At 42.7% G+C, this 143,819-nt stretch overlaps 9 protein-coding genes and 1 long non-coding RNA gene across 41 annotated transcripts in view; 6 read left to right on the top strand and 4 right to left on the bottom strand.

The window, feature by feature from the left end:
- Positions 1 to 3,179, bottom strand: part of dlg2 (discs, large homolog 2 (Drosophila)) — a 129,206-nt gene extending 126,027 nt beyond the window's left edge. Inside the window, exon 1 of the mRNA XM_062536680.1 lies at positions 3,051 to 3,179. Coding sequence (XP_062392664.1) covers positions 3,051 to 3,080 — 30 coding nt within the window. The 5' untranslated portion in view covers positions 3,081 to 3,179. The remainder of the gene's footprint in view (positions 1 to 3,050) is intronic.
- Positions 3,180 to 49,289: 46,110 nt separating this feature from the next.
- Positions 49,290 to 50,708, top strand: tmem126a (transmembrane protein 126A). Its single transcript, XM_062536679.1, has 4 exons — positions 49,290 to 49,699; positions 49,807 to 50,000; positions 50,118 to 50,232; positions 50,460 to 50,708. The coding sequence occupies exons 1-4, from the start codon at positions 49,602 to 49,604 to the stop codon at positions 50,656 to 50,658; spliced, it is 606 nt and encodes a 201-aa protein (XP_062392663.1). The 5' UTR covers positions 49,290 to 49,601; the 3' UTR covers positions 50,659 to 50,708.
- Positions 50,709 to 53,751: 3,043 nt separating this feature from the next.
- crebzf (CREB/ATF bZIP transcription factor) lies at positions 53,752 to 57,390 on the bottom strand. 4 transcript variants are annotated; one of them, XR_009939186.1, is made up of 4 exons: positions 55,171 to 55,308; positions 54,910 to 55,070; positions 54,624 to 54,715; positions 53,752 to 54,170 (listed from the first exon to the last, which is right to left on the bottom strand). XR_009939186.1 is itself a non-coding variant. In XM_062536647.1 (4 exons), the coding sequence occupies exons 2-4, from the start codon at positions 55,680 to 55,682 to the stop codon at positions 54,149 to 54,151; spliced, it is 876 nt and encodes a 291-aa protein (XP_062392631.1). In that variant the 5' UTR covers positions 55,683 to 55,729; positions 57,221 to 57,389; the 3' UTR covers positions 53,752 to 54,148. The 4 variants fall into 4 exon arrangements, 3 of the variants coding, with proteins under 3 accessions (XP_062392631.1, XP_062392630.1, XP_062392632.1); XM_062536647.1 differs by adding an exon at positions 57,221 to 57,389 and having other exon boundaries at positions 54,624 to 54,704; positions 54,910 to 55,729; XM_062536646.1 differs by adding an exon at positions 57,221 to 57,390 and having other exon boundaries at positions 53,752 to 54,704; positions 54,910 to 55,729.
- Positions 57,391 to 57,906: 516 nt separating this feature from the next.
- On the bottom strand, positions 57,907 to 74,871 carry sytl2a (synaptotagmin-like 2a). 4 transcript variants are annotated; one of them, XM_062536650.1, is made up of 19 exons: positions 74,739 to 74,871; positions 72,055 to 72,365; positions 71,176 to 71,327; positions 70,822 to 70,945; positions 69,483 to 69,549; positions 69,214 to 69,322; positions 67,272 to 68,039; positions 66,762 to 66,833; positions 64,030 to 64,131; positions 63,589 to 63,645; positions 63,045 to 63,136; positions 62,356 to 62,478; positions 62,009 to 62,178; positions 61,617 to 61,719; positions 61,360 to 61,521; positions 61,146 to 61,224; positions 60,267 to 60,366; positions 59,339 to 59,544; positions 57,907 to 58,988 (listed from the first exon to the last, which is right to left on the bottom strand). In XM_062536650.1, exons 2-19 carry the CDS (start codon positions 72,153 to 72,155, stop codon positions 58,852 to 58,854), a joined length of 2,724 nt encoding a protein of 907 aa, XP_062392634.1. In that variant the 5' UTR covers positions 72,156 to 72,365; positions 74,739 to 74,871; the 3' UTR covers positions 57,907 to 58,851. The 4 variants fall into 4 exon arrangements, with proteins under 4 accessions (XP_062392634.1, XP_062392636.1, XP_062392635.1 ...); XM_062536652.1 differs by having other exon boundaries at positions 69,483 to 69,546; XM_062536651.1 differs by lacking the exon at positions 74,739 to 74,871 and adding an exon at positions 73,464 to 73,507.
- A 140-nt stretch (positions 74,872 to 75,011) lies between these two features.
- On the top strand, positions 75,012 to 80,152 carry ccdc83 (coiled-coil domain containing 83). 2 transcript variants are annotated; one of them, XM_062536677.1, is made up of 11 exons: positions 75,012 to 75,095; positions 75,892 to 75,976; positions 76,062 to 76,146; positions 76,255 to 76,423; positions 77,102 to 77,269; positions 77,365 to 77,456; positions 77,536 to 77,604; positions 77,694 to 77,815; positions 77,900 to 77,985; positions 78,888 to 79,060; positions 79,540 to 80,152. In XM_062536677.1, exons 2-11 carry the CDS (start codon positions 75,918 to 75,920, stop codon positions 79,687 to 79,689), a joined length of 1,173 nt encoding a protein of 390 aa, XP_062392661.1. In that variant the 5' UTR covers positions 75,012 to 75,095; positions 75,892 to 75,917; the 3' UTR covers positions 79,690 to 80,152. The 2 variants fall into 2 exon arrangements, with proteins under 2 accessions (XP_062392661.1, XP_062392662.1); XM_062536678.1 differs by lacking the exon at positions 75,012 to 75,095 and having other exon boundaries at positions 75,662 to 75,976; positions 78,891 to 79,060.
- On the bottom strand, positions 79,958 to 106,882 carry picalma (phosphatidylinositol binding clathrin assembly protein a). Of its 24 annotated transcripts, none has more exons than XM_062536654.1 (26): positions 106,637 to 106,882; positions 106,266 to 106,498; positions 98,531 to 98,673; positions 98,042 to 98,117; positions 97,355 to 97,457; positions 97,073 to 97,166; positions 96,491 to 96,602; positions 95,280 to 95,386; positions 95,127 to 95,168; positions 93,582 to 93,667; positions 93,210 to 93,333; positions 92,791 to 92,924; positions 92,320 to 92,417; positions 90,764 to 90,916; positions 89,850 to 89,933; positions 89,350 to 89,430; positions 88,737 to 88,847; positions 88,400 to 88,450; positions 87,677 to 87,808; positions 87,329 to 87,359; positions 87,137 to 87,236; positions 86,822 to 86,845; positions 84,820 to 84,879; positions 83,311 to 83,415; positions 82,299 to 82,403; positions 79,958 to 81,395 (listed from the first exon to the last, which is right to left on the bottom strand). In XM_062536654.1, the coding sequence occupies exons 2-25, from the start codon at positions 106,393 to 106,395 to the stop codon at positions 82,311 to 82,313; spliced, it is 2,274 nt and encodes a 757-aa protein (XP_062392638.1). In that variant the 5' UTR covers positions 106,396 to 106,498; positions 106,637 to 106,882; the 3' UTR covers positions 79,958 to 81,395; positions 82,299 to 82,310. The 24 variants fall into 24 exon arrangements, with proteins under 24 accessions (XP_062392638.1, XP_062392637.1, XP_062392640.1 ...); XM_062536653.1 differs by having other exon boundaries at positions 106,647 to 106,881; XM_062536656.1 differs by having other exon boundaries at positions 87,677 to 87,796; positions 106,647 to 106,881.
- A 5,519-nt stretch (positions 106,883 to 112,401) lies between these two features.
- LOC134080301 (uncharacterized) lies at positions 112,402 to 114,082 on the top strand. Its single transcript, XR_009939187.1, has 3 exons — positions 112,402 to 112,487; positions 113,589 to 113,657; positions 113,994 to 114,082. It is a non-coding gene; the product is annotated as an uncharacterized LOC134080301 (long non-coding RNA).
- Positions 114,083 to 114,221: 139 nt separating this feature from the next.
- zpld1a (zona pellucida-like domain containing 1a) lies at positions 114,222 to 119,017 on the top strand. Its single transcript, XM_062535626.1, has 11 exons — positions 114,222 to 114,673; positions 115,065 to 115,178; positions 115,295 to 115,515; positions 116,022 to 116,203; positions 116,465 to 116,537; positions 116,908 to 117,005; positions 117,375 to 117,455; positions 117,642 to 117,813; positions 117,929 to 118,031; positions 118,182 to 118,211; positions 118,836 to 119,017. Exons 2-11 carry the CDS (start codon positions 115,073 to 115,075, stop codon positions 119,015 to 119,017), a joined length of 1,248 nt encoding a protein of 415 aa, XP_062391610.1. The 5' UTR covers positions 114,222 to 114,673; positions 115,065 to 115,072.
- A 4,524-nt stretch (positions 119,018 to 123,541) lies between these two features.
- Positions 123,542 to 125,798, top strand: si:ch211-103f14.3 (zona pellucida-like domain-containing protein 1). Its single transcript, XM_062535961.1, has 7 exons — positions 123,542 to 123,560; positions 124,090 to 124,310; positions 124,559 to 124,743; positions 124,975 to 125,047; positions 125,175 to 125,272; positions 125,358 to 125,441; positions 125,576 to 125,798. Exons 1-7 carry the CDS (start codon positions 123,542 to 123,544, stop codon positions 125,796 to 125,798), a joined length of 903 nt encoding a protein of 300 aa, XP_062391945.1.
- A 14,756-nt stretch (positions 125,799 to 140,554) lies between these two features.
- dpysl3 (dihydropyrimidinase like 3) overlaps positions 140,555 to 143,819 on the top strand; it is a 28,344-nt gene continuing 25,079 nt past the window's right edge. For both annotated transcript variants that reach the window (XM_062536645.1, XM_062536644.1), the window contains exon 1: positions 140,555 to 140,749. In XM_062536645.1, the coding sequence (XP_062392629.1) occupies positions 140,711 to 140,749 (39 nt within the window). In that variant the 5' untranslated portion in view covers positions 140,555 to 140,710. The remainder of the gene's footprint in view (positions 140,750 to 143,819) is intronic.

Raw genomic sequence — 143,819 nt, 5'->3', positions numbered from 1 at the left:
GAGACACGGTGGGACTTTGCGGTGTGACCACCTTGACTAAGTGCATTGGCAGCGGTGGGACACGCAGCGTCCAAAGGTTAAACAGAAAACAATCCCCCCACTGTCAGAGTGTCATTTCCACTCCGATTTATTTTTGTTTATTTGTTCACACAAATAAATTAGTTTAGCGTAACACTACACAGGCCCTGTGGTGAGGTGGTGTGTCATCATGGGGGTGGTGGCCGCCCTCTGTGGTGGAGTACACATTTTTACAGCTCCCCCCAATCTACACCCAACACCCCACACACCACACACACACACACACACAAACACCCCACACACACACAAACACCCCACACACACATACACCCCCCCCAACCCCCCCCCCCCTTCACACACATAATACTTTCCTTTCTGAGGTACAGCACCCTCCACATTGGTTTCCCTGACTAAGATGAGTAAAATAGGTAAAAATGTTTTGACATTTTATCTTAGTTTCACAATGCAAACAATGAGGGATAAACGCATTTATACCAAAAGCCCAGTAGAAAGACTGGTAGTAAGAGTAAGGCATGGTGAGCGGTGAACAGAGGAAAGTGCTTACTGTGCACTTTCACTTCAGAGGTGAGAAACCTTCGTCCACATCAAGCATCAAAATCTATTAAGGCCAGTGTGGAAATGTCGATAACTTAATCAGCAAAAGCACGGACTAATTAAAGAAGCAGAGACTCATTAAAAGACTGGTTTGAAGGGTTATGACATAAAACTCCACAGAGAGGCGAGAGGAGGCTGATTCAATACTGGCAAAGGCAGAACTCCAATACTGGGAAAGACAATCAACATACAAATATGGAGGATCAAATGAATATAAGACAAAAAAACACACCAAGAACTTTTAAGAGCTTTTTTTCCAATGTGTTGATAAGAGTGTGGATGTTACATACACCATCTTGGATGAAGTAATGGAGAATCACTCCACTAAGTGGGCCAACTTGCACCAGCCACTGTCACTTTGTGCTGCTTATGACAAATTATAACCAAAATTGGAGATGAAAAGGTTACGAAAACATCACAAATCAGCTGTCAGTTGGATCTCCTTCTGGAAACAGCAAAGACAAACACAGCCGCCTAAAATAAAAACATCAAGATAATCAAAAGGCAACATCTACAGCTACGGCTTGACAGCGTCGACTTCAGCTGCACATCACAGACTGATAATTCCACGTCAACTTTTAAGTGTAATGACAGATAGAGACTCGTCTTCCGCCGTGCTGTGATCATGAAAAAAGACTGATCACTCACTCACGCAAACCAAAGACATCATTACTTCCAATAAGCAGCAGCTGCATCACTGGATCGGAGACATTGAAGAGAATCAGCAGTCTCTAGGCACAGGCCTGTTTTTGATCATGCACCCCCTTTAATAAACATTTCTATTTGGCACATCCACATCTAAGAGGCTGATGTGCTTTAGTTCTCCGATGGAGGGGAGTCCCAGGAGGAGGTGTTATCTACTGCTAGGAGATACCTGTGCATGTGTGTGTGTGCGCTCGTGTGTGTATGTGTGTGTGTGTGTGTGTGTGGTGTGTGGTGGGAGGAGAGGGATGGGGGTCTGGGGACAGGAACAGGACATTTGTCTGTTTGCGGTTCCCTGCTTACCTCTCCAGGCCACGGAGAGAGAGAGAGAGAGAGAGAGAGAGAGAGAGAGAAAGAGAAAGAGGGAGAGAGTGGGAGGTAATCGGATCCAGCTCCCCCCGGCTCCCGTGCGAGGGGTGGACAGTTTTGCGGCGAGGGCCGAAACACGAGAGCCTCCCGGAACAATGGCCACATTCTGACGAGTGAAAGGGAACGGGGCAGTGGAAGAATGTGTCCGGTCCTCCTGATTGGGACTAATGAGGGGGGGGCCGAGAGGGTCGCGTCTGGCTTTTGCGTGTTTTGCTCTGTCCACTGGAAATGCAGCCCGCTACGCTAGCTCAGCGTAGCCCAGGTGGCCGCCACAAGCACAGCTGTCCCCCTTTAAAACGTCACCGCTCTCCAAATCCAAGTGGCACACCAGCCCCCGGGCCAAAACAAGCTAAGCATGTGAGCGCTACTTCCTGTTGCGTGGGGTGTGTGTGTATGGTGTCAGGCTTGACCGAAGTCAGGCCGCTGCTTGCCCCCACGAATCAGCTTCAGACACACGCACCCCCTCAACCCACCCCCCTCCGCCCCCCGACCCCCCCACCCCGCATCCAACAACATCCATCCACTGTCACATAATCCACTCCGGGGCGTCACGGAGCTTCCAGTCAAGCACACCGACGCTAAGAGCTAGCGCAGGCAAGCCCACACTCCAGCAGGGCTACAGCCTCCGCTACATGCTTTAGAGACAGCTCAGCTCAGGCTGCAGCCAAGCTGCTTGTCTGGGGAGTCGTTTTTCCATTTTAATGGAAAGACCCAGAAAGAGTAAGAGAAAGAAAGCAGGAGGGAGGGGGGGGAGGCAGAGAGAGAGGGAGCTGGGGGAGAAAGAGAGAGCAAAAGAGAGGAAGGAGGAGGGGGGTAGAAAGAGAGAGAGAAAGAAAGTGGAAAAAAGAACTGAAGACAAAGAGAAAATGAGGAAGACAGAAAGAGTGTTTGTGCCGTGCACACACAGAGATAACAAATACGAGTAGAGCAGGGTGTATAGAATTCGTTATACGAGTAGAAGAAGAAAGGAGAGAAGAAAGCGTAGAAAGAGAGCGAGAGAGTGAGTGAGGGAAGAGAGACTGCGAGGGGGGCGGACAGCGAGGGAGAGAGAGATATAGAGAGAGGGAGGGAGGAAAGTTATGGAGAGTTGTTACAGGGCAAGACTTTACTGCAGTTGTTTTTCTTCAGACGGAACCAAAAACTGAGAGTCTCCCTTTAAGCACAAACACACAAGACTTGCGGGGTCTTCCTACTTCACAGTGTGGAAAACTCAACCGAGACACTTAAGAGACTACTGCAGATTTTTCCTCACATTTTACTACTCTACGTGCAGCCCGTTCACACACCCCCCTTCCGCGACTTCAGCGAGCGCTCATCACTTATTAAGCAAGAGTTGATTTCCTTACCTCAGAGCTCTTCTCTCGTTCGTCCTGCATGGCTGTAAGAGTGTGCGTGTGTGTCTGTGTGTGTCAGTGTGTGTGTCAGTGTGTGTGTGTGTGTGTGTGGAGACTCTGAGGGCAGTTCGGTCTCGTTCAGCCGGGTGTGTTCTGGCTGCGTGGACTGGCTGGGCTCGCTCCGTGCGTCTCCGGCGCTCTGGAGGTGCTCATTGTGCTGGTGTCGAGGTGCGTGCCAGAAAGTCTCTCAGATGTGGGACAGCTACGAATTGCTTCCCCATCACTGCACCTACCACCACTATGCGGCAGTGAGCCCCCACCCCACCACTCCACCACCACCACCCCCCCACCCCCCTGACAGGGATCAGAGCCAAGGCAGAACCAACAGGCGAGGGAGGGAGGAGCACGTCTCCACCCGGACCCTTTTCACTGCAACACAGAGACAGCGTTCAGCCTCCCTTACTTACAAGCCTTAGCTGTGTGAGAAACTACCTTTCCAGCACATTCTACCTAAGCTGGGATGCGAAAAATCACTGGTGAGGTATAAGACACTGTCGCCACCCGTGGGCAAACGGAGAGCAGATCGGGGGGGCGATCGGGAGCGGCCGGTACAGCTGATGGGGATGGAGCTCGACATCGGCGCGTTAAGAGTGCTGCAGTGGGAGAGCGCGTGAGCCAGGCTGCATGGGAAAAGCACACAGCAGCATCTTTGACTGCAGAGGCGCTGTCACAGGGCAGAGCCCTGGGAGGATCCGTCGGGCTAACGTGCGTGTGCTTGTGTGTGTGTGTGTGTGTGTTTGTGTGTGTGTGTGTGCGTGTGTGTGTAGGCATACAGGAGAGGGACCAACCGGTCGTTTTAGCTCACGTTATTCGTGGGCAGCAAAAGGGAGCACTTATTCTGGACCTGACTCAGCGCGGTGTAATCATTCCCGCTGACCGGCGGGTGGACGGGGAGATAAATGGCAGTGTGACTGATTAAGATGTGGCTCACCTGACTGCTACCGACCGGGCGGGTGGACGGCCATAATGGCAGGTCTGCACGGAGCGGTGGTGGTGGTGAGAAAAGACCTGCTGCTTTAATGAGCCTACAGCTGGCACGCACGCACACACACACACACACACACAAACAAACATGCACACATAAATACACATACGCACACATACAGACACACACACACACACACACACACACACACGCTTCACACAAACCCAGTCCTCAAACCCACCTAAAGCTCAAGCTCTTAGAGGATTAGATGTGTCATATGCAGCCTCTGCTGCCAAGGCAGAGGGGGCTCGCTGGCACACAGTATGGAATCCATATAATACCTGGGCCTTGGAGCAAGGCTTATGTCGACGTTTTTGTTCTCTTTCTGGAATAAACGGTTGGGTTGATGATAAATTAGGTTAGATTCTGGGATACAATACAGCAACACTACTGTCAAGGCCCAACGGAGAGAAACACAGATACAATGCAGCTATAGCAGTAGCTTTTTGTGGCAACAAATCAATTAACAACCGTGATAATTATTATCCATAGGAGGGTATAATGGTAGCAGGCAAATCAGTCGTACTGTAGCTATACTAGAACTCAATAATACTGTCGTACTGTAGCTATACTAGAACTCAATAATACCGTCAAAGTTACTGGATTGGATGAGACACATTCTAGTCTCAGTGGACAATTCTGACCTGATCATCAAAAGTGAGCTGGAATGTAAAGCTTACATTTAGATTAAAGCCATAAAAGGAAGATGCCCTGCTAAGAAGCTAGCTGATATTTAGCCACATAGGTATTGAAAAAAAAAACCCATAATATTTCAGTCAGGATAACTTTGCCAAATAAATCGTTTTAATTCTATTTGCATGAATTTACATCTGGCGGTACGGGTCTGTTCTGGGAGCCGTCTGGCCCTCCATGTGCAAATAACGCAAGCCAAAGGCAGACGGAGAGGCAAAGATAAACCTCCCATATGGTGCAGGAACAGAACAGGCATCAACTACACTTTGAGCTGTCAGATGCATGGGGAGGAGATGGGGTGGAGGTGGGGTGGAGGAGGAGATGGTGTGGAGGTGGGCTGCAAAAAGGCTTGCGGAGAGAGCAGCAAGAGTAGGTAGGCAGCTTAACCAAGGCGCCCTGAAGGATCTCCACCAACTGTACTGTAAGAGCAAGTGATGATCAGCCGAGTAATGGACTGAGCCGTCAGAACTGTTGTCAGCGGAGTTAGTGGCAGGCTCTGAGATGCTGCGTGGGACTCTGTGGCCTGCCTGAACTGACACCACGCTCCAATTTCACTTTGATTTCAAAGCTGTAGCTCCAACGGAGATTCTTTTACTTTGGACAAAACCTGCAACACCAATCTGTCACCTAGTGGACAATTTTCAGCGCTTCTTTGTTATAAAATAGATTTGTATGATAAAGCATTAGATCTGGTAACCCTGTGGTTATTATGGGGTGGGAAATGCCACAGAGAGAAGGGTCCAATACCATCATATCTAGATCACAATACATTATATACATTATTGTATACTTTGTATGATACAGCATAAGTATTAGAATTTAGTACAGTGATATTTTGTCCTTTATTCCACACATATGTTACATTTCATATACTGGAATTATCTGCTGCCATCTTGGTCTAGTAAATTTATTCTCAAACCTGACTTCCTTTATCTTTTATTACAAGACATGACCATGGTCTTGTGCAATCTTGTGGACTTCAGAGGCAACGTTACCAGAGGTAGAAGCATGTTAGCCTGGAAAATTCAGACCCTGGGAATCTTTCATATTAAGGGTCTGGCCACGAATAATGTAATGGCCCAACTCGAGGGGTGGCACCAAGCATGTATTTGAAAATCTCACTGCATGCAATTGGATAACACTACAACCAATGTTTACTCTGACTGATTCCGGACTTCGACATTTGGATAACACTACGACCAATGTTTACTGACTTTGAACGATGCAGCACTGTTGTCATCAGTTTAACTGGCCTCTGGCCCCCCTATATCAGATACATCAATGTGATTGGTTTCCCCCGATGCCTGGGGTAAAAGTCACTTGCATCATTGCTCATTGCCAGAGTATCTTGCAGACACAATTCAAATTGTACTCTCCTGAGAACTCTGGATTTCCAGAGTAGATAAGCATGTACCAACATTAAATCAAAATCATAATTGTAAAGATTTTTTTTAATACCTGGTGCCACAGTATCGCTAAACTAAATTCTACTGAGTGGGACCAAAAGCATGTGAGTTGCTGGATGCACATCACAACACAAGACTAAAGCAACATATCTGGACAGAGCTCATGTTTCATGACTGACTGACACACCATGTAAAAACATAGAGGCATTACAAGTGTGCTGCATCCAACAGTGATGCTTTGATGAGCCAGCACCATATGCACCTCACTGTCATCCAGGACACTGCATCACATTAACATGTTTTAATGAGGCATCCATATTTCCGCCCCGCAAGACATAAGGCAGAGGTGCAGATTCACATCCGCATGAACAGAGGAAGTGCCAGCCACAAATGAGTGGAAATGGAAGTTTTTTAGCTTCACCACAACACATTTTCAATAGTTCGCCAACCTCAGCCTAGAGGTTTAATAATCTGCACCAAAAAGTGCACAAAATGACTATTTCTGCAGGCCAAACAAGCAATCTCTTCTCGAGACAGGGCAATAACCCAAGACTACAGAGCCATGACAAGAATCATGAGTCAAATCATGACTCAAACAAGAATAGGATCCCCTTGGTGCAGGTGCACAACCTTCAAAGGTCTGTCTGTGTCTGTGTGCACATTTGGGCTAGCAGTGGATGGGAACTGGCGGCAGAGAGAGAGAGAGAGAGAGAGAGAGAGAGAGAGAGAGAGAGAGAGCCTGAGAGCCCCAAGGAGGCAGAGCAGAGCAGCACAAGGCTATCATTACACACCCCACTAATTCCAGAGCTTGTCCATGAGGAAGCGTGGGAGAGGGGAGGCAGCAGGAATCTGTCACACACTCCCCCACAAGGCTCTGTCTGCCATCAGCAGTGTCCCTTACAAGACTGACACACACGCACACACACACACGCACGCACGCACGCACGCACGCACGCACGCACACGCACAAACACACACGCACACGCACACGCACACGCACACGCACACACGAATACACCCACACTGACTCCCCAAAAACAATACACATAGTTACATAAGCAGATACCAACAAGCATTTAACAGACCATTTAAAATTCCATTTGGCTCCAATACCATGAAATGTGCAACACGATTTACTGAAGTACAAGGTGGGTTTCTATATATAGCCTATATGTCCCGCTAACAACCACCACAAGTGATTGATTTTTTTATTGCAAAATAAGTCTGACATTCAAATATTTCAGGATTCTGAAACACATTTTGATGTCAAACCCAACCAACCCTTGACTAAAGATGGACATTTTGTTCATCCCTGAAAACAGCCCCGACATTCTCTCCCTCCTGCTCCTCCAAAACCAACGGTGGAACTCCGAGTTGGAGAGTCCTGACAGGTGCGCCATATGATATGTGCATCTTTAATGGGCCGCACCCACCCAGCGGGACACACGCTCAGAGTGACTGGCTTGGGCTGCAGTCAGGAAGAGCCTGATGCATAACTTATGTGTCCAGCAAGCACCCGTCATCTGCAGTCAAGAGACTCCAGGTGATTATGCTGCTGCAGCACTTTTTTTTTAGTCTGTATCTTTTTATCATTATACATCATATTTACATTGTTATAAGCTACTTACTTATTTCTGTGTTATTGATTCTCACACCACCAACGTGTTCTGCACAATCCTACGTGATTCACGGTGGATGCTTTCACGGTCTCGTTGTGTTATACGAGAACATATTGAACATACTGTACAAGACCATACCTTGTTCTCTCATCGTTCCTTTTCTGGAACCTCTACAACTATCTTTGATAGTACTGATCCCTAATGCACAAAGCTCTCATATTCAGCTTTTACCACATTAAGATTGAGACGTGAGGAAATTAAACATTCGGGGAATGTAACGTTACAATGAGAGAAACATTCTCTCAAGCGTAGAGGAAACACTAATTACTCCTAATTCCATCTCTTCCTTGAAAGTGCACACAGTTAGGAGAAGAATCTGCAGTAATTAATCATAATAGGGAGTCTTGCAGGTAACTACCTGAGTTAATAGAGAGAGAGAGAGAGAGAGAGAGAGAGAGAGAGAGAGAGAGAGAGAGAAAGAGAAAGAGAAAGAGAGGCAGGGAGAAACATCTAGTCAAGGCATTGTTGCTATTGTAAACCACCCTGAAGTGCCCTCCAGCTTTAGAGGAACTAAAGTACACAAGCTCAGGCTCTTCCACGCAAGTTCATTCATAAACTTGGAAAGAATCCGGTATTAAAAATTATGAAACTTTCTCACACATCGTAGAAATGAGAACATACTTTAAATGATGACTTTGTTCTTTAAAAAAAAAAAGGAACAAACACAACAGTCGTTAGAAGGCAATGACAAGGTGATGCTTCCGCAGCCCAGGTCACACTATGACTACACCATGTGATAAACAGTAACCTGTCAAAAGACTGGACGCTGACCAGGAAAGCAACCGCAAATAGCACACCGTGGTGCAAGAATTTCCATCTTTACAATCACACCTGGGTCATTCTGTGTCGAATCCAGGAAAATGGTTGCCACGACATCCCAGGATTTTGCTCCCAAAAATAGAGACGGTGCAGGAACATGCTTATCTGATTTGACACCTGAGAACCCACTAATGACCCACCTGTGAAACTCAACTCAACAGGATAAAAAAGGAGCTCTTCTAGTACCGCCTCAATATTGCAGAGCAGACACACACAAACATACACACACGTGCACTGCACACTTGTAACACATGCACACACACACACACAAACACACACACACACACACACACACACACACACACACACACACAACACGCTTACCTTGACAGTAGTCCTTAGTGCACAGTAACATGCAAAAAACATGGCAGGGGATGTCGGGCATAAGGAAAGATGAGACGTTCAGCTTCTTCAAACACAGAAAGGAAAACCTACAGACATCACAGCTCCCTTACATCCCTGAGTACTAGGGCTAGGTGGGGTTTCTTTCTTTTGTCAACCTAGCCAGTCCAGCCATCGAAGTGATGCCTGCGCTATGCCCTTGGTCATTGTGTCGGTCCCTGGCTGGGAGACGTGCACAGAGCCATGGTCGGAACGGAAGACTTGACGAGCACGTCGAGCTGTGCAACGCTTTTGCTGCTGGATCAAGCGCCTCGGCTGACAGCAGCCTCTGAGCAGTGTGAGGAGCAGGGGAAGAGAAGGAGAGACACGGAGAGGGATGGAGAGAGAGAGAGGGAAATAGAGGAAGAGAGGGAGAGAAAGAAAGGGAGAGAGAGGGAGAGAGAGAGGGAGGGAGAGATATCACCCCCCCTCCTCATTCACACGTTCTCCTCTAGAAGGAGAGGAAGGTAAATACTATGTTAAGTTGCGTGGCTTCAAAGGATAGTAGTTTCTAAGCCTCTTTCCAAGGAAACCTAGGAAAACAGGTGGAGAGGGGGTGGATGCACTAAATTCCTGCATGATGATTTGAATGTTTCCAGCATGCAGATGCCATATCAGTATAAACACATGCACACACACACATACACACACACACACACACACACACACACACACACACAGACACACACACACACACACACACACACACACACACGCACACACAGCCACACAAGCACACACGGTTATGTAATTTTCTCCAGTGCCTCATTCTAGCAGAAAAAAAAAAGATTCCTTCAAAATGAGCAGACAGAATGGGTAAGTGTTACTCATTGCTTATTTTGGTCAGTGTAAATATTTAGTATTTATTTGCATACAACACTGAGACGTGAAACAGCTCACATCATTCACACCAGCGCACTACAAACATGACAGCGAGCTACAAAGCTCGTCCAGTTCCATCCCTGAAGAATCATGTTACTGTTAGCTACACAGTCATATAAAACACCTGCTCCACATTCATACTCCAACAGTCCAGTAATGTTAGTCTTGCTACTGCCTCTCAGGTACACAGAGCCAAAAATGGCTCCTCAGCCTTTCGCCTCAGGTTGAGTGACAGTAGCCTGGGGGGCACCAGGTCTTTCTATTCCGGACCGGCCCGAAGGTGGTCAGCCCACCGTGGGCACTAATGAGGCCGGCTGGCAGTGCCAACACCACGAGGAGCGCCGCGGCTGCCTCTGCACACAGCCACAGGAGGGCAGAGCTCAGCGCGGTGGCGCAGGACGAGCGATCCTCCACCAGGGGGCGTCCTCAGAGAGAGAGCGCGTCTCCACCACACAGAGCACTGACTCTCCACACTGACATGGTGTTCCACTGCACATCCGACAACGGTGCCAAACGGGGCCGTATAAATAACACTATGACTAAATGACTGCCATGTTGATTGAAATCATCTCAACAATGTTTATAATTAAGCGTAATGACTGGTTGCACACGACACAGAGAGTGTAATTATCTTATGACATTGATTGGATGTGTTGGTGGGACTTGCTGGCTGGTTAAGCACAGGGCTGCTGAAGTGTGTTCACTAGTCGACACAAAGAGCTAAAATATGATTGCAATGAACAAAGACACACACACACACACACACAACATACACACAGATACAAATACAACATATATAACATACTGTACACATAGACACAAAGACACACACACACAATATGGGAGAAGAATACATCACTTTCAATTTTCAAACCGTCACTGAATAGATGACTAACAAAAGCGGCGGTCTATCCAACCCACACATTATCAGAAAAAACATAAAACAAAAACTACTGGAAGAATGTTGTGTTTCTGTCCACAAGTGACTCATGTCATATTTGCTAATAATGAACGCAGCACAGCCCCACTCGGTGTCACCGCTGGAGACGGAGTGTTTTCCCACTGAGTGCAGATGAGCAGAGGAACGCTGATGCTGATGCCACTGCCACTCAGGCAGGCAGCGTGGCATGGCGTGGCGTGGCGTGGCGTTGCGTTGGGTTGCGTTCTGCAGGCATCAAGCACAAGACGGCATGCAGTGGGAGGTATCAAGGAAGCTTTACTGAATATATTTTTGGTGCAAGCCTCCCCGTTACCGTGGTAACTAGTTGTTCGGTGGTTAGCTGCTTTACAGTAGAGATGAACAAAAAAAGAAAAAAAAAAGATCCCTCGCGGTTGCAACGGGGGAGAAGGCAAGCAGGGGAAGGAGTGGGAGAGAGAGAAACGAGAGCGAGGGGAATAGAGAGAGAGAGAGGGGGAGAGAAAAAGAAGAGAGGGAGGGAGGGAGGGAGGGAGGGGGTGGTCTGGGGGTGGATGGATTACAAGACTTTCAACACGATGAGTGAAATCAACTAAAACAGACTTTTCATGGCAATTCCACCAAAAAAGGAACAGGGATGATTCTCAAAGTGTTCTGGAACATTAAGTAGGAGTAGGCCTATACAGTGTTGTGTTTAATGTACAGTACTCAATAGAGTTGAGAACCAAATCCACTAGTATACAGAATTTGTTTATAACATCAGACATCAATTGTAACAGCTACCATCTCCACAGCACTGACTGGCACAAATGACTCAGAACCGAAATAGGACGCAAATACATAAAACATGCGGCATCTCCATGTGGGGAGGCAAAGACATCTCATGTTGCGATAGACCGTAAATACAGACAATGGAATCAAATCATGAAAAAATCTCCCAGGAGTCTCACAGAACAAAGCAAGAACAGCAAGAAAGAAGCGGTCAGATCAACTATCAATCAAACGACGGGGAAACAGATCCCAGGGAAAAAGAGCGATGTTTGCAGAAAACAAAACTGCTGCCTGGACAGGAAGAAGAACTGGCCGAGTTGCAGCAGAGAGCCAAAGCTACTTTAACAAGTATAAATATATCTCTTCCTAGGGGCATCTCCTGCTGGAGAGATGACTCACACACACACACACACACACACACACACACACGCACAGGCATAGGTGGCTGCAAAGGTCAGAGGCAGGAGGTTGTCTTCACCAACGCTGAGCCAAGAGGTCTCTCTCTCTCTCTCTCTCTCTCTCTCTCTCTTTCTCTCTCTCTTACACATCTCTCCCACCTAGCCTGGCCTTCACACTCTCCCATAGGCACAGCAGACCACCCCACACAGCACACGCATCATCCATACATCACACACGTAGGCGTCGCAGACCACCCCACACAGCAAGGGCATCATACATACATTATACACATACAGTATAGGCGTAGAAAATCGGCACACACACAGGCGCATCATCCTTACATCACACACATACTGTAGGCGTAGCAGACCGCCGCACACAGCACAGGCATCATCCATACATCACACACACACAGGCGTAGCAGACCACCCCACACACAGGCGCACCATCCATACATCACACACACACAGGCGTAGCAGACCACCCCACACACAGGTGCATCATCCATACATCACACACACACAGGCGTAGCAGACCACCCCACACACAGGCGTATCATCCATACATAGGCACCTTCATCTGATCACTGTGACGTCATATCCGGCAGAGGCCTGACAGCTTGGCGAGGGGTAAGGTCATTTTGAGAACCACCACTGCAAAACAACTTCTATTTGCCATTTTCAATTATATAGGAAGACATGCTTCAAGGAAATGCCACACGCTAATTTGTTTTTATAGAGCTGCCCTTGTGGTCTCGCAATGTCACTTCCTGTTACTCACTAATCATACAAATGCACTGTTTCAAGAAGAAGTTTTTAAAAATGTACAGGTATAAACTCCACACCTCCCATTTGAGAAGCGTCTCTCTGTGATACAGACCGAGACCTCTTCGCCAGAACAAAAGGTCTACTGAAGAAGGTCAGTGCATTCAATTCATTTAATTCAAAAGCATTTCCCTTACTCCAGACAGAGGGCTTGGAAGCAATACAGCACAATTGATTTAAGTCAATGCTAAACAGGTTACGCTGCAAATACTGTACTGCATTGGACTTTTCACAGTACTGTGAACACGACATGGTCTGTAGCATTACTAACATTCCTTCCAAATTTAAAAACAATTATCTAAACACAATCTCTATTTTTATATCAGCAGCATTTGTGCTGCCCATCTGTTGCACTTTAATCGGATTAAATGTGTCCACTGAATTAGAATGCGCTAGGTAATTAGCATTGTTTTTTAGTTTAATGAATATGACAATTCACTCCCTTATATGGGTCCATCCCATCAACACCCCCTTACAGGCCACAGATGAGAATCTAAGAAGTGCCTGCGAGTACTGACAGTAGCATTCTGCTACATATACAGTGCTAGTGCTAGTGCTGTACCCACACCGGTGCCCATGTCCTGTAATGGGTCAGGCAGTGAACACATGGGGCCAAAGCCCCTGGCAGGCGGGCAACACACACGGGCAGTGCCAGGCCCCCAGAGACCCACTGGCCCCTGGCACTGTGGCCAGATGGACAAACACCCGGGCAGTGAGCCTTCTCTGAGGGTCAGCGCCTTCTACAGTACCGCAGAGAGAGAGAGAGAGAGAGAGAGAGAGAGAGAGAGAGAGAATTCCCCCAGCAGGGCAGACCTCCTGGCAGCAACACCACCGACCACAGCACTGGGCTGCAAAATGCTCTCTGGATCATAACGCAGCAGGCTTAGGGATATCTGGCCAGCAAGATGCATTGCCCTCCCATTCAGCGTCTTAAGAACTACATCATTAAGAACAAATCATTAAGTTATGGTGACTCTTACAGGGAAGACCCAACGGTAAACACAGGGAAAAAAAACAAAAGAATCCTGAAGCAGGACAAGCAAAAAGCAAGACAAAGAGACTGCAATCCTTACCTCATCAGATAATGTCATAAGGTATAAAAACCTTGCGTAAGAGACCATCTCAACAGAATGCACTGGCCATATGAATGATGATCCAAAACAAAAGACGTCAGGTGGATGTTTTCCCTCAGTGTGTGTATTCATGCAGCATCCTAATTCAGGGAATTCAGCCCTCCACCTCCTCTGGTGCTTATAATGTGACAGACTTAATCCTCTTACTTAAATATAGTTGGAGGTCCACAGCATGCTAAAGCCTTTCTGAAGACAGATCTTCCAAACTGCTGACAGTTTACAGAGCTGTAGGGGGTGAAACAGGCCACAGAGTACTAAGAAGTCGGGTGTGGGGTGTGTGTGTGTGTACGTGTGTATGTGTGTGTGTTGGGGTGTACTGTACTGTATATAAATAAGACATAAAGAGAGAGTGTAGGAGCTTTTTTGTTACTGTTGAGTTTACGAACCGTCAAGGAAAAGCCTTGATGATATGAACTTTCCCAGACTTTCATTCACCAGTGCTAAAATGGAATCGATTCAAATCGATTAGAGCCCACAGTCAAAAGAAGCCAAATGGACGCTGTTTGAAAATGTTGCAAAAGGGAAATTTGAAGGACATAATGTGTCGGTAAATCTCAAAAGAAAAATGTTAATGGATACATTATGGATCATGTGATTTGAAAATAAAGCAAAGCCCTGCATAATGAAAACTTTCAAAGCAAGAAGGAAGAAACGGGTGATTGTGTTTTAAAGGGTGCAAGGTGCCGCTAGTGACCAAATGACCAAGAAGACCAGTAAGGATGCAAGTTCTTACATGAAACAAGGAAACCCATCTCATCCCATCACCACCTACAGTACACTAAATCCTTGTAAGTACTACTAGCTTTGAAAACCAAAAAATTTTTGTAACGGTCATGTTAATAGACATTGAGTTTAAACTGCACTGAAATTTACCATATGACGATTCTGCCATCTGCCTCTATATCAGTGAAAATATCTCACTAATGAAGTAATCTCCTGTGTACAGCTGTGGTATAAACCATAGGAGGACTGTGTTTAATGGAAATGGAAAAAACCTGAAAAGAAATGTATTCCCACATGTAGCCCACCCTGTTACCTAACTTCATAGCCGAAAATAATTGCTAAATCAATCTATGAACCTTAGTCAGGAAATGACGGTAAGAACCATAGTTTCAGAACCAATAGCTGGCATAGAAAAACCAAGAACAACAATAAAAAGTGAACATCTTTAGGAAGCAAACATGTCTATAGCTTTGGATTCAAAACCACTTCCTGAACTGATATGCACTTAACTGAAATCAGGGAAATAGTGACTGCATGTGATTTGTTCTGCTATTTTGTTTTCTGTTCACAGACTGTCACAACATCCTTCAAGAAATGTCACAGGATGTCAGTGTTCAAGGGTCTGTAACATATGCCAAGTCAGGAAAATAAGCCAAAGAATGAAACATTTAATAGTGTTTAACAGAACCATGGATTGTACATGATGAAGACATTAAATTAATATTTTGGAAAATGTTCTTTTCCAAACCACAACTCTCTGTAAAATTAAAAGTCCAACACAGAAGGGGGGGGGGGGGGGGTAGCTTAATATAGCCGGTCATATCAACAGGTCTCACAAAACACTCAGTACCATCACCCGTATGATCCTGCGCAACTCTACTACTTGACCAAAGCCTGTGCTTAAATCAGGCCTATTTGAGTAGCCTTGACCACGCCGCTGTCCTGAGAGCGCTCTCTTGGCAGGCTTAAGCGTGGATGTCCGTGGCGTGGCGTGGCAAGCCCCGATCGACCTGACTGTCAGGGGAGGTCACCGGCCGCTGCACGTCAGTGCCCTTCGTCTCACGAGCTCGTCCAGCGAGCGAGGAGGGGCACAGGCCTGGGATGCAACATGCCACTACACGGAGGGGACAGGACAGGATGACCAGGTGGGAGATGGCGAGAGGAGATAGGCTGCTGTAGTACCTACAGGGACGAATAAGACCAGGAAGCTGCTTATCTTAAGATCTCTATCTAAGGAAAAAACTAAAGCTATCTAGCCCCCAGCAAGACACCGTTTGGGGGAAGACAGGCTTACACGGTCCCAAGTGTTTATGAGGGAGGGGAAGAGCGGAAAGGGTTTTAAATCTGTGTAATGCACAAAGGCATCCAATCCATTCTTTCTACATTGCCACACACGCTTGAGTGATAACCATGCTAGGCTTCCTGGCAGTTCTCGTCCTTGATGCTCTCTGTGTGTGTGTGTGTGTGTGTGTGTGTGTGTGTGTGTGTGTGTGTGTGTGTGTGTGTGTGTGTGTGTATGTGTGTGTGTGTGTGTGTGTCTGTGTGTGTGTGTGTGTGTGTGTGTGTGCGCATGCTTGCCCATTTATGTATATATTCACTGATGCATGACTTTGTACACGATGACCAGTGAATTGAGGGCTCAAATCAGACATGATAACATGCCTGTAGGTTCATGAATATTGCATGGAGAAATGCATCAGGCAGTCTTGAGTAAAAACCCTTGGCTAGGATGGTTGGGAGAGCTTGTTTAACTACACATTCTAGGTGGCTGGTTTGGGGTGGCAGTAGCAGAAACACACACCAACACTAATCAGACCTAATTAATCACATTTAGGCTCCATATAAAAAGTGGTCTTTTTTGCAGTCAGACTCAATACATTAAGCTTAAAGCAATAAAGGACTGAGGATCAAGGATATCTTAGTACAGACGAGGCAGCAGTTTATTAGTTAAGCTAATGAAGATGAACATTATCCATTAATGTTGACTCAACGTTGGGCTCACTTTTCCCCTGACACAGAGGTCATCTGCCCTTTCCCATGATTAACCTCTGTGCTTTAGTCCCTCACTCACCAACATAAACATTGTGGCAAGTGACCCTTGCTCTGCCCTCGGCTAATAACACTAGTTTTAAACTCATCTACAGCCAGGTCAGCCTCGTCTCACCTCTCTGAACATCTATCCGCTATCTTAGTCACAATGGTCACCTGCTCGTCCACCCCTAAGCAGGCCAATAGGATTAGAGGTGGACAGTCAGACAGACTCCTTTCCACAACACTTCAAAGTAATTTATTTTAGCACACTGACTGTGGGTTAGTAAACTACGCAATGGCAGATGAGCAGAGGAAACAGAATATTGCATACATACACTGACCAATGCTTGATGAATGGAAAGCTGACGTTTTATGATCCTATAACTTTACAAATTGTGTGGAACAAAACATATGCATGACACTGGAAACTGAATTTGACATATAAGAAATCTGTGACCTGAATTACTTCTAGGAACATAAAAAAATGGACTATTTCACAAATCCGCTTCATCAATATTCATGTACAACTACTGCTATGCAAATACGAGGGGAGTGTGTGACTGGATAAAGCCGTGTAAGACTAGTGCAGTTAGAGTCTGGATAGCAGGGGTCTTTACCAGACAGTGCTCACACAAAGGCCTAACAGATAAAGAGAGATATTCAAAGTGAGATAATTATGCAAACTCCGTATATTACTGGAATACTATTACCATGCCATTAGCAATGAAGCTAGAAGCCAAGACCTGTTTCAAAATGTACTGACTGCAATTTTGGTGAACGATTGTTGATGCTTGCGGCTCAGCAGCCAATCAAATGACAGCGCTCCATTCCAAGTTCCTAAAGCCACATGGAGATTGTCTGGAACAGTTTCTGACTGGGTCAGACTGAGCCAGTATGTTTGTTTGTTCCCATTAACGCTGAGTACCGCGTACAAACACATGCGCTGAGCGGGCAGCTCAAGGACCCATGTGGAGCACTTAACACTGAAACTGACGGGAAGTGTACTGGATTAGAATCAGAGACTACACCTTCAAATAGCAGCGTTTCTACTCGTGCTGACGCTGAGGTGACGCCCCCACACGCTCGCATATTATGAACTGAGGAGCAGAGCGGGGCTACCTGTGGCATAATCATGTGCACAGGGGACCTGGAGAGGAGGCAAATCAATGGCCTTTCCTACACAGCATGACCCGGCAGCGGAGCAGGAGCCCACACACATACACACACACACACACACACACACACACACACACACACACACACACACACACACACACACAGCCCGCCTGAAGGAGGCTGTCCGCCTCGCCTCGTCTCGGAGTGGCCACACGCAGCAGGAGCATCAGCAGCAGCAGCATGCAGAGGGTTCCAGCTCAGGGTTACATCAGCACCGTAAATGGAGGAGCCATCTAAAAACGGAAGCACTGGCGGTGGTGGGATACTGACACAGTGTACCAGAAAAACACTAAGGCATTTGGAGCAAGTGTAGGAGTTTTTCTCTCTCTCTTTCTCTCTCTCTCTCTCTCTTTCTCTCTATTTTTCTCTGTCTCTGTCTCTCTCTCTCAGCAGTGACACAGCGAGTGAGCCCCGCAAATCTTACGTAACAAACCCATGGAGCTGCTGGGAGTCAGAGATACATTATGATGTTGTGTGTTGTGTGCTTCTGAGTGAGGACTGGGGGTTGGGTTGGTTATATATGCTTCAACATGGCTTAAAATAGAATGAGACGTTCAGTATCTTCTCAACACACACACACACACACACACACACACACACACGCCAGTGACTTGACATTCAAACACAGGTAACAGAATGTTACCACACAGAAGAACAAAGAACAACCAACTTCTTAAGTATTCATGTTTTAATCGCAAAGTAGCCTCAAGCTTGTTACCTCCCTTTGACATCACAGAAATACTCACTTGACTTCACAGTTTCAGAAAAACTACTTATTACAGTGCAGGTGCATGCTTTAGCTTCATAACACATTTTGAATCTGACGATTTTGCCTGATGAAGATAATCTTAAATTTCACGCTGGATTTAGGAACATTTTGTGGGCTAAAATTAGCCTTGCCATAACTCTAACAAAACACCGGAAGCGTTTTTCTTCTTTTCTCCGGATGTTTACTGAGAATATGGAGCGGATTCTTAATCTACCGACATACTGTAAGGCTGAATGCATTCAGAGTCGCAAGGTATTACAACTGAGCTCTATATTAGGATAAATTTGCAACAGCCCACTTAAAAGCCTAAAGGTCTAAATTTGCACACAAAAAAATAATGTTACAAATATATATATATATAAATATTTGATGACGTGATGCATCACAAATATGCCACGAATATGTGAATTTCGGTTACAATGCTTTTCATAACATAAGTACTGTTAGTCATACGCTAATTCCATATCATGTTTTTTTTTATTTATCATATTCTTTTGAGACAGACATGTCATAGCAAACAGACTTTTATCACCATTACCTCTAATGAAGAGGAACTGCACATGACATGACAGATGAACACCTTAAATAGGATTCCCTCACTTTTTGGCCCTCGATTTAACAGTAGAAGTTCTAAGTGAAAATGACCTGCCAAAACAACCTTGTAAAATTAACACTAGGAATCAACAGCACTTCCACTAGGCACTTTAGGAAGACACACCAAAAACTGTAAATTACAGCCTCCCAAAAAGATTTGTCTGGAAAAAGGAAACCCACACATCAGACTGACATTAGACTGCATCTTACACGTAGACCAAAATAGCCTCCTTTGTTGGCTCCTCACATCAAAGCCGAAAATCAAAAAATTTCTTGGGAGCAAACAGGGCATAAAACAAAGGCTGCGAGAGCGAATACATAAAAACACAAACACTTCCCTTTATCCATCTAACATTTAATTTCCTACGAAGTCGGAGGAGAAAGCTGAAGAAGATATGGCACTATTAACACATCGATCCTCCCAAAACGATTTGTACTGGAGCATCACCGCGGCGTTAAGTAAAACGTTTGGAGTCAAAAAGTGGACACAAAAGGGTGAACGTGGGGTAACACAGCGAAACATGGCAACGCTACAATCAGTCAGCTTCCCAGTCAGGCTAAATCAAGACATAAGAGAGGCCAGGCTTTACATGGGACTGCTGAAATATTAACCATCATGCATCTCAGCATAACACTGAGAACACCTTCAGCTCACAAGGCACAGGAGCCCCCCCCCCCACACACACACACACACACACACAAACACACACACACACACACACACACACACACACACACACACACACACACACACACACACACACACACACACACACACACACACACACACACACACACACACACACACACACATAAACCACACACAAACAAACACACACACACACAAAGCCGTGATAAAACCAATCTCCTCCAACAAGCCAGCCCACTGTCCTCTGTGTCGCCGAAGGCATATGATAATGAGCCTCCACCAGGGTGAGTCAACCCCTCTGGGCTTCAGTAACCCCTCAAAACCACAGGCAGGCACACAGGAGACACACGGCCCTCCCCCTCACACGCCACACACCTGCAACACCCTGAGATGCCGTCAGACCTCCTACATGGTGCTGGAGCGTCAAGAACTTCCTCTCACTTCCACCTCTGCCAGGGGAGTGATGCTTTCAGAGTTGCTTGTTTGTTTGTTTGTTTGTTTGTTTGTTAGTGCGATGCAATAATACCCAGCCCGATTTCCAAGACTGGTGTAGCGGCGTAGCGCTGGCCAAGGGAGAACCCATTACATTTTGGAGCGGATCTGGATGAAGAGGCAGATCCAGGAATTTAGTCTCACTCTCTATAATACTGCGAGGTGGGGCGGGGTATTTGGCCTTGGCAGAAGTCTGGACTCTCCAATTACCCTTCTGGTTATTTACTGTGACAGGCAAGCAGAGCCATCAGCAATGCTAGCAGTTTTGTGAAGCCATTGCGCTATTGGGACGAAATGAGATTGTCTAATACCACAATCTTTTGAGGTCCAGTTAAAGACTGTACGGCTAGCAAACACCGCCTGGCCAGATGTACAGAAGCTAGACTCTAACAGCTGCTCGTCAGCAGACCATGACAGGGCCCATGAGTGGGCTGCCAATCACATGAGCAACGATGAGTGGAAACTACAGTACCACCAAGTGCATAAAACAAAGTGACTGAGTCACATATTGGAGCCAAACGTGAGCCAAACGTTCCCAAAAGGTTGCCAAACGTGAGCCAAACGTTGCCAAAAGATTGCCAAACGTGAGCCTGATGGTTGGACAATAACAGCGTTACACACAATGGGTAAGAAATGACTATAGCCCACATCATTGTGAAACTGCATCATCGAGCACCATGACATCACTCGGAATTCATTATCCAGACGACGGACCATTACAGCCAACATAAATCTCAGCCGAGCATCCCCAACACGTTTAACAAGGCATGCAGATCGCCATGAATATTTCAGCATGCTTTTAAGACAGCAATCAGCACAATGAGTGAACCAGAACGTTGTCAACCATGACGTAATGTTCCTCTTCTGGGAATGAGTACAGTATTTCCGATAAGGGTGTAACACTGAGAGGGGAATGAAGAAAGAGGGTCAACGCAACTACACAAGTAGGGTCTCTCCTCTACAGTGAAGAGGAGCAGCTTTCGAGCATTTCAAAGCAAAAAAGCACAAGAATGACTACAGATGCCGTCTCCGACGCGCGGGTTCAGTTTCAGAAAAGTTAGCTGATATTTGAGCTCAACAACAGCCAATCAAATCGCACCCCTCACTTCTATGCTCCCGAAGGCACCGTGTTGCTTGGCTTGGTCTGTTTATGGCTCGGCCCAAGACAGTCTGTGTGCATTTGCCAGGTCTATGTCTGAACACCCAAATTATTTGGGGCGCAAGCACACAGAAACACACAGCTAGAAGACCAGAGGAGCAACTAATTGAATTTCTAATTGAACTCATTTCAACCAAAAGTTGGAAATGTGGGATTGGAGTAGGCTAATAGACAGCACCTTTAAACCTGTGGTCTTCAACGACCTATTACTAGACACTGCTATAGCCACAAAAACATTTAAATATGACAAAAAGCTTCCACAATACACCCATTCTTTAAAAAATGTGTGTGTGTGTGTGTGTGTGTGTGTGTGTGTGTGTGTGTGTGTGTGTGTGTGTGTGAGTGAGCACTGATTCAACACACAGCATAGAAAACAATAGTTCTTGAACAAAACTAATCCCCCGGCACCCAGTAAATGATTGTGATCCCGAGGTCCCCCAACAGTGAGACAGTGCTATTCCAAACAGTCTCTCAGCTCAGTGACTAGCCCTTTGGCTCCACATCAATTATAACAGCGCTGGGGCTTTCAAAGAGTCTCATTATCGGCTGCCGCGGTCTGAAGTTTTCCGGCAAGTTCTGACACGACATCTCAACGGACGCAGCCGCAGAGGGGGCTAAGCCCCCTTTACAGCCCGCCCGCCCCGGCGAAAATAGATCACAGAGATGCAGACTGATGCTGACGGATGCACACAACTTATACACACGAGGGGAAAGGGGAGGGGATGGTATAGAAAGCACACATTAAAAAGCAATGCATGTAATTACTTTTCAAAGGCAGGCATTTCATTTCTCATTTAAACGTAAAGACAAGACGGCGGGGGGGGGGGGAGACACAATGTAAATGGACGGAGGATGAGTGCTGGGGATTCACAGACACATCCTTCAGACACGGATCGTGAGAGACGCAGAGACGCCGCTGGAACAGACGGGGGTTCTTCCCTCACGCTCTCCTCTCACTCCTTCTCATGCTCCCGCTCACACACACAGCCCCACTCTCCATTCCCTCTCTCTCTCCCTCTCCTTCTCTCTCTCACACACACACACACACACACACACACATATACACACACACACACACACACACACACACACACGCTCTGTTCCTTACCTTAGTTGTGACAATACACAGACAATCCATTCTGGGCAGATAAAAAAAAAAGCTCAACCAGTTCTTGTATTCATCACCACCAAATGAACAAGACAAGGGAGGATGGAGAGGTGTGTGTGTGTGTGGGGGGGGGGGGAGAAGAGAAAAAGAGAGAAGAGGAGGATGGGGAGTAGTAAGCCACCACGGAAGAAAAGGCACACAGACGAGCTAGTGGATACAGCCCCCCTCTGACACACAGGAGTCCTCCTCCTCAGCACCACAGCCTCGCATGTTCCTCTTCCTGCTCCTGCTCCTGTTCCTGTTCCTGTTCCCTTAGCGCGATCTCAAAGTCCGGCGCACTCGTCTCACACACATCACCCCAGCGCAGAACTGAGCGGCTCTGGCTGGGCTGGGACTGGGCTGCTTTTGTGCCAGAGCATTCCTTCCTTTCCTCGCTCCTCTCTCTCGCCTCGTCTCGTCTCCTCTCCTCTCCTCTCTCTCCTTCTCTCTCTCTCTCTCTCTCTCTATCTCACGCGCGCACGAGCAAGCAAGCGAGCGAGGGAGCCGCCGAACCACGACTGCACAGAGTGGCGGGGGAAGAGAGATGCACTAGTGATGCTGAGCGGAAAGAAATCAGCGTCTATCTGACCAAGCCTCACTCTGAGACGCCACACAACACTGCCATGGTCGCAATGCTGATGCCTCAGACGGCTAATAAAGCTCTTTAATAAAGTGTGTGTGGGGGAGTGGGGGAGTGGGGGTGTGGGGGTGTGGGGTTTGTGGGGGTGTGAGTGTGGGTGTATGTGTGGGTGTGATCATTTCAGACTTTGCTGACATACACAGGAGCTACATTTCCAACAAACAAAATTGTTTTTCTCTGGGTATAAAATAGACGCATTGACAGACATTGGCTGTACTGACTTCATACAGTTTATGACGTGAAACTGACTTAATATCACAGCAACCTTGTGAACATCTAGTGAGTTTTAAGTGTGTACAGATTAACTTCTCGAAACAAAGTTCTTTATTCAGATAATTTACCCAATCAAAATATTAGGTGGTATCGCAACAATTACAAATTGTAACCAAGGATTCATTTGATGTCAAGATGTGTAGAATGGGTCACGATTGAAGGGATAAGGAACCAAACTAGCCATAATAGACATATATAGCTCATTCCAAGTGATGCTAATTAGCCAAGTGCACCATCCTTACAGTAGTGATGGTCTTCACCGTTTCCTGAACTGCAGTTGTGAGAGAAATCGATGGTGATTTGATTCCTCCCACAGAGAGAGAGAGAGAGAGTGAGAGAGGGAGAGATATATACACAGTCAGAGAGATAGAGAGAGAAATAGAGAGAGATTCAGAGCAAGAGAGACAGAAAGAGAGAGGGTCAGAGAGAGAGAGTGAGTGAGAGAGATTCAGAGTAAGAGAGAGAGAGAGTTAGAGGGTGAGAGAGACTCAGAGAGATAGTAAGAGAGAGTTAAAGCATGAGTGAGAGAGAGTTAGATTGTGAGAGAGAGAGAGAGAGTTAGAGCGTGAGAGAGAGAAAAAGAGAGAGAGTTAGAGCGTGAGAGAGAGTTAGTGAGAGAGAGAGAGAGAGAGAGTTAGAGCATGAGAGAGAGAGAGAGTTAGAGCATGAGAGAGAGAGAGAGTTAGAGCGTGAGAGAGAGAGTGAGTGTGAGTGTGCCAAAGCCCCTCCCAGCCGTGTGCAGAGCTGTGCCTGCTGCTGCAGAGCTGGACTCTGGGGCTCTGTGTGTGAATCATACTGAGGTGGGCTCAACCTACTGATGCTGCCGCTGCTGCTGCTTCAGACCCATTCACACGCACAGATGAACACACACAAACACACACGAACACACACACACACACACACACACACACACGACTCCAGACCAATACAAACAGTAGCACCGGTGATGGAATGAGATTGATGATGAAGGTGAAAATACCAGTAAGATATGACACCGGATTAATTAGCACAAATAAATAGAGGGGGTGGGAGGAGGATAGAGAATTGGGGTGGTTGTGGAAAGATCACAGTCACCGAAACATGAGCTTTTTAACGGACACCACTGTCCAGACACAAGAAGCAGGATCGGCAGCATGTGCCAGCCAGTTATGTATGTATGTACACACACACACACACACACACACACACACACACACACACACACACACACACACACACACACACACACACACACACACACACACACACACACAAAAGAAGTGAAAGTTTCAAATAATTTGGTCATTTAGCCACACTGAGGCAAACAAAAACATACAGTATTTGGAAATCAATGGTCAAGAGCCAGGGTCTTGCATGCAGGCTACTTCCAGGGCACTCAGTGGGTTACCCACATGGACACCTGGCCGACAAGCGTCAGTCTGGCCAGAGCTATTAAAATCAAGGAACACTGCATTCTATTCAATTCAATTCATTGAAGGACAAGAAGATGAAAAATACATGAAAGGGAAGAAGCTTCGTCAAAAAGCATTACAATAGGATACAATATAAAGCTGGCTTTGTAATGAGGTACTATGATTTAACTCTATTGTTTGGTTAACTGATGCAAAATTGTCTAATATCCCGGGAGGCACTTTTATGAATCATACAACTCAAACTATTTTGATTACGATAAAATGTTAACAGTGTACAAAACCGGCTACAAACTGCAACAATGAAATCTATCCAGATAATGCATTATCAGAATAAAAAAAATAATCAATAAAAACACAATTATGGCTCAGCACACACTGACATTAGAAAGCATGTCAGTTCCACTGAATTATCATTCAATAGTTCCTGCTTATGGAATTTTCTGCTGTATGTCAACACATCCAAAGTCCAAAAAGGAATTCAGCCGTCAAGTCACATTAGAGCAACAGTTGCATCTTTCCTCAAAACTATGTCCACACACACACACACACACACCACATGACATGACAGCAGTCACCTAAGTGATCTCCGTGTCGTGTGACGGCACTGAATCCCTTACTGCATTAACATTCTCCCCGTTGCTTTGCCCCAGCCGTGCTTTTATTTAGCCTACCTGCTGCCCGTACAGCACCACATCGTCCAGCTGCACTTCTTCACAGAACAGCACTTTTATTGCCGTTTTCACTTGCGTACATGACGGGAGCGCACCGTGACTCCTGCGCGAAGACATGAGGAACCGGCTACCGGCTACCGGCTACCGGCTAAGCTATCCCAACAGATGGATCTCAGAGCGGCTTTCCGTGATCACACATGGAGCCAGAATGCTTTAACTTCCTTTGCACTGCCCTTTTTTTAAGCAGGGGAGAGCAGGCAAGGTTATGGGCTCCAATAAAACGGTATTCACAACGAGATCAACCTAGGCCACCTGAATCATCAACTGCAGACTCATCCACACGAGTGGTTACACATTTCTTAGAAAATAATATTGAATGATGATAATACCCTCTTTCCATCAATGGAATAATGACAATGCCATTATTAACACAATTTTCTGGGACATATGAAAGCCTTTCTACACATACTTTCTTATTGTTCATTATTCAAAGTGAGTTTTACAGTGCTCTGTAAGGTAAAATGAAGGCTTTAGTAGAATCATTTGTGAAAATACCCACACTTCGTAAATACCCACAATTCAAACAAGCAAGGCCCCGAAAAGAACTACACAGCCTATTTGTTATGCAGTGCATTGACTATAGTTCAGGACCAAAGAAAAACACAACCACCAAACAATATGCATAATTCAGTAGTATGCCTACACATATTCACATACTTGCTCTACTGTATGTGTGTGTGTGTGTGTGTGTGTGTGTGTGTGTGTGTGTGTGTGTGTAGTATTTATGCACTCTGTGACTTGTGGCCCTCAGGCCTCATGAAGAATTGTAACTAACAGCTTGACTGACTGCTTTCATTGTTTCATTAAATATCTGTACGCTACAGTATGAAAGCATAACGTTGCATCCAACCATCACCTTGCCTATTGCACTCCACATTTGCCTCAACCAGGTAAAACTAAACCTAATGGCCTATTGGTCAAAGTTCATAAAACAAAGCCATTCTTTGACATTAACATGTACATTTTTTTTCTTGTGAAGACAGAGGTTCTGTTTTTTTTGTTTTTGAACAGAAGTTTGTCTTACATTAGTCAAATGTAGCGTTTTACCAGCTCTTAAAAATCAAGTAACACAGGCCTGAAAGACTGCTTGATCAATCTTAAGCACAGAGAAAACCATGCTGATGCAGGTGTTCTCCATTCTAGATGTCATTATCCTGACAACAAATACTCATCAATATCATCTCACTATCAAACCTCATATCACATGGCATGACGAGTTGCTAACTTTTGCACTGTAAATACCACTAAGTGCACTATTCAACTCCTAACCTAATTTTGTGCAATTATTTTAAAGTAAGGAAACGTATTAAACTTGCTTTGTGAGTTGTGATATGCAAGGTAATGCATACCGTTTCAAATTGTAATTAACGGGTGTCACCTATACACTGATAGTTTTCCTCTAACACAAAGCCAAGACATACAATCAAACTTGCCGTATACCAACACACTACTTTAGGATATAATACTGCTTAAAGGCAATGGAACTTGATTGTCTTTATATTTCTAGTGGATGGCTTGCAGCCTCAGTGCATGCCCAAGGGGAAACTAACAGTACTGCAGCTTAGCTTGGCTTGGCGTGGCTGCGGACCCACTGCAGCAGAGCAGCGAGCTGCCCAACTCTCATCTCGGGACACTGGCCCGGTCCCACTCTTATGATCCTGTACCAATGAAGCACTTGCTCCCATTCTGCAGTAGGTGTTGCCATGCTAAATCCTCTTTGCCCTGGGGCTTCCACAACTCCGCCATCAGACAAAGCTACCATCCATGGATAAAACAATAAATCTCCTATAATATATGTCATATTAAAACATTTGCTAAACACCTGTTCTGAAGAAATACTTTTCATAGTTTGAGGTCAGCCCAATATACAGTATGACGCAATAAGTAATATACAATGTGTAATCTTATTTCAAGCAACTACTGGCAATAACAATTGTATTGAGAATATCAATGATTATTTGCAGGCTAATATGATGTCATTTTGAGGAAATTGTATTAAAAAAGTTTTTTCCCCTCAAACCCTGTAAACCAAACTATATTCCCAGGCCTACTGCACACAGCTCATTAGTTTCCCTGGAGTGTGAGAGTAAATGTCTGCCTGGTGTGTGTTTGTGTGTGTGTGTGTGTGTGTGTGTGTGTGTGTATGCGTAGCCTGTGTTCCTAGCCTGTGTGTGTGTGTGTGTGTGTGTGTGTGTGTGTGTGTGTGTGTGAGAGAGAGAGAGAGAGAGAGAATCGCTAAAGGTGTCGGTGAGCTGACTGTGTGGGCGACTGCTGGCAATTACTGGTGATCCCGCCACCTTCCCCATCACGAGGAGAGCAGGGGAGCGGAAACGCATCTCCCAAAGAGCTCAGCTGCAGCTCACACACACACACACACACACACACACACACCGGCCCTCTCCATCGTTACAGCCCAGCGCGCGGGAGAGAGTGAGGCCGAGACCCGACCAACCAGAAGGACCACAGAAGACTACCGTCATGCAGTACAGTGCCCGGCTCTAGACACACATTGACTCTCATAGTCAATTAGGACTCAAACTACGGCATACAACTTGACTTCACTTGATGTGGGAAACAGGTGGGGAACAGCTTTAATTCAATTTATTCAATCAATATGGTTGACTGGAGAAGTATGGATCTCTTCCATGTTAAAGCACAAAACCTTTTGTAGACTTGCATGCACTAGAACTGCTTCAAAATGAGGAAATCTTCAACTCGTCCACTTGTCGGAAAACCACATGTATTTGCCTTTGGTAGTTGAATTACCACTGAAACTATAGGATTCTTTGGGAATATAATTATCTCCTCGGTGGTCCTAAATTCTTTTGTAGACATGCTGTACACAGACACACTCTACAAATGCTTTATAATGACGCAAATTCCCAACTCCTCCACTTGACAGGCCTGTGTGAAAACCACTTGAGATGGAAATAAGAGGTTACTTTCCTCCTCAAACTCTGTTAAGAAACGTTCAGCTCGCTGTCTGATTACACCATGGCAGTAATTAGCGTGGTACTCAGAGCGCTGTGGGAGAGCTGCACCTCTCACGGCGAGCGAGCGAGCTGTCATCGCCGAGCGCCAGGCCGCCGGACTGCTCTCAGAACAGGTGGGCTTAAAAAAAAAAGGCACCAGACTCGACGCCCAGAGAGCAGCGGAGTGCTTCATGGAGAGACACGACACGTGCACTCTCGCAAAGACACATGTAAAAAGTGTCAGAAGTGCTCTGTTGCATGATGCAATTGTGAATAGCATCTCTGTTCTAGAACGGAATGAAATGCAAATGATACAAGAAATACATTTGGAGAAATCGACCAAAACAGTCATTAAGATGACAGTTTTTTTTCTCTCACTCTCAGCTCTAATCCAAATGAGAGCCTGTCCTTTTCAGACAGGTGTGAAATAAATCAAACAATGAGCTGTTCCAGAGGAGAATGTAATGTGTGTGTGTGTGTGTGTGTGTGTGTGTGTGTGTGTGTGTGTGTGTGTGTGTGCATGTGTTACAAGTGTGCTTGTGTGTGTGTGTGTGTGTGTGTGTGTGTGTGTGTGTGTGTGTGTGTGTGTGTGTGTGTTCTTTGTGGTGTGACCTCAGAAATGCATTCTCAGTAGTGCTCAGTTTGGGGCTGACGGGGAGAGGCAGCATAACTCACCTCTGTGGCTGTGCTGCTCTCGGCCTCTGCTTTCTCATTCAAGTCTGAGCTGGTAGACTCCGTCTGCTGCAAGGTGAGAGAAACAAAAACAATTCAGCACATCTGAGCTGTGAGTGTGTGTGTGTTATAATATATGGTGAAACAATGATTGAATGCATTAGTTTAAATCTATAGCCCTGGATTGGCTGCATTCTACCAGAGTTCATATAAAGCTACTACTAATAAACAAATACAAATGATAAGGGCTACTATTTGTATTGTTTACAGCAGGACACACATGGGGACACATTGATTTCATTTTAGGACAGAAATGACAGTAACAGTCAAACACGTATTCTCTCAGATTACAATGTGCTGAGAGGACAAATGAGCAGCGGGGGGGGGGGGGGGGTTGGGTGAGAAATCAAACAGACACGTTGCCCACAGCCGTGCTGATTCTTCACAGACACAACTCCGTGGTGTGTGTGTGTGTGTGTGTGTTACACAACACAATGCAATGAGAGCGCACACTCAGCCAGGAGAAGAAGCTTGGTGAGGCTAGCCAGACTTTGGAGGGACCACGCAGCAGCACACAGGGACTAGGACTGCCTCCCGGCGGACGAGTGTTGCCATAGGGAATCAAACGAGCGGCCCTGACGGGCGCAAGAAGCAGGGCAGAAGACAGTCGCATTCCAGGGCTGCCAATCACCGCGGGACTGGTCTAATCCTCCCGCTGATCCCCAGCTACTTAACTCCCCCGCTATTTAGCCACCTTTTTTGCCACCAGAGCTATTTTTGCTACGTGTGCACACGCAATGCCAGAATAAAACCGTGTCCAAGTGTGCAGCGTTTTTAATGCATAAGGGTCAGAGCAAATAGTATATGCAAGTCAGCATACGCGAGGAGCCATACTGTATGGCCTGATCATCGATGTTGACCTGAACATTAGGCTGATAATTGGGTGAAGCAAAGGTCACTGGCACTCTTTCTAGAGTAAAAGTTCATTATGTGTTTCGAAAAACACATTAGAAAAAATGTATGTTAAAAAAGCAATTACATTTTGTAAAATGAGGCTTTTTTTAGCCAGATGAACTGGAAGTGAACCTACTTAAGTGTTTCCATGTACTAAAACCATATTTTTAATACCACACTTGACATATTGAAATGGAAAATAAATTTAGCAGCTTTACCAAACAATGTAACACATGGTATCCATGGTTAGCATTTTAACCAAACAGTATTGGTAGTAAGTCAGATTAGTTAATAATAAACAGATAGAATCATTCTTCTTCAGCTTCCAGTGAAATAATAGCATAGCAAATCAGACGCACCATGTAGCATTGTCATTTGACAACCATTTTGTCAACAGAGAATGTAATAGAAACCCAATGAGGCTAGACTAGAGGTCCTGACACAGCCACTAAATTGGACTCGCTACCTTGCAAGATATCCAGTCACACTTTCATTGAGCGTGCCCAACAACTTAACCCCTCACATGTCAAGGCCGTATTTTATATAACTAGGGCATACTATTTAGGTAAAGTCAAGCCATCAAAATATGGCTTGACTTTACCTAAATAGTATGCGACATATAGGATACATTAAGACATGGTGGTATGCCCCGAGCTGCTATCTCCTACATTTACATTGCACTGCATTCACTAAGGTCTTGACATGCTCGGCAGGGATTTCCTTGAGTTAGGGGCGTTGCTTATAACCACAGAGCAGAATCACAATGAGAAGGGGTTGGGTCAGCTCACTATTAACTTACCACTCCCAGCAGCTTAAGAAGCCACAACATCTTTTCCCTTAGACAAGGTCTCCGACAGGACTTTCTGCTCAAGTTTCAGCAAATACATCCAAAAGTACATCCATAACGTCTGATAAGACCGATCCAACAGCCACATCTTTGCGTATCCACGGTCCAGATTGTACAGTTAACTGGTTTTCAAATAACGGGAGGTGCTCTTTGCTATTATCTAATCCACTTCCCTAATCTGATTGGTCCAGTGTGAAATATACCAGGCCAATCAGTCCTCAACGAAGGACTTAAAGACTATATTCACAGCCAACACTTACCATGGTATAGACTAGAGCAACAGGCTTCTCACTCTAACGACTAGCAATTCTTAATGACAAACCACTATACCACGTTAGGCTAAATTCTTGCAAAGATGTTTACGGGTAAGAAATACATTTACCGTATAAGTTATCCCTGTGTATTATATTTTGTCATATATTCTAATTAACAATGGAGGCCAAGCATGAATTGATGAACATAAAGACGGTAACTTAGACCAACAAAATAAAAAGGTGCATCCTCTGTCTCACCATAGGACGTTGCAGAAAGACTTTTCACAAAGAGCTAGCTTCCCCCTAGTGGATGGACACAAAATAAAACCTGGAAATTCACTCTGTCTCACCAGAAAAAAGAAACAGATAAGATGCAGAACGTGTAATTAATGTATGACTATGATTTCATTAAAAATATATTGTTTTGTTATGGAACTGTACAAAAGCAAATAAATAAATAAAAAGTCTACTTAAAAAACACACACACACTGCAAGCCTTAGCCTACTTGTAATAAAACACAGGCTACAATAATTCCATACAAGCATAGTCTGGGTAGACCTCTATTTGACAATTCTGCATTATAATGGTGTCTGAGAGAGGCAGAGAAAAAAACATGCTTTTTTTTCAGGTTTTCAAATAAGGCTCTTTGTATTCGTAACCGGTCTGGAGCTCCATCCATTTCATTTAATTAGAATGTCACTGGCCTGTTTGGGACCCATAGATCACAGGCAGTTCCTCTAAACACAGCGACTAGCTGCAGACTGCCGACCCATTAAAGGCTGGACAGGTCAAAGGGGCTTTCCACTCCTCAATGTCCAGAGAGGAGCATTTGCACAGAAACGGCAGGACAGGCTTTCCTAGAGCAAGAGAGCCCACTGGTGACCCACTGAGGTAAATAAGCACAAGGCACACAAAGGAGGTCAGTTTTAACTAAGTGCTGTGCTCCCATAGGAGCCTCAGGCTGAGTGGCTAGCCACAGAAGACACAGCAGCTTTGCAATATTCAATATAAGTCTGGCCAAAATGACCTGCGGAACATTTGTAAATCATAGACACTGCGTCACCCATCATGATCTCCATCTTCAACTAAACTAAATAAATAGAGCTTACCTCTACTTAACCACCTAACATATTACGACACTGTAATATTGACAAACAAACTCTATGAAGTGCTTGTAAAGAATGTACCACTATGACTTTAAGTTATTGGCTCAGTAAAGCATTACACATTTTAGAGCTGCAATGCTTCAGGTGAAGTGGATGTGTGGGAGTCAGTGATACCACTCTGAGTTTTTCGTGTGCAGACTGCAAGGGGGGGGGGTCCAGAGTGGCCTGGGGCCAGTTGTCTAACCTCCTGTGTGGGATGGGCGTGGTGCAGCACGGGCGTAGGGGAGCCGGGGCTGGGGCTCTCCCACTTCTCCGCCATGTGGTTGACCTCCTCCAGCTTCTGCTCGCAGCTCTTGTGGGAGTTCAGCAGCGTCACCTCATAAAACTCCTGGATATCTACGCCAACAAAAAAAAGACAAGACGAGCCTGTGAGTTTATCCGCAGGAGACAACAGAGACAAACGCACACACAGACACACACACACACACACACACACACACACACACACACACACACACACATGCACACCCCCTTTCCTGGTTTCAATCCCCTCTGTAAATGGGACTTTGGATTAAAACCCATCATAAGTACTCCATTGGCCGCATCCCAAATGAAATGGGGGCAATTTAATAAATTGATTTGTTGGCAACATTTTTTTTGCAATACGTCTGAATAATACCCCCAAAACGGTAAGTCCTCGGCTAAGTCCTCCTCCCAATGCGACACACAAGAGGTCATGCACTGTGTCCAGCAACATAATCACATTCCTTCTGCCTGCCCTGATACTGGGCTTTCATTCATAAGCTCACAACTGGGCATAAAACCGATGAGAGGCAGTGTATCATAGTTAAGATTAGATGGGACATGACCGTCTGCACCTGTCAATTGCAAGTGTGTGTTTGCACAATAATGCTGAATCAAGCCTGAAATGCATCAAAAATACAGACAGAAAAAAAATAGTTCTTCGAAACAGAGGTCTAACAGAGCCACTCTCACACTCTCGCATTTTACATGCATTTCAATATTAAATCAGCAAAGATAAACAAGTTCAACTGCCATCAAAAGACACTGCCTATTAAACACCCCTGTTAACAAATGGCTGAGAGCAACAGCTCGTTCAGCCCAAGACACAAAACGCAACAAATATAGGTCTAGGCGAAGTCCTCGCTCGAGGAGCTAACACCTGAAATAGAACAGCTTTAGCACTGCTCAGCTCGTGAAATGTAGCCTGGCATAAAGTAGCCTCTGGCTTAACACGTCAAGATCTCGGCAGCGCTGCCTAGGCTTTAATTCAGTTATTGCACAGCTTTCACAATGACTTGATAAGCATAAGCTTTAGCACAAAGAATGCTTTTGAGCCATCCAATGTATTGTTTTGTTCCACTGGGTTTTGTGATTTTCTATTCTTTTGAGATGACGTGAGTGGTTTTTCTATAATGAAGGAAAAAACTTCTGGACTGACAATAATGACATGTCTCTGTAGAATAATAATCGACTATTTTCTGTGCATGTTGACACTTTGTTTGGTGTATTTCTTATCAATGTGTTGACAAATTAGAGGGTCCCACCAAATGGGTAAACAAAAACATAACCGAGAAAAACTGTCTAAAGTCAGGGCGTAAAATATATTTTATATATATATATATCCTTAAGCTCTTTCGAACATAAAATTGCAAACAATTCTTTGTGTTCCCCCCCCCCCCCCCCCCCCCCCCCCCAAGACAAAAATCCACTCTCTACGTTTTTTTTTTCTTTTTCAGTTTTCCATGGCACTAGCCATTGCGTGTACTACAAGAGCGGGACATACACAGACATGTTTGAAGGTCTGCCACCATATAGAGTATGATAGTGAGCAGACCCCTAAATATTTATGTCAACTCGAGAGCAGCCTACACATTTACTATGGACTGTCTGGGCTTCTGCCTCAGCTGGACTGGTATGCAGACAGAATGGCATGGTGAGCAAATGGACAGCTAAACGTCACCTAATCCGCTGAAGGCCTGTAGCTTTGGGACTCAATAATGTAATCATTTCCCAAATACTGTAATGACTTGGTCAATGTTTCGGTAGCATGCCACCAAATGTTGGAGGCCAAGCTTAGAGCTTTGTGAACATCCATTGTATGTCTACATTTTAGCATGATGGCTAAGCAGAGTAGACATAAATGATGTCTCAAATTTCACTATTGGGGGCTAAGCAGAAAGTTGCTTCCTTTTCTTTTCTTTTCTTTTCCTTGTTCTTCCTAATCTTATGCATCTTCTGTCTTTTGCCCTAGAGATGCATGGTAAATAGTACTGCAGTTTGGCTCGCTTCCTTTCGCTGCTTGGCCCCCAATAATATTGACACACAATATCTCTTCCGGACCAACTCTGCTGCTGAGTCCCAAATAAGAAAAGGTAGAAACACCTCTGTTAGGTCCTCAGTTGTTGGTGGAAAGTTATTACAATATTTGAAAATGACCCTTTATTGGGTTCTGGCAAAAATAAGGATAAACCCAATAATGAAATCACTTCTACAAGTTATAACATTATCTAATTAATTACATTATTAGGAGCAATGACATTTTGAGGAAAATATTACACTATTAGGTCCTCCACGGTCTTCCATCTGAGCTACTGGCAATATTTCAACACTTCTGTGAGTCATTCACTCTCTCGCCGTCACTTACAAGATTGTCACAAAGTTCTCTCAGTCCTACCCCACCCGCTGTCACAGCTGACAGTTTTACAACAACAAATTATCTAAAACTGTTAAAATGACAAGAGGTTAGTAATGGCATTGTCATTGAGGACCTGTGACTTCACACTAAACTTCCCCTTAAATGACTCCAGCAACATTTTGTGACATTTTATCATCCATACATTTCTAAGAAAAGTTGGTAGTACACCTCTTGTAGTGCTACATAAGTAGACAAATACTTATAGGATAATGATCTTTACAATCTAACATGTATATAGATAAACTCAATACATGAATCTAAAAAAGAAAACAAGTCAAAATAAATCATAAACAGAGCTTGCATCCATGTTTCCAAACACAGCGCCACAAAAACTAGCTCTTTCCTTTTCAACCAAGACAGCTCAGTACTCAAAAAAGACACAAATCTTTCTCCCATTCCATGAGCCCTTCTTTCTTAGCGGAGACGAACAAAGTAAATCACACCACCCTGACTTAAATTTATGCAAATCCAACACTCAGCGAGCCGACTGTGGCACAATAGCTCCAGAGACCCTTAAAAGCCTTAGCAAGACACACAAAAAAAAATGCTAACTATAGTTTCAGAGAAGTTCTCCAGACTCTCTCCTCTCCCATGTTACTCAAAGAAAAAAAAACAAAAAAAACACAAGCATCCATGCAGCCGCTGGCAAACTCTGTAGGTTTTTTTTAAAAAGAGTAACATAACTTACAGTGTAGTACCACTCCCTGTGTCTCCACGGACATGACACACACTGCCTGCTGCCTGCTGCCTGCTCCGTGTCATGCAACAGGGCTCTGAGGAGGTGCCAGATGCCTGCGCTAGCACAGCATCTGAGCAGCCAGCCTTAATCCGACGGGGAGGCCTCCTGTTCCCTCCAATAGAGACAATGACCTTACGCCCCCCCCCCCCCCCCCCCCCCACACACACACACACACGGCTGACATCCCTCAAATGCGACAGCTGATTTCTAATGCAGCCCTACGTCTGATGATGTGCTTAACAACACCACCACGCCGCTGAAAGCAAGCCCACTTTTGTGTGTGTGTGTGTGTGTGTGTGATGTATGTGTGTGTGTGTGTGTGTTTGTGGGTGTGTGTGTGGGTGGGTGTGTGGGCTCTAAAGCCACACATCCCATGTATAAACATGCCCTTATAAGACAGGTCAGTTGGGCGTACTGGCGTGTGGGCTGGGATGGGAGTGGGCTGGGCCGGGCTAATGGCTGGATAGAGGCAGCGCCGCTGGGACAGTGTTTCAGACTCTTGAACACTAAGAGATGAGAGACACTTGAACCTCTGAGGTCAGGCAATGCAGGCTACAACTTCAAGTGGGTCTCTGTGAGGACACATCAGCATGATTCACACAACAACTTCTCTCAAAAACACATTGACTACTAGCTTGCATGTGATGGACAGCTTAAAGGCAAGGTTCAGGATTCTCATCCAGGCAATAGACATTTTACCAGACCACTCCTAAAAGTCCTCAGGTGGTCCACTGTGTGTGTGTGCGTGTGTCTGTGTGTGTGTGTTCAAAAACATGTAGTGGAATACAGACAGATACCATAAAGGTTCAGACACACAAAGACTTAGACAGAAAGACATTCTTACCAGGAAGCAGCAGGGAGAAAAACATCTATAACAGAATATCAACAATCTCTGATGACACCGTCTCGCAATAGACACCTGTGTTCTGCACTTTCACGATCAAAATGATGTTTAGCTCTAGTACAACACTGTCTCTCTACTGTAGAAACCGAGCTGGGACAGGAGGACATGGCAAATAAATGATTTAGCAGAAGAGGATACTGTCAGATGTCAGTTTTGAGCATCTTTCCTCTGGTGACCACTGTGATAAGGATGAAAAAACCTCAACACACATAACATAACACACTCAATGTGAATGATATCCAGCTGTTTGAGTGCCTCTTAACATTGCCGTAAATTCTTCTCATTCCTCAAAATGAATAGTCATCTTCATCCTCACTCCTTTTATCAAAACAAGTGCATCATCATAATTACAGAATAAAAAAAAGAAAAAAAAAAGAGTTACGCCAATAGAGAAAACAGCTGTGTGATGATAACCACAGCGCAATATGCCACTCAACTTACCACATATTGTGGATCATAGGTTTCTTTAGCTTTGTTGCGTCCACTCCCCTCACTGCAGCACTGCAATGCGAACAAAGTCTATCTGTGTCCCTCAACTATAGCAGTGGGTATTTCCAAGGTCCTGCTGGGCTGCCCCAAACAGCTTGATGCGGGACAACAACTTACTGCACTGAATGAAAAGCAGCAGGAGTCAAACACGACACAAAAGGCAAAGAATTGAAAAAAAATACTCATTATGCAATCGCATTAAAGACGGCATGAGAATACTCACTGTTATGTGCCACTGCACAAAGGATTAGGCCTGTACTTTCACATCCATCTGTCTGCAACCATACGGGACATTTGTGTCCCCCTCTAGTGAACTTGCTCTCCAGGCCTTCTGCTAACATGCTACTAGGCCTAATTTTAATTCGCTAAGTAAGAACATTCACTCTCTCAGCGCAGGGGGCAAACTGTGTCAGAGCTACAGGTGCAGCAGAGCTGTAGCTGAGTGTGAGTGGTTTAATGTGTGTGTGTGTGTGTGTGTGTGTCGAGGGGGGATTACCCAGACCATGCAATCAGAATAAACAAGCCCTGATTTCCAGACTGTGTGACAGACTAGTCTCCACATGGTCTCACACTGGGTCCACAAACACTGGCTACAGAGAGAGAGAGAGAGAGAGAGAGAGAGAGAGAGAGAGAGAGAGAAGAGGTATTGACAAAGAGAGAATTAGAAAAAAGTGAGAGAGCGATAACAATGGCCAATAAACCAGCACAAACAAATTAGGCACACAATCAAGTCAGTTCACAAAAGGTGTGTCCAAAAAGCAGCTCAATAAGCCTAATCCTCAGAGGTCAGCAGTTACCCTGCACACATCCATGGTGCTAACGCATTGCACAAGAGGTTTTTGGAAGTCATCCCAACTCATTCATTTCTAGACAGCATCAAAGCTTAGATAGAAAGCACTTAGCAGTGTTGAAGCCAGTAGCTATCCGGAGGTCTTAGCCACAGCTAAAGCTGTGGAAGGGTGCCCAGTCACTGAGTGTATATATGTCTGAAAACACACTGGCACTGGGCTAGACACTCACACATACTTCTTTCTATCACACAAGTCTCCACACGAAGGGTTAAAACAACTCACGTGAATCGTGAAGTCAGATCTGCTACGGTACCCGCAATTTCCCGACTATTAGCCGCGGCTTGTACATTGATTTTGCAAAATTCCTTCAGCTATGAGGTTAATACAGGGGGGCAGTTAATATGGTGTTAATATGGTTTTGTTTCTTTTAACTTGCATAAAACACTACCATGCGGCTTGTACACAATGCGGCTTATATGGGGGAAATTACTGTATGTACCATTTCATAATTTGGTATTGTGCAGTTTTACAAACTGATGAGTCCTGTTTTGACAGGGCCACATCATCTCATTACACCCTAACACAGACTCTCACTGTGTGTAATCCTTTACCAGTGTGATCTACCACCAGTAGGCCTATGCAATCCATTTGAGTAGTATTGCTTGCCATATTGTAATGCATGGAGAACAGGGAGAAAAAAAAAAGAGGCCCAAATCCCACTGTAGCGTTTGAGGACCGCTGCATTCATGTGCAATTTCCTACAGACATCTGTTCAGTCAAATATAAAAATGTAATGTACACCCCATCCATTTTAAACCCTAGTATGAACACCCCTCACAAAATGGTGCCACAGGCACAAGGTGGGAGAGAACTATTAGTGGCAGTAATATATTGTTTCTCTGTGTCCTATTAATTGTGCCGTCATCGTTTTATGACTTTATCAGAGGTAATTTGGCGTACAGCAACCCAGCGCTCCGTAACGCATTTGTTTTGCTGGCGATATCACACTATCAGATTCCAATCAGCTGAGGTTTTCCGGAAAAAAAAAAAAAAAGTCATGCGATGGGTTTCCAAGGCAACGGTTTCAGTGCCACTGGAAAGACACACATCCACAGCGGCAAGCATACACACAATGCAGATCAGCTGTCCCCCCTCTCCTCCTCATCCTCCTCCTCCTCCAACACCACGACGGTTATGTAAGGGGTGGGTGGAGTGGGCTCATCCCTGTAATCTCCCCTCTTCTCCTGGGAGAGATTACTCCTGCTTCCTTTCTATCCGATGGTCAGAACTCCTCCACACTGACATGATGAGATGCCAGATAATACATTTCAATTTCTTAAGTCAGTGGCAGATCGTAACGATCGCCACAGCCCACTACTGACTGGCTCCTGGAGGCACAAACTGACCTTCGGTGCTTCATACCTTCACCTCATTGAATGCATTGCTGTGAAACAAAATTTCAATCAACCATGAAAAAAAAAGTCCGTAATCATGAAATGTGGTCATCATGACAACGATTTCACATATGAAATGCTTTGGCCTAATCATTTTAGAAAGCCCAGCTGCAAGTATACTACAACAATGCATGAAAACCGCTAAGATGCAGGGCCAAAAATGACTATTATGCAAGTGTCACATTTGCCTAACGTCTCTCTGGAACACATGGAAATATCTGTTGCAGTCGCCACTATGCAAGATGCATCAGAGCATCTTTGTTGTTGCACCGCTCCTGAATGAATGGAGAGGAGTGATGATTTATTTAGGAGTGGCGGAGCATTGAGTGGGAGTAGCCTCCAGTGTGCAGCCAAAAACAGGACAGAGAGCAGGAGCAGGAATGTGGGCTGTTGAGTGGGACGTGAGCGTGCTGCAGACTCTCTCCTGCAAAGGCTGCCGCTATCGTCATCATCACTTCACTACCACGCCAGCCAGAGCAACACAGAGCACCTATGCCCCCCCACCTGCAGAGTTAACACATCCAGGAGTTAACACATACAGGAACAAACAAACTTTATTTAGACATTTGTGCAGCCAGAAACAGGACGTGGGAGCAGACAAGTGGGATGCTGCAGACTCTCTCCTGCAAGGGCCGTGACTTTATCATCATCACCACCACCAAACGAGAGCTGCACGGAGCCTCTATCCCCCACTGGTCCCAGCCACCCACCCAGACTGGGAGATCAGGGGCCAGGCCAAAGGCGACAAAAGGAACAAACACAAAAGGGGGGTGTGAGAAGTAACCTTCAATTTTATGGCTCATTTGTGCTTTTGAAAAGCACTCTGGGGTCGCCAACAACAACAGAATTCCTGACGGGCTTCCAAGAAGAACAGCTAAATGAAATGTAATGCCTCGTCATTCGTCACATGGCTTATTCATGATCATTTTACTGATTAAATAGAAAAGAAAGCAGCTGCTATTCATTCAATATTTAAGGCATTAGTAAAGGGTTTACATCTAAAACAGCTAAGTAGCATGTTAACTAATGCATTTTGGTGATAACATTGTTAAGCATTGCTTACACTTTCACAGGCTTTCACCTATAGATCATAATCAAATAGTGATTGGCCTGGGTGGCTACTGGCTACTGGGGATGACAGGTGCTTTTAATCAGTCCTTCACATGAGAAACATTCCACAAAAATGTGATAAAGTAGTCCACGCATGCTGTTACTTTAGTACTACACCACAACACTGTACTTCCTGTACTTCCACATGAGTATAACATTATTATACTGTTATAACAAAATGCTTGTACATCGGGGACTCAATCACTTACATAACAACCCAAAACATCCAATCACAGACACGGATTTCATTTTAACACTGGGGAGGCTGTGTGTTTTTATACACGCACATCACTTCCTTACAAATGATACTACACACATGGCTTTATCCTTCCAACAACATGGAACAGCTTCCCTGTCGACAGATGGAAACGTGCAGCATATTTCTCCAAAAAGACCATTCAACCTAGCTTGAGGTTAATATCATAGCACTGTGCCAATGTCATCCCAGAGTATATGGATATTTATGAACTTCCAAGAATATGTTCAATCCTTTCCCATCATTGAACAACACAGGACTCCCTTCCACATATTAATACATATAATGTAATACATATATTTTAAAATATATTTACTGCTAAAACGGAGCAGTAAATATAACCAGTTATTAAGATTTCCTTTCTCTCTTTATAGCTGTCCTCTCTGTACAACAGTTTCTTGTCAAACTCGTGACTAAATCAATTTCCAACACAACTTGGGTCAGTTGTCAAACATACACTAAGACTGCCCCCTAGTGGACGGCTACTTGCATAAGCAACTGCAATCTGTAAACTGCTTCATCAGACTATACCAGCACCTCAGACCAAATCAAGAAAGAAGATTTGCATCTCTCTCTATTCCATTACATAACTTATAGCTACAGCCACAAGATCCAATTTGGCTAGGCGACTTATTAGCCAATGGTTAATTTGTACCCCTCTTACTACAAAAAAAAACAAAACAAAACCAAATCAGAGGATACTAAAGACAGCAGTGCAGTCTCTAAACAGCTAGCCCCACCCAACAACCAATTTCCTCCAGCATACTTCCAAGAAATTTGTTTGATTGAGGAACATCTTTCTTTATACAAAAAAAGTTCAAAGCATCCTCCCTGAAAACCACAGCATGAAATGAGCGTTCCATGCATAAATACAGTGTCTTCTTTAACAAGTCCAACCTGCATTTCTACATCTCATTAGGGTACCCATGAGGGGCATTAGAGCAGCGGTCACTGGGTTAATAGCACTTAGGTCAGCTAATACTCACTTCAACGCCTCAGCTACGTTATTCAGTCTAAAACTCTTCAGACACGATTCACACACCACCACAGTCTAGTAATCTCGGTCGTCTCCCTCACCTCAAAAGCTGCTCTTTTGGCTCGAGTTGCCTTGTGTTGTCACAAAAGGACCAGACCAAATTCAGCCTTTAGGCCCCAGCAGAACAAGAGGACTGTCGGGTGACGGTCGAAGACCTCGTGGAGGCTAATCTGACCGAGGGCTCCGCCTTGCCATTTGTTGGCATGCACAGCTTACGGTACATGGCACCACCATAAAGTAAACTAACCCTGGTGGGATTAGTGGCACTCGAGTAAGCCCACAGGAAGGCCAGATTATTCCGAGGTGGAGCAGAGGAGTTGGCGGCACGCAGGAATCAACTTCAATTAAATCTCAGTTTATGGGGGGAGCCCATGCAGCGCCAGCACAGCGTCAGTAGTGTCAGTGTCCCATTCAGGCCCAGTGCCCGTGGGACCCAGTCTGACCGCAGGTCATTTCTGGAACCCACTCCATCTCTTTCTCTTTCTCTTTCTCTCTCTCTCTCTCTCTCTCTCTCTCTCTCTCTCTCTCTCTCTCCCTCTCTCCCTCTCTCCCTCTCTCTCTCTCTCTCTCTCTCTCTCTCTCTCTCTCCCCATCTCTCTCCATCTCTCTCACTCTCTCATTTCCTGTCCACTCTTCACTGCCCTGCCATCAAAACAGCCTTTAAAGGCCTATACTGTATGTAGATCTCATTTTTCCCCAGTGTGCTGAAACAATTTACAGTCAGCAGCAAGCATCAACAGACAGTGACAGAAGCTTCCTTCCGTCTGCAGGTGAGCAGATTCCACGAGTAAGGCTAATGGAGAGATCTAATGGCTGGCAGACGCAGCTTTCCCATAGGAAAAGAGTTTTAATTGCGTTTTACCTGCTCCGAAAAAAAAAAGAATTCTCTCAGGGCGGATTCTCCTTGAAGCAGGAGAATACACAATGCCTCTTCTGTTAAGGCAGCCAGTGTCCAAGCCGGTACGTCTGACAGTGACAAATATGGCCCATTAACAACCTCCAGGGAATAAATTGGCAGACAGTGGTCTACTCCCAGATTTGGACTTTGGTAATAATTAATAATTCAGACTAAAAGGGTATGATTTCTGGCCACCATGTGATGACTGAAAATGACTTCAATGATATAGGGGCTCACTAAACACATCACAACTGTCCCTTTCACAAGAACCTTGTGTACTTGAAAACCGCAGTAAAAATATATATTCAAATTACCTACACTGCAGAGACTACTGGACCAGGAGTGAGTGAAGGTTTAAAATAGCAGTTTAAAACAGGATAGCCCCACTTACCAATGAATACAATACATGTAAAAAAAAAGATACAAAATATCAAGTCAAGTTACAAGATACAATCATATAAAATCACCATTCCATACAAATAAACAACTGCTGACAACATCACATGACATTTCCAATAAAAAAAAAAAACTTGTCAAACTTGTGTCAAAAAGTAACTTCTGAAAAGGCATGCAGAACATGACCAACACAAACAACAGTGCAACTGCCATTGATTTTAGAAAGGCTTGGTATTTTTACTCATGTCCTTCAGTGATATAGTGAGCGATATTTTTGTCTAAGTTTGACCCACATAACAAAATGGCATAATGCGTAGCCTAGGTGTCAAGCTGAAATGACAGTTGTGTTTGTCCTTCACTTGACCGTCTATAATAAAAGTTCATTTGAAGTTGATACCAGTAGCTGCTTAAGAAAACATGCATCAAAAAGTGTTGCGAAAATCTATGGAAGTGAACATCTCAGCATATTTCATTGAGGGAGAATGATGAATGGGTTAAGAAGCTGACAGGCAATACCGTGTCATGATGAGAGCTTTATGAGAGCACACGCCGGCCAGATTAGATACATCGTAATGCTTTATAAGATGATTATATCTATTTCAGGAGGTATTAGCTTTCTGTATGGTCCAAAATGATATTTTTGATTCATTTACTAATTGCAGGTAAAATATTAACAGCCACAAAAATCCATCATGTAAATCCATTACGCAATTCCCCATCATTAAAAGATTACCTCTTCAATCTAACAATGAAGAAACATATACAATGTGTTTCAATTAAGGTTTTTCATGTGATGTAATAGGCTCTACAACTGTTTACTTACTGCTCCCTTGTAGGCAAGGGACATGTTGTACCATAGATATTTAAATATTGTCTTCCAAATAACTACCACATGGTGGTACATATGTGGTGGTGCAGGTGCCTATACATTCTAAAATCACATGAGGCCCAAAACAGCTGCCCAGTCCTTTACCAATAACAAATGTGCTCCTGTATAAGGGCCAGCATGTTGAAACGGGGAGTTCCCAACTGTGCAGAAACAGCTTTTAAGACAGATTTGTTGAAGAAAAACACAGAATACGTGACACGAATTAGACGTAAAAGGTAACACCAACATGACTACAGGTGACAAAGACATGACTACAAATTCATAGCGCAGACATAAATAAAAAAACCTATAAAAAAAAAACGTAAAAAAAAACGTATTAGTTAAAACTAATGTCAACAAGTAACTTCTGAAAAGGCATGCAGAACATGACCAACACAAACAACAGTGCAACTGCCATCGATTTTAGAAAGGCTTGGTATTTTTACTCATGTCCTTCAGTGATATAGTGAGCGATATTTTTGTCTAAGTTTGTCTACAGTACCTATGTATTCAAACACAACACACATCCAGACGGTGTACCTTCACCACTCACTCTAGCTGTGTGGCTATATTCCAAAGCTGTTTGATTTTGATTGGGATCCTTGGGGACAAGATATGTGTTTTTAAAAAAATGTCAAATAAAAAAACAGCAAGGCTTGTTACAGTTTTTTACAGTGATTTCAACTGTGAGAGGACACGTACTTGAACAGAACACTCTACACCTCATGCAGCAGTACCACACAGAGACACAATGCCTCGTTCAGTCCACACCCAGACAGCATTAACCTAAATACAGGCTTGAGCTAGTACCCCCAGTGCTTGTCCATTATACCGGCTGCAGAATGATCATTTCACAGAGATGACCCATATGGGAGGCAGTGAACAGATTCATCACGATCTGTCTTTGCAAACAGGACTAAAAGAGGATTTATTTTTCAACAAATTTGTAATTGTAATTTGGAATCGTAATTGTAATTACATTTGTAGTAATATTGCTACAAATATCTGCTCATTGACCCATTACATCTGTACAAGGGTCAGAGAAAGTTCTAGAGGCCATTTAAGCTCAAAGGGTATTACACAACACAAATGTACACAGGGTATGGATCCAAGCTCTGTCACCATTATAATATGCAAATCTCAGTGATACATCGCCTACTCTGTTATCTGCCATCAGGAAAATGAGCTTCACTAGAGACAGGCCATATCTTAAATTGCATCATGCAAAACAGAGCGGCCACGTAAAAAGGAATCATCACTGTGTATTTAAAAGCCATGCAGTCTGCTGTGCATCTGATCTAAACAATCCTGGGATCAATATGTTTCTTTTTGATTCATTACAAGAAACAAAAAAGCCCTCTGAGGAGGAGTTCTCATGGAGCACATTAAAAAATACCAGAGGCACAGGGAAGGATCCCACTGCCAAATCAGCAAGGTTAAAAATAACTATTTCAGAGAAAAAAAAGGCTTAAACCTGCAGAACGGGCGCACGGCTAAAAGACAGTGAATCATGAGTTGAGCAAATGCGACAAAAAACAAGATACATCTGACTCATAGTAACGACATTCACTTCAGTAATGAGTGAATAGCACTTTTAATGGTTTAGCTGTAGAGAGAATTTAGAACCCTTAAGCATACACGTCTTTTGTGAATTCATCTAACGAAAACTGCAGCTCAGTCATTATCTACTCTTGCTAATGCCAGCAGAACTCCATATTTGGTTTCTTTTTTATATGGAACCAGAGGGAGTGTTATGACAGTTTCCTTTTTCAGAGCTTGTCGACTATATAAAGGCAATGAATGCTAGGCCAAATCTGCAGACTTTTTTTGTTTTGCACCAGGCAAAGGCAAATGAAAGGAGACTATTGTCATATGTGCTTAATAGGAGTACATTTGTGTCAAATAACAATATGGTAAACCCATGATTGGACACTTGTGAACGTTAGTACTACAAGCTTGTGCCAAGCTGTTAATAAAAAAGGCAGGCAAAACTTTCTTTTGGTTATGAATTTCACAACTCATTTCATGCATATATTTGTATTAAAACATTTTGATAATATGAAGATTAACTAAGTGTCCCAGTGGCAAACATGGAGACTGCCCTGAATTCACCTTGTTGATGAAACCCACAGATACAATCTGAATTGATTGGGCTGAAATGTATGCTGGATTTTGAACTTTCTCCCTACTTAATGTACAGTGATCATTTACACATACTGAACGAAGAAAAAAATGATTTGCCAAGTTAATGCAACCACAAAGAACATACTAAGATCATGCAAAGAACATACTATCCACTTACCAAGTAGTGCTTGAAAAAGACTACTTTTGAAGATGTCCATCACTCTTAAAATGGCAGTTTTAAGCTGTTGCTCTTCAGGCTTTCTTAGTCTAGAGCAGTAGTCTTCCAACAAGCCTATGGCTCGAGTTGTATCTGTGGAGATAAAATAAGAAAAATAGCAGTCTTAGTTTTAAAGTATTTTGGCAGTATATTGTGTATTTTTCTACTTAAAAAAACAGACAGAAGTTGTTGCATCAACTTATCAACTTCATCTGGATAAAATATACTGAGAAAATGCTAAATGAATATCAACCCAAACCAAGAGAAACCAATTCATTGTTCGCTATTTCAAGGAGCAATAAGTTCAGCTTGTTCATCAAATGTCAGGCTTGGGCTGTGTCCAGCTATTATCCCAGTAATAACATCTCAATTGTGGATGACCACTTCCTCTCCCAGTTCCAACCACCTTCCCATACACCAATTCACCTATTTATCTCATCTGTGCTAATTGGCTACATAGAGAAACACCCCCACACTCCAAGTAATGCAAACAGACCAAGCCAGTGTACAGATGATGGCTCTGAAGACTATCCAGAAACTTCAATGTTTGTGATATAGAAAATTCATTATCAATAACCTTAACATAGCATTAGTTTGTTTTTTTGCATGTGCTTACATCACATTCAGCAAATGATATTGGGAATCGGATATATGCATTCTGCATGTGCAGCTACGCACATGCACAATCAAAATATTTTGTGACAGGCCTAAATGTAATGTGGTATGTATGTGGCTTGTGTGTACAGTATGCCTTTCTTAACTCACCTCGTTTCCTTACGGGCATGCTTGCTTCCTTGGAATTCCTGTAACTTGTATGCGCCTTACATTAAAACATCCAGTAGGCCTACTTCCAAGAGGGGCAATGAAAATTGGGCCAATGTAAACATGTGTCAAAGTTTTGGCAAGTTGTAACTGTTTAAGAGGCACTCTTGAAGGCAGTCTGTGAGCCTCGAATGATGGGCTTTCAAAAATCAACCTCCTCAAATTAACGTTAGACAGCCATCACTTATTCTCTACATAAACATCCCATTCAAATGTCAAAAAGTATCCTTCGTATCCATGAAATACAGCCGACTTCCAAGATGTCCCAAAGTGCCTTGATTCGCACTCCATCCTCTCCTTGGAAACGTTTCAAGAGTAAATTTAATCAAACTCATTCAGATGAAACATCAGTCGAAATCCTCCAGTAGTATCTGTATCTGGTCTTAGTATTTAATGTGGCGATAGTATGCTAGCCTAGTAGGCCTATTAGTAGGCTAGACTCCTTTGCAATGTAGCTTGAATGTTATTCCTCATTTCGTAAGTTGCATTGGATAAAAGCGGTTGCTAAATTAATCAAAACATAAATTGTAAATTGAGTCCAGGGGGATATTTAACTGGCGTGAATGGGGTCGCATTAACATCCAGACGACGTGCCGGTACAGAACGTTGTCATATCCCTCTGTCGCGCGCTGGTAGTCGAGGCATGAACCCAAGACATTACAGTGCTGCGTTGATTGAATGCTGACATCACTTGACAGCTTTCCCCAATTTCCCCATCTTACGCCACTTTTCCAGTATGGCAATGGCGTTGTATGTGGCATTCATAAGTCAAAGTCCTCTTTACCAATTATTTTCCAAAAAAGTGAACTGTAGTCCAGCGGCATAGTTATTACACACAAAACAGCTGTCAGCTTTGTGCTGCACTCAGCCAGGTAGCTAATTAACACTTCGATTAATCAAACGTTACTCACTTAATGGGTGGACATGGAGTGAACCAAAATAAACTCAGTAAGGCATTCACTGACAGCTGACTGCGTTACCGTTACCTAGCAAATTGAACATAACCGACTTTCTCGCATAGGATCAAAATTACCTGAAGCTATATGACTATGTAGAGTCAATTAATTCACTCAAGTTGTTCTCATACAAAACTGCCAGTCTAACATTATGCATTCTCACCAATTACTCACTGCCTTTGCAATAAACGATTGATTATACATTGCACATATCCAAAATGTCAAGCATTTTAATGTGTCAACATTCTCATTTCAACTGGATCCCTACAACCTCATCTGATAACATACGAATTTGTTAACAGTACAGGCTACAACCTACAACTAATAAAGATGTCACCAAAAAAACTCAGGTAACCCTTTCCTAGAATATGATAAACTCTTTAACCCTTGCTGAACACACCTCAGACACAACATAGCCGAGATTGCAGACTTACCTAGCTAGCTAACTAGTCGGGTGGCTAATTCTAAGCAAGGGACAGGAACGCTAGTCTGTCAGTGCGACGCCTATTGGAAAATACCTGCAAGTTTTCCTTAAAACGCATGGCTTTGCCATCATCACCGCAACTCTAAGCATGTCGAACAATTTCTTTGTCAGCAGCTGGTCCCTAAACTCCAGTTAGTAAAAAGTTGTTTATTTTGTTTAGGTTCCGCCACTGTATCAAATTCAACGGCTTCAGGGCATCCCTTTACCGTGCACGGTCAGTAGCTGTCCAGGCAATCAAGCGAAGGCAGTGGCAGCAGCAGCGGCGGCGGCAGCAGCAGTAGCAGCAGCAGCAGCAACACCACCAGATTCGCCTTAGCAACGAGACGGCTGATTACTAGCTACAACCTGTGATTGAAAGGTCCTCGGATCCAATTGGAAACGAGTATTTTTTTCTGCATAATACTTGTGTGAACCTATCAGCCGCTTGAAGGTTGAAGCAGACAGACGTTATCACACACACGTGGTTATAACATGGCTGCGCCCAGGCAGTGTAGGATAATAGACTGAACGAAGCATATTCGGTAGGCTGTAGAAGGAAAATTGGAAACAAATAACGAGCAACGGATGTTATCTGGAAGGAGTTTCAGCAGATGCACGCTGGTGAATATGTCCAAATGATTTCGGTTCGTGCACAGCATACGCTCTAGTGTGAGATCAAGTCTGTGTGGATGCTGCAAGACACACAGCATAGCGCACCTTGGTAAAGTTCACAATCGTTAACGTTACAGTGTGGGTTTATGCAGCGCAAATATGTCAAGTCACGAACCAATAATCTCACAAACACCACCGAAAGGCGTGTTAGCCGAAGCTCTTTTTCAGAAATTTGAGAAGCTTTCGCAGGTTGACAGGTACGTATACACTTCCGCTTTTTTTGAGAGTTGTGTGATTGAGGCTCATTGACTGTACCAGAGGTGAATCTGAATTTGTCAATAAAGTGTATGTTTTGTTATTACAGAAACATGTTTTCATACGGACCCCTGTATTTGGGGGGAAATGCGGGTTTGGCTGGATTAGTAGCAAACAGTTTATTTCGCCGTGCTCTCAATGTCACACAAGGGCGCATAGTATCCAGTCTTCCCATGGCTACCTTACCCTTTCTGACCACTGTGGCACTGTACAATGCAACCGTTTCAGGCCCCTTAGTTTTGGGTAGGTTTCTCATCAAACTATTTACAACGCTTAAATAATTATATAAAAAAAACATACATTGTGTCAAACTATGGTTATTACAAACTATTGATCAAACCCATTTAATGCCCCGCGCAGGAGATCTAAACTGCCCTACGTGTGCAGTGATCAGAGGTGCTTTGGTTGGAGTGGTGGGCGGTGGCGTCTATCCTCTTCTGTTGGCCCTACCCGTCAATGCAGGGCTTGCATCCAGGTGCATATCGAGAAATGTTTTTCTGTCATGGATTGCTTTAGCGCAAACTTACATCATTTAGGTTTAAACTTGAGATCATTGCTTATATAGGTGCATTCTGACTTGTCAGTGCTGTAGTATTGTGTTCATCTTCATCATATTGAGATGTATACTTCTGATTGATTTCATTATCCTAAATATACAGTTTATTGTATTAATAACTATGTGCAATCTGTCAATTGTTTCAGATACAACACAGCACCTATGCCAGAGAAGGGAAATATCATACGATTTTGGATGATGATCGGTCAACCCATTGCGAGAAAAATGGGCTTTGTATTTGTGTTGCAAGCCTTCTTCGGGACCTTCCTTGCCTCCAAGCATTTTGACATTTATATCAAGTTGCTCAAACTTGTAGATCTGGCTCATGAAGACCTTCACGATTAAGGTTTCTCTGTAATTTTTGTACAGAAATTAAACTGACAAGTGTTTTTAAATATGAGTTTTCTTTTGTGGGGGGGGGGGTGTTTTAGTAGTGATTTATATTCTGTTTGGTAATGTAAACGGTGTAAGTGTTTAAATGTATTCTTCTGTAAATTGACAGTAATAATAGAAACCCAACGAAAACTTAAACAACTCATTAAATGGATTTTAACTAATGCAGGTGAGCTCAGGCATTTAGAGTAGGCTATCAGGACATTAAACCAGATCAAACAAATAGTCTTAAAAATATATATATCGCCCTAAGTGTACTACATGCATGAGTGATTAGATCAACATTTGTCTCTACCAGTTCTAATACCATTTACATATTTTTTTCTTTAGAAATACTTGTAGGTTAAATGTTACTTAGTTCACTACTGTTTAATATAATGTAATAAGTAATCCAATAAACACAATGTATATTTCTTAATTTCTGCAGTGTAAAAATAACATTAGTGGCCTGGAATATGTATATACAATATACTGTAGGAGAGCTTGAAAATCCTGATCAGAGTGCGGCAGGCAAGCCGGTAATCACTCACCAAGTACACTTAAGGCACGTTTTTATTACTTAAGTATACCATTGATCATAATACATTTGCCAAATATCCAATTAACTACAGGCAAAAATCATGTTTTGCCCTTCCACAGTACCCAATTAAAGCACTTTATTCTGAAAATGTTTGAGTTCCTTTAGCAGTTTACTAGTAGCACAGGTAATACTTAGTAAGTCTTAATAAAGTATGAAAACTATTGCATTACTTTCGCAAAAAGGGTACGCCAGAAAGGATCAAGGATCTTTGGTTATGCGACGTTTAAAGGCATTGCAGTCATATATGAATGCTACACTAGGTGGTGTCAGCTTCCACCACTGGTATCTTGTCAATATACTAATATAAGTACATGGCTTTAAAGCAGTGGTTCTCCAAGAGGGTTCCACAAAAGAATTCGCTTTAAAAGATAAAGTTGTGATGTATCATGCATACATTTTTTTTTTAAATTATATCCACAGATGAAGCAAATTGTGTATTTGCCTTCTCCCAGATAAACATTGAACTTGAATCACTTCCCTCAGGTCATAAAGATATCTAGCTGATGAACGTGGAGAAATGTTTGAGTAAACCTAGCCATAACTTCAGAGAATACAAATGGCATGAAATGTTACTTTTATGAGAGGTCGTCAGAAAATATTCTCCCCTACAAGGGGTCCTTGAAACCCAAAAGTTTGAGAACCCCTGTTTTAAAGTACAATGGTGATACCCCATGTATTTAATGGCCAATGGGCCTTTTCTGAGGTATATGACCTGTGGGGTATACTACGAAGCAAGTTAAACATATCTAGGCTATCTAGCCATGTCGAGGCTATACAGAGTCTTAACTCAAGGGATAAGTTAAGTGATACTACGATAGCAGTTACGTGATATATTTGTAAAAGTAGGCTTTTAGCTCAGATCGAAGAATGCTCGTCATTTCCTTCGCCTATTGTGCATATGGGGGGGGGGAATGATGCAAGTGTGTGTGTATGTGGGGGAAGGGGGGTTGTAATGTAAGTGGCTTAATAAAATGCTGGTAAGGGGCAGTGTGTGTGTGTTGGGGGGGCAGTGTATGTGTGTGTGTTGGGGGGGGGGGGGTGGGGGGGAGGGCAGTGTGTGGGGCAGTGGCATACGGAGTGTGTTGTGTATGTGGCAGGATACGTGCAAAAAGCCTTTACGTTCATGGGGGGGGCTAAGAGTAAGAGCTGCAGGGGGTGAATGATGTATGTGTGTGTGTGTGTGTGGGGGGGGGGTGTAATGTAAGTGGCTTAATAAGATGCTGGTGAGGGGCAGTGTGTGTGAGTGTTGGGGGGGCAGTGTGTGTGAGTGTTGGGGGGGCAGTGTGTGTGTGTTGGGGGGGGGGGGGGGCAGTGTGCTGTGTGTGTGGGGAAGTGGCATACGGAGTGTGTTGTGTGTATGTGGCTTAATAAGATGCTGGTAAGGGGCAGTGTGCTGTGTGTGTGTGGGGCAGTGGCATACTGATGATTCAGAGGGTGGTGGGCAGTGTGTTGTATGTATGTAGCTTTAAGAAGATGCTGGTAAGGGGCAGTGTGTGTTGGAAGAGGGGGGTGGCCAGTGTGCTGTGTATGTGGGGCCGTGTCTTAAGATGATATAGTGGGTTGGTGGGCTTTCTATGGTGCAGTGAAGTGGGGGAGTTAGGTTAAGGTGGGGTAGGAGGGTAGGAGGGCAGGTGTGTGTGTGTGTGTGTGTGAGAGAGAGAGAGAGAAAGTTAAGAAGTGTTGTGGAGTACATGAAGAAATGTGGTACATATATGAAGTGCTGCAGTCAGGTGTGTGTGTGTGTGTGTGTGTGTGTGTGTGTGTGTGTGTGTGTGTGTGTGTGTGTGTGTGTGTGTGTGTGTATGTGTGTCTGTGAAAAAGTTGAAAGGTATAGTGAGTGTTGTGGAGTGCATGGAGAAGTGTGGAGAAGTATGCACATCCAGAATAGTGGAATATTTGCGCGTGCAACACTGTTAAAAGCGCCTGCGAGATCCAAAATGTTTGTAGAGGCAGAGCTGCACCTGTAAGATATATGACAGAATCTTACAAGTGAGACAACCTCGCTTTTCAAGATAATTGAGTGGTCGGTAGGCGGTAGTTTTACACTATTTGAGCTATAACTTGGCACATAATCTGATCCCAACCAGGTTTGATTGGCAGCATAAGACAGCGATGCTAAAATGGAGCCACTTTCGTATGACCGTAAGTTGAGTAACATACCTCGCTAAGCCACTAATCGAGCTTCGTAGGATACCCTACTGAGTCATATTTTGTCCTGGCAAATATTTGAAATGATCAATTCAAAATTCTAGACTAAGCCTATCTGAACTGCTTCCATCAGTCATCTTTGATCTATAAAGTAACTCCACATCTAGCTTTACCACCCTTATGCTTCTTTGATGAAGGAAAGGTAAGAGCTTAACCAGCAGAAAAAGCTTGCTGTTTGAAAAGAGAGAAAGAGAAATGCATCAGTTTTACACAAAAATAAGACATTCTGAATTCACATAATAAACAGATGGCAAGAATACTGAAAATTACATTTATTTTCAAACAAAATCATTCTTTAAACATAATTATTTGTTCCCAGAACAGATGTGTACATTTCACACATAAAGAGTAGCCATGAAGCTTTGAAACCTACTGGATTTCTAAACCTGTCCAGTTACTACTTCACATATTACTATGAAGGCCGTCCAAAATAACTGAATGGTGGTAGACTGTTAATTGGTTTCAGTGTTGTGTTGATGTTGCACTATGTCAGCATGTTTGCCGCACTGCCGTCTCATACACAAACTGTGCGATCTCCACTCAACAAAGCATGTTCATGTGTAATGGATAACCACAAAGATGGAACTTACACCCGATTACATACTACCTTTAACATATACCAGGGCCAAGATGGCTGCTGCTGGTCCCGTTTCTTCAGCTTCTCACAGCATATCCACTTTAGCATAAAGGAAAAATAAAATCGCCAAATGAAAACAGTCCTCATAGGAAAAAGTGATGTTTCATCAAAAGGAGTTTGCTTACCAAGATTTTTTTTTTTTCTTTTTCTCATTTTGTATATGAAAATTTTGGTGTTGTCATGAACTTGCAGATTAGGTAAGGAAGAGGCCTTTTGAGAAACACCACTTAATTAGATTATTTTTCATAAGCTAACATTCTTTTTGACTACTTCATCAAGTCATCAAAGCAGCACACATAGATAAATTAATATATACACAACAGAAAAGAAACCCAAAGTCCATGTCTGTTTATGGCAAACAATTAAAAAAAATTATAGAACTCAAAAAATGAACAGAAACAGACTAGTGCTGCATTTCACTTAAGTCAAAATAGATTCTATCTCTCGACTAAGGAGCTTCTGCATCTCTCAAGGAAGGAGTGGGGAACGTACATCGGTTTGTGATGTCCTCTCATCTCTTGACTGCAATCACGGAGCCAAGATATCCTCTCATCCTGGGTAGCAGGCAACCACCTAGGGAAAAACTGTCAACAGGTTTAGCAGTAACTTGCATTTAAAGCATTGCATTGTTTTCAAATTTCAAAAACATGCCATTGGTGAGTGCTCATATACAATAAGCACTTTTTTTCAATTGTTATGTCCCCACATTTTGCACATAATGATCAACTAAGCTCCGCCTTATGATCGCTAGAAAGATATAGATTGTACTTGACCCTACATTTTAAGTGCTGCGCTCGCACTTTCTGCACATTTAGTGCAGAATTCCACAGAGACATGGTCCTTGTCCACATGCAAACAGACGCCACCAGACGTTTGTCCCTCTTCCGCCTTCACCCTCTTTTTGGGTATGGCATAGTCGTGGTCATTCGTCTCTGAACCCTGGAAAAGTGAAGTAGAAAATTTCATGCCGTTCACACCGCTCAATCTAGATAACAGTTGACCTAACATGCTGTCGTTGGCCAAAACAGCTCTCAGGTACCTAGTCTCATTTTCCAACTCTTCCACTCGCTTGTTCAAGTGTCCATTTTCTTGTTTGAGGATCTGGTTTTCTGTTGTCAGCAAACCCACTTTCTTCTCTAGGCCACCGACGTATTCTTTTTTCTTCAGGCGATTAATTCGGGCTGCAATTGCATTCTTGTTCATCCCACGACTTGAGACATCCAACGTTGACTTCCTCTGCGAGTTCTGCCCACCCACCGAAAAGTGTTGATCTGTGGAGTCGTCGTCATCTTTAAGCTCACACAATGTATCGATGTCTCCAAGGGAAGGCAGCGCATCCTTGTCAAGCACCCAGCTGAAATCTTCCAAACCAAACAACTCCAGGTCCTCGCTGGGAGAACTGCTGTCCTCGAATAAAATGTCTCTGTGAGTATCTGTTTCGACAAATGATGGCTTTACATCATCGGTGACATCAGGGCTGTATAGCTGTACACCCATGCTGGGGCAGGAGCTGTTTGAGGACCTGCCTCTCTTCCTGGTCACCATTGTCATCTCAAGGCCTTCTTTCACAGACCACTTCAAGTGGTAAAAGCAGTGATCTAAAAGAGAGAAGTGAAGAGGTAAACAAATAATTAGTATGATGAAGTAATCATTACCTTCCAGATATCTACATTCTATTTACAATTCCCAACAAATTGCAAAACATCTTTAAAACAAAACAAACAAAGAGAATTCTTAGTCATCATCGCAACACTAGGGAGTAACTGTCACACAGCTTCTTACAAAACCATGGTCTCTCATACAGCCTTATTTTACAAATAATCGCCACAATTTTCAGAGTGTCAAGAAAAGTCATAATCGAGTATAGATCTCACTAAATGGAAAGAATGTAACTCAGGACTGATTCATAGTCTACTACACTCTAGGGTGGGCCAATAACAACTCTGGCTCTGAGCCAAAGTTGGATGGGTGAGGCTTAGTAAAAGTTTTGTGATTGCTTCAAAATGGATAGATGAAGTGCATGTTGCAGCAAGTAGGTAAATATTCACACATTGTTCAGAGTAAAACTGATATCCTTTAATAATCAGTCTGATCCGCCATGTAAACGCTCAATCATATTGTAGTTTGTTTGCTTATGCTCAGTAACGTTACTTGTGCTGTGGCACGAACAAACTTTTGTTACTTTTGCTAACAGCTCTGCTGGTTTTAAATCCTTTACTACTGCGATTATAATTATGTTAAATATCTCATCCACAGCCTAGTTAGTTACGAAGCCGTATACTAAGACCTAAAACTATTTCCTGGAAATAACTGATATCAAAAAGCTATTTCTTTTGCTAGCCTCAACTTTCAATATTAAAAAAACATGCTTAGGCCCTCACGCACGCTGTTGCTTCATAACTGCACTGAATAGCCGATGATTCGTATTGACCAGATTTTGGACCTCGCGCTAAACCCAATGAAATACGAAATATGCATAAGACACCGATTAATGAACATTTGGTTCGACCTTGATCTTAAATCGGAGTTATTTCAATCAGACCGAGGCAGGGGGAAGTGTGCATGTAGGCCTGCATGTCAGACTAGTCATTCTTATGTAACGTTAGGCTAAATCAGATATAACGTCACCGTAAATAAGCCGGCAGAATAAGGTTTCTCAAGGGGCAATATGTATTTTTCCAAATGCACTGAACATAATGTAACATTAGGATAATGAGTGATCTAACTTTGACTGTAAATTGACATAAACCAAACTGGCGCGTTCTAGTCCTTTCTGGTTAACTATCTAGGTACGTGGGCTAAAGGCTAGCAGCTAATTTCGCGACGTTGCACCTGAGACACTTCCACTCACGACAACATTGACATTCGCGTACAATAATTACTAATAGACTAATGGTTATCTGCTACATTGGAAAAAAATAAAATACAATAAGGTTTCTGTTGTTGAATTCCAACTGCCTATTATGAATAACAAAGTACTACAAAGGCGCCAGTTTACTTGTAGCAGCTAACGTTAGCTATTGTTACGGTCTCCACTCCACGGAGACACCGCAACATAATTCAACATAAATGAGCACAAGTTAACTTACCGAAAAAAGGCAAAGGCGTCTTAAAACAGCATTCTTCGTGTATGGCAAAAAGTCAGAGAAAAAATATATATTTTTAGTCTCGCTACGTACGTTTCTGGTCCAGACAAAAACAATAGCTGACTCACGGAACTTTCCAAGATACAAACGTAGAGACGACGACAGAACAAAATGGCGTTCACTTCACGTGTGGTAAGATCTTAGTTGAATGTTTGTGTCTGCCACCTACAGGCGTGGAAGACAAACACTCACAAAAAAGTTGGGGATATCTGATATCTTTTATGTCTGTGTATCTGGCTTACAGAACTGTTGTTCGACACACTGTATGTCTATGGTTGGACGTGTGCATTCAAAAGTGTTAGAGAAGGTCACCTGAAGTTCACCTGTAAAGGTGTTAGGTTCATCCTGACATATTCCTGACTTTTTGTGAGAAGGCTATGTAGGCCTACCATATGTGTCCCATTGATCTTTCAATGTGGTTGACAGCCTACTTCCAAAGTAATTTACTTGAAACATAAATAATGATGGCTAAATTGGTTGCAAGCTTAGGTAATCAGCTGTGTTTCTGTGTTCACCTTCCTTGCTCAGGCCAGCATTTCCACGTGACTGTTTTTTCTCTTCCTCCAGAAGAGAGTCATCTCAGTGTTCTTAATTAATGCATAGCAGGAAATACTATGAGGCTCAAAGAGTATATCTTTACGTTGGTTTATTAATGACTATAGACATTTTGAACAACAACATTTCTGTAAAATATATATAGATCTATACATATTGATGAATGTTACAATAAAATCAGGTTTTGTGTTGTAGTCAAGTCACTATGAATCGAGTCCGAGTCCAGGTTCGAGTCTCCAGTGTTCAAGTCCGAGTCGAGTCCAAGTCATTTAAAAAAAAATCCGAGTCAAGTCCGAGTCGAGTCCACTACTCATCCGAGTCAAGTCCGAGTCGAGTCAATATTGATTCAAGTCGAGTCCTTATTGGTCAAGTCGAGTCCGAGTTATGGCTAAGAGTTGTCTAAAAGCGTATTGGTATTGTGCAACCACTGTACACTAAATGGAATCGTAATGCCTTGGGTCATTTCAGACAAACAGGCAAACAGACAAATAAACCCTGATGCAAATGTAACCTCCTTGGCGGAGGTAATAATTATTTGCGCACCGCAATGTCGCAGGACAGACTATGTGGCTGCTGATGACATATTACAATTATAGCCTAATGACATTAAAAAAAAAAGTCGAGTCCGTGTCTCAATTTCCGAGTCCGGATAGTCTAAATGTACGAGTCCGAGTCCAAGTCCGAGTCATTCAGTGCTCAAGTCCAAGTCAAGTCACGAGTCTCTAAATTTAGCTAAAGACTCGGACTCGAGTCCGAGTCCTGGACTCGAGTACTACAACACTGGGTTTTACAATATGTCATGATTTGATAATGACTGTGATTTGGAGGTGCTTTCCATTTCTTTCTGAAGCCTTATTTTACAAATATGATAAATACAATAATATAATAAAATTAAATGCACATATTAATAATTCAAAATACACTTTTGTTTATTTATCACATGGTTCAAAAATAAATGTATAATTAGGTGACTTTACCATTACTCATACTTAAAGGTCATACTAAACCATTCAGTGACTTTATTTTGCCATCATTAACATTCTCAGTGGTAAGACATCTTCCACCCATTCACCCTGAGAAATCATCATTCGGTTCCACAGTGTTGCTTCATCAGAGGTGGAGTCCATCCAGGTAACTTCAGAGCCATAACTTTTTCCTTTATAAAGACAGGTAATGCAAACTTCAGTTTTTTTTTCTTAACAAACATTTACATCTACATTTAATGTCAATGTCAATGGCAATTTATTTGTATAGCACGTTTAAAAAACCACAACAGTTGACCAAAGTGCTGTAAGAACAAACAAGAAACATAACACAAAATATGCTAGACGGAGCGGTGTAGTCGCCAGCGTGCCCGTGACACCAAGACATGAACAATCAAATTTCAAACCATAGAACAATGAATGTACGAATCATCTCAAACATCCCAAAATATGGGATTTCACAAAATTTGACCACACCAATGCACATACTGTATAGTAATGGGAAAGATGAAAAGTTCCACACCTGTTCCAAGACCTAGCCTGAGGCCTCCCAAGAAGTGGTTACTAAGCCTGTCATGGTCCCACACAGTGAGCTCCACGCAGGCTTCTCGGAGGTCCTCGGGCTTGAAGCCGTCATAAACCATAGTGTGATTAAACACTGGATCAGCAGTTTTCTTTGCCACCCGTGTCTTCTGCCGACCTTTCCTGCTTGTATCAGGGAGCACTGTGCTGAAACACAAAATGACACCTTGTCATCCAGATGAAATGGGAAATGGCAATTCAACAAGGTGTGGCAGGACATATATGAAGCCTTGTAAATGTAATGGCTAAGAAATAAGGACTAGGTATGACGGTATGAGAGCTGGAAACCAAGTGTGTGTTTTTGTGTGTGAGTGTGTGTGTGTGTGTGTGTGTGTGTGTGTGTGTGTGTGTGTGTTTGAGTGTGTGTGTGTGTGTGGAGGGGGGGTTGGGTTTGTGTGTAAAACATGGATGAGTGGAAGTATGGAGAGCACTGTATGTATGTATGTATGTACATATGTATGTATGGGAGGTGTGTATTTAAAAGTATGAGTATGAGCATGCACGAGTGTGGGTAGAAGAGTACTGTTACTAGTAGGATTTGTATTCTGATTGTAGTATGAAATGATTGTAGATGTATTACTTCTCGACGGAAATAATAAAAAACAATTATATAAAAAAGAAATGGTAAATGGGTGCAAAAAGTCTTCAGTAATTGCACAAATAAAGAGTGCCATACAAGTAGTATGTGATGTATTGATGGGCCAGGCCCTCATTTAGGCCCCTTGGACAAGTTCAATAGAGGCTGATTTATATATACAACCAAAAAGATGAATATGAAATGAGACGATGGCAACTATGCAGATTCATTATCAGTTAAGTGTCACCCATTCTGATACAATCAATCACGGTGAGCTATTTTCCATACGTACCATTTGACAAAAGGATCAATGATTACCCCTCTAACAACAGGCAGGTTCTTGCATTCTCTCACCCAGATTTGCACTTCACCTGCCTTAGAAGATCTCTTGCCTGTGGATAAATAAACAGGAAACACATTTTGCAGCCACTTGAGGGCACTCATTCTGGAGAGCATGGCAAATAATAGAAACCATTCACATGAGTCGTGACATCACACGAGTCATGACATCACATGTCAGCGCAAGACAAAACAAGCAATGAATTGTGAATTCCATGCAAAATGTGGTTTTCCACAAGACAAACTACAATTAGGTAAACGCATAAATCTACAAGAATCACACCTCAACTTAGCCCAAGGATTCAGCTAGTGGATGCAGACAGGAAGACATAGCGAGCGTAAAGTATGAGGAAGTGCTTCTTTTTTTTTTTAGTCATAAAATTATTCATTGTCTCTCTGCATGTTGGACAAGCCCTTTTGGTTGCATCCCAAAACAATTCCTTGTTCAGCTCAACTCATGAGACGCGGTTCATAAGCAACATTGTACGAGAAAAATCTTTTTATAAGTGCATTAAAAAGACACAAAACTGTTTCATACATATTTTCCTTTTCATTGCACAGGTCAACGATGAGCTCAGAAAGACATGATTTTATCTACTCCTCACATTCATATTCCCTTCCCCAACATGTCTGCACATGTCTACAGCTGCAAACAGCATTTTTTTAAACAATTTTTTTCTGATAACTTTTATCAAAATAGAATGCGTACCTTTCAGCTTAAATGGAACAGGGATAAGGTAATTTTAGAAGTATGTCTGTTAAATGTAGTTGATAAACCACATAGATGCAAGTATAGTCATATCAAGAAAAGATGGATAGGTTTGTGACTTACTCTGTGTTACCTGAGGGAGAAAGCGTAAAGCTACTCTCATGTCACCTCTCGTTTCAGTCGTGCTGGGGCGAGTGACAACCTGCACAAGTCACAAATAACAGATAGACCATCAATTTCTTATCACCGATTTAGTTTTGCGGGTGGTGTGTGTCTCTGTGTCTTGATATATAGGCAGTGGTCTGCATCTCTGCGTTTTTAATAATATTCATTTTACCCGTGGTCTCAGCAAGTAATCCTTCATCTGAGTGTCAGAGATGCTCCACTCTCTCAAGTCAACATCCACCTCTCCAAGAAAGCTGTTTCTCCCAAAGTTGTCATTGTGCCATACAGAGAGGTTCAGCATAGTAATCCTCAGAGTGTCAAGGGAGATCTTGTACTGAGAGGGAAGAACGATGCCTGAACATTAACATTACTTATCCCAGTAAATATAATGCAATACAATGTTTAGTCTGTTAAAGATGTTTCTCATACCCTTAGGATTTCATTGAAAGTAGGATTCAAAGTCTTCTTTTTTACACCTGTTTTCCTCTTTCCCAACTTTGCTTTGTCAGGCAAAAGGTAACACTTTACATACCTACATTTGAAAAAACAAGATCACACACTTTGCTTTTAATAACATGAATAAAAAATAGCAACAAATGTCGTCTTTGACAACATTTTTCTATCTGACAGCGTTATAACCAAACAAGTTGATTGGAAAATATTAATATCATCTAATCATTTGAAAGAATGTAATGCCTAATTAATGTTTCTAAAGTGAAAAACAGCAACAGTCTTTAGACTTTGGACTTGATAAAAAATTAAACGTACATACTATTAAATATTAAACACTAAGGAAGATTATGCAGCTCAGCAGTACTTACGGATCAGACCGGTTTCTTTTAGGCTCTGCCACTGCTAGATCTCTGCATTGGACAACAAAGATGTGAAACTCTCCCAGCTTTTCCACATAATTCATGGCAAACTGTATGGTCCCTTTTACGTCCACACTGCCAAAATCACCACTGTAGATGCTCATGACGCTGCCACTGACCTTACGAACCCACACAGAACACACGTTTAGATATTCATCTTATATTGGGCTGAACAACAAGCTTGAAATATGTAATTTTGGTAGATCACGTTCACTGTAGCATTTTTGTTGGTGGTAAGTCAAAATAGCAGTTCATTCTGTTTAGCCAGTGTTAGGAAAGTGAGTTTGATAACATACAGAAGACGACATTGATGCCATGCCAGAACTGAAGCTATGGTTAGTGTGTGAGTTCCTCATATGGGGTCTGTATGGTGAGTAAAAGCTGTTCTCTGACGTGCAGTCACTGTCTCTGTCATAACTCTGTGAGGTGACATAAAAAAAAACAAGAATTAAGTTCATGGGAAAATCTTACAGTAATTTCCTGTGAATTAGCCACATTGTGTATTAGGCCACAGGACAGTGCTTTATACAGGTTAAAAATGTTGCTAAATCAATGTATAAACTAATAGTGGCTAATAGATTTGAAATTACAGTATGGTAATAAAGTCATTAATCATCTACTTACTGCAAGGCAAGTGACACGGGGGATACTGTACATGGTGACTACTACATATTGTATACAAGTTACTATTTATTTGTGTGTAGATTTACATGCATGTAAAAAATGGTAATATTGTTCTTAGATTTACAGCTTAATCACATGTTATACTAGAAGGTTAGAGAAAGACAATTCATGTGAGTTAGAAACACGAGAGCACATTATGGAATTATGGAATTATTCCAATTATGGAAAATTGGTGCTAAGTGATCCAATAAAATCCAATCCACAAACTGTTCGTTATGGGTAGGGTGGCCTGGTGATCCATCCCAGTGGGCAATAGAGAGATATATTCTTCCATTATTTTGTACTCTACTGGATTTGCTACCTCCTGCTGCAGGAATGCAGGAACTGATGCGCTCATCCTCTTCATCTGTTCCGGGTCTGGGGCAGACGTAGGCGACGAAGGGGCGACAGAAACTAGCGCAGAAGAAAAACAGGCAGATGAACAGATTAATAACCGGAAAACATCTCTAACCCACTTCATACTGTGATAGGCCTATTTGATTTGATTGCATACACAGTTTGCGATGGTTATCAAATAGTATGGGTTGCAGGGGGTGGTAAATACAGTGATAATCCATATACTTTATAAGAATTTAGCAATTGCCATGATCCTCTGACAGGATCCTTCTAAATGGGATAGAAAACACATTGACTAGAGCATATCCATGTTAGAGGTGTGCCAATTGTAGTTGCATTTCATGTGGTTACACTGGTTATAAATATCAGAGTTGTCACAGTCAAGAACTCAAACCAAGCCTACTATCAAGATCACTACATTCAATTTGCCTGATAAACTGTGGCAGTCTCATAGTACCTTGTGATTGTTAAAGAACAAAGAGGAAGATGAGACAATCAAAACAATCTACCATCGTTCGCGCTAAGCATTAGGTCGCTCCTCTGGTCCGTCCTCATTCTTTCCTCTCCTGATTAAAGATAAAGACAAAGATATTCACCAGGGGAAAAACACTGCTTACATCTACACCACTATGAAAGTTAAATATGTTTTGTGTGTCATTTGTTATTCTGTACATTTGTTTGTTTATGCCTTGCTGTCACGGGTACGCTGGCGACTATGCCGCTCCGTCCGGCATCTTTTGTCTTTTGTGTATGTCTTGTGTGTGGAGAGCTTCGTGCATGTGAAATGCATTATACAAATAAACTGACTTGACTCATTTACAATTTGACATTCAGCAGTAAGTTAAATATGGTTCTAAATATTTGGTCTTTATTGAGCATCAATTTATGTATATCTGTGAATCTATGGCTCTGGACAAATGTTTGATCACCCATTTTTACAGGACACTTACGAGCTGGCATTGTTGTAATGTCCTCCAAACTTTTCGATAAAGACATTGGCCTTGAAGCTCGTTTCAACATGGTCTGAACCGGGCTTGTGTCCTTACTATCATCTGACAGACCACAAATCATAGAAGAGAAAGAATCATTTAACATGAGGGGAACATTTACACCTTAAATTTAGCTGTTTTTTGATTCAACAAAGTCTACTGCCAAGGCTTACAAATAGAAAGTATACACCATTTTGGTTTAAAAAAAAAAAAAAAAATCGAAGTCATTGTCAATCAATACACAAAACATAATCAATGCATAGTTGATATTTCAGGTGTTCCTGTAGATTACCCATCACAAGGATTGACGACCATACATCAGTTGTGGACATTGATTTTCGTGAGTTTCAAATCTGGTAGACTAATCGAATATTCAGGACATTAGCACAATGATTCCCACATAATTACCTAAATATGATTGAGGAACAATTGGAAGATAATCAGTGTAAGTAAAACTGGATTGGCATGGCTATATTTTCTACTGAATAAAAGTCATAGCTCACAGGCTGAACTTGCCCAGGAGTAAGACCATGGTTCAGGGGTGCTGCTCCAGGAAGAGCCAAGCTCCAGTGAGCTCTGGTGGGAGTGGTGGGATGGTGAGCTGTCATTACTCACTTTACCCATGACTTCCTCTGGGGCGATATCCTCTGCCTGGATTCTGCTCTTGCCTGATCTGTCAAAGAATACTGGGACGTGCATCTGCTCTGAAACACTAACATAATGCTGACGGTCCAGAGAAGCTAAAGATCTTGCTTCTGGGTCTTTAACTACGTCCTTTTCTCTGACTTTAAAGGTGCGTCCAAAACTTTGACCTCTAGCAGTTCTCCTACCATGGTGTGAGGGGGACCCATATTGCTTAACTTCTCCAACATCTTCAGGGGACATTTTTCTAGGGCTGTTCTGACCCAGTTGGATATTACCTGAGCTGGATTGCCTTGTGCGTTGCCTTGCAGACTCTGGGGTACTGCTATCACGCGGCTGAACTTGCTCATCAGTGCAGGTTGTTAGTTGTCTCTGCTCAGATCGCCTTCTCTTCGCTGGAGAATAGGCCATATCTTCGTTGTCACACCTTTTAGATTGCTCAAGTTGCAATTGTGTCTCTTCAGCAGAAGGTCTTCTTGTATGTTTTACGGAAGTTGTTGAATGGTCCTCTGATATGCTCCCATCTGTTCTTTCAGCTCCAATATCAATGGCATAGGTTTTCAAAGGAGAGCGGTCAAGCCTGGTTTTCTTTGAGCTTCTGCAAGGAATCTTTGATTGGCCTTTTGGACTATGGGCTTTAGTTTGACTTTTCCGTTGGCTTCTGGGGGTTGATTTATCAGTATACAAATTGACAATTTGGTTTGGGTTTGTGGCGCAAGATAATTTTGTCTCAGGTGAGGGTGACAGCTTCTTAGTCTCATGGAGTGTACCAATTTCTTTAAGGGAGTCTTCCATCCACTGCGATTGTGGTTTGTTTTCTGTCACAATCTCTCTTTCCTTTGGTTCATGGTCCTGACGTAGGTCTGAAACTACTGCTTGAATGTCATGTTGAGATGCATTGACCTTTTCTCTAGAATCTCGAGGAGATGCCACTTCACTTTGTTCTGCTTGGATGTCAGAAGTCACCTTTGCTTTTGTGACACCAAGATTATATTTAGTTTTCTCTTCCTCCCAAAGAGCTCTAAGATTTTTGATAAGAATGGCTTTACCCTCCTGTTGACTCATAGACAGTTTTAAAGGGGGAGTGTAAGTATGCATGTCTTGCTCTTTCCCAGGGCTCAATGATGGGTGATGCATGGCTGTTTCATGTTCTTGAGGGGCATCAGTGCTATCAGCTTCCTGTGACAAGCTTTCTAATCTTTCATAACTCACAGAACTGACACTGTCATCATTTAGGGAGGTTCCTCCCCCAAAGGTTGGCTTAACAGAAATACATGATCTTCTGTGCTGCTCCTCGTTAAGACTCTCTACACTCTGTGAATTGTTCATATTTGTTGTGTCAAATTGTGAAGGTCTGCCTTCGTCCTCCTGTTTGTGGCCTTTGGATGAGCTATCAATTTTGTCTGAAAACACATTCTGTCCTACCTTGGGGCTTTCATATTCTGTTTTTAGAGCACACTGGTATCCCTGCCTTGAAGCCAATGTCCCCTTATTCCTGACAGGAATATTAGATTTCCTACCTGCTCTTCCCTCTAAAGACTTTAAGTTGGCTGATGAGAGTAATTCCTTTTGATCACATTTCTCTTTCACATTACAAAGAGTTCTCTGACTGGTTGAGTGAACAGCTGAAATACCTAATCCCTCTTGTTCGCTCCTCATCATCTCTGGAGTCAAGGTGGCCTGTTCCTCGCTCAACACCAGTGGAACATCTTGGCATGCAGCCTCCTTATCCTGAGCAGAGTAAGATGATTCATCTTCAACTTCCTTCACCTCTGCTCTTGAGAAAAATGCTAGTAGTCCTCTCCTGGGCTTCGGTGAAGGTTTCAGCATTATCTTGCTTTCAGATGAATTTGCCTTCTCCGATGACTTACTCTCTAGGCTAGTGTTGCGCTCATGATCTTTGCTTCCTTCTTCCATGTCATGTCTCATTTCAAATCTACCAGAGGGACCTGAGCTCTGGCTGAACCAGTCAAGTACCTTAGCAATGGAGTGACCCTCTTCCTCTGTTAGCTTAGGGGTTGGGCTCCCTGGACGCTGCTCAGAGCTCTTACCTGTTTCTGGCACAGTGGCATGGAGGCTGGACACCTCACTTGCAGGGGGTTGAGTGAGACCATCATGCCAACCTGTGAAAAGGAGAGGCATTACTATACTGCTATTTCACCATGAACAGTGACACATTTCACAAAACACAAAAAGCTCAGGAAATATGTGTCACAATAGAGAATATTACATTAAGTTCATATAGCATGTCCCTTGCAATCCCAAGTCACTAATCACCATTGGCAGACGTATGAGCGCAGATACATGTGTAGATATTCACATGTATACATGCAGCATGCATATGAGTTAGTCAGAAAAGCACAGGGAAAAAATCACCATTGACCTAGTCATGTGTGAAAGTCAATCCACATTAATGAACAAAGAAATCTGCAATAATCAGGAGATCACGTTAGAATTTAAGAGGATCTGAATTCAGATTGATTGATTTTTTTGATTATTGAGTGGCTTGATGATTGATAATTGTCCATCTCTCAAAGGGAGTATATCCGAAGATGCCTTACCAGTAGGCCTATGGGCTTCGCCATCCTTAGAGCCGTTTCGGAGGGAGCCCTCAGTGCTGTTCTGCAACTCACCTGTCATCACCTCTTGACAATTTACCATTTTATTGCCCCACGAGTAAGACTCTTGAGGAGAGGATGTGGAACTGATGCAGAGTTCTGGCTCAGTCTTCTGCTGTGTCTTTGAGAAAAATGGATTGTCACATTCGTCTCGGGAACTACTGAGGCCTTCGCTGCTGGCATCATCGCCGTTGCTGCTGCTTAAGCTTGTGTCTGACTTGTCCGTCTGGCTCTCTTCCTCATCAGAGAGGACAATACGGTCACGGTCCAGGAGGTCATGTTCACCCAACTCGCGGCCGTTCTGTAGGAATGGGTTCCTGCCCCGGGCGATACCAGAGAACCGGACCTGTTTCCTGTCTAGCCAGCCCCCCAAGCTAGACCCTGAGCCGGGGGAGTCTGGGAGGTCCACAGGGCTCAGGGGTTCGGTCTTCTGGTTGTAGCTGGAGTGGGGTGGCAGAGAATCATTGGAGCTGCTGCTGCTGCCGCTGCTGCCGCTGATGGAGTTATGCTTCAGGATTCCCCTGGGAGCAGGCGTAGGACACTTTTTGCTGGCAGATCTGTTTCTGTCTACAGAGTAGTCCCCGGAGACGTGTAAAATTCTTTTCCTTGGCACAGACTTTTGGGTATTCAGTGAGGCTTGGGATTTTTCAAAACTGTCTGAGGTTTGATTAGTGTGTGCGACTATGGGGCTCTCATAAGATGGATGTGACTCTGAAAAAAGACAACAGTGATGGGGAACAAAATGGTATGGACATGACGCAATGGCATAACACCTGAAAGAGGTGAATAAATCAAAACTGATTTAAAGAAGGAGAGGATTCATTATGTGAGTAAGGGTCATCTGTGATGCAGTCCTTAAAGTGTGATGACAACGGGACATATTAATATAGTTAATACAGTTAGACAAAAGACGGATGGAAAACCTGAATACAAATCCTTACAATTACTAACAAATGACCTTCAAACCACCCCAAAGACATGGGATTACATAAACTTCTAAACAATACATAAACAATACTACTGATATTGTAGAGCTCACATTCCGTTGATCTATGTGAAGTACAGACTAGTCATGCATGGCAGCTTACCGCCTTAGACAAAGAGTACATGCCTTTCAATGTAATCCATTCTCAGCTATGCACCCATATTTGCATTACACTGTTCGGAGAAAATCCCTGTAGGCCTTCTACTCAGCACTCATTAGTTCAATTTTCACCAGATCTATTTTTCACCAGAGTATCCTTATAAGCAAACTCTTATGATAAAAACTGTGAGGACTTTGCCACTTTGGAATTCTATGCTGATGCTTAGTCCAAAAGAATAAGTATTAGTATAAAACATCTATACGACGCGTAGCCTACAACCTTTTGAATGTGGATGACATTGAGATCACATTTGACCTCTCCAACATTATTACCAGGAGTCAAAGCAGGAAAGTGAGAATGTCAGTTATGCTGAGCTGCATGCAGAGCACATACTGTACGGCAAAGGTTCAGCAGCAGCATGCAAACACAGATATTACAGACTCCAATACCAGATCCTGTGGCATGCTGGCACGGGTCTTTAAATGGGATCAGTTTGGACTTACTTATGTATGCAAGGAAAATACTTTGTTTCAAGTTCCCACACTCCAGTAGAAACACAAGAAACGGTTTAGAACATGATTCCAGCAATATGTATAGACTATTATATTAGCTTGCATGAAATCCTTTGCCAGTGTCAAAGAGGAAACAGAGTAATTTACCATTCGATAATTTGTAAGAGATTTTACAAAAAAAATGTCCATAACATACTGTACATATTACCTTCAGTAATGTATGTGATTCAGGTATATGTATTCAGGTAATATGCATCATGTTTAAGTGTTCCACTGTGGATGTCTTACCCCCAGCAGGTGCCTTAACTGCTTGTGTCGTGCCATTGGACACCTGTTGACTTTCTCCCCCAGGAGAAGCCGAGGAAATGGGCCTATTGTTGAATGGATTTAGCCTTAGCTGCAAAAAAGTCAACCACAAGCAAAGGTCAGGAGTATTAAGAGCCTGTAATATTTTGTGCGATACTGAAGTGGCTATTAAAAGACAGCTAGGATAATCAAGCAATGGTTTTCTTTTCACAAAATAAGTACTTGGCTTTCCAAAAGGCATTGCTTCATACCTTGACTTGGGGCTGAACAGCTGGTTTCAACAAGTCTGGCTTGTCTGATGAGCTGGCATATCCCCTGCTGAAACAAATCATAGTATATTTGCATGTTACCAATTTCATCTAAATCACAACAATATGCACAATACATGCCCTGCATGTTTAAGTTTTATGAAAGCTTGAAACTATAACAGTGCACGATGTAAGTCTGGCTTATACAATTAATGCCATTTGTTGACTGATTGAGAAAGTTCACTAAACATTACAGCCTTGTGTTAAAAAAAAAAAAACTCTGTTGATTTGTGTTTGATGTGAAGCTTAATTCTTTTTGCTGTGAAAGAGGAAAACAAGAGCATGTGAGAGTTGACCCCAGCAGATTAGAGGAACACATGGGGCCTGAGTCTCCTCTGCTTGTCTGCCAGCAGCCAGCCACTGATCCTTCTCTCACGGGAAAGGGTTTCCCCTCAGTCCAGCGCGCGAGTCTGCTGACCCCTTCATTACGAAGCAAACGCTCAATGCCCTTTTTTAAATATGAGAACAGGGAACGGAGATAGTCTAACTAGCAAAGTCTGTAAACATAAATCATGTTTTGAATTATCTCAACAGACATAATCTAGTCGACTGCCTGATAAATATTTCACATGTTACAGATAGAGTCTAAAGGCCTGCTACTTCCTTATATAATTCTGGTGCTTCGCTAATTGAGGTAATGGACGGATGTAGTGCTTTTTTGTTGACAGAGGAAATGGGTTGGTACAACACTTTCCTTAATCAAATTCAGAGACATTCCAAAGTTTTCCGAAAGGAGTAGAATGTAGAACAAGTGACAACCCAGTCAGGGAGGGCAATGAAATGTCAAATGTAATTTAGTGCTGATTTCATATGTATATAAATAATTGTTAAGGTTAAAATAATGTTTTACCATCATATATAATGTGCTTATATATAGTCTTAGAAAGAATACATTTCTTTGCTATGAAGATGACAGCTAGTTTTAAACCTAGTTTAATTCTACATAGATTCAGACTTGAGACAATCATGATGGCATTCAGGACCATTCATTCCTGTCATGTGCCTAGTTTCAGTCTTATATCTTACTATTGCCACACTGTAGAATATAAATGCATCACAAACAAATGCATTACAAACTTAAAATGCATACAATGAGAAGAAATACTGTATATTATGAGTAAACATATTTTAACCGTTAAACCATATATATATACATTTGTGTCCAAAAAGGTTCAGGTACAATCTGTGAGTGTGAGCAATACTCTCAATGCTGAAAAGCATAAAACATATACTGGGTTGTTTAAAGCCACATGTTTGTTAGAAATGTGCAGTTAGTTGTTACCTCTGATTTTTTGATTGTGCCTGTGGTTCATCTATGATACCAGCGAGCTCAGGAGGGATAAAGACATCGCGATTTCCACTGTTCACAAAACTTGGTTTCTCAGCCCATACCTTAGAGAGCTCAACTGCAAGTATAGAAGTGTAGTTATTCTCATGTCGAACAGCAACACCAAGTCAAATATTTCCATGTTGCATGCAGAGTGAAAATGGCATTTAATTCCATCTCAGTATCTATGGCTAATGATTTACCAACCAAAGTACCAAATAAGGCTTTGAAGACAGCACTAAGAGCAGAAAAATCATATTTTGAGACGCCCCAAATTCACATGCGACTCAGAAAGTCAGGTCCACTCACATACTGTCACAGGCTTTCTCTGCCTGATGGAGGCCCTGATGATGTCTGACCCGTGGATTCGGTCCCTGTGTCTCTGTGACTTTGTCTCATAAAACCAATCTCCAGTCATGTATTTCAGTTTATTCCTGTCCCGCATTGTCTTCTGCAGTTCCCTAAGTCATTAAAGAATGATATGAAACAATGAGTCCTATCTACAAGGTAGCTGTAATTTACATGTCTTACTTTGAAAGAATTGTGTAATGTAAACTAAAAATGCAATCATTCCTCTCTATGGATAAATCTCCAACATCATAGCAAAGGAAACCCCATCTCTAACTTCTGTAGATGAGTAAGTTTCTGCTAACATCCCCATGAATGTAATGCACTTCTTTTAGGCTGTAAATCAATTTTCAAAGATTCTATTATGAGTTCAAAGTTTCTATTTTGAGTTGCATTACATTACAGTTCAACAATAAGCACACAGTAGAGCACCACCATATGCGGGAACGACTATACAGACTGTCTGCCTTAATTCCATTAACGTCTGGGCACAAAAAGATAAAAGGGATCAAACAAAAGCTCATGAACGAAATTAGATAAGTTCATTAACTCCAATGAGAAATTCTGCCACTTCAATTTCTAATGGAATAATGTTGTTATCCAAAAGCTTTAACATTTTCCCATTCACAACAAACATAGCAACATAATACTACAAAATCATCAACATTTCATAAATTACTATAGATTATTAAACTCAGTATTGACAGCATTGATTCGGTCTCAAAACATGCATACTAACTGATATTGAATTTTTGCCATAATGCAACATAGCATTTTCCAATACTCCAATACAACAATTACTAGAGGACATCAAAGGCATTACATGTAAGTGTGACATACTTAACCCGCTGATCCTCTGCTTTCTTCAGTTCAGCGTCCCTCTTCAGTACAACCATAATCATCTCCTGCTCCTCATCTGTCAGAAAGCTCAGGTCTATCATGGCTACGGATACAGTCCCAACCGGTGTATTGCTATGGGGGATTCCTATGTACCAAAGGACCAGACAGCTCCACAAATGTGATGGGTACCAAAGCACTGGTGATAGTGAACTCAGAGAACCGAAGTCACGGCAGTTGAACTACAACAGGTGTAGGTGCCAGGTTGTATTTCCCATTATATTTGTTGAGGGAGCCACACCAGGAGATATAACCTGTGGAAAGAGCAGGGATGGCTGACCTTAGCAACATATCTTTCAGGGTAAGCACTGACATGGTATGTGTAAAATAAACTGTGCATCAACCCCTAAATATAGATGAACTGGTTGAGGTCATTTAGCAGAGGTAATGCCCCAGATACGTGTGAAACTTAGTGACAGCCTTATGACAAAATGTACAGATACAACTTGACATCGTAGAATATGCTGTAGTAAATCCAGTATGATATGACTTACTTAACCACCAATCTTACTGAAAGTATGCTGGCACAAGGAACTGTAATAAACACTATATAGACAAATATCTAGACATATAAACACTATATAAACAAATATACAAATATCCAACCTTATATTGATGGCAAAAAAACATCCCATTGGCATGAACACCTCTACTTGTCCAGTATGCACCCCGCACATTAGTTTGGCAAGCAATTGAAGTATCAAATGTACAAAGTCAAACAGGGAGCCATTATATCCTAATCAATACAGAACAAGGCCTTGTAAGGTTTTCTGATTGGGATGGGTGTGTGTGGGGGGAATGTAAACAAGGCATTGTCAGCTGACTATCAGAGGATGTAGAAACTGGATGCTTTGATAAACATTTGGAATTCCCACTAAATGCCTCTTTTATACCAAAATCACATTAGACTTAATTCAGATTAGGCACTGTCTTTCTAGTGGCATCCATCTGAACATCTTGTTTTGTTTCCACATTTTGACTTTGAGCCCTGGTTGTAGCATAATAGAATGGAATCGCATCAAAAGACAAAGAGACTCTTCAGCAGTATTGGATATCAGGAGTTTTTCATATAAAAACGAATGATTTGATATGGAATTTTCCTCACATAAACAATCATATTAGCAAAAAAGATTCATTCATCATCATCATCATCATACAGAAATATTTTACGAATATTCATCAGATTATTCAATGAACAAATGGCATCAATGCAATCTTTGGTATTGGTAGGAATATGCATTGGTAGGAATATGCATATTAAATGTATGCACTCTGCAACAAATTGACCAACATAGTGTCTTTGCAAGCAATCAAGGAAATGTGCACATAAACATTCTTTCATGTTGACAAACCTGTTCTTTACTCCCTTCACTGTGCACTTCCTTGAGAAAATTCCAGTAAGAAATTATACATACAATAGTATTACCAGTTTCTTTTTTCTTTCTTTCTTTTTTTGGCATAACGTTACTTGGGTAATCCCATGCAGCCAGACATATTCAGTCTATATTTCCTACGCGAGTCATGGAATAAGAACATAACCTTTTTGTTTGCTAATTGATAAACAATCAACTAAGTGCAAAATCTTGAAATGAACGTCATCTGTATAACTACATGTTTGCTTGAAATGCCAGGGCAGTGCAATGATGAGGCCCTTTTTTTGTATAGCCTAACACCATCAACAGACTAGACTATACTAAACAAAGAAATTGACTAGACATACAGTAGGCCACTTAACATAACAACAACAGACTAGACCAAATAAAACAGTCCACATTATGTTGAGGTCCAAATGCTTAAGGCATTGGAAGGCACATATGTGATCTCTCCAACTACTCATCATTCAAACCATCTGGTTTCTACTCTAGCTTTCTTTCCAAGTAGACCTTATGACTAAAATGTTCAAGTGCATACATGTTTCACACTCCTAAAACCTTTGGAACATAGACATTATTGGTTAGATCTGCTGACAACACAAATGACATTAACATGCGCACACATATGAGGAAAAACAAGGAATTTATTTGCCACATACAGAAGCATGTGACATGTCTCACCTTTAAAACATGACCCACTGTTGATACAACTCAAACAACTGTTTTTTATCCATTGTTTCTTTCTACTCTTAGCCTACTTGGAAGCAAGGATGACTAACATTTTATGGAGGACAAGACCGCACATGTATCAAAGGAAATAGACTTTTAAACAGAGCAGTCCTTTTCACAAAACAGACATTCCATTCCTCCAAAACAACACATGAATATTTCTGGTTAACAAGAATCAACAACGATTACATTAGCCTACTAAATGGTTGGCCTGCATCCTTTTATGGTTGATGAACTGTTTTCTTTCACGAAGGAGACTACTCCTTTTCTATCAGATATTCATAAAACACAGCTGCCTCTTTCAGTAAATTCAATGAAGCAGGAAGCTAACCTCCTGGATAATGATTAGAAACTAAAACTTTGTCTTAGCCTAGAGCTGTCTCATCCCGAAAGGTCTGTAATAGGCTACTTGTGACTTGTAGGTTAATACTTGTCGTGTAATTGAAATGCCTTAACACGTTAATCAACAGCAACTGTTATAAAATGACGATTAAGTTAAATATCTTGAAGAAAGTTTCCGTTTACCGTTTACGTTCTCCTCCGAATCCATCCACTTCGGACCTTTGCCTGAGACTGCCCAGAACTCCAGATTATCCCCATGGGCACGAGAGTGGCGGAGAATGACATCAGAGAAGGAGGATTTGTGCGGGACAGAAAGTTGGGATACTTTAGACCTATCGGATAATTCGTCATGAGAGACAGTGCTACCTACCAGACCATAGAAATAAATAAGTATTTTAGCCTACTTCGCTTTTAAATATTTCTGCACTTAAGAATAGTTGTCTCGTGCGCATTTAATAGGCTATTAGGCCATGTCTAGGCGTAGTAGGCTATGTCAAAAGTGTGGCTTTGACCACAAACAAGGACATTAAGCCACTAATGGTAAGTAGGCAGCCTAAGCTAAATAAATTGTGTTCATATTTATTTGAGCAAATAAAAAAAAAATAAAAAAACATGTGGCACGTTCTTGCGTTCAGGTATTGAAAATAGGCTACGGAAGTAGTTCACATATTATGCCCCCAGCCACGATGAAAAGGGACAGGCACAGCAACACTAGTCTGACTCTGAACGCTCTGAACACAGTGATATCCTCATATCCAGACAGCTTCAGAGCGGGGTGTCCAAATGTCACAGATGAGGGCCTGTCGTGGCGCTCCCTCTAGCGACAGTGTAGGCCTAGGCTAGAACAGGTCTCGTTTGGTGACGAGACGACATTGGCCTGTACTTTCTCATGTAGAAAACTAATATAGCCTAGGCCTACACTTTACGCATTTTAGGCGAACAGTAGGCTAGCCTCTCTGTGAAGGATATGTCTCTTACACCTTCACCAGATATAGGCTTGTTATATCTCACTCGGATATATCTGTGCGCACTCAACTTGCGAAGTCTGTGGATGCATTCTCCAAGATGTTTTTGTTGTTGTTATGAATATCACATTCAGCCTACTTTGTCAAAGCGAATCCTATTTTAACATAAGCCATTACAGTCGGAAGTGAGTGGGTTACTATGGTGACAGGATTTGTTTTCCTCACAGGCGTTTCTTCCAGACACAAGGAAAACAATCACAAATGCGCACCGGGCATTCACTTGGAGATCTGATATGATTTGATCTGACATAATGTGCTGACATTTTTTTGTGGTCTCGAGCTTAATAGGGCGTCACTTTCACGCCCATTAGTGGTTAACGCTGACATTGGACGAACTATGGGAAAGAAAACCAGCGACGAAGATGCCTCACTTGCAGAATCTTTTATAGATTTCCAGTAAGCATTTTTTTTTCATTTAACCAGTCAAACAATTGTGAATCGATGTAGACTAATTTGATGCTTACTTTATTTTAATGCTTAGAATTCAAGTGAAAAGAAAGGAAATTGAGGAATTCAAGGAGGATGTCGCACAGCTTGAGAGCGAAAAACAAAAACTTCTCGAACTGGTAGGAAACCAACTGGTTTTAAAAGTAGTCTGATCGAGACTCATTATAATGCATTCTAAGTCACAAATGCACATCAAACGCATCTGTCTACATTTGCTTCTTTCAAAGAGGGACCAGTTGCGAGAGGAGCAAAAGGGCCACATCACAGTGCTGCGTAAACAAGCCAAAGAGCAGGAGCGGAAGCTCGAACAGAGAGGCGAGGTGAACAAGGAACAGGTTGAGGATGCTCTCCATCAGAACCTGGAGTTGAGTCGCAATAAAGAAAAGGAGCTTGCAGGTAGGCTGGTCTACATGGATGTTAGAGCATAACTGCGAGACCATGTAGCTGTTGTAGGCCTAAGCTCCATTACTAGTTAACTGCATCGAGTCCTTCCAATATTGCAGTTAATCTCAATTGCTCTGGTGTATTTCTCAAATGAGAATGGACATTCCGAAGATATAAAGTTATGTTTTGAGACATACACATTTTGAGCAAGTTACACACTTTTGCTAGCCTAGAAATCTAGGCTTGCCAAGCTACACTTTTGCAGTTGCGATTCGTAAAAGATATAAAAACGTTGGATCCAATGGCGCAAAAAAAACGTTGGAACAATTGCGCAAAAACATCCTAATAGTAGCCTACTGGTCAATGGCACCAAAGATCCTCTTTAACCCTCTCTGATGGCACTAGTTATGTTCTGAGGCATAAACACATTTTGAGCAAGTTGTAAAAGTTCTAAAAACGTACTGTTGTGCAAACATTCAAGATGATTTGAGAAATGGACCAAAGGGACAGAGAAAAACTGTAAACATCTGGGAGGGACCTGTGTGTGCTGGATATTATCCAAATCCCCACAATAACCTGGCTAATAGTTCATGTGTTTTTTTTAAAACAAATGTAAAGTGTAAAATGCTGTAAATGTGAAGGTTTATTGAGGCATTTGTGGAGATAAGCTGTTGTGTTTGTTTGAGAGAGAATTAAACCAGGGCCTGAAGTGTCTTGTGGAGCAGGTGGTGGCATTGCAAGCCGAGAGGGAAATATGGCTGCAGTATAAACATGTGGGCAGACACAAAGATAAAGAGCGGACTGATCACCTAAAGGAGGAACTTGCTGGATTACAAAAGAACTTTGAGGAGATGGCAGGTGAATGTTCTTGGTTTTCTATTGTTGTTTTAAGAGGAAATAGTATTGGCTCAGTAAACTCACTGATTGAAAGTAGATTATTATTTATTTTGCAGAAAATATTAATCGATCCTTAGAAGTGACATTCAATGAAATTGATAAGAAAAAAGTTCAGTTGATGGATGACAAAAAACAGCTTGCCTCAGAGGTAACAATTTGCCTGCATGTAGAATACAAACAATAACGATACACTTGATATAGCCTTGATCAGTGACATTATTTTCCAGAGAGCAATCAAGCTTCTCGACAAGAACACTCGTCAGGAGATCAAAGAGAATGGATGGCTTAAGAAAGAGGTACAAGAATCCATTTATGCTCTTTCCCGGGGCTGTTTCTCCACCTCTGTTGAGAAATCGAGGATCTTAGCCACAGTTTCCCCCAACAGGTCGCTGTATACAAAATGGAAGTTTCCATTATGGAAGAAGCTGTACAGAAGCTAGAAGAAGAGAACTTGAAGCTCACAAGTGACCTGTTTACACAGCGCTTGGAGGACCTACAGATATCCAGGTAATCTGTCATCACTCACAGTAGCACGAACTCAGAGTGCTTTAAGAGAAACTAAAAAAGGCGTTAATGTGACTCTGCTTGTAGGAATGTGTTTCTCACTCAAGCAGCTGGACTTGGACCAAGTGATTCTTTCACACTTGAGGATACCTTTATGAAAAAGGACTCAACAGGTGAAGCATATTTATAATCTTTTTCTGTTTTTCTTTTACATTTTTCTTTTTTATTAATGTTATTTTTTGGGCCTTTTTTTTTTATTATTGTTTTGAATATCAGTTAAGGTATTGAGATAGCCTAAATGCCACTGAAAAAAGTATGCGTGGTTTTTGTCCCAGCCACAAGGGGGTACTAGAGAGCTATCTAATACAGCTACATTGATGAGCACTGATGAATTGGCCCAATACATCTGCAGAAATGCAGGAAACTTCAGACATTTTAGTGCACACATGCGCTGTCTGGCAAGACCATGATGTATGACACACAGCTGCAAACATTAAGATGTTGTGAAGTAGTGTGTAATGTGATTAACAGTGTGTGTGCACTGATTTCCTGCTAGCTTATCCTTATGAATGCTGACTCTATGAATTATAAATGGTCAGGTCTTTGATCTCACTACCATAAGGGCTTCAGGCGAGTACACACACGGTCATTTGGGTGTCATTTAGATCCAGCTCATATTTGTTCCGTGTTCAGTTCAAGAGGGGTCAGGGAGCTAAAGATGAGGAGCCTGCGTCTCATGATCAGACCCTGTGCACCCGACAGGAAAGGCCCCCCGATGCCTATCAGTTAATGGCGGAGGAAGCCACTGACTCATATCCTCTCAGGATTGTTTGGCAGCATGGCACCCTCATTTCCCTCTCAGACACCACAATGTCTGGACACAACAGATTTTTAAAGGAACAATGGCAGCAGCTCTCTCCTTATATGGACTTGCTTTGTTTGGGTTCGCGTGTGGCGTTAGTTGTAAGATGCCTACGTTTTTTGGGAAGGGGTCATTGAATTGGGTTCATCACCTAAATTTCCCAACAGATGTTGCCAAATTTCTGATTCCGATTCCCTCCCACTTCCCATCCAGCAGTGCAGGTCCGTGGCCACATGGCTGTCGTCCAGGCAGCAGTGGACGGCGTGGTGACCCAGGCGGAGATCGGTGACCGCGGGTGCAGTGGCGGCTCCCCTGCAGCCGTGTCTGAAGAGGGCTGGCCACAGGACCTCAGGCCACTGCTGTATGGCGGTCAGATACACTTGAAAGTAAGATGTGTGTCAACACTTTTAGTATAGAGAATGTGTTGCACATCTAGGTCCTGAGGTTGCTTTACAAAAAGTACACAACTGCTAAAGTGCTGATACTAGAAATTAGCCAGTGGGTTTCAGAACAGCTGCCTTTAACTCTAGGAAGTTGCACACTTGCATGTATTCCCCAGCCTCATTCATCCACGAATAAAGATGTAAGATTGTATATAGAAGTTTTCTTAGGCATGAACAGATTTAGACATTGTGATTTTCGCAGTCAATTTAAGATGACTGGAAAGCTCAGTCGTTGGATGTGTCCTACCATGAGTTCCCCTTGGCCTTGCCTGGAATATAGATGACACGGACATCTTAAAGAAACAATCTCTACCCTTGTTGCAGGAGCCTGATCTATGGCCAGACAGGAAGTTCTCCCTGTGTGTAACCAACAAGCTATCCCTCTGTCCCCCTCCCTCCCCTCCCCTCCCTGTGTGGTGTAGGAGACCATGCACCTGGGCTCTCTGGAACAGAAACTGCTGAGTGTGGTGGGCCAGACCATGCCCCTGCACACAGCCTCGCCTGATACCCACTGCTCGGGCGGCGACGACTGGCCAGTCACTGTTCACATCATCCGGAACAGGTTCCAATAGTTTCGGGCTCGCTAGCTACTGCACAAATGAAAAGGCCTTTTAAACATATGTTACAAAACCCCACACATTTTAGGAGTTCTCACTTAACTGGTGAAATTATTGAGAAGTATGTCTACACATGACTTTAAACATAGCTATGTATAATAAACATCTGCAAGGGATTACATTTATACCATTAACTATTTCTAAGCGCTTCGTAAACTATACACTGTTTTTGTAACTAGTTTTGAATGCTGATACACAAATGAATGCAATGCACACACGGTCGTCGTGGAAGCTGCGCTTTATTTGAAAATCAACCAAATTTTGCTTACATACATTTTTAATATATAACCAAAAATAGAATCTGCAGGGACACGGTAGCAAATGTGCTAATCAATGAATAGAATGACCTCCATATTCTGACCATCCTTCACATTATCCCCCCCACCTCCCCGAAACAAGACAGGGTCGATTTTATATACATCAAGCACCGATCAACAGTGCTTCACTTCACCCTGAACCTACAACTATTTTTTTTCTTATAAAGACACTACTGACCCCAACCCCCTTGTGTTACCAACATCTTAAAACTACACACTCATCTCCCTCAGTGAAGGATTCCCTTAGTGCTGCCGTAACACAGATGGACAGAGCATGAAGGTGACTCTCACACATTCAGGTTGGAAAGGCAGCCATAGAACTGTAAAATGTAAAATAATGACATGCCAAGCGATAAAGCAATACAGATCCTCTCCAATGCAACGCGGCTGAATCACAAATGTAGTGCTTTGCTGTTCTGATAAATGTTCCCTTGCAAAAAAACCCTAGGCACAGAATTGACTATGTGAATTAATTAATTGTATACTCCCCTAGTTCCCTTACAAACACAGGGCCGTGAGTTTCTGAGCTACAAAGAATTGCACTAGACATGAGAATGGTTGAGAATATTTAGTGCTCGATTTGTCTTTACAGGTGTTTTCATTTTATATTATTTTTTTTCTTTTACTCAGTCACTCTTAAAATCCAATTATACAATCAATCATACCCATGTACGTATATTCCTTAATACCTCCCACAAGGAAGAGTTCAATAAAGTATTTTTTTTCCTTTCATGTCCTCAATGGGTAATCATAAATAAATAAACAAAACACAAGGAATGTCTACTGCAAACATAAAACATAAAAAAATAAAAATAGAATAGAAATCATAGTATAAACAGAAGTTAGCTTTGTCTAATTGATGGTGGTTAAATTAAGTAATGCATGATTGATGATCAAATGAACACATAACTCATCCCAAGTAAACCCCATTTAATCCCCCCCTCCCCCAAAAAACATCAAGCTGCATGTGTGGCAACCAACTTTTTTTTCTTTTTTTTTTGATGCATTACTAAACAACCCGTTACCTCTCAATGGGCATGGGAATCTTTACAGATGGCAAACAGGATGATGATTCCTATGGGTGGATAACAACAGCATTGCACACTGTTACTTTGTTAGACAAATTACAAAACGGGCGCCATTTTCATCCGACGCTTGTCAAATAATGACCCCCCCCACCCCCCACCATTCCCATATTTGATTCCTTCAAAAGCTTTTTTTTGTTGTTGTTGAAAATGATATTCTCAGGGGAGAATCAAACATAAAACTAAAGTTGGGTTTAAAGGTTTTCAAGATTTGCTGCGGTCAAGATTCTTCAGACTCCAAGTTTTACATGAACTGCATCTGTAAGAGAGAGATAATGAGAATGTTTCATTAAATAGAAATCGACTTCTCCGAGTATCTAGATCCTTATTGAAGTTCCATTTTTTCCCAATAAAATGACCCAAATTAACATCTTAAAAAGTACGATGATGGAACAGATCAAGTTTTATTTATCACTGCTGACAATAAAAATAAAGCTATTTTAAAAGGGGGCACTGACAGTCCCTGAAATGAATATTTTATTTTTGCTACCTCAATAAGTCTACAAGTCCAGAGATATTTGCCTGAAGCACTAACCAGTTCTATTGTTTAGCCATAGCAATATTTCTTGACTGATGGAAATCACATCACAATTGAAACAATGACAAAGGTTAATCTATGGATTAAGAAACTGCAAAAGGTTGATTGTCCATGTCTTGTGTAACAGTCCTCATGCATCTTCAACATTGGTTTCCTAAAGGTATTATACTACTCCTCAATTCTTCTTTCTTGTTCCGGTACTAGAGGTGCATGGCAATCTGAACGTTTCTTATTAGACATAGAACTCATGCTAGGAGCTATAGTTTAAAAAGTGAACTCATAAGCGCCCGACTCTCCAAACTACCACACTTGTTCAAGCCTCGTGTGTCGGTGTATGCAAAACAGCATATTCATGGCCACACATGAATGGATTAATCAGGTGGGACTTGCCCTCATCATAACGAAATAGCACTGGCAACAGGGGATGACCTCATAGGAGGTGAAATCAATGAGGAGATGAATGAGGTTTGATGGCTTAAGCTTCAGAACCAGGGAAATTCTGAGGAGAAGGAGAAGGAGGAAGAGGAAGAGGGCGCCGTGACGAGCCGAGCCTAAGGCGGCCGTCACGGGATCATGCAGCACCCGTGCGCACACTGATAGAAACACAGACAGAACATGCTGTACCTAAAGATGCCTCTACAAGAAATCCTTGAGAGAGAGCTGTGCAAAGGGGTCCTGTCCTGGAGCTCTGAGGGGACTCTGACTGGAAGGACTAGAGGCGGCCGAGTGCTAATTCAGAGAGAATGAGAGAGAGTGAGGGGAGCCAGGAACAGCCAGGGAGGAGAAACACCACCACCACCACCACACACTACAGGAAAGGGGGAAAAAACAAGGACTAAGAGGGTGAAAATGGGGGAAATTGTCAGACAGAGAGGTCCAGGAGAAGAGGCTCCGTCTACGGAAAGAAGCAGCGGGCCTGGGAGCACGCGAGACGTGCTGCAGACAACTGCCAAGGAGAGCCTGTGGTGCTTTCTGCAGGAGAGGCGCCATTTTGAGGGTGACAGCATGGCATTAATGTTCCCCAAAGCGCTATGCTGGCACCTTCAAAATAAGGCCCGGGGCGTTCTAGAGTGGCACCACTCCGAGCACCGACATATAGAGCACATGAGAGGGTGGAAAGTCAGGATAAGTATTCCTTGCAATGTGTGACTTGGGAGACAAAGAATACTTATCCTTCCAAAAAAAATAACAAAAAGAATAAAAAAGCCCAAAATCACAACCATCATATTCAGAACATAGCTGCAATGATAGGTAAGGGTGAATGGCGATTTACTCAGCTTATTCTGAATAGAGGTTTAGTATGCCAGAATTGCTATTGCTCATGGGCATAGAATTCCATCTGTCATTTGTCGAGGGAAAAAAAAAAATCCAATGAAATGTGGAATGCTTATGTATTAAAAAAGAAAATCAGGACATATAGGCCAAATGATTTTCTCAATAATGCCCTAAAACAATAATTGAATTTTGGCGTAAAACTGCTGACAAGGCTACAAAAAAAAGAGATCTCAATGAATTGCCCCACATGACTGGCTACAGCAAACTGGGTCGTGTCCAAGCGAAGCTGTCTGGGTTTGATGGGACAGCCCTGGTGCCGTCTCAGTCCCATGTGTGGAGCCCTCTCTGGCCCGCCACCTACCTGTGCGCCTGAGACTGGGCCAAAAGGGTTGGCCGGCCTCATGACCGGCTGGGTGTACATCATGGTGGGCTGAGTCATCATTGCCACGGAGTTCATTTGAGGGGGCTGGAGAGAAAACACAATACTCTCTTACACACACGGATTGCAGACATACAGATGTTATTTATGGAATATTTCTTTGAACGTGAATATAAAAATGTATGGAATATGTATCTGAAATACACCAAATTATACATACATCATACGTTATAATAACCCGATTTATCCGATGTGGATAATCTATCTATCTATCTATCTATCTATCTATCTATAGCCATGGTCATCTTATAGGCCACAGTTAGCTTTAGGCTATCATTTCCCAACAACAGCAAAAACGCACAGGTATGTAATGTGTCTAATATTGCCATTAGCTGCAACTCAAACGCCTTTCCCCTTCACTTTTTTTACTTTGCAAAAGACAGTAAAAAGCTCTACTAACTGCACGGGCTTGATTCTACATCATCACAATCTAATATGATACTGCATCAACGTCGTCGTCATTTGGCAAGTTTCTTGGAAAACATTGTTTATACGGGCACTGCTCTAGTCAACAGAAATCACAGTTACCTATTTGTATGGGAAAGCGCAACAGACATAACAACTGTGTTGGAGTGGCGTGGAATTTGAACAGAACAAAACCCAATTGTCTTCCCCTGATCTGACTGCTGTTACTTGTTAACTACAGCTCAAAAATAGCGCCCATGTGATGAAGTCACTGTTGCATGAACTTGTGTGTCAAAAGATGTAGAAGAGACGGCGAGAAGGCAATCAAACTCAGTAATCACCCTCCTTGAGTCACCACTTTCAGAGGCCGCACCATTTACATAAAAATGTACACTGCCATTAAAAGAACACATTTTGGAGAGCTCCAAACGCACTAGCACAGAGGTTGTTGGAAGGATGAGTCAGGTGAGTGGGAAGGGGGGGGGGGGGGGGTGCAGACTCGCAGACATTGCGTAAACGATTCTTCTGCAGGCCTCTGAAGCTACAGTATGCAATCGTCTCTTCACCTTTCTGAACCGCGACTGGCTCACACAAAAAACAAACAAACGATGGTGTGCACATTCCAGCCAACGTGACTAGTGACTTCCTGGGATTGTGAGTGACTTCATGTGATTGTGAACAAACACACACACACTACTGCTCATGTGATGCCAGCAAGGTGGACTGGACTCTATAAACATAAAACCCTGGCATGAGCAATATTCGAGAGGCTCTGAAGTCCTTCAAAAACTCATCAGCATGTTTTTTTTTTGTCTCTGACAAGGGAGCTCACACTGAATGGCAAGGGAGAGGGGGGTGGAGTGATTAGCACGAGACAAGGGAATCAGTTCAGCACGGTCACCGTCACGTTACAACACTGCCGCCGTGAGATGCCGTTTCAGGCTAAACAAACCAAAATCCCGTTGAGCACTTGGCAAAAGCAGTGGCTGGTGTGGTATTTTAAGAAAACAATCTCTCCTTTCTTACCATTCCATATGCCATCATTCCTGTGGGCGTCGTTGCAGGGAAGGCCATGACAGATGGTGCCTAAGACAACAGAGACCAAAATGAGAACTTTTCACAAAACCAGAGAGAGAGAGAGAGAGAGAGAGAGAGAGAGAGAGATTAATGTCAAGTACTGATCAGGTTATACAGAAAATCATTTGCACACTTTCATATAGTCAGGATTTCCATGCATAAAAATACTTGTCTGCCCTGTACTTGTTAGTTTCCACCTTTAGCCTTCATGCACGCCACCTGCACAAAAGTTGCCTTTGTTCATTTTACTCAACTCAAGGAGGAGGCCATTTTCTAATAACGCTAGCACTTAGTCTCATTGCCGGCAAAGAGCGAGTGCACGTCTGGGAAACATTAAGTGTGCCTGTTGGAAATTAGTCATACGGTAGGAGGAAAAGCTGCTCTGTATCAAGCAACTGAGGGACAGTGGGGTTAAGAGAGGAAGGCCTAGCGTGTGTGAGGGACAGGCCTCAAAGACAGAGCCGTCATTGGCAGGTGCAGGGGGCTCTGCTGAGATTGGGATTGGGGGGGGGGGGGTTCTTTTGTGGAGGAGCTTAGACTCCCCAGTGAGGTCGGCCCTTGTGACAAACACTTCTGTTTGACATTCCGGATTTTGCATTGCAGTGAAAACATTATAGGACAGACATCTTCTGTTCTTGCCTTGTAAAATTAACCAAATGTGGAAATGAAGAAACATATGGTTGAAAAGAGGGACTTTTTGTAATATGTGCCCTTGCCACCAGCACAGATTAATTACAATTAATCTAAATGTATTAATTAGGTGGGAACTATAGGTTATACTCCCAATCCCCTAAATGATGCGGATTTCACCGGTAGAAGATCGAGGTACCTTTAGAACACCACTTCATTCTGAGCTGACAATAGCATAGACATAAACCAACACAAATGCTTGGCTCATGTCAGCCAAAAGAGAGGGGGTGAAAACGCAATACGTTGAGATAGACTGCAGATATCTGAAAACAATAGGCCATTTAAAGGAAGATGTAGATGAAGTAGGACTAGCTTATGAAACCATGGGGGCATAAATGTAAAGTGACCATGGAATACCCAGCTACAGCAGATATGTAAACCATAGAACTAGGAAGTTAAAAATGTCAATGGTTCCGAGAGTACAACCATCCACCACAAATTCATACAGCAAATGCTTTCTATTGATTTACGAAATAAACTTTATAGCTCAGACACTTAAAAAGGTGAAAAATATTTTCTCTGTTATTAATATCAACTGGACTTTAGAAAACACGTTTGAATATGAAATGAATAAAAATCTTGAAATCTAAAAGTTCCGTACCTGTCCTTTTCAAATGTACTATCAATCAGTACCGGTAGAAGTTAGATATTGTGTTGAATAAACTTTCAACTTGCATACTTTCCCTACTTCTCTCTTCTACATAACTTGATCCATGCTGAGTCGACCATCCTATATTGATTCATGAATCAATACTCATGTTTGCAGATAGTTTCCGTTGCACACAACTCAAGTCTGCAAAGGCCTCCCTCAAGATGAGAAAACATTCAACACCACTTGGCAGTCTCTTTAGAAACAATGGCTTTCCTCAAAGCCTTAATGGACGTGGACTTAACAACATCAAGCTCTCTCTCTCTCTCGTCAGCAGGAGCCACTGAAGAAGCAGAGAAAGACTGCTGCAGTAAGAGCGTAGGGAAGAAGAGAGTAGGGCAGGAGGCAGCGTGTCTGTCTGGCTGGCTGTCTGTCTGTCTGCCTGCTTGCTTCATGCCGTGGCAGCCCACTGGGGGGGTTAGCAGGTCTGATTGGGCCCAGCGTGTGTGACTTGGCAAAAGACCGGTGTGACTCTGTACCGATGCGCATGTGCAGCAGACACATACAATCTCACGCGCATACAGTATGGACAGTGACCGGAGTGGAAGCCGTGAGGTTAATCAAGTACATGCTTTTTCAGAAGCAACAAGAGCTTCAACTGTTGGGACTTACGTATTGTAGGAAATGCATGCCGTTCTGTATTTTTCCCCGACGATGAATTGAATTACACAGTGCAAGACATGGTTAGAAAATAAACAATCAGAGAACTCAACTGGCAGGTTCATTTGACACAAACAGCACTTCAAAACAGTGAGAGGAACACAAACAAGACCAACTACTCTACCATATCCACCGCATTCCAGAAGGATGAAGTGGTCAAAAATACACACACAAAGAAGAGTCGGGTTATTTCCATCAAGTCCTGCTCACTTCAAGAAACAGCTCGTCTTTGCGTCATGCCGTGGCCTGGTCTACAGCGGAACTCACCATGGTGGCAGGGTTCCACGTGGTTGTAGGGGCAGTCTTTGGTTGCCAGTTTGTTCCACCTGTTAGCTTCTTCTCCCCAGGCTGACTCCAGTGAAGGTCACTGGAAAGACATGGCGGGAGATTTAGTAGTAACAGACACACACTTGCACGACTGGGTCAAACAAACCATTATGATCTCGACATTGCACTTACTTTTTTGCTGTTCCATTGCCAATTCCAAGATCTGAAAGACCAAAAAAAGAACATTTTCATGCATGTTTCTATGAATTCAATATACTTAAAACCAACAGTGGATATTGTCAATCCCTCGGCCTGTTCTCAATTTGTAAACATATTGACTAGCATGAGACAGCCACAGAAACTCTGCATGTGACAAATGGGCATCTAAGTGACTCCAATTATCAAATATGATATATCTTAGCCATCACAAGAACACACTGGCAACACCCATAATAGCACAGAGCATGCTTGAAAAGCTTTCCGAGGTGCCTGTAAGCCTCCGTACCAAGAGGGCTCTACTGTGCGAGGTGTGATACGTACTGCCCACGAGGTTGGCCAAGGAAGAGTCCAAGTCATCCGACACCAGTTTGCCAGGCTGCTGAGCGCTGAGGGTCATCAGTCCCTGGTTGGAGAGGGCTACTGTGGGTTTCAGGATTCCGCCTAAGACATCATCTTAAAGGAAAGGTACCACGTAAAGGATAGGGAGGAGGACAGAACACCACAGACGAGAGGACAGAACGATGTTTAATGCCAGCTGGAAGACGTCACAATCTTGTACACAGAGAAACAAAAACAAAAAAATACAGAGAACCAAAACCATTAACGTGTCAAGGAGTACCGAGTCAACTCACCCGGTCATGCATGCCATGCAAAGCCAAGGCCCACACACAGTTACCAAGATGGAAGGAAAGAAAAGACATGATTATGAGTGAGGTGCCTTACAAATGAAATATAAACCGTCATCAGCTTATACAATTCACCATTCAAAAATTCACAGAGGGTGGTGCAAAACGCTAGTCCTGGGTTACTTGAAAAAGCGTGCATTAGCTTGTAGTCTGTGTGGCCTGTGTAGTGCGTAAGTGAGGTTGTGTTACAGTGACTGGTGTTCAGAGCTAAAAGTCGCTGTGATGTAATCAGCTGGGCTAGATGGGGCTGTGTGCCAGTTAACAGAGTAGACTGAAAAGAGAGAGGAGAGCCCAAATAAAAGCCCAGACACATTAATGATCTCAATCTCTTGTCACACAAACTGGCAGGACGGCTTACATGATGAAGCTACCACAGCCGTATCTGTGAGCGGGTTTTGAGACTGCATCTCTACAAACAAAAAGAAGTTATGTAAACAAAGTCAGACACAAGCAAAACATTAACCCAATTACATCCATCATCACAATGACTGGGGCCCGAGAAGCGCCGCTAAACCACCAGCCAAAGCACCATCAGCACCACATCCCGGGAGCAGGGGACTGCCAGCTCTGTCCAGGCAATAAAAGGCCCACAGCATTCGGTCTCCGAGCGGTACAGATGGAATGTGCAGCAGGGAAAGAGTGCAGAGACACACGGTCAAGTCAGTTGCGGTGGGCTACAGGAAACGGGTCCTTACCAGCAGCGTCGGCGCCGTTAGCGGAGGTTGACTGATTGCCAAACACAGAGTCAAAGTCAACGTTAAGGCCTCTTGAGGTCTGTGGTTGAGGGGCAGGAGATGCTGAGAACCCTTGGAGCAAGAAACAGGGAAAGGGGGAATTAATTAGTCATGTTTAGAGAACCTCGTTTGTGGAGCTTGAGGATGGACAAGTTTAACAACACCCAATACAACTAAAGCTTTACCTCCTTGGCAGTATAGTTAAAATGTAATGCCTTTCAAAAAAAGAAAAACAAAAAGTACACTTTAAAAATTCCTCAGAGTTGTTGGCTAAACCAATATTGGCTATGAACAGGCAAGATCGCTCATGCCTTTCCTGTTACTGTCAGGAAAGAGTGTAAAACCCCACACACACAAAAACAGGCCTCTCGTAAGCACAAGCCCTCACTGAAGATCTCAATAAAGTGGGGAGCCCCAGTCAGGCACCCTGCTGTTCCTGCCCTTTTTCAGACAATGGCAGACAATGAGTTAGTGGACAGCTGGCAGGCAGACAGACAGACAGACAGGAGACTGGGGGGGGGGGGGGGGGGGGTAGAGGAACAGGCAAGCTGATCTGAGAGAATGGGACACCTACCTCCAAATAGGCCTGCTACAGCAGAGGGCTCAGATTGGAAGAGAGGAGTGTTAGGGTAAGGTGCTGGACCACAGAAGGAGTCTGACAGGCCGACAGGGAAGCACAAAGAGAAAGAGAGAGAGAAAGAAAGAAGAGAAAGAGAAAGAGAAAGAGAAGAGAGACAAGCAGAGGGGGACGTTCACAGATGGAAAGGAAAAGACTCAAGAGCAAGATCAAAGCAGACAAAGATTAAAAAAAAAAAACTTAGCAACATAATAATATAATGAAGAAATAAAATCATAACTGTTGTAAGGCAAAAATGGTAATAATTCAAACTTAAAATGAAAATGACAAAATCAGGAGTTGAAACTTAAAGTACTGAAATGTAATTGTTATAGCAGCTGGTACTAGAGGTACCTTTTACAGATGGCAACTACTGTAACAGTCAACCTAGGCACAGATCACACTCAATGTTTCCTGTGTTTCAGAAAACATGGCATCTGACAGTGGCAATATAGTACCTGTGATACACGGCTCTATGGAAGCTGTGCTTTCATGATTGGATGCAACAGAAGAGCTTGAATCATTAAAGGGATTGTAATAATCTAGAAAATCAACAACAACAAAAAATAATAATGAAACAAAATTTCAAAGATCATGACAAAATGTATTCTTATCACTCTAACAGAACTACAAACTGCCTATGCATCAAATGCTTTAAAGTAAAATAACACAAATGTATAAGAGGTTAATATGCAAACAGAAACAAATGCGCTACATGAGCAGACAGCAGGTCAGAATTTAAGCCGGAAAGCATAGATGAATGCCCACTTCACTCACAGTATCTCCACAAGCAGTCAGTCACTCTCTACCCAGCAGGCCAAGGAGTGCACAGCGCAGACCCCCCCCCCCCCCCCCCCACACACACACACACACACACACACACGACAGCAGAGGCAGACCCTCACTATCCAGACTATTACCCCATCTCATGATGGGAAAACCAAAGCCATGTTGCAGTGTCTCTTGAACACTCATACAAGCAAATACAGAATACCTATGCAAGCGCACACACACCCACACACTTCAAATACATTAACGTATTTGCTATATCTGGTAGGTCTCCATGTGTCATTTCGATCTCAAGAGGGCAACTTGTGGGTCTGTTCATGATAATTCAACACCAATAAGCACTTTCACACGAGCCCCTTTGAAGTTCTCATGAAATCGGCGACAGACAGCATCAGCATATCAGACCAACATCAGGCCAGACAGAAGGCACAGCAGTTATGATGCCTTAATGCTCCACACCATAGCCAAGGTAAAGTAACGCATGCAGGATAAGCACTGCAGTAGAGTGGTAGTAGCTTCCAAAGCGAAAAGATCAAACTTATAAAAGTAACCACTATCACATAGGGGGAAAAAAGCTGTTTACCACCAAACATTTCATGACTGGGTGTCTTAGAAGAAAAACTAAGACCGTCTGAAGACACAACAGGTAGATGAAGAGCATCGATAACAGGGTTTGTAAGGAAAGGGTTTAAGTTTGGAATGGAGTCATCGACAGCGTCAGAAGAAGTGAAAGGATCTACACAGGCAAAGAAAAGAGACACAGGAAAGAACAGAGAGATGTTAGAGGGATGAGCAGACCAAATCAGAGCATGCAGACTGTAACAGATACATGAAAATGACAATACAACAGCATATGCACGAAGATTCACAGAGAGAGTGAGAGACATACACATGAATTGAAACTGAAACAAAGTCTGAAGAAAAAATAAATGAACAAAAAATGCAGGGGCTCATAACTGCAAACTCTTTTTTATATATATAGTATTCAAAATTCAACATTAATCCACACCGCCAACACCTTTTATAAACAATTCAAGGATAGACACACTACCTCCATTAACTATTACCCACTTTGGTTATCCAGTAACCACATAGACACACATCATGCATACAGCACTAATGAATCATCTTATCTCACTGACAAATTAATCATCTCGTCTGACTCCCTGTACAGTCATCACCACTCAGATGTCCACGGAAAGGAACAAGCCTTGCATTCAAAAATCACATGGCAACAATTTGAATGTTGTGACCACGTATTGCATACAAAAGCCCAGTTTATATAATACTTCCATGTTGGTTGTGTGAGTGGGAGTAAAAGAGCCTTATCCAGAAGGCAGAAAGTTGACAGTTATAAACAATAAATAAACAAAAATACACTGGAACCTATTATTGTGGCCTGTTCAAACACATACCAAATATTGTGTTTTGCTTGTTCTGAACATAACAAATGTGTTGTGTCTAAACAGTCTAGTCAACCTGCATTTCCAGTTCCCACACCGTTCTGAATCCTTCGAATCACTGAAACTTTCACAAAAAATTAAGTGCACTAGATTGGGCAGATTACAGAGACTAATGCTAAATTCATTCCATTAGTGTTGATCACAGCTCATAAATGGATGCTAGCTTAGCGTCACTGCCCCACTCTCTGTAACAATTTAAAAACATCCACAAATAAATAAGACAAAGAAAAGCATTACCTAAAACAAGGTTACCCAAACATTTAAAATACTGTATATGTTGTGTAACACACTTGAGCCTACAAAGTACATTATCTAATCATGCAAGTCTTATCACAGTATTTAAACTCAAGCTTTGCTTACTTTACACACACATTACAGTGGTCCTGATAACCCCCGTTTCTAACAAGTGGCCAAAAGACCTTGATTAAACTTACCAGAAAGGCCTGAATCATTTTCTCTTGCATACAAGTCATTGCTTGTCCAAGTTGTTTAGCGCAAAGTTTTCCCGGCTAACATTAGCGGGTTTGTTGAAGGCATAAATAACAACCACTACTCTAAAGTGGTCAACAACTATTGTAATTAACTACAGAAGAAAGTGCCCGTTGTGCCGAGTCCGTCTCATCTCCCTGCTGCTGGAATACCCCCCCCCCCCCCCCCCCCCCCGAAGAGTACTCACCCCCCCAGGTGTTTGCTACAGGCAAGCCTGTGGAGAGAGGCAGCGTTGGCTGAAATGTTGGCTGCAGGTCCAGGAGGTCACTCGGCATCTTTGAAGTGCTGAAAGAATCAAAGGAATCAGAAAGACATTATGAGCTACCATTCACAAGCAGACAGACAGACAGTCCCTCACCTCCCTGTCAATAATATAACACCCCCCCCCCCCCCACACACACACACACACACCCACACACCTTTTCTTGAGATCAGCACAAGAGTGAAATTCCTATCTACATCATCCAAACTCATGTCATGGGAGGCAGGTGGATAACTATGATATTAACAATTTATGTGGTGGGGAAGAGATGTGGCTATACAGACATCAATACCCCCCGACATATTATTCACTGGTAGAGCACTTCACTTAAATGGCACATTTGAATGTAAAGAGTCTTTGAGAAATGAACGGGTTCATCTCTGGCCCTGCCCTTGCCTGTTTGTGGAGCTGGGTGTTGAGAAGAGGTCGATGGCAGGGGCGGTGTTGATGCTCCCTCCTGTCGACACGGGAGACGCAGCCGTGGTAGCGGAGGAGGGGGGCATCTTGGAGAGTTCTTTGAGACGCTGTTCCTTTTGCAGAGAGCAAAAGAACTAAAGTAAACAAGACAGGGCATGGTGTGGTGCATCATCCTTACACCTATATGTGCGCTGCTGTAGCAGGTGAGAAGAATGTTGTGGTGTGCTTGCTTGCATATTGGTTGACAGTTTCTTAAAACAATTAACTTCACTTTATTAACTACGTTATCTTTACTCTGCGACACGTAACATTATGGTAGCAAGTAACAGTGCTGAGGGGTAAGAGCAAATAACTCATCTGGACAGAAATGACGGCGGCTTCAAAAACAAAGACGATACCTTAAGAGCTTTCAAGCGAGCCTGCTCCTCCTCCAGAGCCGCCTGTTTTTCCCTTTCATCCACTTTGGTGAAGGATATGCCTGTGTTGGCTAGCGAGGACACGGCGTTGGACAGAGTGCTGGCTCTGGAGAGGAACGACAGGAAGAGACAGGCAGAGACTTCAGAGAGGAAGGCCAACACGACACCAAAAAACATGCTACCGCTAAGCAAGCATGTCTGCACTTCCATAATGCGATCATTACTGTCTCTTACTCCACGGTGTGCAAAGTATACTACCCAGAAAGGGATGAAAGACTGGTATGGGGTACAGGGACAGCAGATAGTTCTGTCCACGTATGCCAAGTGTACATTTTTTAAATTAAATAGACATACCTGCTTGCTGCTGTGGAATCTTTCACTTTTTTCCCTTCTAAGGAAGCCAAGTGCTGTTCTAAGGCATCCAAAAGGCTGCTTGGGGCCTGCCAAGAAATAGGTACGCCATTACTTCAATGGAGCCGGTAGAGGCGGTCAAGAAAACGAAGGTTACACACAGAGAAAAGTGAGCATGCAAAGTAGTTCCATCACAGGCACAAACACGGAGCTACTGTCCACCACCACAGAGAAAGAGGTTAAATGCAGATACTTACACAAACTGTAAACTGAAAAATGGAAAGATAAGGGGAAAATACAGAATATAAAGGTGGTTGTTGTCAGATTCGGTTATTAGACCTTCACTGCCATTAGATAGAAAGATCAGACTTGACAAAGAAGAGAGAAAAAGAAAATCCCCCTGAGGCCTTCTTGTTACTGATCAGCTAAGTCACGTTTGATGGCACTTCTTCAGCGCTAATGTGGTTGTGGGACCAACATGGCCGACAGCTTAAAAACTACATGCTGAAATAGTCACAGCCAAAATGGGCAAATTAATTTCTCACTTTATAACATTAAAATACATTACTATGAAAACACTCTAAAAGCACTAATAGATGGAAATTGTGGAGGCCTGAATCATCTCTTTGTTCATGTTAGCAGACATACTTAAGATTTTGTTTATTTAAAAAGGCAAACGCAGCGGTTCATGAAGTGATGTACAATCATTCCTTGGGTCAAACGATGACATTTCAGGCAGGCGAATTTCAGCATGTAGCTTTCATTTGTGGCTTTTTTTAATTGTAGTGTAAAGCTGCATAGCAAGTGAAGCTGGACACCAGACATGCTTTAGCTGATTAACATTCGAGGTCAGAGGGAAATATGTTCATTAGATTAAATCCTGAACAGATCTTTAAAATCAATATGAGAATGTCCAATCAAAACAAAACAATTAAAAAAAAAATTTTTACAAGAGAACCTCCAAGCATGGAGACGGATCCCTTTAAGTGCAGCTCTTTCGCACCGTTTCTCAAGCCATGAGGCAACCAAACTTCAGCATGAACGGCCTCGTAAAGAAAAACCTCTCTGGTTACCCAGGACCTTCTGCTTTGGTCTCTCTTTCGTTTCCCTTTTACTAGCCAAGAACACCAAGAATAATGGCTCAGCATTCAACCATGTCAAATACGAGTCCCTAACCTCTCCACATATACAAATAGCCCCTTGTTCCCAGTTCACCTTTATGTGCTGTATACAGTTCAGATCGAGGAGTAAAAAAGCAGTTGAGAAGAAGTTTATTGGCTGCGAGCTGGTTAGCATGCGCAGACAGCCTGCATGCGCAGGGCCACGTGAGGCCAATCTGTGCAGAGTGGAGTTATTAAGAGTGGCGAGGTGAAGGTGAAGGTGCGGTGGAGGGGGGAGCAGTGGGGGTGGCAGGTGGAGCCAGTCAGTGCACACAGGTGCTGAGGAGCTGGACAGTGAAGCCAGAGGGGCAGCAGAGGCCAATGGGAGGGTGCACCACTCAGAGAGAGAAAGCCAGTGTGTGTGTGTGTGTGTGTGGGGTGGGCTTACCTGGGAGAGATCTGGTATGTCGCCTCGGTCAATTCCCACTTGCTGTTTTGAAAGAGAAAGAAAGGAAGTGCTTGTTTACTCCAGCTATGCTAATGGGATGGTCATTCCTCAGTCAACATCAAATCAAGTTCCTTCATTCGTTAAAAGTCTTACCTCAGCAACTTTGAGAAACTCTGAGATTCTGGTCATTCGCGTGAGGAATTTCTTGTAAATGTCAAGACCCTCTTTACACTGAGTTTTCTTCATATCAAAGTACTTCTCTGTAAATTGAAAGGAAGATAATACTTGAAGTCAGGTAGGAGAAACCGCACAGACCTTTAAAATGATAAACATCTACTGCTGTACCATGTCTAGTGCTGTACACTGAGCAGTTCTCCTCATGAGCATAACAATTTCAAAATGGACCAACGGGAGTTAACATGATGTACTCTCCTGAATTGAGGAGCTCCAGTACATTGCCAAAAGAGAGAACACATCCACTGAAGAATGTCACACCAGGTCACTAGTCCCTCCATGGGTAGATTAATTCAAACAAGAAGATGCAGTACTGTCAGTCCTCTGCAGGGGACATTTGTATCCCAGACCAACATGTTCCAGTTACCTTGAGAGATACTGGATCTCTCCTCTATCAAAACGGTAACAGAATAGCAGCCCGTCTTTCACAACAACTTTCTATTCTCTCAACTTCCTTTTCTCATATTCACCAAAAAAAATATGCTCTACTTTTTCTGGCAAAGGTTAAGGTTAGGAAACAGGACAAAGGTTAAGGTTACAAAATCAAATATGACGCAGTGCCAGTCCAGCATGACTTCATCAAAAAAATGAATCACATTCCATCTGGTGGAGAGGCACTGTTTATGTTGCAACATCACACACACACGCACAGACTAGGGCCACTTGAACCATCAGCAATATGTATGCCATGGAGGAAGTTTGTTTGTGTGCTGGCAAGCTTGAGTGCAAATGATAATCAGCATGGGTCAACAGCAGAGTGCAAAGGTTCCTTTACAGGAGTACAGAGAAGGCATTATGTTGAGATAAGGGACTTACTGAAGCTGACAACAACTGCCTAGGCAACACTTTTAACTCATTGTACTGCTCCCCATACATGTGTGTATAGACACAAGCAAACACACATTAATAGCTGCTGAAAATAAATGACATCAATAACTGTTGAAACTAAGTGGCATTAAAAGAAGAGAGTAATCAAATATTTGAACATGTAGACTAATCAAACAGAGATCCGATCCATTGTGAAACTGCTCTGGGATCCAACAGTGTTACACATTCTTGTGCTCTCAATGCCTCCTTTCAGACATGAACACCTTGCCCCTTGAACATAACTTTGCGTCAAGGCCACATACCAAGTAGGTTGATAATCCCTTCATTATAGGCAGCAAACAGTCGTATGGCATCTTTGAACAGAAGCATGAAGGCAGCATTGATGACCCCATTTGTGAGTTCATTGGCATTGACCTGGGGAGATGGGGACAGAGCAAACAGCGTAAGGTCACTTCAGGAAGCAGCAAACATCCCTGGAATACGGTGGGAAACCTCTGTTAACCTTCTAACTTTTATCTACCACCACCAATTCATGGCCTACTGGCCTCAAAAAGTGGCTTCAGTTACAGGCCTGGAACTGTGGCTTGAGTGTCATTTGATTTAGGTAACTTTATCTTAACTTCCTGTATTAGACCTTATTTTCACCCTAATACAGTCACTAGCACGATATCAATTTTACCCAAATATGGAGTGTACTTCAAAATAATAATAATACTCATAATCATAAACTGAGGAAAGCTAAAACTCATATCAGCTTTCAATGCCACATTACCAACAATATAATATAGCAGCATTAATAATATACAAGATGCTGATCACAGCATAATGGCCTGGCCGCTACAAAGAAAGACATGCAGGCAGGCAGGCAGGCAGGTACCACTCACATTGAAATCAAGAAGGGCATCCATCTGATTCTGGATGATTGGGATGGTCTTCAAGAGTTTCTCAGTATTCATCGTCCTCATGACACCATCCGCCCTATTCAAAAAGATGAAGGTTTTACAACCATGTGACGTCAGAAACAGTAAGCAAATATGTTGACCACATTGCCATAACAGGGTTGGGTCTGTGAGTGTGGGCATTTCCTAGGAGTGGACGACCAGCCATAAATAACACCAGAGATTAGTCAACAGAAATGTGCAATGAACATGTGATAGGTGCCATACCCTCTTTTTACTTTTGTGAAGTCAAAAGCGACTTGGCGGTAAGACACAGCCTTCTCATTCAGGTAGCGACTATACCTTCGGATGAAAGTTGACATGTCATAGCCTGTGAAGGGGGGAAAAGCCAAGTGTTTCAAATGATGTGTAGATTGCAATTCTGCTCATCTTACAAATAGTAGCATATACAAATAGTGGTAGAACTTTTGATCCATTCACCTGTTACTTAATGAAGCCCCCCTCGACTTGAGACATTTGTCATAAACAGGCACCCTGTGTCTTTGGCTACTCAACCAGCCAAAACTTACTAAAGCTAAAACTAAAACTAAAACTATTTATATCTCCATCAGGCAAAAGAGGAAGAAGGAATCTAACCAACAATCTTTGAAAGCAAAATTAGCTTTCATACCCCATGCAACATATCACATTACAACAGAGCTCAATCGCAACAATTTATTAGCATCAGTGATTGTACAACTAGCCTTGGTTGCTACAACTCAAGAATTACTCAAGAATACACAAAGGAGAGAAACAAAAAAGGAATATTGATTTGTTAAACAATTCAAATAGGACTTAAGGCAGTCAGGTTAGAAGAAACCTCAATTTGTGGAAGATACCAGCCTATAGCTTCTCCACAAAATTCTTCAAGCATGCAAATATTTGGCATGGATCAGAATTGATGACATTCCTTACCTTGTAACCCACTTTTATCCAAAAAATTACTGAGGTTGAATAATGTGTTTCTTGAGGCCAAGTACTGAATAAACCTCTGCAAAGGACAAAAGCATAGTGAGGCCTCAAGTTGCATGATCAGCTTCGGAGGATTTTTTTCATTTAATAAGAAATTAAATTCATAGTGGTAGAAGTAAGAGCTTTGTTATGTCTATGGACGGGAAATTGACAATGCAACATTCAAACTAGAGACACTTCTTCAATCGCATGGCTAATGTGTGTAAGGAATTTAAGGAAACACTGAAACCAAAGCTTTTACAGCTTTGCTCTTCTATCCATGACCATAAAATCTAGGCCTACATCAGAGGGATTAACACTTGAAAGCATTTGAAACGTTAATCTGGGAAATGCCAGACTGAGCAAAAAAAAGGTAATTTTAATGATTTCATATTTTAATTTAAGGATCAGACACAGGACCAGCATTAAACAATTAAATAAAATAAGTTTCACCTCGTTGCCGTAGACCATGAGGTGGTGTGTTGCGATGAGAGACTTGAAGACGACCACCCAGCTGGTGTTGGTGGTCCTCTCAAACAGCGTGTCTGCCAGCTGCGGGATGTTCACGTTCATCTCATTGGTGCACTGAATCAGGTCTACAAGCAAGAAAATACACAAGGAGCGTCAAAGTTGCAGTTCATGTTGCATTTATACACACACACAGACTGCGTTTACATGCACTTTAGTATTCCGGTTGTGAGGCTTATCCATTTTGATCATATTCAGGATATGGTGTTTACATGAACACAGAGAATCCCGGTTATTAATATCCCTGTTTACATGATGAATAACAGTATTCCGGCTACCAACAATAAAGTTATATTAGCACTCCGTATTCCGGTTTCTAATGCAATACGTGTTTTGCCTGAGAAACCGGGATAAGGTGTATGCATGGAACAGTTCCCCGGTTTCTCTGGGAGTAGCCTACACCACCTAGCATAACCGGGATACTCGTTAGCGGGATAAGGGCTTCCGAAATCCGAAATCGGGGGTATGATGTTTACATGTGCAAATACGAAACTAGGATACTTTAAAATCCCGATCATAACCAGGATACTAACGTGCATGTAAACGCAGTCATATATACACATGTTCTCTGGAGCCACAAACAGCCTGTGCATTATTATGTCTTTGGCCTTGTGGCCAGTGGTGGGTGTCCCAGCCAGCCTTAGGGGTAAAGCCACCCAAGCAGAGAGCGCTCATTTTGGCTGGTCATAAAACCAAACCCAGAAGGAGGAGCACCCATCATTTATGTGACAGAGGGAGATCCTAATAAGACTGAACAACATGTACTTGTCCATTCAACTCAAGCAATCATGTGGAGTAGGTCTACTGGCTGGATGTAGGACAGTACTACAGGGTAAACGGTCTCCAAGCTACCATGTCAGCCATGCATGAGAGATTGCCCTTTATTACTGCCCTATAGGAAATGTGCTTTCCGAGCAGACAAGAACCCATACAGGACACAAGAAAACAATTACCAAAAACAGACATGGTCAGACATTAAAAAAAAAGACCAAGCAAATAGTGAAGAACATGGTGCAAGACATGTTGCAAAACATGTTGGTCAGAATGTGGGCTACTGTTCATTCACACTCACTCCCACTCGGCTGGTAATCACTCAGTCACAGTCCACTCCCACTAGGCTAGTAATGAAGTTGCTTTGAAAATAAACAGCATTAGAGCTCCACAGCAATACAACTTGTCAGTAAATGGCTTCATCTACAGCCTCTAGGACGGCAGGATTGTCAATGAGTAAATCCTTACAGAAAATAATGAAAACAAAATCTGAAAACAGGGATTGCTAACCATCCATTACTGAACTTTTATGTTGCATTATTGTTTTGAAAGCACCAAACTCACAAGGAGGTGAATGATGAGACTGTTTCTCTGAAGTGATTTGAAGGGGGAAATTAGGTCGTTTAATACACTGATACGCTCACCATGACGCAATTCCCGCAACTAATTTACAGACATTGCAAGTCTTTCTTTGGTACAAAAGTAGCAAAAAAATTGACATTGCAAGACCTGCACTGAGACTATTCTACATGTGCAGACTGTAATAACTGTTCAAACATTATCTTTTGCATACTATTGTATTGAGAACTATACTATCTTCAAACTCCCATCACACTATTTACACTGGGCGACTTAATCATAACATGTTTAAGACTGAATAAGAGAACATTACCCATGAAAAAAAAACATGTTTACCTCAACAAAAACGGGAATGCAAATTTGTCAATATTAGCTCTCAAAACATGACCTATAAAAGAATCAAGTATAGCTATCACAATGCATACAATGAATGTAAGCATCAAATGTATGATTAGACAGAATTGTTTGCTCAACTTGAGCTAGCCCAGATAAAACAACAAAATAGAAAGGTTTCAGTCAAAATAAAGAGTAAAACTGCAGGATCACACTATGACATTTACTGTGTACGATGTACTGAGATGTATGAACGCCCTACCTGTGCAAACTGCATTGACCATTTACTCATTAACAAAGACCAAGCGTGTGACAACAAAGGGCTTTTAGACCTGACAGAAAAGAGCTAACTGGGGCGATGAGTAGGGGAAGCCAACATCAACAGGTCTCTGTTATAGATCACAGCCAGTAAGCAGGTGAAACATGTCTAAATAGACCAGTCTAGAATAAGGCTCGACAGAAGGACCTCTGAGCCAATTACAAATGAATTGCCTTCACTATAGCACAAAGAACGTATGCTACATTATTTAGGCTACAAGTGTAACATATTTTAATGAGGATACGTGAATGAGCAAATACGTTTTTTTTTTCAGTGCTTTTGTTAACCAACTGGGTGTCTATCAAAAGAAAAGGCAAACACAAAGATCAGGAATAAAAAAAAATCTCGTCACACTCCAACCATATGAGCTCTGTGTTAGATCAAACATTCAACATGTTAGGTTAAAAGTTCTACTACAGTGAGTGTGGACACCACTCCTGACGGTCTGACAAAGCGGTAGAATGAATACCTCTATTCACTTCACTGAATCACATGATGGGAAAGTGAACAGACATGCACCCCACCACCACACCCCCCCCCCCCCCGGAATTGCAGGTGGCAGTTGTCAATGATTACTCAATACGGAAAGAAAGGATAAGTAACCAAGGAGCCTAGCTTAGATGGAGTACAGTATGTCACTCTATTTGCATCAAGTATTTCCCATGCAATATTATGAGCTGATACAACAATAATGTCATAAGCAATCAGGATACATCAAGGGCTACATCCTCCACCACTCGTCAGAAAGACTGCCAGTGCATTTTCTACCAGACTCACCAGAGATGACACAGAATTTAAAGTATGCAAAGGAAACGGACTGCTAAGTCTCAGAAGAACCTGGTATAGGACTTTGGTATAGATTGTAACATTGCACACATGCTTAAAAGGGGGCATTGTAAAGTTGAAATAAAGTTTGTTCAACAAGAATATGAAGAGTGTTCTAATGAAGAGCTTTAGGAGAGACAACCTGATGAGATGAGAACAATGACATCATTCAGGCTGAATGTGAAACACTGAAGGGCTAAGGGCTGCCACCTGCTACTTCTCTAAGAGTAACTGTGAGGGGGGGGGGGGTGTTTGTAAACATCAAAGCCTTTTCTGTGAACCCATTTAACTGCCTCAAAGAATCAATATCAAGCAGGGAGACACATCTTCCAAGAATCTGTGAGGCACAATAAACGACAATATTTGGCTCACAGACCCACCCCGTTCCAGTAAGCAACACTACCTAAGCAACATCAAATATGCAAGTTTCCATAAAGGTGCAAGTTTCCATTACAAAATAATACCCAAAAACATCAGAGCAGCAATCTTTGCGCTTTGCAATTATCCCAAAGCCGAACACAGCCTCATCACACGTGTTGCATGCTGTATTGAGCTAGTGGTAGGATAATGCACAGCATGGTCTGTGTGATTGCTCTGCCTTCCAAAGAATAAGCTTACTGGTGTGGCACTAGTCCAGCCAAAAAAGATATGCAACAGCAGAGAGATGTCTGACGAGTCGTGGAATACAAGTAGGCTATTTGAAACGTAAGCCAACCTATGTTACAATTACTATTTGTATCAGAAAATAAAAAAGGAGTAGACCTTTCAATATATTAATGAAACCATTACTCAATAGATCACTTAAATTTAATCAGTCTTGAAGGCCCTTTTCCCTTGGAGATGATGTAACCATACAAACAAAACTTAATCCAGTACCAGACAAAGGATAAGTCTAGATCATTTGATGCGATTTCTTTTCAATTACCAAATGCCTGAGTTGCAATTTTCCAACAATTTAGGCCTTTTTGTACCAGACTTAATGCTTGCACGTCCCTATCTATCAATCTTTCCTTTTGAAATCCTCAAACATTTTCTTTCCTTCTGTGGTAACATCCTGTTGGCTGTTTACATTTCGAGCAGTGAACAGACGACAAGAATGCAGGAAATGCTTTTCCTTCAGAAGCCCACCCAATCAGACAGAATCTCAAGCAAAAGACCAGGGGCTGGGGTGGGGGGGGGGTCACTGTAAACAGTCTGTAGCCGAGTCCTCCCCAAGCCATTCAAACACTGAGTGACTCAAATGCATGTGAGACCTATGCATTAGACTCCTTTGCTAATCATACTGTACACTTGTGGCCACCTGGCGAAGGTCATTTGTGACCACTGCGTAGTGCATTTCATTCCAAGAAATGACTTCACATGGAAGAGCTATGGACAACATGGAAGACATAAGTCAACCCATGGAAAGATTCCAACAGGGAAGTAAATGCAGACAGAATATGGTAGGCAGGGAGCAGTGATCATTTTAGTTCATGATTCACCTATGAACAGTTACGCAACAAGCACTTTTGAGTGCTCTTAAATGCTTGTGGATACAGTAGCATGCTGTTGGGAACACACCCAAGCCTTCCCCATATAGACGAGGTCCTATATCTGTAGCTCGAGGTAGAATCAGCTGGTCAGCAGAGTCGCTCGCACATTGTAACCTGTTCACCTTACATACAGTGGTAACAGAATCCCCCCCCTTCCCCATCAACCCCCTCACTAGAGAGCGCTGCAAAGCATGGGGAGGCCAGGCCTCTCACTTTTTAAATCATGATTCTGCATCTAAAGAGCTTTTCATCGTTATAGCGGGCTCCATTCAGCGCGGGCAGAAGTGTGTCAGCACTCCTTTTGAGTGATTGTCACCCGATGCCGCTTCAGTCACATGCTCCAGTTCTGCTGCACAACCTGCTTGGGGTTCTGACTGAGTGCACTGGTGGCAAACTGGGTCTGGGCAGAGTTCAAAGGCATCAGAAACATGCTCCAGCCTCGCTCACATGACCCACAGTGAATTACTGGCCAAGAGGCCCTGTAACTCAATAAACCAAAGGTACACGACACAACAAAGATGGTCCTTTCTCTCTGCGCAACAAGGCATTTCACCTGTGACAGACAACTAAACCCTAAAAGGAGGCCAGACTACGTAACACAGCTATATGGCCTTTCTTATCTACAGTTGGAAGAGGATACACATGCATAGCACGTAAACAATCCACAAAGGTTATTTGATTTATATTGGTCAAAATGTAGGACTTCATTTAGATTAAATGAATCTAGAATCTAATGTGTTGGCTAGAGCATGGTTTAGCTTAAACTACGACCATGCTGATGCAGGATTCAAAAACACAGTTCAGAACAGACTCAAGTGTACTTATAGTGAATCAAACAGGAGCAGTGGATATATTGCAGCATCATTTGGTTAAATGGTGAAACTGTTGTGCAACCAAAAATAGACCAACGCAACCTTGCTTAGGTGGTAAGCTTGGCTACTGGTAGCTCCAGACTCCTTGTTTGTACAAACAGTAGCCTAGACTCCTAGGTATATGATCCTACACACCATCTTCACAGCACAATCCCCCATGGAGGAACCTCTTCAACTTCATCATCTTCCCAAAGTTGGTAGACAGGCCAACATCAATTCTGACTTAACTTTGTTACATGGCATGCGATATCTTTGTCAAAAGATACAAATCACAGGCCAAAAATATATGTAAAAAAAAAAAAAGATACAAATCACAGGCATCTTCTCTTATTTAATTAAAATCTACCTTTAAAAGAAAGTCATTTGCATTTGAAGAGAGGATCACATGAAAATGTTATGCCTAAAAGCACCGGTTGTGGACTCCAGGCAGCTCTGTGGGTGACACAGATCGATGGGAAACAGCAACTTGGCAAGGCTCAGACAAACTACCAAATGTCACTTACAATCATATATTCACAAACACAACACAAGTGCCACTAGAATACTTGTACAGCCCGGAAGCCCAGCCCAAATCAAAAGACCTGGGACCATGAGCCATATCTCATGTTCAAATCAAACGGCTGGGAGGGGGATAGTGAGACAAGCATCTATTTTTGTACAAAAGGAAACTCCAACACAAGAGCACGCAGCCACCCTGAAATACCTACAAGCGTCGTCACATTCCTTCTTTGTGCTCACAAGGGCCAGACAACAGAACGAGTATTGAGCAGCCCAGTAAGCCCACTCTTAGGCCAGAGCTAGGAGCCCCCCTACGCTCGCATGATCAGCAGTGAACGCCACACAGTCCCGTATTTAAATACACTAAACTCAGCCTATGACATTTCTTCTTATGTTGCCAGGGCTAAATATAATCTCTCAGAGGAAATCAGCTGCACATGGCTGTAGCCACACACCATTAGTGTGTATGTAAATAAGCAGTGTCGTGTGAGAGGCTCTTGATGTGGTAACATTCTGAGCCTGCACCCAGCTCAGACTCCGGCGCCCTGAAGATAGTCCAGAAATAAAAAGGGAGCAAGAACAAGCACATTCTACTGGAGCAACTGCCAGGCAAGCAAGATAAACTCATTCAAGACTGCCTTGCCACTTCTTTTACAGGCACCATAAAGATGGTCATAGTCTTTCAGGACAAAGGCCAAAGCTGACAATTAAAGAGTTGCCTGAGATAGAGAGAAACGAAAATAAAAACTAATATACCAGTGCTTGAAGAGGTCAGTCCTCTGACACAAGTGTTAAAAGTCAGAAACAGTGCTCCAAAACACTCCTTACTCTTCACAATAAAAACAATAAGGTGGCACACTGGAGCATGATACCCTTATATGTTGTTTAACTTAATAACAGCGACATTTTTGTTCATAAACAATAAACCAAAAGTAACACATGTTTAATAAGGTGTCAAAACTATACATCAAAACCAAAATAGAAACAAACCTACACTCCAATAGGCTGGATGCAAGTCTATATAATGACAAATCTTAAGAAACATAATATAGCCTAGCATAAACAAAACATGTCACCTTTGTCCACCACATTCGAGCAAGGCTAAAGCTAAGGTGGTTAGAGGAGGGAATAGTTTTGACATGTGTGACAATGTCAAAAAGACCAAAGGTCACTGAAACTTAAAACGTAATTTCATTAGCCTTCTTTCGTTGTAGCCGTCCATTGTGCCAGACCAAACTGGCTCACACTTCACAGGTAACAGAGCAAATGGCAACATGAACTGTGGGCTTAAACTATTTGCAAGCCTCTGAGGGTCTTTCTAAACTAAACATAACATGTAAATTGGCCACTTTACAACCTTAAAAACTGACCATAATAACCAGAATGCTCAAACAATTTGGGGGTGTTAAATACAAACACACAGCTATCGCTGAATACATTACTAGATAATATGAACATAACAACATACAACAGATGGAGAACTGGGCCATCTGAATGTAGTTAATTATTTGTTGCGTCCAATCTTTAGGGGAGGGGGCAGAATGCGAGCAGCTGAACCGTAATCCACTTAATCGCATCGTTTACGTTGTGTTCTGGCTACCTGTTTAGAGCCATAGAGGTTTTTTGTAGAGCTGGTAACGTTAGCTAACCCGTCACATTTCTTACACAGCCATTTGTCAATCGAGCAAAGGAAAACCTCTACAACTGTGGTAGATGTTAGCTAGAAATGCTACAGACCTAGAAAGTTGGCAAGCTAACAAATACTACGCCAAAGACTAGCCTGTTATTTAGGCCTCAGCTGGTCTAACCTCCATACAAAAGGCAACACTGAAACATGTCACGTTCACGTAAACCGCTACGTCTACTCTGCCAGGAAGAGAGACAGAGACCGCAACATTGTATCAATTTTGTATGGTGATAATGTTACTTACAATCCAAATGTTTCTTTTTTGGCCCCATAATTTCGTGCGTGGTTGCCTTGCACACCGTTTTAGACACCGCAGAACCGGTGACACTGTGTTGGGCTGCAGTTATCCGGTCCGTTATGCTTTGTCCAGACATCTTCTGTTTTAACCAAACAAGCTGCTAAGGCGAACTAAACGTTATGTGAATCCGATGGAACTGCTTTTGTCCTCTTGGGCTTCCACGACTCCAGCGCTTGACACTGGAAAAAGAATGAAAAGACGGACAGAGATGAAATGGCTAGCTGATAGCCAGATATTTAGCCACAGCCACTTCTATGGTTACACAAGGCTATCTCACAGTATATATTCACAAAGAGTTTATCAAACGATGAACATACACCGGCCTACCCAGTGAACTCCTTTCTGTAGAAATCGTCCTCTTAGAAACCCTCTCTCATACACTCTCACTCTTTCTCTGTCCCCCCTCCTTCAGTGTCCTCCTCTCCGTGTTCGCCTCCCCCTGCTGGGTTTAAAAGGACCGGAGGCTTGCAGGAAAATGGCGGGTCTGCTTCCTCTGTGTAGACCTCGTAGGCAGACGGACGGTGGAGCCTCCAAAGGTTTGGGTGGAAGTTGGTAGAATACCGTTATCACTGCATGTATGGAGTAGGCGTACAGTGCACTCCTACTTGAACAGATAAGCAGCTTTCGTTTTTGAAGAGTCAGTTTTCAGTTTTGTCTAGTTTGGGCTGCCCTTTGTTTGACTGTCTGAGTTCAACACTATGGGTTTAGTGTCACTATGATGTATGATGTGTGATGAATGATGTGTGATCAGTAGCCTAACTTCACATTTTAATGTTGCTGGCGTAGGCTATGGCTATGGATCAATGTGAGGATGGATAGGTCACTTTACCAGCCCAACGTTAAACTGAATAAGATCAAAAAGTCTGCACTGCTTTTATTTATAGCCTGAATCTCATGATAAAAAAACTTTATGCCTAGCCTAATTGTTTTTGCAAAACAATAGGCTACTTATACACCTGTCCAAAAATATTTCTGTGTGTTTCACGAGTTGACCACATCTCCCAAGCACAGTTTCTCTTCTTTAGGCCTGGACCGACATGGAGGAGGAAGTTCACAGCTCTTGCCATGCTTTGTAGCCTGATAAAGTTAATTGTAGTTATTATTCATGCCACTGGTATTGTTTATGGTTGCAAGATAATAGGCCTACATCTCTGTAGATAGTCACAAAGGCTTCATTTGGCTGCTTAGACCAAACTATTTAGCCATGGAGTCCTAGACCACAGACCACACACTGCCTAATTCAATCGAAAGGCTTCTGAGGGTCATGTCAGTCACACTGTGATCAAGCACTTTAATTCAAGACACTAACCTATAGGCTAGCCTACTCTAACCATGGCAATTTATCGGATTTTCAAAACTCTGTTCTAAAACTTCTCAATTTATGACCTTAAATATGGTGGTATGTATCGAACTCATGTTAATTAATGTTATGTAAATAACATTATCTAAAATAACCTTTAGGTTACCAGCTGTAGACTACTTATTTCCAAATTCAACAAGTTAAATGCCAGCCTATGATTATGGTGACAGGTTGTTGATATTTGAGCTGAACAGCCAATCAAATTGCACACTTCCCTCCCTTTCCCCTCAAATACTGATTGGCTCTGCTGAGTGTAGGCTACTGCTCAAATCAAGCCATGTTATTTGTTTCCCATTTACAGAGCCAAGGAACACTTCACCACATGAGTTTTCTGAGTGCACACAGAGAACAAACAGCTAGAAGATCACAAGGAATAATTTAGAATTTGACTACAACGATACTTCATTGGAATAGTGGAAAACCTTTTAACATGGGTAAACTCTGAGCCGCATATTGAGTATATCTACACACGGCTCTGGGTAAACTGGGAAAAGGGCGACATCTAGTGGTAAATAGTTGTAACATGACTCAATAGTTGTTACTCAGTATTAGTATTATTCAAACGGGTGCCTTTTCCTCTATAACAACATCACAGGTAGCCTAAGTCATCCGGCTGCAGTTCAGGACTCCCAGACTTCATTTAAAGTCTGGCCGATATACAATAAAACTGACATACTAGTTCATAATAAAAACTAGTCAAGACTGTATAGCACCCAATCACTAAACCTTCCCTCAGTGTATTTGTAAAGAAATTTGACTGAACTCACCAGCATAAGGCTCATAATGCCCGAACCACTTCATCAGAACCTTTGAAACTTTCTGTGAGGCATTTGAGAGAAAACGATATTTGCTGAAAAGAGGATTAACCCAAAGATCATGTGTCTACTGCCATTTAAGCTAAACACACATTTGGAACCATTTCACAAAGTAAGCTCTAAGTTGTGAGCTGCAAGTGACAATATTAGAAGTTTCATTATGGATCTCTAAAACAAACGGTGTCTGTACTCGTCATTCCATCTTATTCAATTTGTTCATTCACCACCAGTGTCACACAAGAGAACCATTATCTCACTAGCCCTGCAGTCAATAACACTATTCCTGATGGGGCATGATGGTGACTGAGGAGGTTGAACTTCTTCATCAGCCAAGCTCTCTTGGAGAGCTCTACACACAGACAGAGCTCCGTGGCCACCTAGAAGCAACGTATGAAGTGCTCCAGGCTTGCTGTTGGGGATTTTTTTTTCTCCCTCAACACATAATAGAGCAGCTCTACTTACATAGTCATGGTAGGAAAGAAAGGAGAGGAGACAGCTGAGACACTCATATGCATCTAGATTCATGCATGTCATAAGGTGGGAAGATGGATTATGCAATTCCAAAATCCCATCAGCCATCCCTTTGAATAATTGCAGAGTCCTTTGCGCTCATTGACACATGGTGTTAAGAGCTGTACAGGGCAGTTAAGAACAGTCATGTATAGAGTTCATTTCCTCCAATGCGTTTGTGTGCTCCTTTGGGCTGAGCTGTTCCTGCAGGGGTGTCTGTGAGGATAAGTTATCTTGACACTATAGAGTGAAATGAAGGGAGTCACTGTAGCAGCCAGTGTCCTTTCTAATATTGTGAATACTTTACATACCCTAATTGAGGGCTGATTTTTCATCCATTGTGCATTGAGCATTTGAAGACATGATTATTATTGTTATTATTATGACTATATTGCAGAACATTATTCCACATTTTCAGGTTCCAAGTGTGTGTGTGTTACTCACAATATTGCGACTGTATTTTGCACTTTATTGTTGATAAACATCCCAACCCAAATTTAAATCAGATTGGTTCAAGACCCCAATAAACACTTGGAATGTTGGTCTGGCAATGCCAAGAAGTCATCACTCTTGATTTCACTTTTTTTCTACTGTGGTGGATTGAACACTGCTGGTTTAGTTCATATGTAATATTCCCTCAGAAACTCTTCTGAGAAACCCTTCTGAGAAACTCTTCTTTCTCTTCTTGCAGTGTGTCTGATACCAGCTACTGTACAGTTGGTGGAGAGAGTTGTGACCAGATTTATAAGCAGACTAGTTTTAGGAAAATCATACCGTGGGGCCAGATTCATTGGAGATACTACTTTCAACACAGTAATACTTTATATTTAAGAATTCACACTGTGAAAAAATGTTTTGTCAAAGACTATGTGATCATAGTGAGACCCTATGTCTCTCTTTTAGGGGAGTGGAATGGTGAGAGCTATGCTGTTCTTCCAAGTGTCACCTTGTGCATGAGATGATGGGGTTGGTATTTTCTCCCTCTAGTGGCTGCCCACTGTACTACAACAAATAACTTCTTGAGAGCAGTGGCTGTCTGCCCGTGTGCCATGAGGCAGGGTAAAGTGTGTCATGGAATTTTGAGGAACTCTGTGTGCTTTTAAACAGGGTTATGAAATTAACACCCCTGCTAGCCTATAATTATGTGTGCGGTGCTTCAGAATCAGTAACGATCAATGTGCCTTGTCGGTTTGACCTTGCATGTGCTTTAGACCCAGAAAGGTTGAGAACCTCTGTTCTAGAGCATGTGGCATTCTAGTTAACCAAGATTGTAACCGTGATTTTCTAACATTCCAAACTTCCCATTTATCTCTCACATGCAACACAAGAATGGCTAAGTAATGCAGTTTCAACTAATTGCGTTATTCAAACATTAAATTCACCTGTTCCAGCTGAAATAGTGACATCAAGGCGTCCTTGAGTGAGGATATTTCTCCCTCCCACTGCAGCCCTGTATGCAGTAGTTGAATCACCTCACTGACCTAGAAAAGGTCTCCACTAGGGGACAGTACGCTGTTATTAGTATTACTGATGAGGAAATAGTGCCTCACAGCTCTACATAAATCACTAAAAATGCCTTTAAATAATGTATAACAACTATATGACAGAACGAAAAGGACTCTTTGGAATGCAAAATTTAGATTTCAACTGACTGATTATTACCTGGATTGACATTCAGACTCAAACGATGTGTACATCTGATTTTTTAATTGATTTTCTGACATGTACATGAGTGAATTATTTTTTTGAACACAAAGTCTATAAGTCTATTTTGAATGTGTTGTATTACTTTGAGTAACATCAACACATGCTTTGGCCTTCAAGCCATCAGTGGCTGGTCCCTTGATGTGGCGATCACTATGAAATGGTGTGTTCTTTTCCGATCTGAATAACTCGTGGTTTGTATTTCACACATAAACAATACGGCATCCTGTGTGTTTCCCCCTCCCGCCTGGGACCTGGAGTTGGGCCTCCTGTCTGCCCAGCGCCACAAAGGCTCTTCTCTCACAAGACAATGGTGTTCATTGCCGTCCGTACACTTCTTCCCGCTCTCCCGATCCCGGAATCTGTCTCAGTGTGTGATGTAACAATTAATTGGGGCTGTCTATTTGATTTGATTTTGCTGAGCTATCAAAATGCTTTTCATTATGAAGAAGAATAAATCATTATCAATCAATCAATCAATCAACCAACCAATCAATAATTACCTTAAAAATGCCTATAGTTGCAATGATTACAATGATAAAAAAAAAAACTTCTAAAAAGACTTACAATATCAAACATTTCGTCATTTAAAATGAGTGTGTGATCAATTTTGTTATGGGAAATGGTATAAATCAAGAAATTATTTAAACAAAGGGGCTAATGTAGGGAGGCCTACACACATGAATACAATGCACAATGTAGGCCATACACTGTAATAAGAAATCGTATAGTCTCCAAATATGCCAACATGATCTGATGATTTCCAAATGTCTGCCAAATGGGTCACGAGAAGGGAGGGAAGTGTAAAAGGATCCTCATAGCACTAGGTGCAGCTCAATTTCATTTCCTATACAGTGCTTATAGCTACCTGATCCCTTCCTCAAGGAGGATGTGGTGTCTTATGGTGTTTTCTGTGGATGCGCGCATCTATCTGTGTTATGCTTGCTTCATTTTTTGGCTTAGTCAGAGGAAAATCTTGAGGCCACACAAATGTGATTTGACAGTGACAGCGATTTGACGGACAGAGAGTTGTGCTGGTCGTGCGTGACACAAGCATGGCCGCCGCAGTGATGGACAGCACTTGTCCTCCAAAAGAGGCCCTCTTCCATGTCTGTCAGGAGCCATTGAGATGGGGAGGAGAGATGGGCCCTTGAGCCCCCAGCGCTCCCCCTGCGTCACTCATCAGCCCCCTCTTTTGCCTGTTTGTAACAGGCTGAGTTGGGATAATTTGGGCCCATTCACAAATTCCTCTAATGAATTCACTTAGGACCGCACACAGACCTAAAGTTTTTTTTTCTTTTCATACTGTATGTTTCAATAGCCAAACCTGCTTTTTTGTTAATTTTTTGGAGGGGAGAACTGCCTGTTTTTTTTATTATTATTATTAATTTACTGATTTATTGGATTTATTTCTCACACATGCATCCTTGTATTTCACTTCACCCCTGTTTGTAAACTCAGAATTTTGCTTTCATTACTTTGGTCTTTTGCGTTATGTTATGGTCTTTGTTTAACTTTAATACTTAAAATTCAATCACACATTTTAACTTTGCTGTAATGACAAACAAGTGAATGAAGTTCATAAATCCATAGTGAATAATCTGCCATCTAGTAAATTTCCATTCTTGATCATTTTTCTTACAGGGAGAATTCACTGTCCTACTACCAATAAAGGCGATCGCTGAACCATGAAGTCTTTTGGGACCCAGGGGCTGATGTATTGAGAATGATTTTGTACACATGCCAAGTGATGACATTTAACTCAACAATAGTCAAAGGGTATGTCCTTTCATCCAGCAAAAGAAAGCAATTACTTGTACCCTGCTATAAATTGTGTGTTCTTATACTATATATTGATTTCACAGAAGACAAAGGATGTTCACATCTTACGTGGCTCAAAGAACAGATGCTATGATTGTTTAAAACACTGCTCAGAGTAATCTAATATTGTTATTCTCCATATACCTGTAATGAACCCATCATGGAATTCCTTCGGTAAAATAGATTGTGAAGGTCTCCTTGGCCAACAGTGCTTTTTGGAAACTCAGACAGTTTCATAATGTGCCAACTTGGTAAAACCAAAAAAGTGACGCACCAAATAATTTGGCATATTGAGAATGTTTGCTGCACTTCATTCACAGCCATTACAAGATTGTTATAACAGTTTATTTATAGATTGCGTTTCAAATTCTCACATGATGTTTGTACTATTTTTTTAAACATATTCTTCAAAGCAATCATTAACCTTTTGTTGTTGTCCAGAGACCACAAATGTGAATCTGAATAATGGATATTTTCATCAGTGCGCTTTGATGTTTGGCCATTTATAATGAACAAATTACTCTGACAGGGCCGTACGGTGGCAGCCGATGCCAACGGTGAATCAAGTGATTACACTGCCCGTTATATAAGGTTAAATAGACATTTTAACTGTACTGAATAGGGTTTCACCACTGACCACAATGGCTATCAGGTGGAACACTGGTACACACTTTTGCTTGGCATATGGAGAAATGGAACTGTGAAAAATGAATGAATGACATCTGTTGGAGTCCTACACGCTGAGATGCCTATCTGTATCTCTGAATTGCCACACTATATGCCACCAACAGTTTTGTTTTCGGTATTCATTCGTATAAAGCCATAGAATTTGAGCCCTTTTCTTTTCCTCTCCTCTCTCTGTGCAGTGCATAATCCAGCACACCTGACTAATCTCCAAGACAGGGTATATTAGCGGACACCGCTGCACCGTTTACAATGATTTCTGGTTCGAAGCACAGAGAAATAGTCCTTCAGCTGTGCTCGGGTCAGAAATTGGGCTGCACAGAAATAGCACTGAATTAACACTAACCACTAAATACTTGTACATTACTTGTACAGGGGACAAGGGATGTAGTGGATCTGCCCTCTCATCAGCACTGGATGTGATTGTCAGAGTGTCTCCCCAAGGTAAGGCTGGATTCGGAAAATCAAACCAAAACCTTGTAGCTATGATTTACGTCAAGGATAAACTGTTTGAGATACAGTATATACCAACAAATTGAAAGCACTATTTATGTCTCTAGCACAACTGATGCAGTATAGTGCAAATATGAGATTGACTTGAGATACTGTAGAAGCAAACATGTTAAAGGCCTCAGGTCGAACTTTATGCATATTATCATAAAGCACAATGACTGTGGAGAAATGTTATAGGACTATATATTTCATTTGAACAACAAAGGCTGCGAGCTTGTGATATACCAGAAGCTTTAACTAGTCTTTCATCTGTGTTTCTTACACCAGACTTTCCCATACATATGATTTTTATGGTGGCGTTAATCCCCTAAAAAGGTGAAGAGTGCTGCTTATGGCCTCTCTTCCTGAAGCCAGGACACACCAAGAGTCAAAGTTGAGAGATCAGTGGCGGGACAGGTGGAAGGCTGGCTGCCTCGGCCACGGGAGGCCAGAGCGTGGACGTGCTGACGGAGCGGTCGACACACAAAGTGGCCGGTGGAAGCGGCCAGACGATCCCGGGCACGGCCGAGGGTTTGGCTCCGTGCTTGGGCTGGCAGGCAGACAGAAAGGCCACCTCAGTCAGCGAGCGGGCCCACTCCAGAAACCGATGAAAAGATAATTCCCTCAGCGTGGACCTCATGCGGCGTCGAGCCGTTTGTGCGCGCTGACAGAGGCAGATCAAGCAGAAAGGATATGAGTGGGAAACTTCAAAACCTGCTCATGTTTCGGGGCCCGTGAAAGGATTTGTAGAACACATTCAGGAATTGATGGACTTTCCCATGTTCCCCTGGACAGCCCTTTTTTGTTGACGTGTTCAAATAATGAATCTCTTATGTTTCATTTTTTTCTGCGCAGATCGGACCTATGTTTCTGGGTGTCTCGCGGAGATGAGGCTCTCTCCAGTTGACCACATGCAGCAGTCCGGAGCACATGGAGTACCGCTGATTCGTTGGCTACCAGGGAACCGGGTGAGTCTCAAATGGAGGACCTAAGGACCTAGGCCAGCGGTAAGACAGAGGGACCCAAGCACCGTAATGCAGAGGTGCTGCTAACTATTATAATATGAGGGATTAGATTGCATTAGTCTTATTTCAGCAGAAAGGCCCTGTGAAGGCCCTCTAGTATTTGTAAACTTTTTTTTAGTTCTACTTTGATTGAATACTTTTATTAACATTATCGACAATCATTTCATACCAGCAGAACATTGACTAATACCATTTACAGCACCCTGTGCCTCTTTGAATAGCTTATGATACTTATGAAGTGTTGAAAGAGGTTAGTTTCTTTATCACTGTTAAATCTGGTAATACATTCCTCATGAGTCATTCATGATGCCTTGTCAACACCATTTTCCATCAGGTGCTGAGATGGAACGAATATGTTTGAGTCTTTTGCTCATAAGTAAGGCACTTTCAGTCACTGCACAGTTCAATGGTTTCAACTGTGATGCCAACTTCCACAGTCGTTTCCCAGGTAAAACAGCTTTTTTGCTTTCTAAATCTATTCAAGAGGTTGTTGAGACACAGTGGCAACTTCCACAAAAAAACATTTTCCGCAAAGACAACGCTTTTCTCTGCCCCCCTCTGCAGCCGAGCGAGACATAAGCGTGTACTGCGGCGTGCAGACAATCACGCTGAAGATCAATTTCTGCCCCGTGCTCTTCTCGGGCTACACCGACACGGACCTGGCACTGAACGGTCGCCATGGCGATGCCCACTGCCGAGGCTTCATCAACAACAACACCTTCCCTACGGTGGTGCTCTTCAGCATCAGCCTTAGTACACTGGAGTCCTGTGGCAACGCTCTGGTGGTAGGAGGCTTTCACAAGCTATAGAGGGGGGAGGGGGGGGGGGCATTCAAGTGCCCTCGATGACCTCTGTATTATGTCAGCTCATGTTGGACAGAACATCGCTTCGCTTTTCCCCAGAGAAGCAACTATAGTCACGAAGAGTGGAAGACTTTGTAAAGTTATACTGATGTCAGGATTGGGCTGGGGGAACCAAACAGTCTGCCTTTTAAGCTCTTTTCAGGATGCGGGGATTTGTGCTGTTTCTTTTACCGAGAGAGAGAGAGAGAGAGAGAGAGAGAGAGAGAGAGAGAGAGAGAGAGAGAGGGAATTGAATCTGTTTGGGTTGGATGATGGGGTTGGACACAGTGGTGATGCGGTGATAAAGGGATTAGTAGGGTACAGGCACATTAGCTCAATGGTAAGAGCTGAGGATGATGTTATCGAGGAATGCTGGAGCTTCGATTAGGTGGCCATTCATGGATGATGTCTCTCTCTCTCTCTCTCTCTCTCTCTGTGTGTCCTTGTAGGTCTCCTCAGCTCAGGGAGCGAATGCCTATGGGAACCTGTCCCTGGTGCAGATTGGTAATATTTCAGGGTACATTGACACGCCTGACCCACCGACTATCATCAGCTATTTGCCAGGGCTGCTGTACAAGTTCAGCTGCAGTTACCCTCTGGAGTACCTGGTGAACAACACACAGCTGGCCTCGTAAGTACCTCTCTATGCTGAGGCTGAAATGACCTGAAATTACGGCCTATTATCTAAGGAGTGCATGTCTAACTGTTATATTCTCATCTAACACAAGGTAGAATATGAGAAATCACTAGCCTTTTATTTCAAACACTTGGTAATGGTATTGTAAATGTCAAACAGTCATGTCATGTATACATTTTTGCATGGGATTGCATGATACAACATAGAATGATGAATGATGATTATTATAATGTCTGATGGTTCTTCTTTCTGAAGGTCGGCTGCAGCGATATCAGTGAAGGATAGCAATGGTACTTTTGTCAGCACTTTGAGTCTACTCCTCTACAATGTAAGTAAAGATAATGACACGTCACTCTAGTGAACTCGATAAGAACAGTCAAATCTGTTATTATCTTCTCAGGGGAGAGGAGAGAGTTAATCTGACACAAGTTTTAGGCCTGCATTTTCATCATCCTGCTTTCTCTTTTGTTTCTGAATCATTCTCTTGCATGGTTTCGTTGTACTCTAAGGTGACAATGTAAATCTCTGACACATTTTCTTCATGTATTTATACTGGTTTCAACTTTGTTTTTGAATAATTTGAAACCGTTTACAGAAATAGCCCTCTACCATAACCATAACAGTATCAAACGCACTTGTGAGGGAAGAAATCATGCATAACAATGCTTGCTTGTAACCTGTGAATGTTACCTTTCCAGGACTCGTCCTACGTGCAGCAGCTGGCCATACCCATGGCAGGCCTTACTTTAAAGACACGAGTGTTTGCCGCTGTAAGGGCAACCAATTTAGACAGAAGGTAAAGCATGATTCTCAAACAGTGATCCTAAATTCACTAATAATTTAGATTCTAAAATGAGATGTCTGCAGATATTGAAATATGGAAGTATTGCAAGCATGAAAATGTTCGAAGCTATAAGGCAGGCAAAATCATCTAGATGCTAAGGAAATTGACATTTACCAAAAGCACATGGTGATATTAGGGGGGGGAAATCCTCTTAGAGTTGTATAGGCATGGAGAAAATCATGAGGAACTCAATAGTGGCCTTGTTAGTGACCGAGGCGCCAGTGCAGGGTAATAATGGAAAAAAATGTTAGCTTTGTGGTGGACGATCCCCATTCAAGTGCTCCTGTTTTAATGACCCAAACCTGTGGCTTCCCCCCACAGATGGAATGTTCTGATGGACTACTGTTACACAACTCCCTCTGGGAACCCTAATGATGACTTGCGCTATGACCTGTTCTTTGGGTAATTCCACATCATTTCAAAAGATCTGTCTGAAATCTCTTGAACCATCTTTGGACAATGAGCTTCTGTTTTTCTTCTTCTTCCAAAGTCTCCCTCTGTCTCTTTCTCTCTGTGTGTGTGTGTGTGTGTGTTTTGAATGTCCATCATATCCGGATTTCTTTGTGTGTCTTTTTGCTTGGGAGACAGTTGTGACAAAGACCCACAGACAACCGTGTTTGAGAACGGCAAGAGCCAGATGGGGCGCTTCTCGTTCGAGGTCTTCCGTTTTGTCAAACACAAGAACCAGAAGATGTCCACCGTTTTCCTGCACTGTGTCACCAAGCTGTGTCGTGCCGACGACTGCCCAATGCTCATGCCGGTAATGTTGCAGCTGAATGCAGGTCTCATTCATGTTACATATAAAAACTGCTGCCCTGTGTAAGGTATTTCACTGAAATGATCAATACTGACCACATGATATTCTCCTGAACCAGATCTGTGGTAGGAAAAAGAGGCGAGATGTGTCGGAACAAGGTGAATCTGGCGCAGCCTCTGGGAACGCAGTCATAACAGCTGGACCCATCATCACCCGGAGTGGTATGTCACACTTCACAGTCAGGATTACCATGAACTTCCCTCATGCTTAACATGATCCATTATGCACTTTTACTGCTATAGCAATGATACTTTTTTAGTAGAGTTGTAACCTAATGGTGTGTAATAGCCTATGCTGTTCTTACTTTACAGAGGAAACTCCAATGAACAACTCTCAGCTTGGTAAGACCTGCTCTTTGAGTCTTTGCACCTAAACTTGAAATGAAATGTGAAGTATTAAGTATTTATTTCCTCTATCATGAAGCTTCCTGAACAGTACTATAAACCCATACACATAAACCATACACCATACACAATCAATCCAGACATCTCGGCCAGTTTTCCCAGTTTCGCTAAGAAGCTCTTTTAAGTGCTAAGAACTTCTTAGGAGTGCTCCAAGAATGTTCTAAGAACGCCCCTAAGAAGTTCTAAGCACTTAAAAGCTTCTTAACGAATCTGGGAAACCAGGCCCTCATCTGTAACCTAAGGATCAATGCCATAATTATTTAATTGAAAGGTCATACTCCAGGACCCTCAGAGATGATTATAGCAGGTTCACCACGATACTGTAAAAAGACAGCAGGCACATCTGAACAGTATGAGATAGATGACATGTTTATGAATAACATCACTACGCTCAGGGTATAATTCATCATATATCAGAAGACAGGATATCTATGATACATATGAAATATATCAAACATATATCAAATCTGTATGTTATAGAAAATGCATTTTCAAAACTGTCCATTTGAATCTCTGTGACTGCAATGTGACTGTTTTTGTTTGTGCTTCACCGCGTGGCAGCCCAGTTGAACAGCCCTCTGCTGCGGCCCGACTCCGTGACCAGTGCCCTGATCTCGGGCATCATCATCCTGGCGGTCATGAGCGCCTGCTTCTTCATCCTGTCCCTCACGCTGCTCAAAGGCAGGAAGCCTCCGCCCACTGCCCTGTCCGTGTCTGGCGCACGCAACCCCGCCTTCAACTGATCTTGGCCACGTTTCCCAGATTTGTTAAGAAGCTCTTAAGTGCTTAAGAACTTCTTAGGGGCGATTTTGGAACGTTCTTAGAGCGCTCCTAAGAAGTTCTTAGCACTTAAGAGCTTCTTAACGAATCTAGGAAACCCGGCCCCTCTCAGTACCGGACCCCCTCCCACTCCTCTCCCAAGGGAATCTATCCAGACCCTTATTATGTACCACAACTATAATCTGTTTATTAAATATATTTTATTTATAGAATCATAATAATAATAAGAAAGAATATGTATAAAGGTAGGATTGTTTTTGTATTGGTATATGTACGTAAACATAGAAACACAGCTTCTGATAATCTTGTTACAGTGTATTTGTTATACTTTTGGTTTTGCTTTAATCCATGAAATGATCGATATATTTGTATTGTGTTGCACACATTTGTATGGTGGGCTAACTCATTCCAATGGGTACAATGTATTTCTAATTCAATACCTCAGCTATTCATTTGTGTGTTGCAGGGCACAGGAAGCCCATTTGGTAGATGGTATAGTGGTTGCCACTTACTCTGCAGTGGTTGAAGTAGTTCTCGCTTTTCATCGATGAATCACCACAGAGCTGTGATCAATTTTCTCAAAACAAATTATTTTAGATCTGACTCAATGAAATGCTTTAAGAGCTAGTTTCCTTATGTATCTCAGTAGGTTTTACTTAACATTATGGGAAGTATTGAAGTATTTCTTTTTTTTATTTTCAAATATAGTACTTTAAATATCTAATGTTATTTTTTTTCACTTCTACTAACTCATAATTGGCTGTATATATGAAAACAAACAGGCCAATTATTTTCAAGTTTCTTCTTAGCCCTACATGCTATACTATGCTATTTTATCACAATGTTGTTTTATTGTATAAAATGCATCTACAAATTGTAGTTTAACGCTGCTTACTTTCAAAGTACCAAATTAATTTTATAGGTTTGTACACATTCTCATGTAAAGAGGAAAAGGCACTAAAAACACACACACACACAGACACAGAGACACACACAGACACACAGACACACACACACACACACACACACACACACACACACACACACACACACCTGCACATGCGCGTGCACACACACACACACACACACACACACACACACACACACACACACACAACATGCCTACCTTCACATTCTTACATATTATTTACTATGCGTTCATTTTTTTTTTTACAATAAAATGATTGGAATAAAGATGTTTCTACCAATTATTTCTGCCAATTTAAATGGTTGAGGCAAGTTAACAATGTAGATGAATTCCACAACATGACATATTGGAAAAGAACATCAGCTTGAATGCATGGAAATGAACATGTCTTGGTGACCCTTCAGAGCTTGTAATCCTCAATTCTCAGGGGAGGTCAGAGAGCCAAGAACAGTGACTTAAGTATAGTCTTGCTACTGTATCTGTGTCAACCCTTGTTTGCAAACAGATATGTATATGTGTGTGTGTGTGTGTGTGTGTGTGTGTGTGTGTGTGTGTGTGTGTGTGTGTGTGTGTGTGTGTGTGCATGTGTGTGTGCATGTGGACAACGCCTTGGCCTGGAACGTTTATTTCCACGCAGTGCATGAGGGTCCCTTCTGCAGGGTGGAGAAACTCACTTTGATACCACATGGCTGTCCACTCACCATTCTTCCCTGGAACTTGAGAGTGACGACCAACAAAGACAGCTGAAGGATGACACAGTTGACTTAAATAACAGAGCCCCTGTAGTGGAGCCACACCAACAAACAGGACACCATTTATTACCCAAAATGCCATTACGGTATCGGTGTGTCCTTATGTGTCTCTTCAGACTCTTTTTCCCCTTTGTAAAGCATTTGAGTTATGCAACGTGCTGACATTCATTTCTCGCCAAATAAAACATTTCCAGTCATCCAAGAGCAGCTGGGCTACGCTAATCTCTGCAATGGTCATAAAAAGGTTGATATTTTCACACATTCTGACAGATATTATAAGGACATCCTCACAGTCCCCTAAAACAGCGGTTCTTAAACTTTTTGTCTGACAACCCCCCAAAAAACAATACAGTTTCTTGGTGTTTTGAGCCCCCAACGTTGTCTTCAAGGCAGTGCTGCCTGGAAGGTGCTAGGGTTAGGCATGGGTTAAGGTTAGGGTTAGGGTTAGGGTTAGGGGTAGGATTAAGTGCCTTTAAGTGGCAGCGCTGCCTGGAAGACGACGTTGGGGGCTCAAAACATCATCGAGCTACATTTGAACCTAAACTATTCAGATTGCCACCATGTGGCCATACTATGCCATTACACCACTAAGCGAAAAACATAAACGCCTCCTAAATCCCGACAGTGATACGGATCACTCCCAAAATGTAATCGTTTCTTCCTTGGGTCATTTCAGACCTTCCCTGAAAATGTCCATCCATTACTTTTTTAGTTATCTTGCTAACGAACAGACAGACAAACAAACAAACCCAGATGAAAACATAACCTCCTTGGCCGAGGGTAACAAACCCCAATGAAAACATAACTTCCTTGGCGGAGGTTAAAAAAATGTCAATTAAATGAATGGTTTAATGAAAAAAACAATTATGCAAACCATAACCCAAGCACTTAATAGAGTAAGTACATGTGGTGGTCCTGACCCTCAGTTTAATAACCACTACCCTAAGAAAGGTGAAAGTTACATTCCACAAGTTATCAAAGTGGTTGTTACAGTCAGTGAGAATGCTGATACCCCCCCCCCCCCCCATCACTCTCCAAAGAGCAAGCTGAAATGAAATGCTTGTGCCGAAAGAGAAACCAGTACAATGTTTACTGTACCTGACACACCAAGCTGCAGCAGAATGGAATCTGTTTTGACGGCAGCAGTCATCAGAGGGAATCCTCCAGGGGGACTAGGCCTCTTATCAGTTCTCAAAAGGAAGGCCCGGCGAGATCCCAACCTCCATTCATCCCTGTGTGCCTCAGCGGACACTGTTGTCCTTGGTTTCGCCCCAAGAGAAAGGCAAACAAACGCTTCCAGGTAATTAGTGGAGGGATTAAATCTAATCTGTGTTATCTCAACAGAGCTGTCTCTGATCATCCATGATACTCACCAGACATTCTTTTGGCACACTTGCAACCGCAGTCAACTGTCAAACATATACAACGACATAAGTATCATGTAGTATAGATTCCATTATATCTACTATATCTAAGGGGTGACATTCAGGGGCAGGCATGGAACATGTAAAATGAATTTCTATTGTATCTAAATCTGTTTGCTGTGTGGGTATGGATAATAACAACAATAACAACTACAACAACAACAACAACAACAACACCAACACCAACATGTTCCATTTATATAGCGCTTTTCTTGACACTTAAAGTGCTTTACAGTGAAGGGGGGACCTCACTAACCACCCCCAAGGTGTAGCACCCACCTAGGGGATATATGGCAGTCGTATGCGCCAGAATGCTCACCACACACCATCTTGAGGTGGAGAGTGAATGAGCCAATTACACTGGGGGATGATTAGGAGGTCAGTTTGAATGAGTCAGGTTGGGAATTTAGCCAGGGCACCAGGGAACACCCTACTCTTTGTGACCACAGTGAGTCTGGAAGGGACAGCATCTCCTACAGTACAGTGTCCCAGTTACTGTACTGGGGCACTTCCAGCAGCAACCTAGTTTTCAAGTACTAAACAGGCCCAGTGGCCCACACGTGCTTAACTTCAAGAATTCAGCTAATTCAGGGTATCTGTTGGTCTGGCTGCTGGCTTCAGATCTACAAACTATTTCAAATGACCCACACATATTTATACATGCATACATATATCTAAAAATGCATATTTTTTTCTATGGAAGATTTGAGTGGACAATGTAACCTCTGATGTGTTGGTCTAATTTAGTTTATATACCTAAAAGTTTTTTTTTCTGGAGGCCCTTTGTTAAGGGTGTCATATTGCTATGCCAAAGGGTGACAAACAATTAGCTGGGTTCAAATCACAGCACAATAGTTATCTTTATTGAGGTCCAAATATAACATTGGCCAAAAATTTTGGCCGGGTCCATTTTCATTCCCATTCAATGATGAGATTAATCCCTGCGTCCCTGCGGTTCCCAGGATCACCTGTGGGTCATCAAAAGCCTAAAAGTTATTGTTAGATGACAAACTATCACAAAAAGGCTAGCACAGCATTGTTAAACCTCATTCCTCAGGTTCAGCAACACTTACTTCATGAGGTCTCATGTTAGCAGGCCAAGGGATTCTCTATTTTAAAACACAGGGCACAAAGAAACAAGGCTCTTTGTCTCTATGTTGTGTTTGAAGACCTGCAAAGTGTTCGGGTTTCAGCTTTAGCCTTAAGGCCATGTCCATGGCACCAAGTTCACAAAAGAGACATCCTATACAATGGCGTGAGGGAGGACACACCAAAGCATCCTGACCTTAATATTGTCCAATAGTAACCCAGGGCATACCCTTTAAAAGCACCCCATAAGTTGCACCATACATCCAAACCGCTGAGGATAAACCTGTGGTCAGAATGGAGTATCACAGCCAAGGTGCGTACCGGTTGGAGGCTTTTGGACTTCCCTGAAGTGATTCCACACACAGGACACAGGCTTAGCAGCTTGGCTCCTTGGCCACCATTCAGGACCTTCTCCACTGATCTGTCTTTATGTTTTCTGTTTAGATCCAAGTTCAGTGAGAGGAAGAAAAATGGAGCCCCTCTTCCTTTGCCTCTTCTTTCTGATGGTCAGCAGCAGCAGCAGCCAGTTAACAGAAAGTCAGTGTGGTGGAAATTATCGACGTCCAGGTATAGTGATGTTTTCACAAAAAAATAAAACAAAATCAACAGGTGGTTTTATTTGCATAACTGTGTAAAAACTTCATAGCCAATAATACTGTTGAATTTTTCATGCATGAGAAATTAATGAAGGTAATTAAGTCAAAACAAATTCAAATCCACCTTATTTTCTTACTAAGATCATATCTTTCAGGGGGATTATAAACATTACTTTTTGGACTTGTATGAAATGTTTAAAATGCATCTTTGTAATCAGTGTTTTCCATCTGTTCCCACTTTGCCAGCATACACCGACATCTCAGTGGACTGTGGCACAACGTACATCAGCCTGTCCATCCTGGCTTGCCCTGTGGCCTACACTGGGTACAACGAGTCCCTACTCATTCTCAACCACATCGACGACGACACCGCATGCAAAGGCACCCTGGATGAGAGTGTCACTCCCCCCATCGTAAGATTCACCTTCCCCATCAACTCCACCACGGCCTGTGGAAGCATCTTCAGGGTAAGAGATTTTCCCCAGACATCTATGTTGGACACATCACAAGCTGAGATATACTCTACTGACAGTGCAGTGATGTGATCCTGATTTTTTTGCTTGTTCTTTAAATATATAAATCCATTAAAAAAAGTCTTAATTCAGTGGCTTAGAAATTCAACATTATGGAATACTTTTAGACATGGCAACCCATTATGATGGTTTCATAAAACAAATTTTCAAAAGTTTTGATTTTCGTTCGACTTTCTTCGAAGACCACCAGCACCTCAGGCACAGGAGTCTTTTCAGACTTCTCCAACATTCAGACGGTCAACGTTAGCGGTGTGGTCCGCTCACATGACATCACCACCGGCACTGTGACCTACAACGCTGAGCTGAAGTATTTCTACTCTTGTGCCTATCCTCTGGAGTACTTCATCAACAACACCCAGATTGACGTGTAAGCTGTGTTTTCACTATCATACCATGAGCCGAGATATCTGAGTAACATACTGTACCACCACATACTAGCTTTTGCATTTCAAAATGAAGACAGATGCCCAATGCACACTTCCCACTGTGATCCTTTGTGTTCTTCATTGTTGTCACACTCTCCTGCTAAAGCTTTTTTAGATCTGATAGGTGAATTTTGAAAAGAAAATTAAAAGGGTTATTTTTTTACTTATCCCAGGTCATCATCATCCATTGCTGTGAAGGATAACAATGGCAGTTTCATCAGCACTTTGAACCTGGAACTATTCAGTGTAAGACAAATAGAATAGAGCTTAAATCCAGACAGGCAGTAGCATACAAATGATGGTATTTGAGCATTGCATTATAACACAGTATATGATCATGTCACTGACACTGGTTAAAAATCTTTTTTTTCAGGATATAAACTATGTCACACCACTTGTTATCCCAAATGCGGGGATTGAGCTGAGGACAGATATTTTCGTCCAAGTCCAGGCAACCAATTTGACCTCCCAGTAAGACTCCCTCCTTCCCAGCGTTGCTTTCATTTCCATGATGCTGGTGTCAGCTGTGTTATTAACAATGCCCCTTCCTGGATAGGTACCATGTGCTCCTGGATCGATGCTATGCCTCCATCTCTCCCCACCCTACAAACTCCACCTTTTTCAACCTCTTTGTGTCAGTGTAAGTATCAATTGAATGCCATGTGGATATTATGAAGATGTCACACAGACTTCCTTTTTTCGTATCATAAGATGACAGATAAGGACGAAGTTCACTAAAAAGTAAACTGGGTTTTATTTGTTTGACTTCAAAAGTTGCTCCAAAGACCAGATGACCAGCGTTGTGGAAAACGGAGATAGCCAGAACGCCAGGTTCTACTTCCCTGCCTTCCGTTTCATCGAGCAGCAGAACGAGACCATCTCCACCTACTACCTCCACTGCATCACACGGCTCTGTGAGCGAAGCACCTGCGACGCATTCAAGGTAAAACCCGAGAACAGGTTCGGTGTTGTGCTGGAAGCGGCACCCACCCACTGACCACCTACTGGTTCAAATGACCACAAAGATCCCAATTCAATATTAGCTGGCGGTCATTTCCCTTATCTCTCATTCGCAACTGTCCTTCCCACATAAAGGCAAAAAAAAAAAGCCCGCCCAAAAATGCTTGCTGGGCAGCTGTGATCAGCAGTACTCATGCCAGTCTCTCAATCCACAGCTGTGTCCTGGTGGTTCAGGCAAGAGGAAAAGAGACACTTCCCAAGCTACTCTTCAGGAGGGCGTGACTGACTATGCAACCATCTCATCGCCAGCAATCAAAACCAAAGCTGACACCAGTAAGTGCTTAGTGTACTTGTAAAGGAGGAATCTGTTAGTAAAATATGGTAGTAGACATAGTGCTACACGCGAATAATCAGGTTCTCTTTGGATAACTAAAAATTTTAGACAAATAAAAATACAGTAGGCCTAGGCTAGAATACAGCACAACATTTATTAGGTTCATATATTATGTTACTATACCATGATATTACATACCTCTTCAATGGCAATCATGATCAATGATTGAAGTGCAGATCAGCAGTGTACACAATCCAAATTAAATGGCATTATCTTCTTTTCTTTTTTCAGTGGTATCATCGAAAGAAGAAGGTAAACAGCACGTCAATGCTTTTGTCTTACTGTTATGACTGTCTGTGTACTAATGTAACTCAATCTCAAGATCTCTCAGAAAAGCAATTATTAGTTTATATACTGTGCTACAAAATTCACTGCATGCAATACACAAATGAGTCTGATTTGTGAAATTAAACAGTGTCATTTCTGCCTTCCTCTGACAGATCTCACCAGCAGTAAAAATGGCTCCGGCTCTTCTGTGGGTCTGGGAGTTGCAGTGGGCATTTTGGCTGCAGCTTGTGTCGTTGTCATTGGTATGGCAGCCTTCTTCTACAAGAGACTGCACCCTGGCTCAAACAAGTTTTTCCAGAGTTAAGGTCAGACTGGGCAGAAGTTCTCCTCGTCGCTGTGACCGGGACGGAAAGGTCCCCACGGTGTGGCTATGAAGAGTTTCCGAGCCAGAAGGAGACACAGTCGAGCTGACTTACTGCTCGAGGCCAATTCAATTATTCTTGTCTTTGACAATAACATGGAGGTATTGGGAACTTAGTGTTGTTAGTTGTAGATTCCTGCACATGCAACATACAGTATCTGTACATATGAATAAGTCATGCTGAACAGTTAGGAGTGGAATTGAATTGTATTTGTTGACAGGGTAGCCAACTTTCTACCCTTAAACCAAGTATATTGTGAAAGGGGCACATTTGGAAAGTTTCATTGATCCAAAACAACATTTCCAATGAAATGGCACCAATTTGAACATTGTTTTGTTAATCACATTAAGAAAGCAAATGTTAAAGGAAGCAAAAACAGCAACTGCTGATTTTGAAAGTGAGTTTGAGTGTTTTGGACTGAGTATTCAGTGGCCAGGGTGCAATGCTGAAAGTGTTAATTGTGCTATTTATTTAAGTTCATTATGTTTTACCTGACTTATCCATATGATGATGCAACATTTTGGCCATTCTACAATACCACACACCCCCTTTAGAAATATAACATGAAATCTAAAAAAACATTCAGAAACTTCAGTGCATATATGGAATGTTTACTGTATGTACAATAAGGTACTGACTGTTTGACATTCTAAATGTAAACTGTATCTTACTCCAACCTCATTATGCAAGAATCAACAATAAAGGTTGCAGGTGCCACATCATCATCATCATCATCTGTATCTGATTCATTTCTACATTATCTGCATTTGCAATGACAGTGTGAGTAAGATTTGACCATGAAAACATATTGTATGGATGGAGTATTGTATAGTAACTGAAGTCTCAGTTTTCACCTGAACTGTATATTTTCCAGAAGGTAGATCATTGTCATGGTCGCTTCTCAAAATTCACTATTTAAACGTGCCAAGAGGTTCCATTTCAGTGACATCTGAGTCTTCGTTTGTTTTTTTGTTTTTTAAAAGGGGGTCACTGAAAACACTTGGACTGAAAAACACTTGGACAGTTCACCCAGTGTCGGCTTACTAAAGCAACATACGAATGACCTCCAAAATACATACACAATGAAGCAAAAACATAATAGCTTTCATATAAGGAAATGGGATATCAATGTGTCAAGAAATCTCTAATATGAAGCATCAACAATCTTGCCCAGTTAGCGGAACCCTGGCGAAACATAACATTTCAATTTTAAAGGGAAAACCTTTTTCCTAACACGTGTTTCTTTATAACAGGTGATAATGTAGACCTACAGATATTATAAATCTTCTCGGTATCTTGTAATATATAGAAAAGCACTCCATCAAACTATACAGAGATGCTTTCTAACCCCTTCGGAACTGCAGTTTTGCTAGTGGCCATAAGGGGGCTTCATGATGCAGTGGGAACATGATGCTGTGAGAACAGTGGAGGGGGAGGACCATTGAAATGGGGCTCCTGATGCTGAGAAGCTGACACACACACTACTATACACTCTCACGCACCTTTACACTGCTGACATCCACCCTTAACACTGTCTACCTTTCACAATTTAGGCCCTGGGCATCAGTTTTGCTTCGCCTGGGTTTTTGTTTCATTTGTGTTGACCTAGTAAAATGGCTCTCTTTCTCCAATCTGAATTTCTCTGAATATCTCCATTTTTGTTTTGTGATCACAAGCTGATAATAGTTTGTAAACATATGCCTAAAATGGGCATCGATGTAAATTGGTATAAACAAATACAAATGTCCAGCTCATCTGTGTACGCCATTGCACAGCCACCGCAGTGACTCAGCTGTAGGCTGTCAGCTTGGGTAGCATTATGCTGGACATTTGTTCAGTGAGGGTAGTGAACAACACATCATAGAAGGGTGGAGAGCATGGGTTTGGGTGCAGCACACTTAAATGGACACTCCACTCTAAAAACAACAACAACAACAACAACAACAACAACAACCTAAGGTCTATTTGTGGATGATTTTCATTTTTGTTTGGGACCAAAACGACCAAAACCAAAAAGCGGTGCAGTTTTGAGTAAAATGTTTAAGTCTTCAGTATGCATTTACAACTGAATGGCACAAGGCAGAGTTTTTGGGGGTTACTGGAAGTCAGACGTTCATGGGTATACAGTCATTCATATCTGATATTCAGGGCATGACACAGTGTTTTAGTCACAGGGTTGGGCAGAGGGCAGCCATTGACAATAGTGATGTTTGTTCTCTGGATCTGCTGTAGAGTGAGCAGTGTGTGAATGAGGAACTGGATTTTAGAAAGCAGATTCTGGCTCTGCCAACACACACACACACACACACACACACACACACACACACACACACACACACACACACACAGACATGTACCCCTAGATGCTTCCCTGCTTTTGTTATGTTGCATACATAATTGAAATCATTTTATAACCTCATTTTCTGTCCTCTCCTTTTTTTTTGCCCTGGGGCTATAACAATGTGCACATGTGTGAGTGTGTGTATGGTATGTGTGTGTCAGGGCTCCATGATCTGTGAGGTGTATACCTGGAAGATGCCTTGCAGCTGGAAAAGGTAATCAAGTGACCTCACAGTGACCCACTGATGGACTGGACACACAGATGAGAGATGAGCTGAGATCATGAGACCAACGATCCGGTGCGTCTTTTGGATAAGCTAGTTTGTGATTGGACCCAAAGGTTGTGGACAGGAAGCAGGGGAGATTGATGTGCAGGTTTCCAGCCTGACCTGCCAGGTAAAATCCAAATTCGCCGGCAGGTAAGGCAGGGTTCCCCAGCCTAGGGCTTCACTACATTGTAACTAACACCTGAATGATATGTGATGTAATAGTGCTGTGAGGTAATACTGGTGTCCTAATACTGTTGCATTTGTAGGCCATTGCTGCAGTTCTTTAATTTTATCAACAGAGGGCGCTCTTACATTCTCATTATTCAGATACTGAAGTATAGGTTATCATGATGGCCACACCCATACAGTGGCCATTACAATCCACTCTCTCTCCCCCATTCAAACCACCCAAGCAGGTGGAGTTTCAGATGGAGTTGCCGGGGAGGTTTGATTGTGAGAGAAAGTGGATTGTAATGGTCACTGACATGGGTGTGGTTATCATGATAACCTCACTAGTTTGGCACTTGGTAAATATGATTCTCTGGTGCAATATTCACCATTGTGCTAAGCCTTGCTAGAGGCCTTCTTGGTGTTCGTAATTTTCATCATTGCATGAAACATTTCTATGTGAATAAACATGTATTCACAATACCAGCAAGTTTCATCTCTTAAAAAAAAGGGTTTTATAAGAATCATTTTTATCGCTCTACAGACTCCCCAAAGTACAGTATATTTAACTTGGTGTCCAAAAAGGAAAGGCTAAAAGCTTTGATAGAAGCGTTCCCGTTGATGTCCAGCCAGCTCGTACGCAGCATCTGTGGAAGAGATTGAAATGTAAACACGGTATGCCTGTAGACAAATGGAGCACACATACCCTTCCTCCCATTCTCAGAGAGGCTACGTGACCAGGAGGATAAAATAGACATCCAGAGGAGACAGATAACTGGCCAGGAAAAGGTAAGACCCAGATGGACTGGCTTTATCTCTCCATTACTCCACACCACATGTTGAGGAGTCTTACTGTAGTAGAACCACTATAGGCCCATTATTATATTTTGAAGAAATATTGCCACCCAAGAGTTAGCTAGAGAAGGCCTTCTAATTAAAACGTTGGACATGGCGACATGCCCTCTCATGTATAGATGTTTCTTTATTTCCTGTATTTTTTTATGTTGTAGATAAAAAATGAAGGGAAAAACTCGCAATAACATGTATTAGGCTCTTCAAAGCAGTTAACCTTTTCTGTGATGACAGTTTTTCACACTATTAGCATTCTCTCAACCAGAACCAGAGTTAGATGGAAGGACTTTCCAACAGTCCTGTAGGAGTTCCCATACATGTTGAGCACTTGTTGTCGACTGATTTTCTTTGTTTATCGATTAGGTGACTATTTCATGAATCTATGATGATACCGATAGAGTGTAAAGCTGTCATGAAGGTAAATGGAGGCCATTCTGGTTTAAGTAATACCCATAAGTATGAGTTTTTGCACTAAATAATATGTTATAACAGTAGTCTGTTTAGGTGGAATGATACTGAGCCCATAAGAGCACAGGCGAAAACAATCTCTCATTTTCATGTGCACACATCAGAAACCTTATCATGTGCACTTTAATGACAGTAAGTGTTACGTTATTATATCATTACATGACATGGCAAGTTTAACTCCACCAAAATGTCCTGTATATACTGTAACATGGGTCACTCTCTCTCTTCTCTCTCTCTCTCTGTGGTTGCAACTCTGATACCAGAGAAAGTGCGTTGAAAGCAGAGCTCAGGTCGAGCTCTAGCCTTTCACCTCCACCTGCACCCCCTGCTGCAATATTAAGCAGCCGCAGCCAAGCAGAGTTCCCTTCCGCTCCACTCCACTCCTTTTACCTGCTAACTCATCACGCCAGGAGTCCAGGGCCATTTGGGCATCCACTGCACCAGGGAGTGGAGGGCTTCTGAGATGGATCTGACTGGCCCTAACCTGGTAAAGACAGGGCTTTGAACCTGTGGCTCCTCTTCAGCTGAGTAAATTACTATTGCAGCAGCACATTGTGAGAAGAATAAAATGATCCTGATCTCACAGCAGTCTTAATCCAGTTTATGTTCCCCATTGGTTGGTGATCAATGCAATGCTTGGTTCTCACATTTATCCCAGGAGAGGCCTCGCATTTGGCCTGGGTTTTGCCCAGGACTGGGACAGACCCATTCAAGGATCCTGCTCCTATCCGGAGTTCATCGCTGTAGCATTAAAAATAGAACCAGAGGTTTTGGATGGTTTATGAACAACATTCAATTCAATTCAATTCTATGCAGAGTGACAAACCAATACCTCTCAAGGCGTTCGGCAGCACATAACTTGAAGATGAACATGCGATACCCACGAGTAGGTTTTTTTTTCATATTTATTTTTAGCATTTCATGTTTGGTGCAAAGGGAGCCTCAATTCAATGTCTCCTTTGTTTGTTTATTATAGCCTTCCTGTCTTCTTTCTGATATCATATTTTATCCTTTTCAAAACATATAAACAGAACAAAGTACTAATGGAAATAAAGGGTCATGGTGGCCATGAACCGCCCGGTTAGCTTATCACTGTGTCAGTGTGGGAAATCAATTGGCATACACATGCACAGCCATTCTTGAGGAGCCTTGAGAACAAACTTCATCGTCTATTTCCCTTAACCGTAACGGAGGGAAAACAGTACAGCACCCAGTGCCTGCATGTGCTCTTCCCCGGGTTCTCCCTTGTTAATGTAGAAAACAGCCTGGCCCCGGTGTCCTCCTGCAGGCTAGGGCCAAACTCTGGTCCAGCCCCTGGAAGAGTCTCCCTGGAGGAGTGCTAAAAGAACTCTGACTCTCTTCCTCTCTGCCTGAAACATATGAAGAATGGCTTCTTTGAGAGCCACTCATAGCTCTGACAAAAATGCTGCTATTTTTTGCCAATGGCTAGATTTCCATCTTCGGCCTCAGAGCAGTCACTCCCTGCACGGGTGAAAGAGGTCCGTCTGTATTAAAACACAGATCTGTTACAAAGAACTGTTGTGTGTACTGTATTCTCAGCTCCTCATTGCGTGCACTGCTTCTTGCTCAAGTGGTTGTTCTGAAGATTTTAGGGATTATAAATCACATTTTATTTCCTTTTTCTGTCTTAACATACAGTATACTCACATTAATAAACTCCAGCAATGTTATTTATTACCTGTGCATAGCAACAACAACAATAACACCGTCCTATATTATATTTGTGCTTGTATGGCAGTGAAATGAGAACATTCGGTCATTGGGCCTGCATTTCATTTCTGGGGTTTAACTTAATTTGGGGTCCATCGGGGTCAGCAGGCCAGTAATTCCAGACGGAAGCAGCTGCTCGGGCTCCTTATTTGCACAAATAAAAGGCATCTGCTGTTAATGACCACTCATTGTTCCTCTCAGCATGGTCACCTCAGTAGATCCACCTCTCACATGCACAAGAAGAGAGGAACCACTACTTTTACTTGGTTCCGTGATAACAAGCTACAGTAATCATACCTTCAGACAAAACCTCTGTAATGTTTCTTTAAATACAGTTCTAATGACCAAAGTGCACAAGTAGGCCTATTGTATATTGGTTTTCTGTAGGCTACTGTCACATGAGCTAGGCTAGTTTACAATGCAACATGCATTTTTAATCTGTCCATTCCTGACAATGCCCTTCCAGTCTTTGATGTATCTGGTAGCTGGTAAGAGCCTCATTAACTATAGATTGGTTTCCTGTACTGTGATGGTCATCACTGTGTACTGCAGGGTCTTCTGCATCTGTATATTGCTAAGGCTCAGGCCTACAGTACCTGGTGGTGTCACCGTTTCTCTAAATGGTGCAAACCCATCTTTGAGGAGAGTTGCACATTTTGATGAGATGAAGAAGCATTTCTGTCACAGAGTTCTGAAACATATTGAAACAACATTACAGACCCACATGGCCACTAATATACCATTGAATAGGTGTATCATAAACTGGGCTATGGACATCTTGTCGACTGTAAAAGTTTCAGCTATTCACATCTTCATATCCCAATACATGTACAATCAAAGAAAGCATTGGGATCAGTTAAACTGTAACTCCAGAGTAAAACAACCTGGGGTCTATTTACGGTAATAAACAACTTCAAACTTTTGATTGAGGGCAAAATAACGTTAATTGGTGGTGTTTTGAGCAAGACAGTTTATTTTCATTGTAACTGAATGGGCTTTCAGCAATGCTAACAGGGCAAGGTGCCACATCGCTATTTTATACCACTAACAATGCTCAAAATATAATTACACTTCTGTGGTCGTGTGGTGAGTGTTTCTACAGACAATGCTACCACAGAAGCGTAATTATATTTTGAGCATTGTTAGTGGTATAAAATAGCGACGTAGCACCTTGCCCTGTTAACATCACTGTAAGCCCATTCAGTGATAATGCAACTACAGTCTTGTTCAAAAACGTTGCCAATTAATGTAACTTTGCTCTCAATCAAAAGTTTGAAGTTGTTAACTACCGCAAATAGACCCTAGGTTGCTTTTACTCCGGAGTTACACTTTAATAAGATGCCCCGCCAATCTTCTGGTTTCCAGACTAATTTTAACTGTGTCTGGGTGTCTACTATACTGAGTGATTCAGACTATTGAGTTAACGACCAGCTGACATTATTTCAGATTAATTGAATTGCAGAGAGCAAGTCTAACATTTTAGAAAAGGCCAACTCTGTTACAGTTTTCATTTACAGTGGTCAAACATCAAAGGAGAACAGCATATCAAAATTGCCATTATGTAAATAACGTTTTTTTTTTTTTCATGTGAAACAGCATTTTCTCAAATAAATTGATATGGCATGGATTAACAACACTCTTCCCCACACTGTGCCTTACTGATGGGGACAGAAAACCAGGGTTAAAACTGTATTGAGTTTGAGGGTTTAGAGGAAAAAAAGAGGTGAGGAAGAAAGAAAACAAACATGGATGACGCGGACAAGTGTTCCTGTCAACTGTGCCGACGCAGCCTTTCTTTAATCTCTGTCCTGTGACAGATACACTGTTCCCTCTCACACCTCAATATGCTTAATGTTGACTTGGCAGAGCCAGCAGCAAAAATAGTACTCTGGAATCTCAGTCCCTCTAAGGAGATTTGGGAGTGAATTGGTGTGACAGAGGTGGACTGTGCAGAGGGGAGATCTAAAAGGTTGTCTTGTGAGGTTTTGTCTGTCGCTCTGTTTTGTGCTTGTTTATGCTTTTCTCCTCAGTCTGCATCTGGTGATTTCCCAAATAAACAAAAAAACAAATAAACAAGGAGACCATGCATGCCACAAAACTGCAGGCCTTTATATCCATACTGTACATCAGAACTAAGGCATGTTCACAATAAATCAGCCGCCAATGGGTGACTTAAGGTGCAAAAGAAAATGCAGAAAGTCCCAGTCATAATACACTTTGTATATCACATTGCACTTTTCTCCTTTTTTGCACTTCTGGTTAGACGCAAACTGCATTTCGTTGTCTTTGTACATTGTACTCTGCACAATGACAATAAAATTGAATCTAATCTAATCTAATCCTGCAGCCCTCCATTTTTGTACATGAACTAAAATGCTCCTCTCTGGCCTGACAGTCACAGTCACGGGTTGAAACGAGGCCCAAGAGACAAGCAGGAAAGTCCAGAGGCGAATACACTTGTACCCTTCCCTCTGTCCACCTCCTCCCAGTAATGAATAATGTGTGTGGTGGTGGTGGTGGTGGTGGTGATCTGCCAGGCTGTTGGTGAACTGAACTGTGGGTGAACTGAGGTCTGGGGACGAGCCAGACTGGAGGGGCCATCAGCGTGTGCTCTCAGCACTCTGTCAGAGTGGTCAGCACGCATCATGTCCTCCTGTTGACACTACACCTCAGTCCGAATCCTGCAGTGTCATTACAACAGGACACAGGCCCATGAGGAAGGGGTGGTGGTGAGTTTGCTGAGTCATTCTATGACTATGGGGAGGGACAAATTAAAAGTTTGAGTGATCTACTGCAAATAGAGTAAAACCAAGTGTTAAGAATTTAGTTTTGTAAAGATGAAAGTTGCCCTTTAATCATAAAACTTCAGTTTTGAATCCTGCTGTAGAATCACCACAGGAGAAATGTGCATGATGGAGAGGAGACAAGTCCGGTAATGACACCTATGAGCGCGCAATGTCAAAAAGTGCCTCGTATATTTATCAAGCTCTCAGTAATTCTCAAGAACTATGTTTTGGAAGAATGAATATAATAAAAAAGTGCCTCTCAGTTGCCATATTATTTTCTACTAATAAACGATAGCTGAGCCCCCTTAGGAATTTTACACGGTAATGGTGGAGTGACACAGGAAATCCGAAATCCTCCTGCAGTTCACGACATACTGAAGTTACTGAACAATGACATGGAAAATGAACCATTATGTCTTCAGGTATCATATATCTGATTCTGAATATGACACTGTTACATGCGTCATCAGCTTTTATTGAACTTGTCACTGATTTGTTGATTCAAATGATTTATCCTCTTCCACATTGAACACTTTCTTTCTCTACCTTACCTTACCGGGCCAGCACAGTGTTTGCATGGCAAAACCTTTGTAGTCCATAGCAAGGCCTACTTTGCATGCTTTTGCACAAAAAGGCTTGAGGCCATCTGCAAACTTAGGGGCATCTGTTTAGTTTCTGTCTCATCATTGACCTTTTTCTCCATCAATTCTGGTTATTCTGGTAAAAATGAAAGTACTATCTGCACCACATCTATAATTCAGTGTAGTAATAAGCAGCCATTAGGAACATGATCTCTTGATCTGTCTTTGTTCTGTGTTTTATTGTACACTACGGATGGATTGATTGACAACAAATAGGCCTAGACAACCAATTGTAGACAACAGATGTTCCATTTAAAGGGTGGAGAATACAGGGAGCCACAGCTGTCCATCTGGACATTGTACATTCTACATCCTGAGAGGAGGTGCAAGTAGCCTACCTTTATTTCCCTACTTCATCAATTCTGTATTTCAGTGCAACGAATAGATAACAGCGTCTCCCAATTGCTGCATATGTACTAGGCTTATATGTTAAGGCAGGGGTGTCCAAACTACGGCCCGCGGGCCAACTGCGGCCCGCCACGTATTTTATTCGGCCCACCGAGCATGTATTAGTTTATTATAGATATGGTCCCGCCACACTTATCATTGGCTGTTCACTATTTTTTTCTAGCAACGACGTTGTGGTTAACATTACTGCAAACTGCTTTACACTCTTCTTAGAGAACATTTACAATGTCAATATCAAAACAGCATGTTACATAGAGATGATACTCTTTGAAATCTCTATTGAAGCAAATCTAATGGCCCACTGGTCAATTTCCAAAACCCAATGTGGCCCTTGAGCCAGAAAGTTTGGACACCCCTGTGTTAAGGCAAAGGGTAGGACCTGTGCTTTTAAGAAGCCTTTAACAATTACGTCACATGTTTCTAGTGAAAGTTGTGACATCCTCTCATCTTTTGGATGATTTATACTAAAATGTATCATATGGTATACTCACTACAAAAAAAACCCTGCATAGTAGGCTACCTTACACGCAGTTGCACTGCCTTACCTGCAAAACTACCTGCATTCCAAAGGCTATAGCACCAACGATCTGTTTCACTTGTATGTGCTTTGTTCTGTCTTTTAGGCAGGCCTCGAAAGTCACACTCTTTTAACACACGGCTCCGCTTCCGAAGAGGCATGACTGTTGTCATGGGACCCAAGACAGCAGTGCCACCTCTGGTTTAGAATTTCTCTTCACCGCGTGCGCCCTGAACTGTCCCGGAACAGAAAGACTTCATTCGCCCTCTTTTATCTCGCAGTGCTGGTTTAGATCATGGCTGAGCGCAAGTGGAACTCGGACAAGGAGGATGACTTGCCGGTTTACCTCGCTCGTCCCGGCACTGCTGACCAGGTGCCCCGTCAGCTTCACGGCGGGTTCTTCTGCAATGTGGAGGGTGCGTATGATAGCAAGACCCTTGATTTTGATGCGCTGAGTGTTGGACAGAGGGGTTCTAGAACACCGAGAACTCCCAAAACAGCACAGACATCCCCGGAGGCAAAACCCACAACTGCTGGAGGAAGTCAAAACACTGTCAAGCCGACTGATATCGAACAGGATCGGAAAGAATTGGGCGTAGAAATAAAAGCTACAACAGGAAAGGAGATTCTGCAGAATCTGGAATCTGACAAGGTAAGTGGATGACAATTCCATCCTGAATTCCAAATTCCATTTGAAATAATCTATGCATGGGCTTATTTGGAAAAGTAAAGGTCAAGGAATCCTAAACAGGAACAACGTATAGAAGTGTTCATCTTAAACGTTCTTCATGCTGTAAAATAGAATCATGTCAAAGGCTAATCTAAGAATGTGTCTTAGCAGCAAAGTCAGCTGTCTTGTACCACCTCTCCGTTACGCACAGGGGTATGTTGGAGATGAAAACTTTATTTTAGCTTCCTGGGGGCAGTAATGACAACAAGAGCTATAACAACAGTAATAAGCTGTAATTAGCCTAATAGGCTACATTAATAGTCATTCTAAAGCTACTGGTAGAAATAGTGGTAAAGTTACACCCAGAACAACTTTAGCAACAATCTGAATAACATTTGATCAGTTAGTAATGGTTTAAAAAGTTATTGACTACTTTGTCAAAGTAATATAGCATACCCAAATCTTAATTTAACTATGGTTAAATAGCTGATGCTCTTCAAATGCACTAATTTAATTTAGTAAGTACTCTCAATTTCAGTTGAGGCAGCAATCACCTTGGTTCAGGTAGGTTTGGCTAGCTGGAGCTGAGTAACTCCTAAGTATACTGGAAACAAACTTCTTTTTGATGTTGTACTTTGGGGTTGTATGGTGGATCTGGCAGTCCATGTCATTCAGAAATGAAGTTATATTCAACATTGTTTCATATTAATATTTAATATTATTATTCATGATTGAGCCCATGTTGCATGCTGGTACTGCGCTATAAACAATAAATTGATCCACTGATATGAAGTTGCGTATATCTGCCTTTTTGTCTTTCAAAGTAAGGAAATGCTTTGGACATATAAAAATCTCTTTTCATTTAGCCACAATCATTAACAATCCTCTATCAGTAGTCAGTAACTGTCTGTTGGCTTTTGTGGGTTGTTTTTTTTGTTGCTCCCTGGCTCTGTCCAGCCAGGACCCAGACCTTCCGAGCCATCAGTGCATATTATTGATATGATGTCATATGTGTAACATGATTTGTACCATGACATCAACCCTTTTGTGTGTGTGTGTGTGTGTGTGTGTGTGTGTGTGTGTGTGTGTGTGTGTGTGTGTGTGTGTGTGTGTGTGTGTGTGTGTGCAATGTGCATGTGTACAGTATGTACCATGGCCCCCATGTGGAGAAACCAGAAGCTGCACTGCTACAGTTCTGTATCAGCTTGTTGACTCAGCAAACTCATCTTGTATTGGACTAAGTTATCAGCATTTGTGTGTCCTCTGCACCTATAAGACTGTCCTTGTACTTAAAACCTTTACGACAACTACATTTCCCAGATATCTTAGCGTGAAAGTGGACATGTCCTTGTGTGTTAAAAAGAGCAGAAATTCATCATTGCTTTGTCATTGTTCTATTGTTGCCCTTTCTAATCTCATTCAAAGATTATACGTCTATGCCGGTGTGAAGAGATGCCAACAGTTCTTGTGAGAGAATGATTAAATTTTAGGACTTCATTCTCTAATGGAGATGAATATTGAGCCGTGAAGAAAAAACAATGACTTGCAAATTTCCTGCCAGGAAGACAGGATGATGTCAAAGAAGCACACGGTGTGCCAATATGCCTGGGTGTGGGCTTGTGTACAGATGGGTGAAAAGTGATGTAAAAGTGCGTCTGTGAGGTGTGTATCGATACTCTATTTACCATCTGCACGTTTCAGTGTACTGTATCTATTGAGCAAGGTATTTCACTCAATTTCTATAGCCTCCTAATATTTATTAGCCAGTAGATTAGCTTACTCACTGACATCCTGTCTCTGGTAAACTAATGCTGTCGGCCGCCTATTAGCTTCCATTAGAGCTGGAGCTGGTGTGTTAGTTCTAAGTCGGAGATGTCAGCCTGTTGTCACATTGTATACGACACTGGGGCACAATGCATAAACAACCAGCAGTCCTCGCCCCTCGGCAGCAGCTGAGGCTGGCAGCTATACATGCCCGGACCAGACCCCTGTAACACAGTTGCTTTTTTTTTTTTTTTGGCTTGTTGAGCACACACTCTGTGGTCTTCATCACCGGCTGTGGTTATTAGCGCCGGCAGGGTGTGGAAGGGGGGGGGGCATGGAAAGGGTAGGGGGTCTGTGCACACAATGGGGACACATGGCTGGATGTGATGTAGCTCTGGAGGCTCACCAGCTGTTACTCTGCACCGGGTCCCCAAGTACACCCACCCACCCACACATCCACTCCACTGCACTCCACTCCACCCTGCCCCACCCACTCCACCCCAATCTCTCCTCCTGTCTTCTGTCTCCTGTCTCCTCCCTCCATGGTTCATACACTCAGCTCCAGTCAATAAAGCCTCAGTGCTGCTGACTCTTGAGACTAAATGTGATTGATGCATTTTTAATAACGATGAAGTCACACGGAAGCCTGTTGTACTCTCGACCCATGAGGACATGGAACATGATTTATTTTGGGGAGATGGTGCATTATTCTTGGTTCAAGATGAGATCCAGCTTTAGTTGGCTGTAACTAACATAAGCATTTCATTAGATAACACCCTTTTTGATTAAACATGTTTCTACAAAACAGTGTTTGAGCCCCATAAATTGTTGAACCTAAATCTTTAGTGTAGAGGGCATGTGCATGTTTGACTGTCCATACATCTACCTCTGGGCACACATAAAGAAAGGGGTTCTCTGTGATTAATTGAAGAATAACGCTCTTCTCATTTAATATCATATCAGTCTAGTCTAAATTGCCATTGTCCTCGAGGGCCCAGTTGTAGTCGCAGATCTCTGCTGCAGTGTCACACGATTCGCGTAGTGCCCTCTTGTGGACTTTGTTCAAACTACTTCTGCCGAGGGAGACTATTGAGCGGAGGGAGGAGTCCGGCAGACTATAGCCCTCTTACTGACTGAACGCTCTTGTTCACTACGAGGAGGCACCAAACATTTCTCAGAGGGTGGCGACCATTCCCCAATTTCCAATTCAGACACCAGCCGCAAATCCCACGCATTTGAAGACAATTACAAACGTTTTTATTTGGGCTTACAGGGCAGCAAAGACGCACACATGTCTTACCAAGGCAAAAAGAATATCCCGAAGATCACAGTAAGTGGTTTATTGTCTAGTTTTTCTGTAATTTAGTATTGGGTGTTAGCTCTGCACTGATTTGCTTTGTGTTTTATCGCTTTCGGTTTTATGCAACTGTTCCCTGCTGACGTGAGGATGACAGCAGACAAATTTGTTCTCAGTGCTGCGTATAATGTCTGTAACGGGATAAAAATGTGCGAACTAGGAGATATGGGAGGCTTCCATAGTGACAGCCAGAGAGCCAGAACAAGGCGTTTTCTTAAAGGTAAATTACGTCCCTCTTTATAGGATGTTGCGAGTTCTTGCGGCACATTTGATAGATGCTGCGGCACTGCCCGGCATTGGCTTACTGTAGCCTATTCAAAGTGAACCATCTCCCTCAAAACTCCATTCAGGTGTAGGCTAAATTCTGTTACGCAGTTTTAACTAAATAGCTATTTCATTTATTTTAAGCATCAATTGTATATAGGTTTCATCCTCAGATGGCAGTGGCCTATAAAAAAGGGCGTACTAGCCTACCCTTCCAGTTACAATGTGTGTGTGTGTGTGTGTGTGTGTGTGTGTGTCATGCGTCAATGTATTTTATATGTATTTACAGTTTTGTGCGTAACATAGCCTGTGCAAATCACTGCATATCAATCACAAATTTGTTGCAGAACAAATACTTGACATTAGAGATAAGCCTGAGAGACCCGGCCGCAAATCGTCGATTTGATTTGATGTGCAGCCCAACGTACACGACACTATTGTTTTAAAAATGAAGTTTGACTGAAACATTTTGTTTTGGTATGCATGGTAACATCAGCACATGCGAGAGCGCCAGACGGGTCTGCATAGCTGGTCGAATCCATTGTTGCGGCTGAGTACCGCTCGGGATCCTGAAGAGACGCCCTTTGTCTCCTTTACAAATGTCTAGGAGCTTGCCAGAGGGAAGCTGCGTGGTGGACCACGCAACGAGGGGGACCGTGGGGGGATTATTTGGAAAGAATCCAATTTCTGTGCATCTTGCATGGCAGCCTGCTAGAATTTGTTGTATAATAGGCTAATGCGGTGTTTTCTGTACTGGCTGTTCCCTGCCCGGCGTCCTCTCACTGTTGCACACTTGTGCTCTGTGCGGCTCAGTGCAACGCGCTCGTGGCTGATTAGGGTGGCGGCTCACCGTTACCGGCGATATATCAGACATAAAGGCACCGCAGCCGACTGGGTCACTCAGCGGGCTATTTCAGCTGCATGATGCAGCACGTGCAACGTGGGCGGTAATCGCCGCCTGTTTCAACACAAAATGAAGCTTTATCATCGGTGAAACTATAAAAAAAAAACCCGGCTTAGGAAAAATCAGTCAGATTTTTTCAAATGAATTTTGAGACGTAGTTTTGATTACCATTGCAATTAACCGTTATGAAAACATGAGTATAGGCTACTCTGTTATTTGATCATTGAATTAGCAGTTGTACATGGTGTTCAGGATCTGCACAGTGTGCGCCAGCTAACTGTGTGTGTCTAGTCTTTGCCTGTGCACCTGCTTCTTGCCAGCGCTGGAACTAGAACATGATCAAGTAATGTTCTAGGTGTGGTTGGCTTTTTCCATGGCTTCACAGTAGCGCAGTGTAATGCCGAGCATGTCATCAATAATGTCCTGCAGCTGGATGGTGCAGTCACAAGCAGAGATGACAGGGGCCTGCCCAGTAAGAGAAAGCCATTTCCCTTTCTGGCACCACAAAAGTGGCCCTGTTTATGCACGCACGCACGCACGCACGCACGCACGCACTCACACACCCACCCACACACCCACCCACATACACACAAACACTCACAGATACAGACACACAGACACAGACACACACACAGACACACACACACACACACACACACACACTCACTCATTCTCTCTCTCTCTCTCTCTCTCTCACACACACACACACACACACACACATACACACACACACACACACACACACACACACGCACACAGTGGCAGGGGCAGACAACCTCGGAGGCCTCAGTGCTGGCAAACTCTCCAGCTGTACCCAACTTACCTTCTCCATGGAAACGGGCATGCAGCGGAGAGGTAAAATAATATGTAGGCCACAAGGCGGTTTCGCAGAGCTGTCAGCAAAATCACAGGGAGCTCTGGAACTCTCCCTGAGGTACTGGCTTACGGATGTATAAGGGAATATTCTATATGCCCCCAGCTTCAGTGGTAAGTGCACACTTAAAAGAGCCATAGGCTTGTTACAGACCAGCTCTGGGTTGGCCGTGTGTCTCACAGACCTCTGGTCAATACAACAATGGAGGGTGCAGGCCAGGCTGCCATGGCAACGTCATCACATCTGTCAATCAGCGGATGAAATCTGTGATTGGACGATATGCTCTGCAGTTGGTTTTTCAAACGGCAATCTGTTTGAATTGATAGGTCCTGTTGTTTTGTCTTTTTTTCCCATGAAAGCTGCGTTACAATGCGCTTATGCAGGACCGGTAAATATTTTGGGTCACTAGGCAACAGGGTTGAAGCGGGAGCTCTGGCTTGGAGGCGGACCGGTTTTCCCCCTCGATCCATCTCTCCTCGCTCCACTAACACACAAGTGGATTCCAGCTAATGGCGCTCTGAGTAATATGGTCTTGTCTGGGCATTTTTGGACCTTTTGCATAGCCCCCCCCCCCCCCCCCCCACACACACACGCTGTTTCTAGAAACATGTGGAAACAGTATTCCTGCCCAAAAGCAGTGCCTGTCATCAGATGTTAGAATTTGACGGCATTTTAGTTTCCATATCACCGTTTGGTTTGAATTTCCGTCAAGTCACTGTTCAGAGACATCTGTAGCGGGATGGGTTTTTTTTCCACGCTTATGAACTTGGAGAGAATGCCTTTGTGCCTCTGAGATCAAGGCAAGAGGCCTGTAGGTCTGGATGTGGGTGTGGTAGTGGGGGAGGAGACAATGCAGTGGTGAATCCTGTTTAGTGTCCAGAGAACTTTCACCCTGACGCGCACTTCCTGTTTGCTTGTGTTTGTGCTGTCCAACGACGAAAACAGACCCCCCACACACATACAGTATGGCACAACTCCCAGTAGATGTCTGGGAGGTTTCA

Source organism: Sardina pilchardus, chromosome 5 (assembly GCF_963854185.1).
Source record: "Sardina pilchardus chromosome 5, fSarPil1.1, whole genome shotgun sequence".
NCBI classification, from domain to species: domain Eukaryota; kingdom Metazoa; phylum Chordata; class Actinopteri; order Clupeiformes; family Clupeidae; genus Sardina; species Sardina pilchardus.
The sequence above is the reverse complement of the archived record's forward strand: the minus strand, read 5'-3'. Positions and strand labels throughout refer to the sequence as shown.

Coding starts and splice junctions, on each gene's coding strand:
- tmem126a (XM_062536679.1), top strand. CDS start 49,602: ATGTCAAGTCACGAACCAATAATCTCACAAACACCACCGAAAGGCGTG. Junction 49,700..49,806: donor AAGCTTTCGCAGGTTGACAG/GTACGTATACAC, acceptor TTGTTATTACAG/AAACATGTTTTCATACGGAC. Junction 50,001..50,117: donor TTCAGGCCCCTTAGTTTTGG/GTAGGTTTCTCA, acceptor TGCCCCGCGCAG/GAGATCTAAACTGCCCTACG.
- crebzf (XM_062536646.1), bottom strand. CDS start 55,682: ATGACAATGGTGACCAGGAAGAGAGGCAGGTCCTCAAACAGCTCCTGC. Junction 54,705..54,909: donor GCGAGCGCAGCACTTAAAAT/GTAGGGTCAAGT, acceptor GTTTTTCCCTAG/GTGGTTGCCTGCTACCCAGG.
- sytl2a (XM_062536649.1), bottom strand. CDS start 66,639: ATGAGACATGACATGGAAGAAGGAAGCAAAGATCATGAGCGCAACACT. Junction 61,522..61,616: donor CTTTCAATGAAATCCTAAGG/GTATGAGAAACA, acceptor CTTCCCTCTCAG/TACAAGATCTCCCTTGACAC. Junction 61,225..61,359: donor ATTACTTGCTGAGACCACGG/GTAAAATGAATA, acceptor TGACTTGTGCAG/GTTGTCACTCGCCCCAGCAC.
- ccdc83 (XM_062536677.1), top strand. CDS start 75,918: ATGGGAAAGAAAACCAGCGACGAAGATGCCTCACTTGCAGAATCTTTT. Junction 77,457..77,535: donor AAAAACAGCTTGCCTCAGAG/GTAACAATTTGC, acceptor ATTATTTTCCAG/AGAGCAATCAAGCTTCTCGA. Junction 77,986..78,887: donor TATGAAAAAGGACTCAACAG/GTGAAGCATATT, acceptor CTTCCCATCCAG/CAGTGCAGGTCCGTGGCCAC.
- picalma (XM_062536654.1), bottom strand. CDS start 106,395: ATGTCTGGACAAAGCATAACGGACCGGATAACTGCAGCCCAACACAGT. Junction 87,809..88,399: donor GGCTGTGGTAGCTTCATCAT/GTAAGCCGTCCT, acceptor CTTTCCTTTAAG/ATGATGTCTTAGGCGGAATC. Junction 86,846..87,136: donor CGTGGAACCCTGCCACCATG/GTGAGTTCCGCT, acceptor GGAAAAATACAG/AACGGCATGCATTTCCTACA.
- zpld1a (XM_062535626.1), top strand. CDS start 115,073: ATGGAACGAATATGTTTGAGTCTTTTGCTCATAAGTAAGGCACTTTCA. Junction 116,204..116,464: donor AACAACACACAGCTGGCCTC/GTAAGTACCTCT, acceptor TTCTTTCTGAAG/GTCGGCTGCAGCGATATCAG. Junction 117,006..117,374: donor GCAACCAATTTAGACAGAAG/GTAAAGCATGAT, acceptor TTCCCCCCACAG/ATGGAATGTTCTGATGGACT.
- si:ch211-103f14.3 (XM_062535961.1), top strand. Junction 124,744..124,974: donor AACAACACCCAGATTGACGT/GTAAGCTGTGTT, acceptor TACTTATCCCAG/GTCATCATCATCCATTGCTG. Junction 125,273..125,357: donor GCAACCAATTTGACCTCCCA/GTAAGACTCCCT, acceptor CTTCCTGGATAG/GTACCATGTGCTCCTGGATC.